Genomic DNA, 128,292 nt, shown 5'->3' with positions numbered 1-128,292 from the left:
TTTTCAGTAGAGATGAGGTTTTGCCATGTTGGCCAGGCTGGTCTCGAACTCCTGACCTCCTGGCCTCCCAAAGTGCTGGGATTACAAGCGTGAGCCACCATGCCTGGCCAGAAAAAATTTTTAATTAAAAAAAAAATGAGCCCGGCCAATATGGTGAAACCCTGTCTCTACTGAAAATACAAACATTAGCCGGGCGTGGTGGCGGGTGCCTGTAGTCCCAGCTACTCGGGAGGCTGAGGCAGGGAGAATCGCTTGAATCCGGGAGGCGGAGATTGCAGTGAGCCGAGATCGCGCCACTGCACTCCAGCCTGGGCGACAGAGCAGGAATCCATCTAAAAAATAAATAAAATAAAAGAGAGAGACTGTGGCCCAATTTTATGCTCTGAGCTAAACTGGGAGTTTGAACACCTGAAGACTGTTGAAAGTTTTACACAAGGTAGCAACACATTCAGATTTGTATACATAGATATATATTTTTTGAGAGAGGATCTCCCTCTGTCACCCAGGCTGGAGTGCAGTGGCGTGATTTCGGCTCACTGCAACCTCCGCCTCCCGGGTTCAAGCGATTCTCCTGCCTCATCCTCCTGAGTAGCTGGGATTACAGGCACCCGCTTAACACACCTGGCTAATTTTTGTATTTTTAGTAGAGACCGGGCTTCACCATATTGGTCAGCCCGGTCTCGAACTTCTGACCTCAGGTGATCTGCCTGCCACAGCCTCCCAAAGTGTTGGGATTACAGGCGTGAGCCACGGCGCCTGGCTGGATCCGTATTTTAGAAAACTCGGTGGAAGCTGTTTGCAGCGCGATTAGGGGCAGCCAGACGAAAGAGCACCAGCGAGCACGACACTCGTAGGAACATAGTCCAGAGGCAATCATGAGGGCAGTGAGAGTAGGAGATGCCCCTGGCTACAATTTAGTGTTTAGAATTATCTGGGCAGGTGACCCCAAAGCCTCAAAAGAGAAGATAACTCTGTACTTCACGTGGCTTGGTACACTCTGCTCCCTTTGCTTTGAATGTCCTTCCCCGCCGAGTGCGGTGGCTCACGCCTGTAATCCCAGCACTTTGGGAGGCCGAGGTGGGCGGATCTCAAGGTCAGGAGATCGAGACCATCCTGGCTAACACGGTGAAACCCCGTCTCTACTAAAAATACAAAAAGTTAGCCGGACGTGGTGGCAGGTGCCTGTAGTCCCAGCTACTCCGGAGGCTGAGGCAGGAGAATGGCGTGAACCCGGGAGGCGGAGCTTGCAGTGAGCCAAGATCACGCCACTGCACTCCAGCCTGGGCGACAGAGCGAGACTCCATCTCAAAAAAAAAAAAAAAAAAAAGAAAGAATGTCCTTCCCCATTTGTCATTCAGCAGTCAACACATGCTGCCTCCTCTGGGAAGCCCTCGTGGATTACTCCACAGACTGGCTGTGGGGGCTCTGCTCTGTGTTCATCTCCGTTTCCCATGATAGCGTTTGTCAGCATTTGTCATCCTTTTGTCATCCAGTTTCCTGGTTCCTCTCACTGGTCTGTGAGTTCGAGGAGTGCAGGGCCCAGCCTTGATAACCTTTGCACCCGCAGTGCAAGTGGAGTGTCAACAACAATGTCCTAGGTGAATCAATGAAAATGAGAACGTCAGCTTGTCTGTGGAGAAGCTAGAGGAACGAGCAGAAACGGACCGACGTGGCCGGGCGCGATGTTTCTCGCCTGTAATCCCAGCACTTTGGGAGGCCGAGGCGGGCGGATCACCTGAGGTCAGGAGTTCGAGACCAGCCTGGCCGACATGGTGAAACCCCCGTCTCTACTAAAAATACAAAAATCAGCCGGGCGCGGTGGCTCACGCCTGTAGTCTCAGCTACTCGGGAGGCTGAGGCAGGAGAATCGCTTGAACCTGGGAGGCAGAGGTTGCAGTGAGCCGAGATCGCGCCATTGCACTCCAGCTTGGGCGACAGAACAAGACTCCGTCTCAAAAAGAAAAAGAAAAAAGAAACAGACTGATATCGCAGGAAGCCTGCCCCAGGGCCACACGCATCTTTTCTCCTCCAATTCTGTCTGGGAGTCGCTGCCTAGAAGTCCCGGGTCGTCCAGGAACCGGGGCCCAGAGGAGAAGCACCGCTCTGTCCGCAGCGCAGGCGCGCGTCTCTGCGAGAGGCTGTGAGGCCCCGCCCCTCGGGCCCTAGACCCCGCCTCCCATCCTCCGCAGCCCGGGGCCGGGCAGGGCGGCACCGCCCAGGAAGCCGCATGCGCAGTGCGCGCGCGAGGGCGCCTTGCCCTTCTCCCAATGGCGGGCTGCAGGCCCCTTCCCGGCAGCCTCCCTCGGGCAGGGAGCGCGTCATTTCCGGAGGGGAAGGCCCGCGGCTGCCGCCGCCATTTCGGGCGCTGCTGTGAAGCTGAAACCGGAGCCGGTCCGCTGGGCGGCGGGCGCCGGGGGCCGGAGGGGCGCGCGCGGCGGCGGCACCCCAGCGTTTAGGCGCGGAGGCAGCCATGGCTGGCAACTTCGACTCGGAGGAGCGGAGTAGCTGGTACTGGGGGCGGTTGAGTCGGCAGGAGGCGGTGGCGCTGCTGCAGGGCCAGCGGCACGGGGTGTTCCTGGTGCGGGACTCGAGCACCAGCCCCGGGGACTATGTGCTCAGCGTCTCAGAGAACTCGCGCGTCTCCCACTACATCATCAACAGCAGCGGCCCGCGCCCGCCGGTGCCACCGTCGCCCGCCCAGCCTCCGCCCGGTGAGGGACTGACGGGACGGCGGGCCCTGGGCGGGGTGAGGGCCGCGGAACTCCCAGCCTGGCTGGCTGGTCCTCGAGAGCGGACCCTCGGGGGTCGTGGGCAGAGGGCTGGGTGACCGTGGCAGGGGCCCGCCGGCTGCTCGGGCTTGCTCCCACGCGGGGAGCAGGAGTGTGGGGGAGGAGGAGCCGCGGACCGAGGCCCCGGGGTGTGCCTGGGGAGGGCAGCCGCGGGGAAGGGGAACTGCTTCGGCCCCAGGGTGGGGCTGGCTCCCGGGCCAGGCGCAAGGGTAGGGCAGGGCAAGGCAACGTGGGGACAAAGAGCTGAGGGAGATGTGGGCACTGCGGGGGCATCACTTGGCAGCGGCGCCCAGAATGAATCCGCTAATCCTACAAGTGGCTTTTAGGCTGGAAACGTTTCCTGCCGTGTTGGAGAGCCGGGTTTGGCCGTGCTCCCCTGGTGGCCTTTGGTAGGAAGTCACCACATACTGGCCGGGAGGGATGGAGACACCCTCAGGAAACCGGTCAATTTTTTCCTTTCTTGGGCATTTTTCCAAAATCATTGTACCGTCCTCTTCCCCCGTGGAGGACGAAGGTGGTGAACTAAGTGCTAGAAGAAATAGTGGTAGAAGAAAGCCTTCAGTGACGAGCCCAACCCAGTTTAAGGCGATGCCTGGCTATGTGCAAGAGATCTAAGCGTCCAGAATACTGTCCGCCGTTAGAGAGTTCTGGCTTTCAAAGTGTTTAGTGGAGGAAAGACATTTTATTCCAGAAAATAAACCAGAAGTGAGGCAATGGAAACAGACCCTTCCCTGTAAGTGACTGGAACTTCATTTTCCTTGGACTTAAACATTGTCGGTGTGTACTTTAGGGCGTGACCTTGCTCAGTAAGATGGGGCTGCGGGCTGAGTCTTCCTGGATATTGGGAACAGACTCTACGCCAAGAACATAAATTACCTGCGCTGGGTTTTCCTTGCCAGGGAGGGATCCCTGAGATTGACTGTCTTACCGATGCCGTTGGAGTTGATTTGGGACTGTTTTAAGGGAATAGATGCCCTTAGTACTGGAGATTTGTGAGGTACAAAGTAATTCTCGGGTTCTCATTGTATGTGTACCTGTGTAACAGCATCAGGAGTCCTCGTGCCTTCACACTGTTGCCAAGTCGAAGCAGTTTCTTCTTGGCCAGCTGAGAATGGGTTCAGACTAGTCTCAAATGAATCAGGAAGCTCTTGAGCCATCCTTTGTAGACGTGCCCTTGTAGGATAGTTCTAATTTAGATTTACTCGCTCCGGCCAGAAATAGAGAATGGATAGGCAGTCTCTTTGTTAACACATACCAATTTTTATGTTACTTTTTTCTAAGACGGAGTCTTGCTCTGTCACCCACGCTGGAGCACAGTGACGCAATCTCGGCTCACGGCGATTCTCCTGTCTCAGCCTCCCAAGTAGCTGGGATTACAGGCACCCGCCACCATAACCAGCTAATGTTGTATTTTTAGTAGAGACGAAGTTTCACCAGGTTGGCCAGGCTGGTCTCGAACTCCTGACCTCAGGTGATCCACCAGCCTCGGCCTCCCAAAGTGCTGGGATTACAGGCAAGAGCCACCGCGCCTGGCCAACACATACCATTTTTAAAAAAATTTTTCTTATTTATTTCTTATTTATTTATTTATTTTGAGACGGAGTCTCTCTGTCTGTCGCCCAGGCTGGAGTGCAGTGGCGCGATCTTGGCTCGCTGCAACCTTAGCCTTTTGGGTTCAAGTGATTCTGCCTCAGCCTCCTGAGTAGCTGGGATTGCTGGTTTGCATCACCACCACGCCCAGCTAATTTTTTGTGTTTTTAGCAGAGACGGGGTTTTACCAGGTTGGCCAGATTGGTCTTGAACTTCTGATCTCAGGTGATCCACTCGCCTTTGCCTCCCAAAGTGCTGGGATTACAGGCGTGGGCCACCGCACCCAGCTTTGTTTGTTTGAGGCGGAGTTTCGCTTTTGTTGCCCAGGCTGGAGTGCGATGGTGCGATCTCAGCTCACTGCAATCTCTACCTCCCCGGGTTCAAAGGATTCTCCTGTCTCAGCCTCCCTAGTAGCTGGGATTACAGGCACACTCCACCACGCCTGGCTAGTTTTTGTATTTTTAGTAGGGTTGGGGTTTCGCCAAGTTGACCAGGCTGGTCTCGAACTCCTGACCTCAGGTGATCTGCCCACCTCAGACTCCCAAAGTGCTGGGATTACAGGCGTGAGCCACCACACCCAGTCTAACACATAACCATTTTTTAAAAATGAGTATGGGGTCTATAAGCTCACATATTATCCTAGATCTTTCTCATTGTGGCCTGTTTAATAGTATTATGAGATGGGAATATTGATGTACCTGGGTTGGCCCTGAACCAGATATATTCTACTTTGATGCCACCTGCATAGTATCTGGGGTTTTGCATTATATGTCGTCACATGATGGCAAACTGTCATTGAAACTCACTTTTCAGCCTTTTGTTTGTGTTTGTTGGTTGCCAAAGTTGAAAATGGCAGCAGGCAGGTTTGTTAGCTTGATATTTTTTCATATCTTAGCATAACGATTTTATGTCTCAACACTTACCTTGATAATCGAGCACCACCTTTTCAAAACAGATAAGAACTCAGTTCCTTGGCTGAGGAAAGAGGGTGAAGATTGCCAAGGTTTATGGATGGGGTGTGGAAAATTCACGAGTATTGTGATAATTCTTTCTGCCATGTTGTACCCCATTTTCTACCATTCAGTTGCTGTCTTTTTCTCTCTTCTGAGACAGAGCCTCTGTCACCCAAGCTGGAGTGCAGTGGCATGAACACAGCTCACTGCAGCCTTGACCTCCTGGGCTCAAGCCATCCTCCCACTTCAGCCTCCTGAGTAGCTGGGACTCCAGGCGTATCCACCATGCCTGGTTAACTGTTGAAAATTTTTTTGTAGAGATGAGGGGTCTCACGGTATTGTCGAGGCTGGTCTCAAATTCCTGATCTCAATAGACCTCATGCTTCAGGCTCCCAAAGTTTTGGAATTGCAGGTGTGAGCCACTGTGCCTGGCCAGTTGCTGTCTTTTTTTTTTTTTTTTTCCTTTTTGAGACCGAGTTTTTACTCTTGTCTCCCACGCTGTAGTGCAATGGCGCGATGTTGGCCCACTGCAACCTCTGCCTTCTAGGTTTAAGCAATTCTCCTGCCTCAGCCTCCTGAGTAGCTGGAATTACAGGCGCCCACCACCATGCTCAGCTAATTTTTGTATTTTTTTAGTAGAGATGGGGTTTCACCATGTTGGCCAGGCTGGTCTCGAACTGCTGAACTCTGATCATCCACGCACCTCGGCCTCCCAAAGTGCTGGGATTACAGACGTGAGCCACCAGCGCCTGGCCTGTCTGTATAACCTCAGAATTACTTTGTACCTCACAAATCTCAAGTACTAAGTACTGAATCTTTGTTCTCCCCCTCACCAAGTCCTTTTGAAGTCACACAGAGAAATTTCTTGAATTTTTTAGAGAGGCGTATACAATATTAATAACTAATGTTTATTGACTGGTTATTCTGTGCCAGGTACTTTGAGTACTTTATGTACCTTATTTCACTTACTGTCTAGGACAATCTAGTGAGATAAGTAATATGATCTCCATTTATTAAAATATTCCCATTTTATACAGGAGGAAACACTCATAGATTCAGTAACTTGCTTAAGGTCACACAACTAATAAATGACTTTCAGAAGTTGAACCTAGGCATTCTGACCTGAGAGCTGACCCTTTTACACTACACTCTGTCAAAGCCAGCGTTCTTTTGGCATCTCAGCAGTGCACATAGAGGTCCGTATCGTCAATATCCTCAATACTTTGCCTCTGCCCTGGAGTCTAAGACTTGGTGTTTTTTGTTTTGTTTTTTTTGGACGGAGTTTCGCTCTTGCCCCCCTGGGCTGCTACAGTGCAGTGGTGCAATCTCGGCTCACTGAAACCTCTGCTTCCCAGGTTCAAGTGATTCTCCTGCCTCAGCCTCCCAAGTAGCTAGGATTACAGGCATGTGCCACCGTGCCCAGCTAATTTTTTTTGTATGTTTTTAGTAGACACGGGGTTTCACCATGTTGGCCAGGCTGGTCTCGAACTCCTGACCTCAGGTGATCCGCCCACCTCAGCCTTGTGTCCCCCCCCCCCCCCCCCACTGTGTTGCCCAAACTGGAGTGCAGTGGCTGTTGACAGGCACAGTCATAGTGCACTACAGCCCTTAACTTTGGGGCAGGCAGCCCTTCTGACTCAGGCTGTGAGTAGCTGGGACTACAGGCACATACAGCCGCATCCAGCCCAGGTTTTTTAAAGACCAGAATTAAAGAATGGCAAGAAGAGGCTGGGCGCAGTGGCTCATGCCTGTAATTCCAGCACTTTGAGAGGCCAAGGAGGGTGGATCACTTGAGGTCAAGGGTTTGAGACCAGCCTGGTCAACATGGTGAAACCTCGTTTCTACTAAAAAATACAAAAATTAGCTGGGCGTGGTGGCGGACGCCTGTAATCCTAGCTGCTGGAGAGGCTAAGGCACGAGAATCGCTTGAACCCCGGAGGCGGAGGTTGCAGTGAGCTGAGATCGTGCCACTGGCTTTATTATTCAGACAATACACATCTGCTATCTAAAGTCAATGATGAAGAAGCTTTTTAAAATTGTTATTACTTTTTTTTTTTTTTTTTGAGACAGTTTCTCGCTCTGTCACCGAGGCTGGAGTACAGTGGCACGACCTCGGCTCACTGCAAGCTCCGCCCCTTGGGGTTCATGCCATTCTCCTACCTCAGCCTCCCAAGTAGCTGGGACTACAGGCGCCCGCCACCACGCCCGGCTGATTTTTTGTATTTTTAGTGGAGATGGGGTTTCACCGTGTTAGCCAGGATGGTCTCGATCTCCTGACCTTGTGATCTGCCTGCCTCGGCCTCCCAAAGTGCTGGGATTACAGGCGTGAGCCACCGCGCCCGGCCTATTTGTTTTGTTTTGTTTTGTTTGAGAGGGAGTTTCGCTCTTGTTGCCCCGTCTGGAGTGCAGTGGCACGATCTCAGCTCACTGTACCCTCCACCTCCTGGGTTCAAGCAATTCTCCTGCCTCAGTCTCCCAAATAGCTGGGATTACAGGCATGCGCCACCATGCCCAGCCAATTTTTTTGTATTTTTAGTACAGACGGGGTTTTGCCACGTTGTCCAGGCTGGTCTTGAACTCCTGGCCTCAAGTGATCCGCTCGCCTCGGCTTCCCAAAGTGCTGGGATTACAGGCGTGAGCCATCGCATCTAGCCTACAGAGTATATTTTGTGTACACAGTACATAGGTGAAAATTATATGGAATGGCTTAGGTGTCGTTTTTATCTTTTTTTTTTTTTTTTTGAGACAGAATCTCGCTCTGTCGCCCACGCCAGGCTGGAGTGCAGTGGCGCGATCTCGGCTCACTGAAAGCTCCGCCTGCCGGGTTCACGTCATTCTCCTCCCTCAGCCTCCCGAGTAGCTGGGACTACAGGCGCCCACCACCACTCCCTGGCTAATTTTTTGTATTTTTAGTAGAGACAAGGTTTCATCGTGTTAGCCAGGATGGTCTCGATCTCCTGACCTCGTGATCCGCCCACCTCGGCCTCCCAAAGTGTTGGGATTACAGGCGTGAGCTACTGCGCCTGGCCTTGTCTTTTTTTTTTTTTTTTGAGACGGAGTCTGGCTGTGTCACCCAGGCTGGAGTGCAGTGGCGTGATCTCGGCTCACTGCAAGCTCCGCCTCCTGGGTTCACACCTTTCTCCTGCCTCAGCCTCCCGAGCAGCTGGGACTACAGGCGCCCACCACTATGCCCGGCTAATTTTTTGTATTTTTAGTAGAGACGGTGTTTCACCGTGTTAGCCAGGATGGTCTTGAGCTCCTGACCTCGTGATCTGCCCACCTCGGCCTCCCAAAGTGCTGGGATTACAGGCCTGAGCCACCGCGCCTTATTTTTTAAACTTTATTTTTTGAGACAGAGTCTTGCTCTGTTGCCCAGGCTGGAGTGCAGTGGGACGATCTCAGCTCACTGCAACCTCCCCGTCCCGGGTCAAGCCATTCTCCTGCCTCAGCCTCTTGAGTAGGTAGCTGAGATTACAGGCATGCGCCACCACTCCCAGCTAATTTTTTTGTATTTTTAGTAGAGATGGGGTTTCACCATGTTGGCCAGGCTGGTCTCGATCTCCTGACCTCAAGTGATCCGCCCGCCTTGACCTCCCAAAGTGTTAGGATTACAGGCGTGAGCCACCGTGCCCAGCTGGGTATTATTTTTAAAGGCATGGGTCCAGAATGGGCCAGTGATCCTCAGCCTTTTCCGTTGAACCTGTTTTTAACTTGTCTTGGGTCCTCAGCTCGCATAGGCTTCCTGTGGTGCCATAGCTTGGGAGTTCCCTGGGTCCATAAGGAAGGGCTTGATCAAGTCTACTGGTCACATTCTGTCAGGTTGGGCTTCAAGATGGACCTCCTTGGAATGCTTGCAAGAAACTAGTTTTTTTGGTCTTGGAACAGCTAAACCTTTCAGGTTGACACAGCTGAAGGAGTGTGAGTTAGGAGAGTCGTTATAAGCTTGAGCTGTGGATCCTGGGTTGGGCCTTATTTACCTACCACTTACTGCTTGTGTAACTTTGGGCAAATTGTTTAACTTTTCCCTGCTTCGGTTTCCTCATCTGTGAAGGAGGGAAGTAGTAATACTGATCTCACCGGGTTGTTGGAATGATACTCCCTATTCAGTACTGGCATATTAGGTACTCCATAAGCATTTCGTGTATATGAATCTTAATAACATAACTGAGGTGTGGGGGCTTTTGAAGCAAAATGGAAAACTTCTTATCTTTGCGAGGCTCTGGAATTCATGCTGTGGATGGTAGGAACTGGTGAAACAGTTTGTCTTGGGGAGTAGGTGCCTGGGTGGAGTGCATCCGTAAGTGTGAAAGGACCTCGGGTCCAGCACATGGAAATAAGATGGTGCCTCCTGTTACCTGCTCATCCCACCTGTTGCGCTAGTGGGTGGAGGGGGGCATGAAACGTGCTTCATTTTGAAGGCGTGGGACAGAAGCTAGGGTGGTAATAGTTTGTGATACTCCCTCGAGGTAGTGAAGAGCTACATGCCAGGCTGGCAGCTGGGCCAAGCCACTTCTGGAGGTAGTGTGAGACTGCTCATGGCCCTGTTGCTCAGGCTGGTGTGCAGTGGCTCCGTCATAGCTCACTACAGCCTCACTGTATGACCCAGGCTGGGCTTGCACTCCTGGCCTCAACACATTTCTCCCTAAAGATTGGTTAATAAATCAGTTTTTAAAAATAGAGAAAAAATAAAGAGATCCTCCTGCCTCAGCCTCCCAAAGTGCTGAGATTACAGGTGTGAGCCACCGCACCTGCCTGACCGCAGAACTTTTGAGAAGCATCTTGAGATCCTGTGGAATTTTCTCTGGGAAATGGTCCAGTGGGCTCTGGATTTGAGGATGAATTGAAAATTGCTGAAGGAATTTGGAGAATTGGTTGCTTTTTATTGAGCACCTATAATGTACGAGCCACTTTTTTTTTTTTTTTTTTGAGATGGAGTCTTGCTCTCGCCTAGGCTGGAGTGCAATGGCATATTCTCGGCTCACTGCAAGCTCTGCCTCCCAGGTTCAAGCAGTTCTCCTGCCTCAGCCTCCCCAGCAGCTGGGACTACAGGCGTGCACCACCATGCCCAGCTAATTTTTGCATTTTTAGTAGAGATGGGTTTCACCATGTTGATCAGGCTGGTCTTGAACTCCTGACCTCAGTGATTTGCCTGGCTCTGCCACCCAAAGTGCTGGGATTACAGGCGTGAACCACCATGCCCAGCCTCTAGCCGCTTTTAGGAACTTTATTAGATAGGTATTTGACCCCATTTTGCAGAGTCGGGGGTGAGGCACACAGAAGTTAGGTAACTCAGACAGCTAGAAAATGAGAGCCACAATGCACCAAACCTGCAAAGGACCATCCTCATACCCACCATCTTTAGAACATTCTGTTTGCTTAGGAGGCCATATATCTTCTCAGATGGAAGCCAGTGGCCTTCTGTCGCCCAGGCTGGAGTGCAGTGGCACGATCTCTGCTCACTGCAAGTTCCGCCTCCTGGGTTCAAGTGATTCTCCTGCCTCAGCCTCCCGAGCCAGTGGCCTTTTTAGCGTTTTGTATTGGTGGGTATTTATCTAAGCAACCCCTGTAAATACCATAGGCAAAGAAGGAAGGGAGGGAGCAAGAATTGAGGAAAAAAAGGGAAAAGAGAGGGCCGGGTGTGTGGTGGCTCGCGCCTGTAATCCCAGCACTTTGGGAGGCTGAGGCTGGCTGATCACTTGAGGTCAGGAGTTCGAGACCAGCCTGGCCAACATGGCAAAACCCTGTCTTTCCTAAAAATACAAAAATTAGCCAGGTGTGGTGGCGGGCGCCTGTAATCCCAGCTACTCGAGAGGCTGAGGAAGGGAGAATTGCTTGAACCCAGGAGGCAGGAGACAGAGGTTGCAGTGAGCTGAGATCGCACCACTGTACTCCAGCCTGGGCAACAGAGGGAGACTCCGTCTCAAAAAAATAAATAAATAAATAAAAAATAAGGGAAAAGAGAAAGTGCTGTGAGATCAAGGAGAGACTGGCCCGCTCTTGCGGTAGACCTGTCAGAAGTGATTGGGCCTATTTTAGCCCACAGAGCCCTCAGGTGTTCTTCATGAAACCTTCAGGGAGGGAGTGGCCTTGTAAAAATGGTCGTAACCTGAGGCTTGAAATGCTTGGAAGGCTTAGAAGTAACGGGCTGAGCAGGTACCGAGAAGCCAAAAGGATATCCTCTCCTTGCATTGATTTTGATTTCCGTTTGTGTGACTTCCTAACTCCACGTTCAGAATCCAGCACAGGGTGATGTAGAACAAGTCATTGAGGTTTTCCAAGTCCCAGATAGCTATGAGAATCCTGTCGTTGCTTCTGTTCTCTAGACTGGCTGACTGTGCCTCCTTCCTTTCCCGCCCTTCTATTTCCTGCCTTTGGCTGTTTGTGGTTGGAAGGAGAGGAAAGAGAGAAAAGGAGCCGGAACACAGCCATGGTGAGGTTTGGGCTTATCTGGGACTTGTGTGTGTTCTGTTCTCCTCCCTTCCTTCTGGAGTTTGGATCAATGAAGCTTGATGGCCCCCAGCAGTTCACAGAAACGGGCATTTCTCTGTGAAATTATTACAGTGTCAGAATAGAAAAATAATTTATAAGTAAAGTGCATCAAAGGTTTTCCGTGGCGTTTTGCTTACGTTTCTGTGTCTATTGGGATTGCCAAACAAAAAGAAAGTCACGGCCGGGCGCGGTGGCTCACGCCTGTAATCCCAGCACTTTGGGAGGCCGAGGCGGGCGGATCACGGGGTCAGGAGATCGAGACCATCCTGGTTGACACTGAAACCCGTCTCTACTAGAAATACAGAAAAAAAAACCCGGGCGTGGTGGCGGGCACCTGTAGTCCCAGCTGCTTGGGAGGCTGAGGCAGGAGAATGGCGTGAACCCAGGAAGTGGAGCTTGCAGTGAGCCGAGATGGCGCCACTGCACTCCAGCCTGGGCGAAAGAGCGAGACTCTGCCTCAAAAAAAAAAAAAAAAAAAAAGAAAAAAAAAAGAAAGTCATCGTGAGCCCAGTTCACGCTATTGTGGCATTTGAACAAGAAGAGAATTAAACCTGCTTCCTACCTTTGCGCCAGATGATCTGCCAAGTTTTCTCTCACTCATCTTTCAGAGGGACTTGGCTTAGTAGCCTTATTTGTTCTTTCCCGCCAAAATGTATTTCACTCGGCCTGCTGTGGTAACAGTGGCTGGCAGGGGGTGGTTACCTTCCTTCTTCCAGTGGAGAGAGTACCTTGGAAGGGTTCACAGATGGTCGTAGTTGCTCGTGGCGATTCTGTTGTATCTCAGGACACAGTGTGTTGTTGCAACTGTCTTTAGCAGGAACATAGATCCAGGTGAAGGTGAAAGCCGGGTGGGAGGTTGTCTTCCTAAGACGTGCCGCTTTCTCCTTGTTCACCAGCCACACTGTGCCTGCTGTGTTTATCTCCAGCAATGCTGTGAACTTCTCTGAGCTTCTCCAGTCTAGGAGGGCATTGTGTTTAGCTTCTTTCCAGCACTTCAGAGTTAGGCTTATTAAGATAATATCTGGCCGGGCGCGGTGGCTCATGCCTGTCATCCCAGTACTTTGGGAGGCCGAGGCGGGCAGATCACAAGGTCAAGAGATCAAGACCATCCTGGCCAACATGGTGAAACCCCATCTCTTCTAAAAATACAAAAAATTAGCAACACTTAACTGAGCACTGACCTGCCAACCACTGTCCCAAAAGGACAACTAATAGAACACCTTGGCATGTAGTTGGGTAAACCTTAGCAAGGGAGCTTTTCTCCACCCAGCTGTGATCAGAACCATTTCTAAGCCATGGGTGCCCAGGTAGCCTCCCTACCACTCTGCCCTAGAGTTTTCTTGACCAGGCAGTGCTAAGTAGGTCCCTGTGCGCTCACACTGACCCTGTCCTTAACAGTTTCTCCATAGGCCTGAAAGATCACCCAGAATTAGCCTAATGGTGATAGGCAAGGTAGCCATGAATCTCCTTGACTACCAGACTTGAATAGGAATTATTCTCCATCAGTGATCCTCCTCAATAAAGAGAATCTCCAGAATATAGCACCTCCGTGCTCTGCTACGGTCATAACCAAAATCCCCTCTCCAGTCCTGCCCTCGGAACTTCTGCGATCATCTTCTGTTGGTGCGTGAGGAGTGTTTGCCATAGAGGACAGTCCTGGCACTCGCACCCCTTTCAGTGTCTTAAATTGGAGAGACAGCCAGTATTCCTGAGGCTGGGCTGTTCACTGTTTTAAGCTGACAGCTGTGAATTCCACAGGTGGACTTTGGGTAATATGAAAAATGTACGGCTCTCCTTCAGATGGTCTCATCATTCATTTGGATGGAAAGAGAAGGCACTCATCAGTACTCTTTCTACCGGAAGGACTTTTCATTGGCTTCCAAAGTTAACATTGTGTCTTTTTACCTCTCTCCAATAGTGGAATGAATTTTTTTTTTTTTTTGACGGTGTCTCGCTCTGTCGCCCAGGCTGGAGTGCAGTGGCGCGATCTCGGCTCACTGCAAGCTCCGCCTCCCAGGTTCATGCCATTCTCCTGCCTCAGCCTCCCGAGTAGCTGGGACTACAGGCGCCCGCCACCAAGCCCGGATAATTTTTTGTATTTTTAGTAGAGACGGGGTTTCACCATGTTAGCCAGGGTGGTCTGGATCTCCTGACCTCGTGATCCGCCCGCCTCAGCCTCCCAGAGTGCTGGGATTACAGGCGTGAGCCGTCGTGCCTGGCCCCTATGCCATTCTTTTTTTTTTTTTTCTTTTGAGATGGAGTTTTGCTCTTGTTGCCCAGGCTGGAGTGCAGTGGTGCGATCTCAGCTCACCGCAACCTCCACTTCCCGGGTTCCAGCGATTCTCCTGCCTCAGTCTCCCAAGTAGCTGGGATTACAGGCATGAGACTCACGCCTGGCTAATTTTGTATTTTTTTTTTTTTAGTAAAGACGGGGTTTCTCCATGTTGGTCAGGCTGGTCTCGAACTCCCGACCTCAGGTGATCCCCCCACTTCGGCTTCCCAAAGTGCTGGGATTACAGGCCTGAGCCACCACGCCCAGCTTTTTTTCTTTTTTTAATTGAGACAAGCTCTCGCTCTGTTACCCAGGCTGGAGGGCAGTGGCACAGTCTTGACTCACTGCAGGCTCCGCCTCCCAGGTTCAAGCAATCCACCTCAGCCTCCGAAGTAGCTGTGACTAAAGGCGCGCACCACCCTGCCTGGCGTTTGTATTTTTTTCAGTAGAGATGGGGTCTTACTGTGTGTTAGCCAGGATGTTTCTAGCATTGAACGAAATAATTAGGTCTCTAGCTGGGCGTGGTGGTGCACACCTATGGTCCCAGCTACCCAGGAGTCTGAGGCAGGAGGATGACTCCAGGCCAGGAGTACAAGGCCACAGTGTGCAGTGATGGTGTCTGTGCATAGCTACTACAGTTTAGCTTGGGCAGCAAAAACCTGCCTCTCAAAATTAACAAGACCAGGCATGGTGGCTCATGCCTATAATCCCAACACTTTGGGAGGCCAAGGGGGAAGAGGATTACTTTGAGCTCAGGCAATCAAGACCTGCCTGGGCGACATGGCAAAACCCCATTATTAAAAAAAAATAGGCCAGGCGGGGTGGCTCACGCCTGTAATCCCAGCACTTTGGGAGGCTGAGGCGGGCGGATCACAAGGTCAGGAGTTCAAGACCAGCCTGGCCAATATGGTGAAACTCCATCTCTACTAAAAATACAAAAAAATTAGCTGGGCGTGGTGGCGGGTGCCTATAATCCCAACTACTTGGGAGGCTGAGGCAGGCAGGAGAATTGCATGAACCCAGGAGGCAGAGGTTGCATTGAGCCGAGATCCCGCCACTGCACTCCAGCCTGGGCAACAGAAAGAGACTCCATCTCAAAAAAAAAAAAAAAAAAAAGTGGGGCTGGGCACGGTGGCTCCCGCCTGTAATTCCAGCACTTTAGGAGGCCGAGGCAGGTGGATCACGAGGTCAGGAGATCGAGACCATCCTGGCTAACATGGTGAAACCCCGTCTCTACTGAAAAATACAAAAAAAAATTAGCCGGGCGTGGTGGTGGGCGCCTGTAGTCCCAGCTACTTGGGAGGCTGAGGCAGGAGAATGGCGTGAACCTGGGAGGCAGAGCTTGCAGTGAGCCAAGATTGCGCCACTGCCCTCCATCCTGGGCAACAGTGAGACTCTGTCTCAAAAAAATGATAATAAAGTAAAAATAAAAAATATAAAAATTAGCTGGGTGTTGGTGGGTGGCTTGTGCCTACAGTCACAGCTATTTGGGAGGCTGAGACTGTAGAATTGCTCAAGCCTAGAAAGTGGAGGCTGCGACCGGGTGCAGTGGCTCACACCTGTAATCCCAACACTTTGAGAGGCTGAAGTCGGTGGGATCACCTGAGGTCAGGAGTTCGAGACCAGCCTTGCCAACGTGGTGAAACGCCCATCTCTACTAAAAATACAAAAAATTACCTTGGTGTTGTGGCAGCCGCCTGTAATCCCAGTTACTTGGGAAGCTGAGGCAAGAGAATCACTTGAACCCAGGAGAGAGAGGTTGCAGTGAGCCAGGATCGCGCCACTGCACTCCAGCCTGGGCAACAGAGCAAGAGTCCGTCTCAAAAAAAAAAAAAAGAAAAAAAAAAGGGAGGTTGCTGTGAGCTGAGTTTGCGCCACTGCACTCCAGCCTGGACAGCAGAGTGAGACCCTGTCACATACCAGGCACAGTGTCTCACGCCTGTCATCCCAGCACTTTTGGAGGCCAAGGCGGTCAGATCACTTGAGGTCAGGAGTTTGAGACCAGCCTGGCCAACATGGTGAAACTGTGTCTCTACTGAAATTACAAAAATTAGCCGGGCATGGTGGCACACACCTGTATCCCAGCTACTTGGGGGGCTGAGGCAGGAGAATTGCTTGAACACAGAGGGTGGAGGTTGCAGCGAGCCGACATCCAGCCACTGCACTCCAGCTTGGGAGACAGAGCAAGACTCTGTCTTCCAAAAAAAAAAAAAAAAGACCCTTTCACACACAAGAAAAATCCCAATAAGCAAATAATTAAAATTAATAATGGGCTGGATGCCGTGGCTCACATCTGCAATCTCAGTACTCTGGGAGGCCAAGGTGGGCCGATCACTTGAGCCCAGGAGTTCGAGACCAGCGTGGGCAACATAGCAAAACCCCATCTCCACAAAAAATACAAAAACTAGCCAGGTGTGGTGTGCGCCTATAGTCCCAGTTGCTCAGGAGGCTGAGGTGGGAGGACTACTAGAGCCTAGGAAGTGGAGGCTGCAGTGAGCTGAGATTATGCCACTGCACCCCTGCCTGGGTGACAGAACAAGACCCTGTCTCAAAAAAAAAAAAAAAAAAAACAGGCCGGGCGCCCTGGCTCACACCTCTAAACCCAGCACTTTCAGAGGCAGAGGCAAGTGGATCTCTGGAGCTCAGGAGTTCAAGACCAGCCTGGGCAACATGGTGAAACCCTGTCTCTACAAAAAATACAAAAATTAACTGGGCATGGTAGTGCATGCCTGTAGTCCCAGCGACTTGGGAGGCTGAGGTGAAAGAATGGCTTGAGCCCAGGAAGTGGAAGTTTCAGTGAGCCAAGATCATGCCACTGCGCTCCAGCCTGGGCCACAGAGCCAGACCCTATCTCAGAAAACAAAAACAAAACCGCAGCCTGGACAGAAAAGCAAGACGCTGTCTCTATAAAAAAAATTTCAAAATCAGCTGGGTGAAGGGCTGGGCACAGTGGCTCACGCCTGTAATCCCAGCACTTTGGGAGGCCGAGGTGGATGGATCACGAGGTCAGGAGTTGGAGACTAGCCTGGCCAAGATGGTGAAACCTTGTGTCTACTAAAAATACAAAAATTAGCCGGTTGTGGCGGCACGGGCCTGTAGTCCCAGCTACTCGGGAGGCTGAGGCAGGAGAGTTGCTTGAACCCGGGAGGTGGAGGTTGCCGTGAGCCAAGATTGCTCCAGTGCACTCCAGCCTGGGTGACAAGAATGTGACTCCGTCTCAAAAAAAAAAAATCAGCTGGGTGCAATGCCACCCGCACCTTTAGTCCCAGCTACTCAGAAGGCTGAGGTGGGAGATTATCTTGAGCCCAGGAGTTTGAGACTGCGGTGAGCTGTGATCACACTACTACATTCCAGCTTGGACAGCAGAGTTAGACCCTGTCTCTGAAAAGAAATAACAAAATCGAGTACTCAGGAGACTAAGGTGAGAGGATCGCTGGACCCAGGAGTTTGAGATGAGCCTGGGCCACATAGGGAGACTCCTGTCTCAAAAAACAAAGCCACGGCCAGGCGTGGTGGCTCATGCCTGTAATACTAGCACTTTGGGAGGCCAAGGCAGATGGATAACTTGAGCTCAGGAATTCGAGACTGGCTTGGGCAACATGGCGAAATCCCGTTACTACAAAAAATTAGTTGGGCATGGTGATGCGTGCCTGTAGGCCCAGCTACTCAGGAGGCTGAGGTAAGAGGATGGCTTCAGCCCGGGAGGTAGAGGTTGCACTCAGCTGAGGTCTGCACTCCCGCCTGGGTGACAGAGCCAGACCACCCTGTCGCAAGACAACAACAAAGCCAAAAACTCACAAAACTCATTTGGATTTTAGGTTTTTTGAGACAAGGTCTCGCTCTGTTGCCCAGGCTGGAATGCAGTGGCATGATCACGACTCACGGTAGCCTTGACTTCCTGGGCTCAGGCGATTCTCCCACCTCAGCTTCTCGAGAAGCTGGGACTAACAGACATGCACCACCTTGCCTGGCTAATGGTTTTTTTTGTTTGTTTGTTTTTGAGACGGAGTCTCGCTCTCCTGACGTCATGATCCACCTGCCTCGGTCTCCCAAAGTGCTGGGATTACAGGTGTAAGCCATGTGCCCGCTGTTTTTTTGTTTTTTTAGGAGATTGGGTCTCACTTTATTGCCCAGGCTGGTCTTGAACTACTGGCCTCAATCAATCCTCCTGCCTTGGCCTCCCGAAGTGCTGGGATTACAGACGTAAACCACTGTGCCCAGTCATTTTTCTTTTCAAACTTATTTATTTTTTCTTTTTTTAAGAGTCAAGGTCTTGCTCGGTCCCCCAGGCTGGAGTGCGTTGACGCGATCATGGCTCACTGTACTCACAAACTCCTGGGCTCAAGAGATCTCTCACCTCAGCCTCCCAAGTAGCTGCAACTGCAGGCGTGCACCACTATGCCTGGCTAATTTTTTTTTTTTTTTTTGAGACAGAGTCCCGCTCTGTCGCCCAGGCTGGAGTGCAGTGGCGCGATCTCGGCTCACCGCAAGCTCTGCCTCCTGGGTTCATGCCATTCTCCTGCCTCAGCCTCCCTAGCAGCTGGGACTACAGGTGCCCACCACCACGCCCAGCTAATTTTTTGTATTTTTAGTAGAGACGGGGTTTCACCGTGTTAGCCAGGATGGTCTCGATCTCCTGACCTTGTGATCCACCTGCCTCAGCCTCCCAAAGTGCTGGGATTACAGGCGTGAGCCACCGCGCCTGTCCAACCTGGCTAATTTTTAAATAATTTTTGTAGTGATGAGGTCTTGGCTGTGTTGCCTACGCTGGTCTCAAAATCCTGCACTTAAGTGATCCTCCCACCTCAGCCTCCTGAAGTTCTAGGATTACAGGCGTGAGGCACCATGCCCAACAAAATTCATTTTCTTTTTTTTTGTTTGTTTGACACAGAGTCTTGCTCTGTTGCCCAGGCTGGAGTGCAGTGGCGTGATCATGGCTCACTGTAGCCTTGACCTTCGAGGCTCAAGCCATCCCCCTACCTGAGTGTCCCGAGTAGCTGGGACTACAGAAGTGTGCCACCATGCCCAGCTAATTTTTTAAGTTTTTTGCAGTGACAGCCATGTTGCCCGGGTTGGTCTTGAACTCCTGAGCTCCAGGGATCCACCTGCCTCAGCTTCCCTAAGTGCTGGGGTTAGAGATGTGAGCCACCGTGCCCAGCTAAAACTCATTCTCTATGGAGAATGTTTACTAGTTATTGTTAGAGAGTTGTTTATTACTTCTTCAGGAAACCATAATGTGAAAAATCCAATGAAAATAGTTTGCTGTTTTGGGTGCTTAGCTGAGTGGGAGTTAAAGGTTTGCATTCCTAATTAGAAGCTTTGTGGCCGGGTGCAGTGGCCCACACCTGTAATCAATCCCAGCACTTTGGGAGGCCGAGGCGGGTGGATCACTAGGTCAGGAGATCGAGACCATCCTGGCTAACACGGTAAAACCCCGTCTCTACTAAAAATACAAAAAAAAATTAGCCAGGCATGGTGGCGGGCGCCTGTAGTCCCAGCTACTTGGGAGGGTGAGGCAGGAGAATGACGTGAACCCGGGAGGTGGAGCTTGTACTGAGTCGAGATTGTGCCACTGCACGCCAGCCTGGGGGACAGAGCGAGACTCCGTCGTGGTGTCCCACACCTATGATCCCAAAACTTGGGGAAGCCGAAATCCTAACAATCGCGGGAGTTCACCAGTCTGGGCAACGTGGTGAAACCCCATCTCTACAAAAAATACAAAAATTAGCCGGGCGTGGTGGCGTGTGCCTGTATTTGAAGCTATTCGGGAGGCTGGGTGGGAGGCTTGCTTGAGGCTGAGGCTGCAGTTAGCTATGATCATGCCACTGCACTCCAGCCTGCGTGACACAGTGAGACTCTGACTCTTTTTTTTTTTTTTAAAGAAACTTTGGCTCTTGTTTGAATTTACTCGTTTTGTTTGACTGTGTTCATTTATTTTCCTTGAGTTTTAGAATCTCAGCATATAATAAATCCATTCTGAACTATGGTATGCAGGGCCACCATACACACTCGTGTCTTAGGAATTTTAAGCGTTTGTAATATGTTCTTTCTCTGGATCCTCAGTGTGTTATCAGATGTTGAGTGTTTTAACCCTTTATTTCCCCAAACATTCTTTTTTTTTTAATGACCTGTTTGCTTCATAGCGAACAGTCTAGTTTCTGTTTTATTTACAATCTTGGGAATTGATTTTTAAGCAGTTAGCCCCTTAGTTTTTCAGTTCAGCTTCTTGGTTCTTTTACCTTTTAGCTGTCAAAGATAAAATTGAGATCACCTATCTTAGATTTAAAAAGATACCAGAGGCCAGGCACTGTGGCTCATCCCTGTAATCCCAACACTTTGGAAGGTTGAGGCTGAAGGATTGCTTGAGCCCAGGTGTTTGAGACTAGCCTGGGCAACATAGTGAAACCCCATCTCTACAAAATATTTAAAAATTACCCAGATATGGTTGAGCGTGCCTGTAGTCCCAGCTACTCAGGAGGCTGAAGTGGGAGGATTACTTGAGCCTGGGAGGTCAAGGCTGCAGTGAGCTGTGATCGTGCCACTGCACTCCAGCTTGAGCGACACAGCGAGACTCTGTCCCAACAACAACGAAAACCACAACAATAAAGAGATAGTTTTTCTTCTTCGGAATTATACATTCTAGATGTGAAGAGAAAAAAATGTGTGAGCTCAGTGCAGACACAAGCTCTCTCCACCCTCTGGAACAGCAGCAGGGACCCATGAAAAACAAGAGCTTGCTACATTTCCTGAGGTTGAAAAGTAGATGCAGGCCAGGCACAGTAGCTCACACCTGTAATCCCAGCCCTTTGGGAGGCTGAGGTGGGTGGATCACCTGAGATCAGGAGTTTGAGACCAGCCTGGCCAACATGGTGAAACCCCGTCTCTACTAAAAATACAAAAAAAAAAAAAAAAATTAGCTGGTCATGGTGGTGGGAGCCTGTAATCCTAGCTACTCAGGAAGCTGAGACAGGAGAATCGCTTGAACCCGGGAGACAGAGGTTGCAGTGAGCAGAGATCACGCCACTACACTCCAGCCTGGGCGACACAGTGAGATTTGGTCTCAAAAAAAAAAAAAAAAACATGCAACAGAACCTTGAGGCTTACACTGCTCTGTAAATGGGGTAGCGACAGAACATATTTGGAGAATGCAGTGAAAGCCCCCCTGTCTTTGATCAAGTATGAGAGCACGTCCTGACGAGCCTAGTCTCCTGGCTTCCTCATCCTTCCCTGGGGCTGTAGTGATGGGCATCTTTCTTCCCAGGGGATGTTTCAGCTTCCAAATGTGATGTTGGTATGCTGTGAAGAGAAGGGGTTATTTTTTCTAGAGTTTTTTTTTTTTGCTGATTAAATCTTGACTAAATGTGTATGAGACATGCATGAAAGCTCCATTTCGGCCAGGCACAGTGGTGGGCTCCTGTAGTCCCAGCTACTCAGGAGTTTGTGATGAGAGGATCACTTGAGCCCCGGAGGTCGAGACCAGCCTGGGTAACATAGTGAGATCCCAACTCTAAAACAAATAAAAATAAAATCTGCATTTCATTTCCAGTGTAGTACATCATTAAATAACAGCCTGCTCTGTTTTTTCCAGGGGTGAGCCCCTCCAGACTCCGAATAGGAGATCAAGAGTTTGATTCATTGCCTGCTTTACTGGAATTCTACAAAATACACTATTTGGACACTACAACGTTGATAGAACCAGTTTCCAGATCCAGGCAGGGTAGTGGAGTGATTCTCAGGCAGGAGGAGGCGGAGTATGTGCGAGCCCTCTTTGACTTTAATGGGAATGATGAGGAAGATCTTCCCTTTAAGAAAGGAGACATCTTGAGAATCCGGGACAAGCCTGAAGAGCAGTGGTGGAATGCGGAGGACAGCGAAGGCAAGAGAGGGATGATTCCAGTCCCTTACGTCGAGAAGTATAGACCTGCCTCCGCCTCAGTATCGGCTCTGATTGGAGGTAACCAGGAGGGTTCCCACCCACAGCCACTGGGTGGGCCGGAGCCTGGGCCCTATGCCCAACCCAGCGTCAACACTCCGCTCCCTAACCTCCAGAATGGGCCCATATATGCCAGGGTTATCCAGAAGCGAGTCCCCAATGCCTACGACAAGACAGCCTTGGCTTTGGAGGTACATAACGTGCACAATGTAGAAAGAAGAGATCTGCTGCAGGGTCTCCTCTCGGTCCTCTTAGAGCTTTGTAGCAATGCTGACTACAGCATTGGGATGTTGTAGATGGCAAGCCGCTAAGCACTGATTTTGGCATTGAATGTTGGGTTTTCTCTTCTTCATAGAAAACCTGTTTGGGAATGAGTAAGCTTAAAACTGTATAACTGAATGTTCTTAATTGATCTACTAAACACACTTGGACTACTTTAATAACACCACCTGAATTGACAGGAATTAACCTCAAATGTTTTTCCTCATCTACATCCTCATCTGTTTCTTGCTTTCTGTTTGTCGTTGTCTAAAAGAAGGTGGGTTCAGATGGATTTGAGTGTAATAAGTGGTCTCTATCAAAGCACTTAAATGGAATTTTCCCGCAAAAACTTGTTTTTGCTTCAGGGGACTTGAAGTTCCTTACCACTAATTATGTTCATTGAGTAGAATCCAGGAGGAAATAGGCCTAGTAGAGGTTTGAAGAGATGCACACCCAGAAGTCCTCATTCTGAGGAGTGGCAGGTGCACGGGTCTTTCTAAATCATTTAAAAAGCCAGTTCTTCCTCAGGAATTAATTTTTGCCTTTACTGATGAAATATCTTTGGTAGCCCTCTTCCTTCTGGCCAGCCATTACATGGTGTTAATTCCTTTATTCTTCTCTTCCGCGCTCACACCTTGGTCTCCTACCTCCTTCCTTTCTTCTTCCTTCCTCCCTCTCTCCCTTCCTTCCTTTTCAGAAGAACTGATGGTTCTTCTAGTACAGACTGGGCACAGTGGCTCACACTTGTAATCCTAGTGCTCTGGGAGGCTAACGCAGGAAGACCACTTGAGACCAGGTGTTCAAGACCAGTCTGGGAAACATAGTGAGACCTCAGCTTTTTTTTAAGAAAAAGTGAAAAAAGAAAAATCACCAGGCGTGGTGGCATTCACCTGCAGTCCTGGCTTGAATGAGAAATGGAATGTATGTTGTCAGAGTTATCACTGCCTCTTGTTCCCATTCCTTGTTTGGAGGAAAATAGATTTCTACCCTCAGGTCTTCCTGTGAGTTCAGATGACGGTAACATCTGGCATGGTGCTGTGTGTATGATGGATCTTACTCTTTTTTATTTTCTTTTTTTTTTTTCCTCTCTGCTTTTTTAAATTTTTATCTGGCCTTACTGAGTCACTAGATGTAACTCTTGACATTTATTACAGACTTTATTAGCACTGGGTTGAAGTAAGTATGAAAACATGGAACAAAGGCTGGGCGTGTGGCTCATACTTGTAATCCCAGCACCTTGGGAGGCCGAGGTGGGCAGATCACTTGAGCTCAGGAGTTGGAGACCCGCCTAGGCAACATGGCAAAACACCATCTCTACAAAAAATTAGCTGGGCATGGTGGCACGTGCCTGTGGTCCCAGCTACTTGGGAGGCTGAGGAGGGAGGATCACCTGAGCCTGAAAGGTCGTGGCTGAAGTGAGCTGAGATCATGACACTGCACTCCAGCCTGGGCGACAGGGTGAGACTCTGTCTCAAAAAAAGAAAAAGAAAAAAAAGCCATGGAACAAGCCAGCTGACCCAGGAGAAACCAGTTATCATGTGAATTTTGCTTCTATTTGCATTTCCTTTCTCAGAGATTTAATCACGCCTGCCTTAATTAGAGGCTTTACTGCTCAAAAAAATGGTTGAGCTTCTCTACCTGCTGTGAAACACAAATCTCATTAAATAAAGATTTGAGTAGAAAACTAGTTTATGATTTTAGTAAGTTTTCCTTTTTGATTTGGGTATTGGGTTTTTTTGGATTTTTTTTTTTTTTTGGTTCTTTTTGAGACGAAATCTCGCTCCATCGCACAGGCTGGGGTGCAATGGCGCGATCTCGGCTCACTGCAACCTCCGCCTCCCAGGTTCAAGTGATTCCCCTGCCTCAGTCTCCTGAGTAGTTGGGATTACAGGCATACACCACTGTGCCTGGCTAATTTTTGTATTTTTAGTAGAGACAGGGTTTCACCATGTTGGCCAGGCTGGTCTCAAACTCCTGACCTCAGGTGATCCACCCGCCTCAGCCTCCCAAAGTGCTGGGATTACAGGTGTGAGCTGTCGTGCCTGGCCAATTTCTAGAAATGTCTTTATGTTGAGCTAAAACATATGTACTATGTGTGGTCACCGCTCATCAAGGGTATGGGGAGCTTAGCTTCAGGCATTATCAGTTGAGCTAGAGATCTTTGTGACTCACACCAGAACCAGGGTAAGGCCTATCTCCCAGGATTCTGTGGGATGTTTTTTCTGTTCATGTGGACAGTTAAATCTCAAACACTGGCAGCTTTCCACCAATACTACCCATGCCAGTTTCAGTCCATCTCTGATGCAGGTGAATTGTTAAGGCTGAATTGTCCTCATTTGTTTCCATCAATTTGAAAGACTGTCGATGGGCCCTAGATACACTACCTGTTACTTAGATCAGGGGTCTGCAAACCTTTTCTGTAAAGGTTTTTGAGGGCCTTAAATTCTGTGTCCCAACTCTGCCATTGTAGCAAGAAAGAAATCATAGATAAAACAACAAATGAGCTTGCTGTGTTCCAATAAAGCTGCAAAAACAACAGGCTGATGTTTGGCCAGGTGCTGTGACTTATGCCTGTAATCCCAGCACTTTCAGAGGCCGAGGTGGGAGGATTGCTTGAGTCCAGGTGTTTGAAACCAGCCTGGGCAACATGGTGAGATCTGGTCTCTACAAAAAATGTTTTTAAAAATTAGCCAGGTGATCTAAAAAAAAAAAAAAAAAAAAAAAAAAACCATATATGCCGGGTGTGGTGGCTCATGCCTGTAATCTCAGCACTTTGGAAGGCTGAGGCGGGCAGATCACCTGAGATCAGGAGTTTGAGACCAGCCTGACCGATATGATGAAACCCTGTCTGTACTAAAAATGCAAAAATTAGCCGGGCGTGGTGGTGGGCGCCTGTAATTCCAGCTACTCGGGAGGCTAAGACAGGAGAATCACTTGAACCCGGGAGGCAGAGATTTCAGTGAGCCGAGATCGTGCCATAGCACTTCAGCCTGGGCAACAAGAGTGAAACTCCATCTCAAAAAAAAAAAAAAAAAAAGCCAGGCGTGGTGGTGTGCACCTGTGGTCTCAGCTGCTTGGGAGGCTGAGGTAGGAAAACTGCTTGAGCCCAGGAGGTTGGAAGAGAAGGCTCCTGTGCTGCCTCTCTGTACTTGCTCTTCCCTGGTTTTATGTGTATGAATTTGTGTGTGCTTCCTGCCCTGAGCTCACTGAAAGCAAGTCTGGATCAAGGCATGTTAGCAGTCACTGATGTGCTGCTAGTTGGTAGTAGGGTCCTAGAAAAGCAGTCACCTGGGTTTGTGCCAGCAAAGAAAACCAGTTCTGTGATGTCCCCTGTGTAGTGAATTCCAAACATTGATACCATTTGGGTTCTGATTTTGTTCTCATTATCTCTGGAACTCATTGATCAGCTGGGTAATCTTTTGTTCTTGGACCAATTCTAGATTTGATTGCACCAGGATCGATTAGCCTTGAAAACAACACAGAGCTAGGGAATACCCAGTGTTTGTTACGTTCCTTGGGAGCAAAGAAACTGTAGTAACCACATTCAGTCTTCTTTACGAATGACTCCATGATACAGCTGGACTTGCTTCCTAAAAAAGTGAAGATGAAAGGATGCTTGTTATATTTTAGTCAACTTTTGTAGGTGTTTTGTGGATTGTGGTTCTTTAGGATATAGTCTTAAGTCCACCATTCTACTTGATAGCAAACTCTGTTTAAATACCTCAATCTTATATTCTCTTTGTTCTTTTTTTTTTTTTTGAGATGGAGTCTCGCTTTGTCGCCCAGGCTGGAGTGCAGTGGTGTGATCTCGGCGCACTACAAGCTCCGCCTCCTGGGCGCACGCCATTCTCCTGCCTCAGCCCCCTGAGTAGCTGGGACTACAGGCGCCTGCCACCACGCCTGGCTAATTTTTTGTATTTTTAGTAGAGATGAGGTTTCACCGTGTTAGCCAGGATGGTCTCGACCTCCTGACCTCGTGATCCACCTGCCTTCGCCTCCCAAAGTGCTGGGATTACAGGCGTGAGCCACTGCGCCTGGCCTTTTTTTTTTTTTTCTTTTTTTTAAGACAAGGTCTCAGTCTGTCACCCAGGCTGGAGTACAGTGGCGTGATCTCACTCTGCCTCCTGGGTTCAAGTGATTCTCGTGCCTCAACCTCCCAGGTAGCTGGGATTACAGGCATCCACCACCAGGCCTGGCTAATTTTTTTATCTTTAGTAGAGATGGGATTTCGCCACATTGGCCAGGCTAGTCTCGAACTCCTGGCCTCAAGCAGTCTGCCTGCCTCAGCCTCCCAAAGTGCTGGGATTATAGGCATGAGCCACCCCGCCTGGCCTATGTTGTCTTTATTCTTAAGCATTCCGAGTGCAGTCCCAAATCCCATCTCACAGAGCTGTAAGAAGCTCCCAAGGATGTGTTACACGATGAGGAGGCTGAGGACCAGCCTGGATAGTAAAACAGTTCCTCTGTGGTGAGACTCATCAGTCTCTTTCCTGTAGTGAGGTCTCCCTCTTCGAAAGAAAGGTTAACTACCTTGTAGTAGTTCAAGTCCTGTATGAAGTCTTTGTTGTTCATTGGTAATTCATATTAGGATTTTTCTTTCCTATTTATAACTTGAATTTTGAAATCAGTAGTGTTAGAACTACTGTTATTACTACATTCACTGATTAGTACATTCCTTTGTATTGTCAGATTGTAACAGTTCCGGGGCAAGCACTCGGTTTCACCTTTGTATTTGAAGTAGTACACCCTAGTCTGGTCAACATGGTGAAACCCATCATTACAAGAATTAGCCGAGTGTGGTGCACATGCCTGTAGTCCCAGATACTCCAGTGACTGAGGTGGGAGGATGGCTTGAGCCTGGGAGGTCAAGGCTGGAGTGAGCTATGATTGCGCCACTGCAGTCCAGCCTAGGCGACAGAGTGAGACTCTGCCTCTAAAAAAACTAGTACACCAAGTTTCTTTTTTTTTTTCTTTTGTATTTTTAGTAGAGACGGGGTTTCACTGTGTTAGCCAGGATGGTCTCGATCTCCTGACCTCGTGACCCACCCCCTCTGCCTCCCAAAGTGCTGGGATTACAGGCGTGAGCCACCGCCCCTGGCCTACACCAAGTTTCAAACCTGTATGATACCCCTCACCTTCCCTGGTCTGATCTTTGGGAATTATGCTTTAGTGAATTAACAGGTGGAAGCACAGTTCTGACGTTGTTTCTGAATTAGAGGAAGAACTGCATTTACTGGAGCAAAATGTTCTTAGAATACCCCACCCCCTCCAGCTTTCTTCCTCTGCCCTCCTCCAGCCAGAGTCAGCAGCCACTCCTTCCTCCAAACCGTTAAAGACCTAAGGCCACATGTGTCACCACAGGAAGACCTGCTCTCTAAATATCATCATAGTGCCTTTGGGACCTCAGGAGAATTTTCATGTGCTCTAAACGTTTCAGGAGAAAGGCCCCAAAAAGCACAAAGGGTTAATTTGTTTGTTTGTTTGTTTGTTTGTTTTGAGACGGAGTCTCGCTCTGTCGCCCAGGCTGGAGTGCAGTGGTGCGATCTCGGCTCACTGCAAGCTCTGCCTCCGGGGTTCACGCCATTCTCCTGCCTCAGCCTCCCTAGCAGCTGGGACTACAGGCGCCTGCTACCACGCCCGGCTAATTTTTTTGTATTTTTAGTAGAGACAGGGTTTCACCATGTTAGCCAGGATGGTCTCGATCTGCTGACCTCGTGATCCGCCCACCTCGGCCTCCCAAAGTGCTGGGATGACAGGCGTGAGCCACCGCGCCTGGCCGTAGGGTTAATTTTAACAAGGTCTTCCTGGAGGTATTTTTACTTCAAGGCCATGTTGGTCAGGTTAATTAGCCCAATTGATTGCTTACAAATTTTCTTTATCCGTTTAAAAATCAGAATCAGGCCGGGCGCGGTGGCTCACGCCTGTCATCCCAGCACTTTGGGAGGCCGAGGCGGGCGGATCACGAGGTCAGGAGATGGAGACCATCCTGGCTAATACTGTGAAATCCCATCTCTACTAAAAAAAAAAATACAAAAAATTAGCCGGATGTGATGGTGGGCGCCTGTAGTCCCAGCTACTCGGGAGGCTGAGGCAGGAGAATGGCATGAACCCGGGAGGCGGAGCTTGCAGTGAGCCGAGATCGCGCCACTGCACTCCAGCCTGGGCGACAGAGCGAGACTCTGTCTCAAAAAAATAATACTAATAATCAGAATCAGCCCAGGTGCAGTGGTTCACACCTGTAATCCCAGCACTTTGGGAGGTCGAGGTGGGTGAACTCTTCACCTGAGGTCAGGAGTTCGAGACCAGCCTGACCAACATTTTGAAACTCCATTTCTATGAAAAATACAAAATTAGCCAGGCGTGGGGGCACACGCCTGTAATCCCAGCTACTTGGGAGGCTGAGGCAGGAGAGTCACTTGAACCCGGGAGGTGGAGGTTGCAGTGAGCTGAGATTGTGCCACTGCACTCCAGCCTGGGCAACAAAAGCGAAACTCTGTCTTTAAAAAAAAAAAAAATCATTTGAGTTATGGCATAGCCATTATCTCATCTCCGTATATTTGAACCTGTCTGCCAAAAACCTCATCATCTGTAAAGAAAAGATTCGTGTTTTTGGTTGTTTTTCTCTTTTTTTTTTTGAGATCAGGCTTTGCTCTGTTCCCCAAGCAAGGGTGCCCAGTTGTAGCTCACTGCAGCCCCAAACTCCTGGGCTTGTGATCCCCCTACCTCAGCCTCCCAAGTAGCTGGGACTACAGGCACATTCCACTGTACCTGGCTAATTTTGTACTTTTAATTTTGTAGAAGTGGAGTCTTGCTTTGTAACCTAGACTGATCTTGAACTCCTGGCTTCAGGCAATCTTCCTCCTGCTTGGGCCTCCCAAAGCACTGGGATTATAGGTGTGAGCCAATGTGTCTGGCCTCTTTTTTTTTTTTAAGAGAGACAGAGTTTCACTGTGCTGCTGAGGAAGGCCTCAAACCCCTGGTCTCAGCTGGGCAAGGTGGCCCATGCCTATAATTCCAGCACTTCGGGAGGCCGAGTTGGGCAAATCAGTTGAAGTCAGGAGTTGCATACCAGCCTGTCCAATGTGGTGAAACCTGGTCTCCACTAAAAATACAAAAATTAACTGAGCATGGTGGCGGGCGCCTATAATCCCAGGTCCTTGGGAGCCTAAGGCACAAGAATCCAGGAGGCGGAGTTTGCAATGAGACAAGATTGTGCCACTGCACTCCAGCCTGGGTGAGAGATCAATACACTGTCTCAAAAAGAAAAAAAAAACCCTGGACTCAAGGGTTCCTCTCCCCTCAGTCTCCCAAGTAGCTGGGACTACAGGTGCAGGCCAGCGCACCTGGTATAAAAAAAAAAGTTGTAGATTTTGGCATGGTTTTCCTCTGCAGGGTAGATCCAAGAGAATCTGGCTGGGCACGGTGGCTCACACTTGTAATCCCAGCACTTTGGGAGGCCAAGGTGGGCAGATCACCTGAGGTCAGGAGTTGGAGACCAGCCTGGCCAACATGGTGAAACCCCATCTCTAGTAAAAATGCGAAAAAATTAGCCGGATGTGGTGGCGTGCGCCAGTAATCCCAGCTACTCAGGAGGCTGAGGCAGGAGAATCGCTTGAACCCAGGAGGTGGAGGTTGCAGTGAGCTGAGATTGCGCCACTGGACTGCAGCCTGGGCGACAAGAGCGAGGCTCCATGTAAAAAAAAAGAGAGAGAATCTGTACATTAAAGATAGTTCTGAGCCGGGCGTGGTGGCTCACGCCTGTAATCCCAGCACTTTGGGAGGCTGAGGTGAGCGGATCATGAGGTCAGGAGTTCAAGACCAGCCTGGCCAATATGGTGAAACCCCATCTCTACTATAAATACAAAAATTAGCAGGGCGTGGTGGCGCATGCCTGTAGTCCCAGCTACTCAGGAGGCTGAGGCAGGAGAATCACTTGAACCCGGGAGGCAGAGGTTGCAGTGAGCTGAGATCACGCCACTGTACTCTAGCCGGGGCAACAGAGTGAGACGCTGTCTCAAAAAAAAAAAAAAAGATCTGATATGGTCCAAAGGTCTAATTTACACATAGTTCCTTTCCCCAATAACATCTTGCCTCATAGAAATCCCTATTCATTTATCCCTTAGAAGTCTGAAAGAAGGCCTGGCACGGTGGCTCACACCTGTAATCCCAGCACATTGGGAGGCCGAGGTAGGCAGATCACGAGATCAGGAGATCGAGACCATCCTGCCCACCATGGTGAAACCCCATCTCTACTAAAAATACAAAAATTAGCTGGGCGTGGTGGCAGGCGCCTGTAGTCCCAGCTACTCGGGAGGCTGAGGCAGGAGAATCATTTGAATCCTGGAGGCGGAGGTTGCAGTGAGCCAACATCATACCACTGCACTCCAGCCTGGGCGACAAGAGCAAAAACTCCATTAAAAAAAAAAAAAAAAAAAGTCTGAAAGGAAAGATCTGGAGGCACATCAGCAGGTTTTGCCCCACATTTTGAGAAATTGGTATGGTTCTGTGTTAACAGCAAGGGGTGGGGCTGGTCCACTTTTCAACCTACCCTTCACCTCTTAGAGCTCCGTGGGATGTGATTTGAGACTGCAGTTTGAATGCTTAAGAATAAAGACAATAGGCCGGGCGCGGTGGCTCACGCCTGTAATCCCAGCACTTTGGGAGGCCGAGGCGGGCGGATCACGAGGTCAGGAGATCGAGACCATCCTGGCTAACACGGTGAAACCCCTTCTCTACTAAAAATACAAAAAAAAATTAGCCGGGCGAGGTGGCGGGCGCCTGTAGTCCCAGCTACTCGGGAGGCTGAGGCAGGAGAATGGCGTGAACCCCGGGGGTCGGAGCCTGCAGTGAGCCGAGATCGCGCCACTGCACCCCAACCTGGGCGACAGCGAGACTCCGTCTCAAAAAAAAAAAAAAAAAAAGAATAAAGACAATATAGGCTGGGCACGGTGGCTGATGCCTGTAATTCCAGCACTTTGGGAAGCCAAGGTGGGCGGATCATGAGGTCAGGAGTTCCAGACAAGCCTGCCCAGCATGGTGAGACCCCGTCTCTACTAAGAATACGAAAAAAGTGCTGGCTGGGCATGGTGGCGTGTGCTTGTCGTCCCAGCTACTTGAGAGCCTGAGGCAGGAGAATTGCTTGAACCCGGCAGGTCGAGGTTGCAGTGAGCCAAGATAGCGTCACTACACTCCAGCCTGGGTGACAGAGTGAGACTGTCTCTCAAAAAAAAAAAAAAAAAAAAAAAAGAATAAAGACAATATAACATTGTGGTATTTATTTATTTATTTATTTATTTGAGACTGAGTCTCGCTCTGTCGCCCAGGCTGGAGTGCAGTGGTGCGATCTTGGCTCACTGCAAGCTCCGCCTCCTGGGTTCACACCATTCTCCTGCCTCAGCCTCCTGAGTAGCTGGGACTACAGGCGCCCGCCACCACGCCTGGGTAATTTTTTGTATTTTTAGTAGAGACGGGGTTTCACCGTGTTAGCCAGGATGGTCTCAATCTCCTGACCTCATGATCCGCCTGCCTCGGCCTCCCAAAGTGCTGGGATTACAGGTGTGAGCCACCACGCCCGGCCAAGATTCTTTTTTTTTTTTTTTGGAGACAGAATCTTGGTCTCTCCACCAGGGTGGGGTGCAGTGGTGCACTTGGCTTGCTACAGCCTCAAACTCCCAGGCTCAAGTGATCCTCCTGCCTCAGTCTACTGAGTAGCTGGAACTACAGGTGCATACCATGATACCTTACTAATTTTTTTTTTTTTTTTTTTTTTTTCTTCAAGAGACACAGTCTTGCTATTGTTGCCTAGCCTGGCTGGGGCATGTCAAAATCCTTTTTTTTTTGGAGACAGTTTTGCTCTGTCGCCCAGGCTGGAGTGCAGTGGTACTATCTTGGCTCACTGCAATCTCTGCCTCCTGGGCTCAAGTGATCCTCCCATGTCAGCCTCTTGAGTAGCTGGGACCACAGGCGCACACTACTATGCCTGGCTAATTTATTTATTTATTTTATTTTTTGAGACAGAGTGTAACTCTGTTGGCCAGGCTGGAGTGCAGTGGCAGTCTCGGCTCACTGCAACCTCCACTTCCCGGGTTCAAGCAGTTCACTGCCTCAGCCTCCCAAGTAGCTGGGATTACAGGCGCCTGCCACCACACCTGGCTAATTTTTGTATTTAGTAGAGACGGGGTTTCACCAGTTTGGCCAGGCTGGTCTTGAATTCCTGACATCGTGATTCACTCACCTCGACCTCCCAAAGTGCTGAGATGATAGGCGTGCGCCACCACGCCCAGCCAATTTTTTTATTTTTTGTAGAAATGAGGTTTCACTATGGTGCCCAGGCTGGTCTTGAACTCCTGAGCTCAAGTGATCCTCCTACCTCGCCTCCCAAAGTGCTGGGATTAAAGACGTGAGCCACAGCACCCTGCCCAGATGTGAGAAACGTTGAATTCTAAAATTGCTGGCAGGCCAGGTGTGGTGAGAGCCCTGGTGATAGCAACCTGTGAGGATTGTTACCTGTGTGTAAGGATAGGCATGCCATCATCCCTTCCTCCACACTTGTGCTCAGCCGGCATCGTCACGACACAGGCTGGGTTAGCTGCTTGGTTTTCTCTTTTTTTGCAGACAGGGTCTTGTTGCCCAGGCTAGGGGGCAGCCTTGACCTCCCAGGAGGCTCAGGTGACCTCCTACCTCAGCCTCCCAAGTAACTGGGACCACAGGCGCACACCAGCACGCTTGGCCACACTTGACTTTTTAAATTTTTTTGTAGAGACAAGGTCTCACTCTTTTGCCAGGGCTGCTCTCAAAATCATGGGCTCAAGCCATCCCCCCACCTCAGTTTCCCAAAGTGCTGGGATTACAGGCATGAGCCACTGCGCCAAGCCTGCTGCTATTTTTTTCTCAACCTCTGTGTCTTATGTGTCTCTCTATCCGCTTCTTTCTGTCCCTCCTTTTCTCAGCATCCTATGACCCATACAGTGACTTCAGGCCTCTGTAATTTTTAGAGAGTTCTTCAGGAAACAACAGAGGGGCCAATAGGCAAGCTGTTCCATCTGTAAGTGAGGTCAGGCTGGGCCTGGAAGAGGCCCTGTGGCTGGACTTACATTGGCTTTGGCCAGTAGATGTGCCTGCGTACATTTTTAGGGAACCCAGTACAACCCCAGATGCATAATGTGAAAGTTCCTGATACTGTATAAAATGCATAAATGGTGTGGAGGCTCATGCCTGTAATTAGCTGGGCATGGTGGCGTGCACCTGTAGTCCCAGCTACTCGGGAGGCTAAGGTTGGAGAATCCCATGAGCCCAAGAGTTACAGGCTGCAGTGAGCGATGATGTTGTCACTGCACTCCAGCCTGAGTGACAGAATGAGACCCTGTCTCAAAAACAAAAGATAAAAAGACGGCCGGGCGCGGTGGCTCACGCCTGCAATCCCAGCACTTTGGGAGGCCGAGGCGGGCAGATCACGAGGTCAGGAGATCGAGACCATCCTGGCTAACACGGTGAAACCCCGTCTCTACTAAACAAAATACAAAAAATTAGCCCGGCTTGGTGGCGGGCGCCTATAGTCCCAGCTACTCGGGAGGCTGAGGCAGGAGAATGGCGTGAACCCGGGAGGCGGAGCTTGTACTGAGCCGAGATTGCGCCACTGCACTGCAGCCTGGGCGACAGAGCGAGACTCCGTCTCCAAGGAAAAAAAAAAAAGATAAAAAGCATAAATGGGCTTTGGAGCCAGGTAGTTATGGGCTCAGATTCCCAGCCCTGTCACTAACTGTACCACCTCATGTGTACCGTGCAATTTCTCTAAACTGCCGTCTTTCCATTTGTAAAATGAAAACAGTTCCTGTATTGCAGGATTATTATGAGGATTGGAAAATACCTTATATTTTAATGTAATATAAAGCATTATAAAGTATAAAATGCCCTCTACTGTGCTATATAATAATGCAGTAAATAGTAGTTGGTTTAATAAAACCAAATGAACAGAGTATGCTGAGCATTCAAATATTGATACTTAAAGGTCATAAAACTCTTTAGTCCAGTGACATCTGAGGCTCTATTTCACCATTCAGCATTTTCCCACAGGGTGAATCCATCAGACTGACCTCTGAAGTTTCATAGCAGGATAGAAATATATCATAGATTGTTAAAACTTTATATTTTGGTCGGGCGCGGTGGCTCTTGTCTGCAATCCCAGCACTTTGGGAGGCCGAGGCGGGCAGATCACGAGGTCAGGAGATCGAGACCATCCTGGCTAACACGGTGAAACCCTGTCTCTACTAAAAATACAAAAAAATTAGCCGGGCGTGGTGTCGGGCACCTGTATTCCCAGCTACTTGGGAGGCTGAGGCAGAACAATGGTGTGAACCCGGGAGGCAGAGCTTGCGGTGAGCTGAGATAGCGCCACTGCACTCCAGCCTGGGCAACAGATCGAGACTCTGTCTTAAAAAAACAAACAAACAAAAAAAAACTTTATATTTCATTTTGCAACAAGAGACATTTTATAAATACCAAAACATAAGGTTTTTTTTGTTTTGTTTTTTGAGGCAGGATCTGGCTCTGTTGCCCAGGCTGGAGTGCAGTGATGTGATCTCGGCTCACTGCAACCTCTGTCTCCTGGGCTCAAGCAGTCCTCCCACCTCAGCCTCCCGAGTAGCTGGTTCTATGAGCAGCCACCACCACACCCAGCTAATTTTTGTATTTTTTGTAGAGACGGTTTCACCATGTTGCTCAGGCTGGTCTCAAATTCCTGAGCTGAAGCAATCCATCCACCTGTGTCAGGCTCACCAAGTGCTGGGATTGCAGGCGTCAGCCACTGTGCCCGGCCATGGTTGGTTTTTTTGACCCCTCATTGGGTAATGATCAGGTAACAAGCGGCTTTGAGGGAGCAGCCAGGTCTGTCCGATGGTGGGATTTGGGGGCTGGGCAGGCAGTGGCTTGTGAAGTAGAGCTTACTGAATGAGGTGGGGGTTTTCTGGGAGCTAATTGGACCTGGAGTTTTGGCCTCTACCTGCCCATATGGGAAAGGGCTTGCCTGGGTCAGGAGGTGATAGGAACACTTGATTCTCTAGGACCAAGTGACCTATGCTTGCCATGATCGTTTTCTGCTGTGCAAGCAGTAACAGGCCAGGACGTGTGCGAGTGGGCTGGGGGATTGTGCTGCTGCCATATGCTAAAGCGGGGAGAAGGCGGCCAGGCACAGTGGCTCACGCCTGTAATCCCAGCACTTTGGGAGGCCAAGGCAGGTGGATCACAAGGTCAGGAGTTCAAGACCAGCCTGGCCAAGATGGTGAAACTCCATCTCTACTAAAAATACAAAAATTAGGCGCCTGTAGTCCCAGCTACTCGTGAGGCTGTGGCAGGAAAATTGCTCGAACCTGGGAGGCAGAGCTTGCAGTGAGCCGAGATCATGCCACTGTCATCCAGCCTGGGTGACAGAGACTCCGTCTCAAAAAAAAAATGAAAAAAGAAAAAAAAAACTGAGAAAGCTGCTTCTCCTCGGACAGGGCCTGCGGAGCAGGCAGAAAGCTGAGGGTAGTGAGTACAAAGAAAGGGAATAGTAGCTAACTCACTGAAGTTGGGATTGCTCATGCAGAGACAGTTGAGATTTCCAATAATTATCAATTTCCTTTTTTAATCAAAAAGTATCATTATCTGGGATCCCTTTTACTTTCTGTATTCTCTGTTTTTCCGCACTGCTAAAAACACTTTTCCTTCTGCCTGCATTAACCACAAGTAATCAGTCTGGTGGCTGGGGCTGGGGAGGCAGCAAATGGCCATTTCTGTAATATCCCTAGAGCAGTCACATGGGCAGGGTGTGCCTAACCAGAGAATGGAGTTGTTCAGCTTGCATTCCTAACTGGAAATAAAGTGCTCTCCTTATTCTCCTCCTGCAGGTCGGTGAGCTGGTAAAGGTTACGAAGATTAATGTGAGTGGTCAGTGGGAAGGGGAGTGTAATGGCAAACGAGGTCACTTCCCATTCACACATGTCCGTCTGCTGGATCAACAGAATCCCGATGAGGACTTCAGCTGAGTATAGTTCAACAGTTTTGCTGACAGATGGGAACAATCTTTTTTTTTTTTTTTCCAACTGCCATCTATACAATTTTCTTACAGATGTCAAAAGCAGTCTAGTTTATATAAGCATTCTGTTACCTGTGATATTTTTTAGACTGAACTGCTCCATTCCTAGTCTTAATTACCATATTCAGGGTACGAACTGGAGGGCTTGTGTGTTAGCTTCTGAATTGGCAATTGGAGGCGGTAGTGGTCGTGCCTGTGTGTATCAGAAGGGATAGGTATCTTGCCTCCTTTCTCTCAGGCAGTGCAAATCACCCTGTGGAAAACCGACGGACAGGAGGGAGTGTTACACACTGCTTACCCTGATTTATTCAGTGGTTTTGTTTTCATTCTGGAACCATACTATCAAATGGCGACAGACTGTTCCCTTCCACCCCCGTGAAGTAATCATGCACCGTGTGAATAGTATCAAGCAGGATTGCTTTCATTGTATGGAGCATGACCAGCGTGTGACTCATTCTGACATTTCAGATCCTAAGAATTCTAAGAACACTACTAGAAGCATTTGTTCCCTCCTAGTCAATGCTTCATACTTTTTCTTGGGATTCTTTTAGCCCTTGACATTCTTGTCCCCCAAACCTGTAAGTAGGTGAATTCCTAAGATAAGTGTGTATTTTCATTCCAGGTGAAAAGCAGGATGTACCGAGCACTTTATTCAGTGCATAGCTTTAAGCCAGTGTTGGATTCACTAAGTGGACAGCCAGTCTCCCAGCTCTCTGCCTTCCCCAAAAGGGTCGTAGTAGGTCACCCTTCTACAGCAGCTAACTAGAGTCCTAACTAATGGGATCCAGCAGGGCCATTTCTCCAGAGGGCCAGTATCCTATTAGGAGACTCTTGGAATTCTTAGGTTCTACTCAAGAGTGGAAGGACCTATCACCTCTAATATTCTGTGGAAGGTTTTGGGGCCAAATTCTGCCCTCTGCATTCTGTGCAACTTGTATAAAAGTCAAGTTAGTATTACATGAGTTTGGGGTAGGGTTAGTGCTTTGAAAAATGTTGAACCGGCTGGGCGCGGTGGCTCACGTCTGTAATCCCAGCACTTTGGGAGGCCGAGGCGGGTGGATCATGAAGTCAGGAGTTCGAGACCAGCCTGGCCAACATAGTGAAACCCCATCTCTGCTAAAGATATAAAAAATTAGCCCGGCGTGGTGGTGCACGCCTGTAATCCCAGCTACTCGGGAGGCTGAGGCAGGAGAATTGCTTCAACCTGGGAGGTGGAGGCTGCAGTGAGCTGAGATCGCACCACTGCGTTCCAGCCTGAGCAACAGGGCAAGACTCAGTCTCAAAAAAAAAAAAAAGGAAAAAAAAAAGAAAAAAAAATGTTGAACCAATCGTGAATTACTTATGTATTATTCATTTCTCATGGGGAGAGTAATGCTGTTGAAGAACATTACATTGTAAACTGCCTTCATTTTTGGCTCTTTTTGTTTATGTTCAGGTTTAGTTTACAAACCCATTTAAGTATGGAATGATTTATACGGGGTCAGGTGCTCCACAAAATAGACCTATGAGACCAAAAATGATCTAGGCTATTTAGACGACAGCATGAAACTTCCACGTTAGTTCTCAGTCTGTAAAGGCACTTACCGGTCTCTGGTGTGGTATGACCAATAGAAACACCTTATAGTTTGCTTTGGACCTCATTTTGGAAAAATAATCTGCCTTTCTAATTGTTCTGCATAGGTTAAAATGATAAATTTACATTCTTTGAACCTATACCAGATTGTGGTATCCAAGTGACCGGCACACTGTCTGACACACAGTCAGTGTGCACGTATTTGTCTGAGTGAATGCGGAGACCTGAGAAACTGGTGACGTGGCACAGGGAAGCCAGCTGGCCCAGGATTCCGTACATGGCCACAAGCAGACTAATGCGTTGACGCTAATTTAATGTATTTTACCTCACACTAAGGTCATGCTTGATAAAGACATTAAACTCAACTTGTAAAATGGTAGCCCAGTGCTATGCACAGAGTGGGTGCTCATTAGTGTTGAATGAACACATTTGTAATACTACATGTAATTCCATCTGACTGCTTTGTTAGATTTTCAGTTAGAACGTAGATACTGTAAAGTCCACACACACATTAAATCTTGTTTTCCTGAAAGTATGGCATCAAAAATACTTGTAGAAAAACCTTGTCACAACTGATTTGAATGTTCCTATTTTCTTTTCCTTTGACTTTGATATTGGCTTGTAATGTCTCTTTTCATCATATGTAATATCAGTGGAACAGGCAGCGCTACTCAAGTCCTAAGGATTCCTCAGTGATCAGTGATCCAGAGCCGTTCATGAACCACTGGGCTGGATTTGACTGTTGAGTGTGGCAGTTAATGCACCTCAAGAAATCAAAGGATGTCTTATAAGTGTCTTCCAAAAAAAAGCAAATGCTGAAATCCTATTGGCAAAGTAAACTGAAATTGGCTGCTATATTTTATATAATCATTTCTGCAAATCCCATTTTTTGAATACTAATATTTGACATGGTTAATTCTTATTAATTTGTTGGAATTGTTTATTGTTAATAATGCAAATAGATAATTTTTAATTATCCACAAGTAACATTTCACTGTTAATGGTTTGAAATAGGTGATAAGCAAACCAATTTGAAATAAAATATAAACATGTGCCATTGTATTATAACACTATACACTTTCTTGACAGTTAAATTTAAAAAAAAATTTTTTTTGGTAGCATGTATTGTATATGTTTATAGTATATGTAGTAAATAAAAATATGGCCAAATGTTTGGCTTGGTGATCTTTTGGAAAAAAGTAATCTTTGAATATTTTTCACAAAAGAACTAAATCTTTTTTTTTTTTTTTGAGACAGAGTTTCGCTCTTGTGACCTAAGCTGGGGTGCAGTGATGCGATCTCGGCTGACTGCAACTTCCGCCTCGCACGTTCAAGCAATTCTCCTACCTCTGCCTCCCGAGTAGCTGGGGTTACAGGCATGCACCACCAGGCCCAGCTAATTTACTGTATTTTTAGTAGAAATGGGGTTTCACCATGTTAGCCAGGCTGGTCTCAAATTCCTGACCTCGGGTGATCTGCCTGCCTCCGCCTCCTAAAATGCTGGGATTACAGGCTTCAGCCACCACCCCGCCCAGCGAGAGGTAAATCTTTATGCTTAGGGGATAGGAGGTATGTGCCTTCAGCAGCCTGCAGTCATATAATTAGATAAACAATTATACAAGCTCAGTGGGTGCTTATTAAAGATGGGATTAGGCCAGGTGTGGTGGCTCATGCCTGTAATCCCAGCACCTTGGGAGGCAGAGGCGAGCGGATCAGAAGGTCAGGAGTTCGAGACCAGCCTGGCCAACATAGTGAAACTCCGTCTCTACTAAAAATACTAAAATCTGGCTGGGCATGATGGCTCACGCCTGTAATCCCAGCACTTTGGGAGGCTGAGGTGGGTGGATCACAAAGTCAGGAGATCGAGACCATCCTGGCTAACATGGTGAAACCCGGTCTCCACTAAAAATACGAAAAATTAGCTGGGTGTGGTGGCACGCACCTGTAGTCCCAGCTGCATGGGAGGCTGAGGCAGGAGAATCGCTTGAACCCGGGAGGCAGAGCTTGCAGTGATCCGAGATGGCACCCCCGTACTCCAGCCTGGGCAACAGAGCGAGACTCCGTCTCAATTAATCAATCAATAAAATACAAAAATTAGCCAGGCGTTGTGGCGTGCACCTATAGTCCCAGCTACTCGGGAGGCGGATGAATTACTTGAACCTGTGAAGCGGAGATTGCAGTGAGCCGAGATCACGCCACTGCACTCCAGCCTGGTGACAGAGCAAGACTCCATCTCAGGGAAAAAAAAAAAAAAAAAAGATGGGATTAATCAATGGTGATATATGTAGACACAGATTTTTTTTAAAATTTTTATTTATTTATTTTTGTTGAAATGGAGTTTCACTCTTGTTGCCCAGGCTGGAGTGCAGTGCTGCGTTCTTGGCTCACTGCAACCTCCACCTCCCGGGTTCAAGCAATTCTCCTGCCTCAGCCTCCCGAGTAGCTGGGATTACAGGCATGCGCCACCACGCCCGGCTAATTTTGAATTTTTAGTAGAAACGGGATTTCTCCATGTTGGTCAGGCTGGTCTGGAACTCCCAACTTCAGGTGATCAGCCTGCCTCAGCCTCCCAAAGTGCTAGGATTACAGGGATGAGCCACCATATCCGGCCTTTTTTTTTTTTTTTGGCGGGGCGCGGGGTTGGGGGGGCGGGGACAGAGTTTCACTCTTGTGCAGGCTGGAGTGCAGTGGCGCTATCTCAGCTCGTTGTAACCTCTGTCTCCTGTGTTCAAGCGATTCTCCTGCCTCACCCTCCTGAGTAGCTGGGATTACAGGCACGTGCCACCATACCTGGCTAATTTTTGTATTTTTAGTAGAGATGGGGTTTCACCATTTTGGCCAGGCTGGTCTCAAACCTCCTGACCGCAGGTGATCCACCCGCCTTGGCCCCCCAAAGTACTGGGATTACAGGCGTGAGCCACCGCGCCCGGCCTCGTGATTTTTTTTTTTTTTTTTTCAAGACAAAATTTCCCTCTTGTTCCCCAGGCTGGAGTGCAGTGGCGCGATCTCAGCTTACTCCAAACTTGCCTCCCGGGTTCAAGCGATTCTCCTGCCTCAGCCTCCCGAATAGCTGGGATTACAGGTGCACGCCACCAGGCCCTGCTAATTTTTGTATTTTTAGTAGAGATGGTGTTTCACCATATTGGCCAGGCTGGTCTTGAACTCTTGACCTCAGGTGATCCACCCGCCTCAGCCTCCCAATGTGCTGGAATTACAGGCGTGAGCCACTGCGCCCGGCCTCTGGCCTGGTGATATTTTTAAAGGTCTCCATGAGTATGAGTCATAAAATACTGATTTGAGCGGACCATAAGAATCATATAAAGGCCTGAAAGCAGGCCAGGTACAGTGGCTTATGCCTGTAATCCTAGCACTTGGGAGGCCTAGGCGGTGGAATCATTTGAGATCAGGAGTTTGAAACCAGCCTGGCCCAGATGGTGAAACACTGTCTCTACTAAAAATACAAAAAAAATTAGCTGGGTGTGGTGGCGTGCGCCTGTAATCCCAGCCACTTAGGCGGCTGAGGCAGAAGAATTGCTTGAACCCAAGAGGCTGACGGTGCAGTGAGATTGTGCCACTTCACTCCAGCCTGAGCGACAGGGTAAGACCCTGTCTGAAACAAAACCCAAAACCAAAAAAAACCCTGTTGAATGGCGTGTTCTTTTATATAGTCTACAGTATTCATACCAGCTGTCGTATTTTATGACCTGGACTTCCAGGTTAAATTCTGTTCCTCTTACAGGTATGAAAAGATGAGAGGGGGCCGGTATAGAAGAAAATGTGAAAATAACCATTAACCCTGCTAAGTTTGACGGAGAGGCGGAGAAAGTGGCGTGCTGTTGCCACCCATGTTTTGAAGACTGTGAAATGGGAGATAAGGTAGAGGCAAAAAAGAAACTTTAGCCATCTAGAAGTGAAGCTCAAAAACAGAGCAGGCCGGGCGCGGTGGCTCACGCCTCATCCCAGAACTGTGGGAGGCCGAGGTGGGTGGATTATGAGGTCAGGAGATCGAGACCATCCTGGCTAACACGGTGAAACCCCATCTCTAGCAAAAAAAAAAAAAAAAACAAAAAATTGGCTGGGCGCGGTGGCTCAACGCCTGTAATCCCAGCACTTTGGGAGGCCAAGGCGGGTGGATCACGAGGTCAGGAGATGGAGACCATCCTGGCTAACACGGTGAAACCCCGTCTCTACTAAAAATACAAAAAACTAGCCGGGCGTAGTGGCGGACGCCTGAGTCCCAGCTACTCCGGAGGCCGAGGCAGAATGGCTTGAACCTGGGAGGCGGAGTTTGCAGTGAGCTGAGACCACGCCACTGCACTCCAGCCTGGACGTCAGAGTGAGACTCCATCTCAAAAAAAAAAAAAAAAAGGCCAGGTGTGGTGGCAGGTGCCTTTAATCCCAGCTACTCGGGAAGCTGAGGCAGGAGAATCACTTCAACCAGGGAGGCAGAGGTTGCAGTAAGCTGAGATCGCACCATTGCACTCCAGCCTGGGCAACAGAGCGATACTGTCTCAAAAATAAATAAATAAAAATACAAAATTAGCCGGGCATGGTGGGGGATGCCTGTAATCTCAGCTACTTAGGAGGCTGAGGTGGGAGACTCTCTTGAACCTGGGAGGCAGAGGTTGCAGTGAACCAAGACCACACCACTACACTCCAGCCTGGGCGACAGAACCAGACTCCGTTTCAAAAAGCAAACAAGCAAAAAATCTATGATACTTAGAAAAAAGGAATGAATGTGATGAGTGTTTTTTTTTTGTTTTTTTTTTTTGAGATGGAGTTTTGCTCTGTTGTCCAGCCTGGAGTGCAATGGTGCCATCTCAGCTCACCACAACCTCCACCTCCCAGGTTAAAGCTATTCTTCTGCCTCAGCGTCCCAAGTAGCTGGGATTCCAGTGTGTGCCACCACGTCTGGCTAATTTTTTGTATTTTTAGTAGAGATGGGGTTTCACCATGTTGGCCAGGCTGGTCTTGAACTCCTGACCTTGTGATCTGCCCGCCTCAGCCTCCCAAAGTGCTGGGTTTACAGGCGTGAGCCACCGTGCCCGGCCCTTTGTTTGTTTCTTTTGGGAGACAAAACTCACTATTGCCTAGGCTGGGATGCGACAGTGCAACCCGGACTCAGTGCAGCCTGGACCTCCGGGACTCAAGCAATCTGCCCACCTATGCCTCCAAAATAGCTGGGACGACAGTTGCGCACCACCACACCTGGCTAGTTTTTTAATTTTTGGTAGAGATGAGGGTTTTGCTATGGCTGGTCTTGAACTCCTAGGCTCAAGTAATCCTCCCGCCTCAACCCCCCAAAATGCTGGGATTATCTGTGTAAGCTGCCATTCCCGGCTGAATGTGATTTTTTTTGTTTTTTGTTTGTTTGAGATGGGGTCTCACTCTGTTGCCCAGGCTGGAGTGCAGTGGCATGATCTCAGCTCACAGAAACCTCTGCCTCCTGGGCTCAAGCGATCCTCCCACCTCTCAGCCTTCCAGGCAGCTGGGACTACAGGCGCACACCACCATCCCCAGCTAATTTTTGAGGTTTTTTTAAATTACTATTTTTTAAGAGATGGGGTCTTGCTATGTAGCCCAGGCTGGTCTCAAACTCCTGAACTCAAAGGCTCCACCTGCCTTGGCCTCCAAACATGCTGGGATTACAGGCCTGAGCCACCGTGCCTGGCCAAAGTGAGGTTCTTGATCGTATTTTCTTTTTTTCTTTTCTTTTTTTTTTTTCCGAGACAGAGTCTTGTTCTGTCACCCAGGCTGGACTACAGTGGTACAATCTTGCCACACTGCAACCTCCACCTCCTGGGTTCAAGAAATTCTCCTGCCTCAGCCTCCCAAGTAGCTGGGATTACAGGCGCCCACCATCACACCCAGCTAATTTTTGTACTTTTAGTAGAGATGGGGTTTTACCGTGTTGGCCAGGCTGGTCTTGAACTCCTGACCTCAGGTGATCCGCCCGCCTCAGCCTTCCAAAGTGCTAGGATTACAGCCGTGAGCCACTGCGCCTGGCTCAAGACCCTGTCTGTTAAAAAAAAACAAAACTATCAGTTCTCGCTGGATGGACGTCTCCATTTGGAAGTGGTGAAGGCACCTCACGCTCAACATATTCCAAGCCAAATTCATGATCCCGGCTGGGCGTGATGGCTCATGCCGGTAATCCTAACACTTTGCAAGCGGAGGCAGGAGAATCACTTGAGTTCAGGAGTTCGAGACCAGCCTGGGCAACACAGTGAGACCCTGTCTCTAAAAAATAAAAATAGGCTGGACACGGTGGCTCACACCTGTAATCCCAGCACTTTGGGAGGCCGATGTGGGCAGATCACTTGAGGTCAGTTCGAGACCAGCCTGGCCAACATGGTGAAACCCTGTCTCTAGTAAAAATATTTAAAAATTAGGCTGAGCAAGGTGGCTCATGCCTGTAATCCCAGCACTTTGGGAGGCCGAGGCGGGCGGCTCACGAGTCCGGAGATCGAGACCATCCTGGCTAATATGGTGAAACCCCATCTCTACTAAAAATACAAAAAATTAGCTGTGCAAGGTGGCGAGTACTTGTAGTCCCAGCTACTGTGGAGGCTGAGGCAGGAGAATGGCATGAACCCAGGAGGTGGAGCTTGCGGTGAGCGAAGATCACGCCACTGCACTCCAGCTGGGACAACAGAGCGAGACTCTGTCTCAAAAAAAAAAAAAAAAAAAAAAAAAAAAGGCCGGGTGCGGTGGCTCACACCTGTAATCCCAGCACTTTGGGAGGCCGAGGCGGGTGGATCAGGTCAGGAGTTCAAAACCAGCCTGGCCAAGATGCTGAAACCCTGTCTCTACTAAAAATACAAAAAAATTAGCTGGGCGTGGTGGCAGGTGCCTATAATCTCAGCCACTCGTGAGGCTGAGGCAGAGAACAGCCTGAATCCGGGAGGCGGAGGTTGCAGTGATCCGAGATTGTGCCACTGCACTCCAGCCTGAGGAACAGAGCAAGACTTGTCTAAATAAAATAAACTAAAATAATTTTAAAAAATTAGCCAGGCATGGTGGCAGGTGCCCGTAGTCCCAGATGCTCGAGAGGCTGAGGCAGGAGAATCGCTGGAACCCGGGAGATGGAGGTTGCAGTGAGCCGCGATCGCACCACTGCACTCCAACCTGGGCAACAGGGTGAGACCCCATCTCAAAAATAAAAACAAATTGATGATCCCGCTCCCCATTTGCTCCTTGTTCAGCTTTCCTATCTCAATGTCTATCACTGTTGGCCAGGCCACAACTCTGGAGGCAATCCTCTCCTCTTTGCTCTCGCTGGCCATTTACCAAGTCCTTAGTCCTGCACAGTTCACTTTCCTCCCTCCCCACTCCTGCCACCGTAGTTCAAACTGCCAGCGCCTCTTGTCTGGATGACCTCAACAGCTGCCTAACTGGGCTCCTTGTCACTAGTTTTGGCCCTTCCAGTCCATCCACATTGCAGCCCCTGTGAGCTTTTATATCATCTCCTATTAGATTATATTCTCCTTCAGCCAGTGTCTAAACTCTCTGCAAAGGGAAACGGAGCTCTTCAGGTTCGAGCTCCTCCTTCCCTTCCCAGCCTCATCTTCCTCACTCTCCCTGCGGTGCTCTGGGCTCCAACCACACTGAATTTCTTGCCCTGTCTTTACCTGACCCACCTGCTCTCTCCTCTGGGTTTTTGGACACTGTAACTATCTCATTTTCAAACATCAGTCTTATCTAATGTCCTAATTTGGGTTAGGTGCCTGTCCTGTGTCCTGTCTTGCTAACATGCACTTACTGCCATGACCTCACACTGAGCTGAGATTGCCCGTGAGTGTGTCCATCACAAGGCCACGGCTACTCATTGTTGTATTCCCAACACCCAGCCCTGCTAGACACAGCAGATACCCAGGGGTTGTATTCTGAACCAAAAAGTGAAAACAGAATAGGTGGGCTAGAGGTCATCAAAAGCCATGTGGGCATGGTGGCTCACCCCTGTAATCCTAGCACTTTGGGAGGCCAACTTGGGCAGATCACCTGAGGTTGGGAGTTCGAGACTAGCCTGGCCAACATGGTGAAACCCCATGTCTAATAAAAATAGAAAAATTAAGGCCGGCCACAGTGGCTCATGCCTGTAATTCCAGCACTTTGGGAGGCCAAGACGGGTGGATCACTTGAGGTCAGGAGTTCCAGACCAGCCTGACCAACATGGCGAAATGCCATCTCTATTAAAAACACAAAATTAGGCCGGGCGCGGTGGCTCAACGCCTGTAATCCCAGCACTTTGTGAGGCCAAGACGGGTGGATCACTTGAGGTCAGGAGTTCCAGACCAGCCTGGCCAACATGGTGAAACCCTGTCTCTACTAAAAATACAAAAACTAGCTGGGCCTAGTGGCAGGCACCTGTAATCCTAGCTACTTGGGAGGCTGAGACAGGAGAATTGCTTGAACCTGGGGGGTGGAGGGTGCAGTGAGCCGAGATCATGCCACTGCTCTCAGCCTGGGAGAAAGAGCAAGCCTCTGTCTCAAAAAAAAAAAAAAAAAAAATTAGCCGGGCGTTGTGGCACGCACCTGTAGTCCCAGCTACTTGAGAGGCTGAGGCAGGAGAATCACTTGAACCCAGGAAGCGGAGGTTGCAGTGAGCTGAGATCACACCATTTCACTCCAGCCTGAGCATCACTGCAAGACTCTGTCTCAAAACAAACAAACAAACAAACAAACAAAGTTACTCTATCAGTTAGCTTTTGCTGCAAAGTAAACCATGCCAATCCTTAGTGGCTTAAAATAACAATCACTTAGCCATCTTATAATTACACAGGTCAGCAGCTGGGGTTGGGCTCAGCTGGGCAGTTCTCCAAGTCTTGGCCAGTTTCACTCGTGGATGAGGTCAGATGCTGATTGGCGGGGGCTGGCTGATCTTGGATGGCCCTCAGCTGACACAGTTTATCTCTACTTCCTGTGGTCTCCCATCCTCCAGCAGGGCAGCCTGGACTGAGTCCGTGGCTATTGGCAGGGTTCCAAGAGACCAAGGTCTCTTAAGGTGTAACCGTGGAATTGACACAATGTCAGTCCCCCTACATTCTTTTTGTTATTTTCCCCAATTTAAATCTTTTAATTTAAAAGTAAACTTTACTGTTGAAAATGCAAACTTGGGGCCGGGCGCAGTGGCTCACGCCTGTAATCCCAGCACTTTGGGAGACCGAGGCAAGTGGATCACAAGGTCAGCAGATTGAGACCATCCTGGCTAACACGGTGAAACCCCGTCTCTACTAAAAATATAAAAAAACTAGCAGCTGGGTGTGGTGGTGGGTGCCTTAATCCCAGCTACTCGGGAGGCTGAGTTCAGAAGAATGGCTTGAACCCGGGAGGCAGAGGTTGCACTGAGCCAAGATTGCGCCACTGCACTCCAGCCTGGGTGAAAGAGCGAGACTCCGTCTCAAAAATAAAAAAAAAAAGAAAATGCAAACTTGGGGAGGGCAGAAAGGTCACACACAAGGCTGCCACGTCACACCTGGAGAGTTGCACAGCTGCCGAGCAGAGGTGCTCCTTGCTTCCCAGAAGGTGCAGCCGCCGAACTCCCCTGCATTCTATTGATCAAAGCAAGGCACAAGGCCAGCCGAAACTCCAGCAGGCTTTGTCTGCTTGCAGGATCATCACTTTTGTTTAGTTTGTTTGAGACAGGGTCTCATTTTGTCACCCAGGCTGCAGTGCAGTGGCACAGTCACAGCTCACTGCAGCCTCGACCACCTGGGCTCAAAGTATCCTCCCAACTTAACCTTGTGATTGGTAGGAACTACAGGTGCGCGCCACCGCGCCCAGCTAAGTTTTGTTATTTTTTTATAGAGATGGGGGTTTCACCATGTTGGCCAGATTGGTCTAGAACTCCTGAGCTCAAGCAGCCCTCCTGCCTCAGCCTCCCTTACTGCTGGGAAGGACCCTCTTTTTTTGTGAGATGGAGTCTCACTCTATCGCCCAGGCTGGAGTGTAGTGGCGCAATCTTGGCTCACTGCATCCTCCGCCTCCTAGGATCAAGCGATTTTCCTGCTTCAGCCTCCTGAGTAGCAGGGATTACAGGTACCTGTCCCCACGCCTGGCTATGTTTTGTATTTTTAGTAGAGACGGGGTTTCGCCATGTTGCTTAGGCTGGTCTTGAACTCCTGAGCTCAGCTGATCTGCCTGCCTCAGCCTCCCAAAGTGCTGGGATTACAGGTGTGAGCCACCGCACCCAGCAGGATCATTTTTTAATTCAAACGAGGGCATTTCTTTAGCAGGGGTACCTTTTTTAATGAGTCCCACAAAAGTTCCTTATGAGCCAACAGGGCCCTGATATTCAAATGAAAGTTAGCACAGAGCTGGTTACTAAAGAATATGCAAGGGCACAGGGTACGCAACGCAGCAAAATGAAGTCAGCACAAAACTAAAGACACAACTCTTATTAATGGATCAGAATAAATCAATGAGGAATTGAGAGAAACGGGAGCAAGGAAAAACAACAAAGACTCAGTGAGGTTAATATGTCTACATTGAATTCAGAAGTCACCAGGAAAACAAAGCACACAAAATATGATTTATTTCTATAAAAGGCAAATCTATAGAGATAGGAAATAGATTAGTGGTTGCCTAGGGCTGGGAGTAGGAATGGAGGTTGATTGTAAATGGGCACAAAGTTTGATTTTAGTATGATGGGAATGCTCCAAAATTAGACTGTGGCGATGGCGGGATAACTCTGCAATAGACTAAAACTCATTGAATTCTTGCTCAAAATATGTGAATTCATGGTGTGGAAATTGTTTCTCAATGAACATATTCTTTTTATTTTGTTTTGCTTTTTGAGACGGAGTCTTGCTCTGTCTAGAGATGGGGTTTTACCATGTTGACCCAGCTGGTCTCCAATTCCTGACTTCAGCTGATCTGCCCACCTCAGCGTCCCAAAGTGCCAGGATTACAGGCATGAGCCCCCGTGCCCGGCCCCAGCAAACATGTTCTTTAAATATTGTCACTTGTCAGTCTTAGCACAATAAGGCCAAGGGAAGCTTGCAGCAAGCACCACCTCTGAGGTATTCTGGCAAAAAACAAACAAAAAAACCAAACCTGAACCTGGCTGTCATCCAACCACCACTTTACAGGAAATTTAAGGAATAGGAAACAATTTAAATAGCATCACAAGGAAGCAAAGAAACAAGTCCAGAGGGCCGGGTGCGGTGGCTCACACCTGTAATCACGAGGTCAGGAGATCGAGACCATCCTGGCTAACATGGTGAAACCGTATCTCTACTAAAAATACAAAAATTACCTGGGCGTGGTGGCAGGCGCCTTAATCCCAGCTACTGAGGAGGCTGAGTTCAGAAGAATGGCTTGAACCCGGGAGGCGGAGGTTGCAGTGAGCGGAAATTGCGCCACTGCACTCCAGCCTAGGTGACAGAGCGAGACCCCCTGTTTCAAAAAAAAAAAAAAAAAGTCCAGAGTGTGAGATACTCTACATGACAAACAGCCCAGAGTTGTCATCTTTTCATACATGATATGAAAAATAAATGGTCGGGCGCGGTGGCTCATGCCTGTAATCCCAGCACTTTGGGAGGCTGAGGCGGGCGGATCACCTCAGGTTGGGAGTTCGAGACCAGCCTGACCAACATGGAGAAACGCCTTCTCTACTAAAAACACAAAATTAGCCAGGCGTGGTGGCACATGCCTGTAATCCCAGCTACTAGGGAGGCTGAGACAGGAGAATTGCTTGAACCCGGGAGGTGGAGGTTGTGGTGAGCCGAGATTGCGCCATTGTACTCCAGCCTGGGCAATAAGAGTGAAACTCCATCTTTAAAAAAAAAAAGAAAAGAAAAGAAAAGAAAGAAAGAAAAAGGCAGGAAGGGGCTGGGCGCGGTGGCTCACGCCTGTAATCCCACCACTCTGAGAGGCTGAGGTGGGCAGATCACCTGAGGTCAGGAGTTCGAGAACATCCTGGCGAACATGGCGAAGCCCTGTCTCTACTAAAAATACAAAAATTAGGGCCGAGTGCAGTGGCTCATGCCTGTAATCCCAACACTTTAGAAGGCTTAGGCAGCCAGATTACCTGAGATTGGGAGTTAGAGACCAGCCTGGCTAACATGGTGAAACCCTGTCTCTACTAAAAATACAAAAAATTAGCCGGGCGTGGTAGTGGACACCTGTAGTCCCAGCTACTCGGGAGGCTGAGGCAGGAGAATGGCGTGAACCTGGGAGGCGGAGGTTGCAGTGAGCCGAGATCGTGCCACTGCACTCCAGCCTGGGCGGCGGAGCGAGACTCCATCTCAAAAAAAGAAAAAAAAATTATTTATCAGAAACCAATAGTAAACCTCAATGGTGAAACACTAGTCATTCCTATTAAAATCAAGTATTCAATAGAATTCAATAATGCCCATTATTATATCTCTTATTTAATACTTCTCTGAAGCTCCAAGTCAATGCAGAAAGAAGTTAGAATTAAATAAGAACTTGGCTGGGCGTGGTGGCTCACGCCTGTCATCCCAGCACTGTGGGAGGCTGAGGCAGGCGGATCACGAGGTCAGGAGATCGAGACCATCCTGGCTAACACGGTGAAACCCCATCTCTACTAAAAATACAACAAATTAGCCGGGCGTGGTGGCAGGTGCCTGTAGTCCCAACTCGGGATGCTGAGGCAGGAGAATGGTGTGAACCCGGGAGGCGGAGCTTACAGTGAGCTGAGATCGCGCCACTGCACTCCAGCCTGGGCGACAGAGCAAGACTCCACCTCAAAAAAAAAAAAAAAATTAGCCGGGCATGGTGGCGGGCGCCTGTAGTCCCAGCTACTAGGGAGGCTGAGGCAGGAGAATGGCGTGAACCTGGGAGGCAGAGGTTGCAGTGAGCCGAGATCGTGCCACTGCACTCCAGCCTGGGCAACACAGTGAGACTCTGTCTCAAAAAAAAAAAAAAAACCTAATAAGACAGAGTTCAGTAAGGCAGTTGGGTACAAGATAACTATCAAAAATCATGGATTTGGGGCTGGGCACAGTGGCTCATGCCTGTAATCTCAGCACTTTGGGAGGCTGAGGCTGGCAGATTGTTGAGCGCAGGCATTTGAGACCAGGCAGAGCAACATGGCGAAACCCCGTCTATACAAAAAAAAAAAAAGTGATTTTTGTATATATCAGTGGAAGTATAGATCAATCAGAAATATAAAATAGGGCCGGACGTGGTGGCTCACGCCTGTAATCCCAGCACTTTGGGAGGCCAAGGTGGGCGGATTGCCTGAGGTCAGGAGTTCAAGTCCAGCCTGGCCAACATGGTGAAACCCTGTCTCTACTAAAAATACAAAAGTTAGCCGGGTGTGGTGGCACATACCTGTAATCCCAGCTACTCGGGAGGCTGAGGCAGGAGAATTGCTTGAACCCGGGAGGCGGAGGTTGCAGTTAGCTGAGATCATGCCACTACACTCCAGCCTGGCCGACAGAGCGAGACTCTGTCTCAAAAAAAAAAAAAAGAAAAAAAGAAATATAAAATGGGGGAGAGCCCATTTATAATATCAATAGCCTCCCAAATACTTGGGAACAAAGTTAATTAGAAACATGTGAGACCTCTATACATCTAACCACACAATTGTGCTTAAGATCATTTCAGGCCGGGCGCAGTGGCTCATGCCTGTAATCCCAGCACTTTGGGAGGTCGAGGCAGGCAGATCACCTGAGGTCAGGAGTTCAAGACTAGCCTGGCCAACATGGTGAAACCCCATCTCTACTAAAAATACAAATTTAGCCAGGCGTGGTGGCGTGCGCCTGTAGTCCCAGCTACTCAGGAGGCTGAAGCAGGAGAATCGTTTGAACCCGGAGCAGAGGTTGCAGTGAGCCGAGATTGTGCCGCTGCACTCCAGCCTAGGCAACAGAGTGAGATTTTGTCTCAAAAAAAAACAAAAAAATCATTTCAGCAAGGAGACTGGAATAAAATTGGAGAATTTTCCTGAGAAAACTCATTTTTGAACATATCTCCAATTCTTGGGCTGGGTGCAGTGGCTCAAGTCTGTCATCCCAGCGCTTTGGGAGGGCGAGGCAGGTGGATCACCTGAGGTCAGGATTTTGAGACTAGCCTGGCCAGCGTGGTGAAATCCCATCTCTACTAAATACAAGAAATTAGCCGGGCGTCATGGCACATGCCTGTAATTCCAGCTACTTGGGAGGCTGGGGCAGGAGAATCACTTGAACCCGGGAGGCAGAAGTTGCAGTGAGCCGAGATTGTGCCACTGCACTCGATCCTGGGCCACAAGAGTGAAACTTTGTCTCAAAAAATAAAAAATAAAAAAGTAAGAAAAGAAAGAAAAGAAAAGAAAAAAAATTTCCAATTGTCTTTTAATTAATCTATAAATTCACAACAGCCCCCAAAAAACCTACATGGGTCTTGAGAGAACTTTTCTTTTTTTTTTTTTGAGACGGAGTCTCGCTCTGTTGCCCAGGCTGGAGTGCAGTGGCGCGATCTCGGCTCACTGCAAGTTGCGCCTCCCGGGTTCATTCCATTCTCCTGCCTCAGTCTCCCAAGTAGCTGGGGCTACAGGCGCCCGCCACCACATCCGGCTAATTTTTTTGTATTTTTAGTAGAGACGGGGTTTCACCGTGTTGGCCAGGATGGTCTCGATCTCCTGACCTCGTGTTCCGCCCACCTCGGCCTCCCAAAATGCTCGGATTACAGGCATGAGCCACCGCGCCCGGCCGTGAGAACTTTTCAAGTTGATTCTGAAGTTCATCTAGCAGAGTAAAAGTACAAAATCAGTGAAATTTTGAAGGAAAAAATGTTCTACCAGATATAAAAACGTACTATAATGGTATTATATTTAACATCTTATCGACATAAGAACAAACAGATCAGAGGAAATGCATAGAAAGATTCTAGAACCAGACATAGGAAAATTTGAAACATAATAAACATGTCATTTCAAATCACTTTAGGTATGGATTTTTTTTTTTTTTTTTTTTTTGAGACGATGTCTTGATCTGTCGCCAGGCTAGAGTGCAGTGGCTCAATCTCGGCTCACTGCCACCTCCGACTCCCTAGTTCAAGCGATTCTCCTGCCTCAGTCTTCCAAGTAGCTGGGATTACAGGTACATGTCACCACACCTGGCTAATTTTTGCATTTTTAGTAGAGAAGAGGTTTCACCATGTTGGTCATGCTGGTCTTGAACTCCTGACATCATGATCTGCCCGCCTCGGCCTCCCAAAGTGCTGGGATTACAGGCGTGAGTCACCGTGCCAGGCCTTGTTTTGTTTTTTTGAGACAAAGTGTCTGTCACCCAGGCTGGAGTAAAGTGGTGTCATCAAGTCTCACTGCAAACTCCAACTCTTGGGTTCAAGCAGTTCTCTCTCCTCAGCCTCTTAAGTAGCTGGGACTACAAGCACACACAACCGTGCCGTTAATTTTTGTATTTTTAGTAAAGAGAAGGTCTCAGTATGTTGCCTACACTGGTCTCAAACTCCTGGGCTTAAGCGATTCCCCCCACCTAAGCCTCCTAAAGTGTTGGCATTACAGGCATGAGCCACCAAGTGTGCATAGATTTTTTTTATTTCTTCTTTGTTCTTTTTCTTTTTTCTTTTTTTGAAGACAGAGTCTGGCCCTGTTGGCCATGCTGGAGTGCAGTGCTGTGATCATGGCTCACTGCAGCCTCCACCTCCTGGGCTCAAGCGATCTTCCCACTATAGCCTCCGGAGTAGCTGGGACTACAGGTGCATGCCACCACATCCAACAATTTTTTGTAGAGATGGGGGTCTCACAGTGTTGCCCAGGCTGGTCTTGAAATCCTGGTCTCAAGCGATCCTCCCACTTTGGCCTCCTAGAGTGCTGGGATTTCAGGCATGAGCCACTGTGCTGAGCCTGGGTTTTTTTTTTTTTTTTTTAAATACCATAAAGTCTATTGATTTTTTTTTTTTTTTTTGAGACAGAGTTTTGCTCTGCCACCCAGGCTGGAGTGCAGTGGCATGATCTTGGCTCACTGCAACCTCCTCCCGCCAGGTTCACGCGATTCTCTGCCTCAGCCTCCCGAGTAGCTGGGATTATAGGTGTGCACCATCATGTCCAGCGAATCTTTGTATTTTTATTTTTATTTTATTTATTTTTTTTGAGATGGAGTCTCGTTCTGTCACCCAGGCTGGAGTGCAGTGGCATGATCTCAGCTCACAGTAACCTCTGGCTCCCGGGTTCAAGTGATTCTCCTGCCTCAGCCTCCTGAGAAGCTGGGATTACATGGGGATTATAACCCCATGCCCGGCTAATTTTTTGTGTATTTTTAGTAGAGATGGGGTTTCACTATGTTGGCCAGACTGGTCACGAACTCCTGACCTCATGATCCGCCCGCCTTGGCCTCCCGAAGTGCTGGGATAAGAGGCGTGAGCCACCGTGCCCGGCCTTTGTATTTTTAGTAGAGAAGGGGTTTCGCCATGTTGGCCAGGCTGGTCTCAAACTCCTGACGTCAGGTGATCCACCCGCCTCAGATTCCCAAAGTGCTGGGACTACAGAAGTGAGCCACCGAGCCTGGTTAATGATATTTTTTAACATCTTATTTCCTTCTGATAGTGCTTAGTACACTGCCACATATCTAGGGGCTCTCCGGACGGACTGAGTGAGTTCTTGTTTCTTATTAAAGCAAATTTTCAATCAGGCAGGGAGACTTACACTTGGGGTTGTGATCTATGACGTGGAGATTGTTTCAAAGGAGTTTCAATAGCAAGTGAAGTATCTATGGCCGCGGCAGCCGTGAAAAGCGCAGGACCGTATCACGACAGCCACCTCTGTGCAGCACCAGGATGTTTTATATCTGTTTATAATCCCGAATGCTACATCAAAAATGTTTCTGTGTCTATTTTTGGTGCCTTATCAACCATGTCTGCCCGTTAGTTCCACGTATTGAGAGAACGGGCAGTGCAGTCACAGCAGCAATCTACGTGTAGGGTTTCTGCCGTCTCAGCAGTTACGTAGGAAGAGGCACTTTTGGAGAGACTTAGGTGGGTCTGGGGAGACACTGTACAGAAGCTTCTTTGTGAAAGAGACGGCCGATAGCTTCTTTCCCCAGCACAGACAGCTGCATAGCCACGGCAGCCCCTGTAATCAACCCGGCAGCAGAGCTGTCTTTGTAGGTAGGTTTGTGAATGTGTGGACCAAATCCTTAATTTGGCCACCCCTATTGGCCACTCATTGCTCTCAAATTACCTGTCTGTCTTCACTGCTCCTCTCAGGAGACCCCTACGCTTACCAGTTCCACTTTCTCGGCTTCCCTGAGCTTCAACCAAATGCAATCTGGCTTCCAACACCATTTCGAAACTCCTCTTGAAGGTCACTAATGACCTAATCGCTATATCCAATGGCTTTCCCTCAGTGCTAATCTGACTTATGTCTCTGCAGAATTTAATACGACTGACATCTCCTTTTATTCTTTTTTTTTTTTTGATATGGAGTCTCACTCTGTCACCCAGGCTGGGGTGCAGTGGCACAATCTCGGCTCACCACAACTTCTGCCTCCCAGGTTCAAGTGATTCTCCGGCCTCAGCCTCCTGAGTAGCTGGGATTACAGCCGCGTGCCACCATGCCCGGCTACTTTTTGTATTTTTAGTAGACACAGGGTTTCACCATTTTGGTCAGGCTGGTCGCGAACTCCTGACCTCATTATCTGCCCGCCTTGGCCTCCCAAAGTGCTGGGATTACAGGCGTGAGCCACTGTGCCCGGCCAACAGCTTCCCTTCTATTTGGAATGCGTGTCCCCTTTTACAACTCCTTCGTGGTCATTTGTACCTGGGTGATCCTTGGGTACCTGCGGATCCCTGATCCTCTGAACCAACATGTGCTAAAAGGAACTTTGTCTTTCTCTGCATTCCATCAGCAAGTGTTCCTAGCATTCCCATTTTTTGTTAATATTCTCAGGGTGGAAAGATGGAAAGTCAATTTTTATTATAAGATCTCCAATCTGGGCCAGGTGCGGTGGCTCACGCTGGTAATCCCAGCACTTTGGGAGGCTGAGGTGGGAGGATCACCTGAGGTCGGAGTTCAAGACCAGCCTGGCTAATACGGTGAAACCCTGTCTCTACTAAAAATACAAAAATTAGCTGGGCGTGGTGGGGCACACCTGTAATCCCAGCTACTTGGGGGGCTGAGACAGGAGAATCACTCGAACCCGGGAGACAGAAGTTGTGGTGAGCTGAGATTGTGACATTGCACTCCAGCCTGGGCGACAGAGTGAGACTGTCTCAAAATAAAAAATAAAAATAAAAAATTAAAGAGCTGCAATCTGATCAGCTGCTTGTGGCTTCCCTCTATAGTGCTATTCCTATTTATCCTTTCCTTTCTATTTTCATTGCTCCCATGTATTACGTTCGGTTATCCTCCTCTTTAATCATTGCTATGGAATATTTGTTAATATTTCTGAAATATAACTATGATGACATCATCCTCCACGCAAAATCATACAGCTCCCTTGGCCACAAAATAGGATGCAAGATTGGGTGCGTTGGTGCAAGCCTGTAGTCTCCCAACTACTTGGGAGGCCAAGGTGGGATTGCTTGAGCTCAGTTTAAGGCCAGTCTGTGCAACGTGGCAAGATCCCTCCCTCTCCCCACTTTATTTTTTGAGACAGGGTCTCGCTCTGTTATCCAGGCTGGAGTCCACTGGTGCAATCACAATTCACTGCAGCCTCAACCTCCTGGACTCAGGAGATCCTCCTGCTTCAGCCTCTGAAACTGCTAAGATATGGTTCACGCCTGTAATCCCAGCACTTTGGGAAGCCGAGGTGGGCAGATCACGAGGTCAGGAGATCGAGGACATCCTGGCTAACACGGTGAAACCCCGTCTCTATTAAAAATACAAAAAATTGGCCGGGTGTGGTGGCACGTGCCCGTAGTCTCAGCTACTTGGGAGGCTGAGGCAGGAGAATTGCTTCAACCTGGGAGGCGGAGGTTGCAGTGAGCCGAGATCACGACACTGCACCCCAGCCTGGGCAACAGAGCGAGATGCTGACTCAAATGAAAAAAAAAAAAAAGGTTTTTATAGACATGGAGTCTCGCTATGTTGCCCAGGCTGGGCTCAAGTTATCCTTCCGCATGGGCCTCCCAAGCGCCAGAAACTGAAGCAATCTTCACTGAGTTATTCCTGCCTCCACAATCTTTATTTGATCTTGGTCCAACTCTTTTGTACCATGTACTCCACACCACCCTCATCTAACAAATTCCCTGCTCCTATTCATAGTGGGCCTAGGGAGGGAAAAAGGTTAAACAGGAGAAGAAAAAGATCAGTGTGAGGGGAAAGTTGAGGCGTGAAAACTGGAGCTCCCCTGTCCCTGACAACTATAACACGGCCCAGTTCATTTTTTTTCTTTTTCTTTCTTCTTTTTTTGAGACAGAGTTGTGCTCTTGTTGCCCAGGCTGGAGTGCAATGGTGTGATCTCGGTTCACTGCACCCTCCCACTCCCGGGTTCAAGCGATTCTCCTGCCTCAGCCTCTGGAGTAGCTGGGATTACAGGCATGCACCACCACGCCCAGCTAATTTTTGTATATATATATAATTTTTCTTTTGAAACACAGTCTCTCACTGCCGCTTGGGCTGGAGTGCAATGGGAGGATCTCGGCTCACTGTAACCTCCGCCTCCCGGGTTCAAGAGATTCTCCTGCCTCAGCCTCCTGAGTAGCTGGGATGACAGTCATGCACCACCATGCCAAGCTAATTTTTTGTATTTTTAGTAGAGACGGGGTTTCACTATATTGGCCAGGCTGGTCTCGAACTCCTGACCTTGTGATCCTCCCGCCTTGGCCTCCCAAAGTGCTGGGATGACAGGCATGAGCCACCGTGCCCGGCCAGGGCCCAGTTCGTTACCCTGAGTCTAAAAGTGTCTGAAAAAGGCCCATGAAAGGCTTGGCCGAGAAAACTAGGACGCGGGCTGGGCGCGGTGGCTCACCCCTGTAATCCCAGCGCTTTGGGAGGCCGAGGCGGGCGGATCATCTGAGGTCGGGAGTTCGAGACCAGCCTGGCCAACATGGTGAAACCCCATCTCTATTAAAAATACAAAAGCTGGGGGTGGTGGCGGGGGCCTGAAATCCCAGCTACTCGAGAGGCTGAGGCAGCAGAATCACTTGAACCCGGGAAGGCGGACGTTGTGGTAACCAGAGATCGCACCACTGCACTCCAGCCTGGGGAACAAGAGGGAAACTCCGTCTCAAAAAAAAAAAAAAAAAGAAAAGAAAAAAGAAAAGAAAACCAGGGCGCGGTAGTGACAGCCGCAGATTTCGGGAAAGAAGACCTGCCATGACAGAAACCGTTACAGCCTCCGTCGTTCTTTTCCGCAGGTCGGGCCTCGGGCCCCGGTCTGACCCAGGTCTCTCGCTGGCTTTTTTCAGGAGCAGTCCCGGCCGGCCCCGCCTCAGCCCTTCTCGTTCCCCGGGGGCCGCTCCCTTTCGGCAGTCGCAGTTCCCGCCTCTGGGCTCCGGCGCCCGCTGAGCCGACAGAGAGGCGTCTCGTGCGCTCGTTCCAGCCTCTTCGGGCGCCGAGTTCCAGGACCCGCCCCCCGCGCCAGTTGCCAGGGAGCGGTTGCCATAGAGCTGAGCAGTTGTCCGCGTGCGCAGGCGGAAGTCCCGGATTGAGGCGCCGCCATTTTTGCTGCCCGGACGCGGAGCGAGAGGCTGAGAGCGTTGGAGACAGTATCCGCTTCCATCCGTCGCGCAGACCCTGCCGGAGCCGCTGCCGCTATGGATGATCGAGAGGATCTGGTGTACCAGGCGAAGCTGGCCGAGCAGGCTGAGCGATACGACGGTGAGTTGGGGGGGCAACGGGGGGCTGGAATTCTCGGACCCTCTGCCGCCGCCCACAGAGGCCGGGAACAGGAGACAAAATGGCGGCATCGTCTGCGAGCCTGGCCCGGGGGCTTGGGTTCGGGAAGCAGGGAATGGCCTGGGAGCTCGCGGGGCTATGGGAGGCTCTATGCCCTGGAATGTGACCCTTTCGCCGTCCTTAGCTGCTAATAACTCGCGGGCCGGGAGGCCGGGGCGACAGGGTGGAGGAGTTGGTTGTAAAATGGCGGCTGGGGGGAGGGCGAGTCCCGGGGCGGGGGAGGGGGAGGAGATGGCGGGTGCTGTCTCCGAACGAGCCACCCTCATGGGAGCTTCTGGGACGGCCTTGGGATGTGGAGAACAATTGGGTGGGGTGACGGGGGAAGCAGCACCTGCTACACGGGAGAGAGCGAAGACCGGGAGCTGTAGCGCGGGCGCCTTTCAGGGAAATATGGCGGGTGGGGGCGGTGGCTTTTCCCCGGAGGCCCCGTGTGGGGCGGCGGCCGTGGAGTCTCACAAAGGAGAACCTTTGAGAGCGATGGGCTTCCTCAGGCCTGAGGTGGGGGACAGTCGTGGATGATGGTGGGGGGAGAGGGGTGAGTGGGAATCACTGCAGTTCGTCTTCGGGCGGTGGCAGGCTCCCATGCTGCGATCGGGTTTCTTTCCCGTAGGCCGGCACCTCGTAGTGAGGGGTTTTGGGGCTTTTCCTCCTCGTCGTCTTCTGGGGAGGCCCAGAAAATCCTCACTCCCTCCCTTTCCTCAGACTTAAAACAGGAGACCTCGAAGTTCCTGTAACCTTTCTCCGGCTCCATCACCCGTGGGTTCTGATGGATAGAACCAGGAGACCAGGAGGCCACGACTCTGAGAGTTCGAGCCTTTGTAGAGCCCGAGCCTCCGTCCACCCGTTTGTGAAAACGATGACTTTACAGTGTGTGCGCACCATCATGACAAATGGAAAGACCTGTTGAAATAAAGTTATTTCCAATAGTGTTCAGTAACCGTATTTTGGTTGACTGCAGGCTCGGAATGCTGGTCTGTACTTCGTGGGGGATCTTAACCTATTCCAGGCGCTCGGCTGAGGTTGGGGTTTTTGAGTTATGAAGGTTGAAGATCCTGTTGCTTTCTTTTTTTCCGTTTTAAATAAATGGGTTTATGTAGAAATTTTAGTAGGTCCTCTTTGTTCGTTGTTCTTTTGCCCCTAATGGGTTCTCCAGTCCTTTTTCAGAACTTTATCGAATATCCATTGTGTCTGTCCAGTCATTGTCAGGAAGTTTATTCTTAATCCTCTCTCCCAATCCACCCTTTGAAATACCCTCACATTTATAATTGTGCGATACTGTAGTATTAAACGAAAAGTCATGTCTGTGGGTCCTGTGGTTTTAATGCTTTTGCGTGGTAGGGTGGGGTGAGACATGGTTGGAATCAGGTATCTTTGATCCTTAGATTTTTTTCCTAATTAAACTACCTATATTTCAAAATGTTAAGTAGGGCCCTTGCTTTCCTCGAAATGCAGATTTAGTCATGTGAATAACTTCAGGGCTAGTCCCCCTTATCATCAGAAATAAGGATTCAGGGATTTGAAAATAAGACAAGGCCTCTAGAACTCATATTTAGGAAATACAGTGAACTAAATTTCGTCTTGTAAATTCTTAAATTGCTAGTTGTATTGAACAAGGTTCTTGTTGGGAGAGGGAGGGGGATAAGATGGGGAAGTACAGCTCAAGGTCTGCTTTGTCTTTATTTCAGTGTTTAAAAATCAAACAGATATGAATGTGCTTGTATTGGAAGTCTCCTCCTCCGCCCCCTCATCTCCAGATGTTCCCCTCTTAATCTATTAGTGTTCTTGGGAGGAAACAAATTGTACTTGAATGCTTTCTATTTTGTGGGTATTGGGGCTTTTTAAGTAAACTTGCTGTGATAACTAGAAAGGATGTGAGGAAAGGTCTTTTTCTTTTTGAAAGCTCCTTTAAAAAACTGATTTGAAAGCTTGTGATTGTAGTTTCCAAATAAAGTACAGGTTAGTGATAATTATATTTTTGATGTGAGTGGTGAGGATTTCTGACCAGAGCCCTTAACTGGTTATTGAACATAGGGCTCTGATACAGCCACATCATTACAGTTGTTAATGTTAGGTGTCCCCTTCAGGATCTAAAGGGGTAAGGAAATAGGATCTACAAGGTGAGGAGCTATTGCTGTGACTTGGGGCATAAGGTAGGACTCAGTGGATAGGAGAGGAGGAGGAGGAGACAGAAACCAGGAATTTCTACCTGTGTCCTCTACCTGTGTCCATTCCTTTATTGAGTGCGGTATTTTTTTGTTTCTGGTGGCAAAGTTTTCCCGGAGTTCTGGTCACCAAACAGAACTTAGCAGGTGTCGGGGTGGAAGAAGGTAAGACAGTGTATTGGCAGGATTTCTTTATTGGGTACTTGTACCCAAATGCTGGGTTTCCAGCTGCCCTTTTATCTCTCTGTTACTGCAGCAGGCTTATTTTATTTTGCTTGCTGTGTTGAATTAGTGCCTAAACTTCTTTGTATCCTCATTTAATTCTATCCTGGGGCGTTGGAATCAATTTATATGGATTATTTAACAGTACTGGAGGAAGAGCTAAGCTGTGCTCAGGAAAACGACAATTTTGGGTCACAGGAAATATTTAAGTTTGGGGCTGGGAGTTGAAGATTAAATCTAGCATCTCATCACTTTAACAAGCCAGTAGTCTATTCGAATCGTTTTTACCTCCTTTGAAACCGTATTAAGCAAGTCCATTATTTCTTAGCATTTCTCAAACAGCTCTTACTGTCCCGTATATGAAATAGTACAAGAAATTGGGGAAGAAAGGCCGGGTGGGGTGGCTCACGCCTGTAATCCCAGCACCTTGGGAGGTCGAGGCGGGTGGATCACCTGAGGTCGGGAGTTCAAGACCAGCCTGGCCAACATGGTGAAACCCTGTCTCTACAAAAATAAAAAAATTATCCGGGCATAGCTACTGAGGAGGTTGAGGTGGAAGAATCACTTGAACCCGGGAGGTGAAGGTTGTAGTGAACCAGGATTGTGGCATTACACTACAGCCTGGGCAACAGAGCGAGACTCTTGTCTCCAAAAAAAAAAAAAAAAAAAGCCGGGTTCGGTGGCTCATGCCTGTAATCCCAGTACTTTGGGAGGCTGAGGCAGGTGGATCACCTGAGGTCAGAAGTTCGAGACCAGCCTGACCAACATGGAGAAACCCCGTCTGTAGTAAAAATACAAAATTAGCCGGGGGTGGTGGGTGCCTGTAATCCCAGCTACTTGGGAGGCAGAGGCAGGAGAATCACTTGAACCCCGGAGGCCGAGGTTGCGGTGAGCCGAGATCGCGCCATTGCACTCCATCCTGGGCAACAACAACAACAACAATAAAAAACGGGGAATATAGAGGGGAAGAGTTTACCCGTTTTTGGGGAGCAGAGGGATAACAATAAACTACATTTGGGCTTGTGGGGCTGTTGTTGGTTTTGTCTTTTCCTAGTCTCTTCCCTATCAAGATTGGCTTCATGGAAGGTAGGATGAAGTTTTGATGGTCATGTTGGATTCACTAGGAATGCATCTGTTGAGTCATTTACTTGAGAGCTGTCTTTTTTTTCTTTTGAGACGGAGTCTCGCTCTGTCTCCCAGGCTGGAGTGAAGTGGCACAATCTCGGCCCACTGCAACCTCCACCTCCAGGGTTCAAGCGATTCTCCTGCCTCACCCTCCCGAGTAGCTGGGACTACAGGCATGTGACACCATGCCATGCTAATTTTGTATTTCTTTTTTAGTAGAGACACGGTTTCTCCATGTTGGTCAGGCTGGTCTCGAACTCCCGACCTCAGGTGATCCGCCCACCCCAGTCTCCCAAAGTGCTGACATTACAGACCTGAGCCACCGCGCCTGGTCGAGAGCTGTCTTTTTTTTGAGACGGAGTCTTGCTCTTGTGGCCCAGGCTGTAGTGCAATAGCACGATCTTGGCTCACTGCAACCTCCACCTCCTGGGTTCAAGCGATTCTCCTGCCTCAGCCTCCAAGAGTAGCTGGGATTACAGGCATCCGCCACTATGCCAGGCTAATTTTGTATTTTTAGTAGAGATGGGGTTTCGCCATGTTGGCCAGGCTGATCTCGAACTCCTGACCTCAGGTGATCCGCCCGCCTCGGCCTCCCAGAGTGCTGGGGTTACAGGCATGAGCCACTGAGCCCGCTGAGAGCTGTCCTTTTAAAACACCAGATCCTCATCTCTAGCTAGCTTCTTCTGCTAGTTAGTGAAGAACAGGGAAGGGACCATGTGTGGAATGAACTTTTTACTACGGTCTTGTTAGGAAAAAAATAGGTAGTAGTAAATTAACGTTGTTAATAAGTTTAGAAGTATTTAGATTAACTACCAGTTCTTTGACTGTAGGCCAGTAATTTTCCATTGCTGTTTCAGTTAATGGACTAACTTTCTGGAGTAAAGTTTGTTTTTCTCCTTCTTAAATGCATAGACAGAACTGAGTAACGTAGTGTTAAAAATCCCTTCTACCACTGGGCTCTGTCACCCAGGCTGGAGTGCAATGGCGTGGTCTCGGCTTACTGCAACCTCCGCCTCCCGGGTTCAAGCGATTCTCCTGGCTCAGCCTCCCAAGTAGCTGGGACTACAGGCGCGTGCCACCACACTCGGCTAATTTTTTGTATTTTTAGTAGAGACGGGGTTTTGCCATGTTGGCCAGGATGGTCTTTATCTCCTGATCTCAGGTGATCTGCCCACCTCAGCCTCCCAAACTGCTGGGATTACAGGTGTGAGCCACCGCGCCCAGCCAATTTTTGTGTTTTTGGTAGAGACAGGGTTTTACCATGTTTGCCAGGCTGGTCTTGAACTCCTGACCTCAGGTGATCTGCCTGCCTCGGCCTCCCAAAGTGTTGGAATTACAGGCGTGAGCCACCACACCCGGCCTGATTTTTTTTTTTTTTTCATGGATGACTGTAAGGTTGACTGATACTGCAGGCATATTTTTTCTTTATATTTCAAGAACACTGTGTACACAAACAGTAATGACAAGCATGGAGTAAAGGCTACATTTTTATTTTTATTTAGTTTTTTGAGACAGAGTCTTGCTCTCTCACCTAGGGTGGAGTGTAGTGGTAGGATCTCGGCTCACTGTAGCCTCTGCCCCCTGGGTTCAAGCGATTCTCCTGCCTCTGCTTCCCGAGTAGCTGGGACTACAGGCGCCCGCCATCGCACCTGGCTAATTTTTGTATTTTTAGTAGAGATGGGGTTTCACAATGTTTGTCAGGCTGATCTCTGACTCCTGACCTCAGGTGATCCTCCCGCCTCAGCCTCCCAAAGGGCTAGCATTACAGGTATGAGCCACTGTACCTGGCCTAAATTTTTAATTTTTTAATGGGCACGTATTAGGTGTATGTATTTATGGGAAGGCTAAATTAAAAAAAAATTTTTTTTTGAGACAGGGTCTTGCTTTGTGACCCAGGCTGAAGTGCAGTGTCACTATTATAGCTTACTGCAGGCTCGACCTCCAGAGTTCGAGTGACCCTCCTGCCTCAGCTTCCCGAGTAGCTGGGACTGTTGCACCGGCCTAATTTTTGTGTATTTTTTTTTTTTTTTTTTTTTGTAGATTTGAGGTCTCTATGTTGCCCAGGCTGGTCTTGAATTCCTGGACTCCCACCTTGGCCTCCCAAAGTGCTGGGATTACAGGTGTGAGTCACTGCCTCTGGCCTAAACTTTACATATGTGTATATGACATTATGCAGTACCTCAGTTCACAGACCACGTTGACAAAAGTTTTTAATTTATATAACAAGATTGAAGCAGGTAGAGCGTTACTCCTATTTTCTGGTTCCAGAAAGTGAGTTTGAGAGAGAGATTTTTCTGTGATCATATGGCTAATCAGTTATTAAATGGTAAAGCCAGAACTTAGTGTCTGCTGACCTTTAGATCAGATCGGTACACTTACTCTCAGCCACTCAGAAGACCTCTGTGAAGTAAGGTGGTGCCTTTCAGGGGAGTAGGGGCTGAGTAGGGTATGCTTGATGCTTGTTCTTTAACAATTCTAATAGCATCTACTTCACATCTTGATGTTTGTGATGACTAATATCCATGGTGAATTGTAGACAAAATCTTTTCACTTTCCTAAAGAAACCTGATGGTTTTTTTCAGAGATAAAATCCCATCTCAAGGCACAGCGAAATTAAAATGAGGTGAAGTTTAGGTACTGTCAGAATGTTTATTCGCATACAGATTCTTAAAAAACATGATTTATTGTAGACAGATGTCACCTCTTTAAGCAAAAGAAAAAAACAACCAAAAAAAGAAAAGCCCCAGCCGGGTTCCGCAGCTCAAACACCTGCAATCCCAGCACTGTGGGAGGCCGAGGTGGGCGGATCCCCTGAGGTCAGGAGTTTGAGACCATCCTGACCAATATGGTGAAAACCAGTCTCTACTAAAAATACAAAAATTAGCCGGCCTGTGATGGCTCGTGCCTTTAGTCCCAGCTACTGAGGAGGGAAATCGCTTGACCCTGGGAGGTGGAGGTTGCAGTGAGCCCACATTGCACCATCGCACTCCAGTCTGGGCCACAGAGGGAGATCCTGTCTCAAGAAAAGAAAAGCCCCGTAGTTTATCATAATGTCTGTACTGGGATATGGCTGATGCTATGCATTTCTGTAAAGTAGCTTTAAAATATTTTCTCCTCAATTTTATCTTTTTCCTTTTTTTTTTTTTGAGACAGGGTCTCACTCAGTCCCCCAGGCTGTAGTGCAGTGGTGCGATCTTGGCTCACTGCAGCCTCTACCTTCCAGTCTCAGGTGATTCCCCCACCTCAGCCTCTCAAGTAGCTGTTTTTTTGGTTTGTTTGTATGTTTTTAAATTTTATTTATTTATTTATTTATTTATTTATTTATTTATTTGGAGAGATGGAGTCTTGCTCTGTCACCCAGGCTGGAGTGCTGGAGTACAGTGGCGCGATCCACCACGCCCAGCTAATTTCTTTTGTATTTTAGTAGAGATGGGGTTTCACCATGTTGCCCAGGCTGGTCTCGGAATTCCTGGACTCAAGCAATCTGTCAGACTTGGCCTCCCAAAGTGCTGGGATTATAGGCGTGAGCCACCACCCCCGGCCACCTTTGTCTTAGTGAATGCTATTAAGTTGTTAGGTTAGTGATGTAGTCATACAACTTTTTTTTGTTTTGAGATGGATTTTCGCTCTTGTCATCCAGGCTGGAGTGCAGTGGCGCGATCTTGGCTCACTGCAGCCTCCGCTTCCTGGGCTCAAGTGATTGTCCTGCCTCAGCCTCCCGAGTAGCTGAGACTACAGACTTGGGCCATCATGCTTGGCTAATTTTTGTATTTTTAGTAGAGACAGAGTTTCACCATATTAGCCAGGCTGGTCTTCAACTCCTGACCTCAGGTAGTCCGCCTGCCTCAGCCTCCCAAAATGCTGGGATTACAGGCGTGAGCCACCGCACCCGGCCAGATATAGACATACAACTTCTAGGAGGGACTAAGGTTGGCATATGATTCACCAGTGTTGTTCTGGGTGGTTGGCTAGATAGCTGTCTAATGGAATCCATTAAGGAGTAGGAAAGAGCAGCAAGAAAAATGGCTATTTTCACTATTTTTGAAATGGTCAGTTAACAGTTCAAGATAGATACATATACTTTTTTGAGACAAGGTCTTGCTTTGTTGGCCAGGCTTGGATTGCATTGGTGCAGTAACGATTCACTGCAGCCTCAACCTCCCAGGCCCAAATGATCATCCCATCTCAGCCTCCCACTTAGCTGGGCCCACAGCTGTGCACCACAATACCTGGGTAATTTAAAAGAACTTTTTTTTCTTTTTCTTTTTCTTTTTTCCCGAGACAAGATCTCACTATATTACTCAGGCTGGGATGCATTGTCACATTTATGGCTCACTGCAGCTTTGACCCCCTGGGCACCTCAGCATGCCAAGTAGCTGGGGCTACAGAAGTATACCACCACTTCTGGCTAATTTTTGTAGAGACAGGATTTTACCACGTTGCCCAGGTCTTGAACTCGAGCTCAAGATTCACCTGCCTCGGCCTCCCAAAGTTTTGCGATTACAGGCGTGAGCCACCATGGCTGGCAAAAAAATATTTTTGGTAGAGGCCTGGTCCCAGCGGATTGCCCAGGCTGATCTTGAACTCCTGAGCTGATGTGATCTTCCCACCAGGTAGCTGGTACCGCCATGACCAGCTAATTAAAACAATTTTTTTTTGTGGAGACGGGATCCCACTGTGTTGTCCAGGTAACTCCTGGGTTCAAGCGATCCTCCCACTGGGCCTCCCCAAAGTGCAGGGATTATAGGCATGAACCACTGCACCCGGCCAGCTTGATATATTTAGGTATTGATATATCCAAATTGACGAATTGGTTGCCAACAGAACCTCATGGTTCTCTGACTAAATGTTAATGCTAGTGATGGCCCTAAGAACAATTTCAGATGTTCATTTAAATTTATTAAATTGTAGCAAATAATAATGAAAGTCACCATAATTTAACATCCACATGAGTATATCTTGAAAAGACAGACTTAATTCATCAGCTACAACAGCAGGCATAAACTGGGATTGTCCTGGGCAACAAACTTGCCTTGTGGTCACCTTACTTAATGGCCATTTATTACTAGATTTTGTCATTTAGACTCATACAACAGTTTCCTAAACTTTTTCCAGCTTTTTAATCACAGAGATAGCTTAGATCTACGTCTCTAGGAGGTTGAATTTTTTTTTTCAAATGAAGTTAGCCTTTGGCAGAATATAAGTCAAAGGAAAAGTGAAAATTTCCTCCTCCTAGCTCCGTCCCCCACAAATGGGAACGTGCTAGTTAAGGATGTGGTAGTTGCTGAAAATAGAGCTTGCTGGCATTCCAAATCCTCTGATGGTGTCAACACCTAGTGTGTTGGTTTTCTTATGGCTACCTTGAGCCAGTTCTGTGTTTAAAAATATAATAGACCTAGGTGTTGGTAGCAGTGTCCTAATAAGCTCAGAGCTTTCCCCACATGCATTTTATTTTTTTATTTTTACAAGTCTCTTTCATACCAAATACCCACATAAAAATTTAAAGGCTCACCCATATCTTGTTACAACTGTTCTGTTTAGAATGCCAAACTGTGTAGTTCAGACCATATGACCATGATCCTGGCTTATCTCTTCTGAAATTTTAATCTTGAATTTATTGCCCTTCCAACAATCTACCATAGTAGCTGGACGGATCTATTGTTGATGGGCTTGATTTGTGATCAGATCAGGATTTTATCGAGCTGAAGCAATATGAAATGTGTTTAACTCTTCATTCATATCTAAAGTTTGAAGGAGATGCATTACTGTAAGTTATGACAGTGTTTCATCATTTGGCAGATGTGGTAAATCTGTCATCACAGAATGCACAGGAATCACTGGGTTCCTTATCTTTCGAATGGGGATGAGTGATGTCTCTCTTGCCTACTAATTTGCAGGGTGGTTATGAAATTTGGGGCTTTTGTGAACTGTAAAGTGTAATACTTGTCGGTACTATTTATTGTGAAACATTCTTTTCTAATGTGAAAGGTCAGATAATTGTTTTTGTTACTGCTGTGCTAGGATCATATTAGATGATAACCTGCCTTTTTGAGTTGTTCTTAGCAAGTGTACTCTTCTGGGCTTAGTCCTTACGTAAGATCTGCACAAAGAAATATTCTCAAAATCCTTAATCTTACATCTGTAAATTTGCATATCCAAAGTAAAGGTCGTCCAGATTATTCCCAGATAATAATTTTGTCATGTTGAGCTGGTATATAGTTGTTTTGATATTAATTTTAGATTAATAAGAGACTTTCTCCTTAGCAAACGTAACACCTTTTGTCTGAATTTGGGGTGAAAGCTGCTGTAATATGAAAATGTAGGCTGGGTGCAGTGGCTCACGCCTGTAATCCCAGGACTTTGGGAGGCCAAGTTGGGCGGATCGCCTGAGGTTGGGAGTTCAAGACCAGCCTGACCAACATGGAGAAATCCCATCTATACTAAACATACAAAATTAGCCTGAAATGGTGGCAGGCGCTTGTAATCCCAGCTACTCGTGAGGCTGAGGCAGGAGGTTTGCTTGAACCTGGGAGGCGGAGGTTGCAGTGAGCCGAGATTGTACCATTGCACTCCAGCCTGGGCGACAAGAGCAAAACTCTGTCTCAAAAAAAGAAAGAAAGAAAGAAAATGTAAATAATTGGCCAGGTACGGTGGCTCACAGCTGTAATCCCAGGACTTTGGGAGGCCGAGGCGGGCGGACTACGAGTTCAGCAGATCGAGACCATCCTGGCTAACACAGTGAAACCCTGTCTCTACTAAAAATACAAAATATTAGCTGGGCGTGGTAGCGGGCGCCTGTAGTCCCAGCTGCTCGGGAGGCTGAGGCAGGAGAATGGCATGAACCCGGGAGGCGGAGCTTGCAGTGAGCCAGGATCGCGCCACTGCACTCCAGCCTGGGCAACAGAGCGAAACTCCATCTCAAAAAAAAAAAAAAAGAAAACGTAAATCATTGTTAAATGTTTGCATTTTAGCCATCTCAGATTACTTAAGAAAAATGGTGTTAGCTATGACCAATTTTGTGAAATGTGATTCTAAAGGCATAATATAAGCCTTGGACAGTGAATGGGTTTTGATTAATAAAAAGCTACTAAATACTACTTAATCCCTGGGTTAGTCAGCTGAGAACTTTGTAGGACCTTGGAGTGGTTGTTGTGAACACCTTTATGTTGAAATTTAAGTGTTTAAATGCTAGTAGGGGCCACGTGCAGTGGCTAATAATCCCTGTAATTCCAATACTTTGGAAGGCAGAGGCGGGAAGATCCCTTAAGCCCAAAAGTTTGAGACCAGCCTGGGCAACATAGTGAGATCCCGTTTCTACAAAAAGAAACAGAATTAGCTTGACCTAGTGGCATGTGTCTGTAGTCTCAGCTACTTGGGAGGCCAAGGTGGTAAGATTGCTTGAGCCCGGGAGGTCGAGGCTGCAGTGAGCCATGTTAAGACCACTGCACTCCTACCCGGGTGACATAGTGAGACCCTGTCTCAAAAAGGAAAGAAGAAAGATTTAGTGGGATTCATGACTTGTATTTGATTGTAATAGGTTTACTTGTAAAATAGTTAAGATTTATGATAGGATTACCGTGAAATTTTCAAGAACGTTATTTGACCAGAAAATATTGTCATTGTTGTATGACAGTTATGACAGTTTTTGTAGATTTTTAGAAACACATTCATGAGTATGAAATACTTAATGCAGAATATACTACTTAAGAAACATTAAAATATTAAAGTGTTGAAATTTTGATGGGGGTTTCTTAGCTCATCAAATAATTGACATACCTGTAATCTCATTGCTTTTGGAGGCCAAGGTGGGAAGTCATTTGAGGCCAGGAGTTTGAGACCAGCCTGGGCAACATTGCAAGACTCCGTTTCTATTTAAAAAAAAAAAAAAAAGGCTGGGCGTGGTTTGCTCACACCTGTAATCGTAGCACTTTTTTTTTTTTTTTTTTGAGACGGAGTCTTGCTCTATTGCCCAGGCTGGAGTGCAGTGGCGCTCCACTTGCATCTTGGCTCACTGCAAGCTCCGCCTCCCGGGTTCACGCCATTCTCCTGCCTCAGCCTCCGGAGTAGCTGGTACTACAGGCACCTGCCACCACGCCCGGCTAATTTTTTGTATTTTTAGTAGAGATGGGGTTTCACCGTGTTAACCAGGATGGTCTTGATCTCCTGACCTCACGATCCGCCCAACTCAGCCTCCCAAAGTGCTGGGATTACAGGCGTGAGCCACCGTGCCCGGCCAATCCTAGCACTTTGGGAGGCTGAGGAGGGCAGATCACGAGGTCAGGAGTTCGAGACAAGCCTGACCAACAGGGTGAAACCTCGTCTCTACTAAAAAAAAAAAACAAAAAAACAAAAAAACAAAAAAACAAAAATTAGCCAGGCGTGGTGGTGGCACGTGCCTGTAATCCCAGCTACTCAGGAGGTTAAGGCAGGAGAATCACTTGAACCCGGGAGGCAAAGGTTGTAGTGAGCTGAGATAGTGCCCCTGCGCTCCAGCCTGAGCGACAGAGTGAGACTCTGTCAAAAAAAAAAAAAAAAAAAAAAAAAAAAAGCCAGGTGCAGTGGCTCACTCCTGTAATCCCAGCACTTTGGGAGGCCAAGACAGGTGGATCACCTGAGGTCAGGAGTTCAAGATCAGGCTGGTGAACATGGTGAGACCCCCGTCTCTACTAAAAATACAAAAAATTAGACGGGCGTGGTGGCGTGCGCTTGTAATCTCAGCTATTCGGGAGGCTGAGGCAGCAGAATCGCTTGAACTGGGGAGGTAGAAAGCTGCAGAATGCCGAGATTGTGGCACTGCACTCCAGCCTGGGAAACAGTAAGACTCCATCCCTGCCTACTGCCCCCCCCGCCCCCCCCAAAAAATGCTTAACACTCTCAACCACTTGAGAAAACATGTCAAACTTCTTAAAAATCTGAATGTAAAGTTAATCCTTCTGCTAAACCGAATTGGACCCAAGGGTTATTTGTGGTCATTTTCTTCCTGAGTATTCCAAAACAGGATTTTAAAGTATTTTTTGTTTCAGTGTCTTTTCTAATTCCATAAAAATTGTAAAAAGATTCAGACTTTGATCTACCTGTTTTTCCTGTACTTAGTGTTTTAGGTCATTGATCTCTCCAGCCTCTTATTTTCCACCTCAGGTTTCACTGGAGCTTCACCTGTTTGGTTCTACTGCAGCCAAACGTGTTTATGAGGGAGTATCCTCGTAAATCGAAAGGAGAAATCTCCCATTCTGATGGAGTAGGGGACTACTCCCCCACCCCCAATATTTTTATTTTTGTTTTTTAATCTTTGTGTCATTCCAACTTTAGTACATGTGCTGCCAAAGTGAGCACAACCCTGCCCTAAATATTGAGACCGAAAGGAAAAGTACCTTTTGCAGTCAAAATTGTAGAATCTTGGTAAAAGATTGTCTTGTTTTTGTTTCTTTTTAACCTAGCAAAAGCTGATTTGGAAAGAAGTCTTAAAGTTTCATAGAAGGTTACACAATTCATGTTTTCCTCTTTTTTTTTTTTTTTCCCTTTTGAGACGGAGTCTCACTCTGTTGCCCAGACTGGAGTGTAATGGTGCAATCTTGGCTCACTGCAGCCTCCACCTCCTTGGTTCAAGCGTTTCTCCTGCCTCAGCCTCCTGAGTAGCTGGGATTACAGGCACCTGCCACCATGCCTGGCTGATTTTTGTTTTTTCTTCAGTAGAGACGGGTGTTTCACCGTGTTGGCCAGGCTGCTCTCAAACTTCTGGCCTCAGGTGATCCGCCCGCCTTGGCCTCCCAAAGAGCTGGGATTACAGGCGTGAGCCACCGTGCCTGGCTCATGTAGTTACTTTTAGAGTGAGGAGAGGTACCTCTGTTTAGGCTAGTATATGAAGAGTAAAAGTTGTCCTTGAGTGTCAAGATTATTGTCTTTTGAAAAGCCTTAATCAAAGTATTAAAGTACTCAAAAACAAGTTCCCAAACTCATTTGACAAATACTGAATGCCGACTGTGCACCAGGCACTGTTCTAGACATTTTAGACACTTGGGATTCATCAGTGAACAAAATAGACGAAAGATCTTTTCAAGGACTTTGTGTTCTAGTGAATGTATAATTGCTTTCGGAGTCATTCTGTTCCTATGTGTAATTAAGAGTTAGTTTAAATTAGTTAGCACCAATGGCGTCTGGTGTATGCAGGGTACTGTATCAGGTGCTGGGTGTCCCATGTTAAAGACTGTAGAAAGCTCAGTGTTTCTTCACTGACTACTGGTGTAAAATGGTACTAACAAATTGAAAAACCTCTTTAAAGTGTTTCATTGTGATAATAAAACCCTGTAATAATAATATCATCTACTGTTGATTGGCTGTTTCTCTCACTTGTCATCCAAACAGCCATGCAAAGTACTACCCATTTTACAGATAAGGATCAAGTACTTGAGGAAAAGTGACAACACATTTGAAATGTCACTGGTATTCTGCCAAGGCTGGTGCCCTGCAAAGCTGGTACTCCTTCCACTTTGGTATTTCTTGTAGGCTGGTGCCCTGCAAAGCTGGTACTCCTTCCACTTCGGTATTTCTTGTAGGCTGGTGCCCTCCCAAGCTGGTACTCCTTCCACTTCGGTATTTCTTGTGTGTAAACGTCAGTCCAAACTGCTTGAGGCTTTCTTTTCTTTTTTTCCCCCTTTTTTGTGGAGACTGGGGGTCTCTGTGTTGCCCAGGCTGGTCTTTCAACTGGGCTCAAGAAGTCCTCCTGCCTTGGCCTCCTGAAGTGCTGGGATTATAGCAGTCTTTTGGCTCAGCTTCTCTCTGAATAATGTTATCTTTAATATATGAAGAAGACCGAATGGAATATAGGTTGAGTATATTTTCCAGGTAACAGATAATGGAACTAGCATTGGAATAGGAGTCATTAAATTTAGGAGCAGGCCATCTGCATCCTCCCTCTTCCTTTCTTCCCTCCTTCCCCCACCCTCTGAAGAATCTACTTTGTTTTTAACTCTTTGATACATGCAGGGGTCCCCAGTGCCCAGGCCATGCACCCATACTGGTCTGTGGAAAAATTGTCTTCCACGAAACTGGTCCCTGGTGCCACAAAGGTTGGGGACCAGTGATATTTGGGACTAGAGCTTTATAAATGGCTGGATAAGAAGCTCTGGGAACTTAGTAAATTGCGGTATGGTGTACTTTTTCTTTGTGTACCTTTTCAGTAGATGACTTTTGAGGCATGTAGTTGGGAGGCCTGGGGGACTGATCACAGGGGACCTTGGTGTTTTCCTCTAGACCAGTTGCTGGTAGATTTTCATCTTCTCAACAGTGAATAACTGTACATCATTAACATGGTCTTAATGGCTTTATCTTATTGCTGCAGATTTTTTCTTAACCTTTAACTTTTCTGGTTTCAGAATGCTGCCAACATTTCTGTATTGATTTTATCTTTACTTTTTTTTTTTTTTTTTTGAGACAGAGTCTTGCCCTGTCACCCAGGGTGGAGTGCAATAGAGGGTGAGCTTCAGCCAAGGAGTTCCAGGCTGTAGTGTGTTATGGTCATGCCTGTGAATAGCCACTGCAAGGCAGCCAGGGCAACATAGGGAGACTCCTCTAAAAAGAAAAAACAAACCTGAAACTGATTTTTAAAAAAATTTCTTTGGGAGGCCAAGGCAGGCAGATCATCTGTGGTTGGGAGTTCAGGACCAGCCTGACCAACATGGAGAAACCCGTCTCTACTAAAAATACAAAAAAAAATTAGCCAGGCTTCGTGGCGCATGCCTCTAATCCCAGCTACTCCCAGGAGGCGGAGGCAGGAGAATCTCTTGAACCCGGGAGGCGGAGGTTGCAGTGAGCCGAGATAGCGCCATTGCACTCCAGCCTGAGCAACAAGAGAGAAACTCTGGGCTGGGCGCAGTGGCTCACTCCTTTAATCCCAGCACTTTGGGAGGCTGAAGCGGGTGGGTCATAATGTCAGGAGTTCAAGACCAGCCTGGTGAAACCCTCAAAATACAAAATACACGCCATTATCCTGCCTCAGCCTCCTGAGTAGCTGGGAGTACAGGTGCCCGCCACCATGCCCGGCTAATTTTTTTGTATTTTTAGTAGAGACAGGGCTTCACCGTGTTAGCCAGGATGGTCTCGATCTCCTGACATTGTGATCCGCCCGCCTCAGCCTCCCAAAGTGCTGGGATTACAGGCGTGAGCCACCGCGCCCTGTCGAGCATAAATCTTTTTACATGTGTACTCTTAATGTTTTGAGATGTGGTCTCACTCTTGCCCAAGCTGGTGTGCAGTAGCAAACACACCTCACTGCAGCCCTCACCTCCTGGGCTCAAGCAGTCCTCCCACCTCTGCGTCCTGGGTAGCTGGGACTACAGGTGTGCCCACCATGCCTGGCTAATTTATTTTTTATTTTTATTTTTTTGAGACAGGGTCTTGCTCTTTCTCCCATGCTGGAGAGCAGTGGCTGGATCTTGGCTCACTGCAGCCTTCGCCTCCTGGGTTCAAGCAGTTCTCTGCCTCATCTTCCCGAGTGGCTGGGATTACAGGCACCTGCTTAACGTGCGGCTAATTGTTTTGTATTTTTAGTAGAAATGGGGTTTCACCATGTTGGCCAGGTTGGTCTTGAACTCTTGACCTCGTGATCCATGTGCCTCGGCCTCCCAAAGTGCTTGGATTACAGGCGTGAGCCACTGTGCCCAGCCCTCTTCAGCTAATTTTTTAAATGTATGAAGAGATGGGGTCTTGCCGTATTGCCCAGGCCGGTCTTGAACTCTTGGGCTCAGGAAATCTTCCCACCTCAGCCTCCCAAAGTGCGGAGATTGCGGGAATACTCTTATTTTCTGAAAAGGTTTATTAACTGTTTATAATACTAGCAACTTACGAATGTGCAGCACAAAATTTAACTAAAAACTTGTGTTTTAAAAAATTTAAACAAGGGCCGGGTGCAGTGGCTCACACCTGTAATCCTAGTACTTTGGGAGGCCGAGGCGGGTGGATCACCTGAGGTCAGGAGTTCAAGACCAACCTGGCCAACATGGCGAAACCACATCTCTACTAAAAATACAAAAATTAGCCGGGCGTGGTGGCACGTGCCTGTAATCCCATCTTCTGGTAGGGGCTGAGGCAGGAGAATAGCTTGAACCCGGGAGGTAGAGGTTGCCAGGAGCTGAAATCGCACCACTGCACTCCAGCCTGGGCAACAGACCAAGACTCCGTCTCAAAAAAAAAAAAAAAAAAAAAAAAAATTAAACAGTATGTGAAATAGTTTTTTCATTTCTTTTTTTAAACGGAGTTTCGCTCTTGTTGCCCAGGCTGGAGTGCAGTCGCGCGATCTCAGCTCGCGGAAACCTCGTCCTCCCAGGATCAAGCAATTCTGCCTCAGCCCCCAGAGTAGCTGGGATTACAGGCATGCGCCACCATGCCTGTCTAATTTTGTATTTTTAGTAGAGATGGGGTTTCTCTATGTTGGTCAGGCTGGTCTCGAACTCCCGACCTCAGGTGATCCATCTGCCTCGGCCTCCCAAAGTGCTGGGATTACAGGTGTGGGCCACCACGACCAGCCAGTTTTTCCACTTTTGTTTTGCCTTTTTTTTTTTTTCTTGAGACGGAATCTTGCTTTGTCACCTGGGCTGGAGTGCAGTGGCATGAGGTCAGTTTACTGCAACCTCAGCCTCCCAGGTTCAAGCAATTCTCCTTCCCCAGCCTCCCAAGTAGCTGGAATTATAGTCATATGCCAGCACACCTGGATAATTTTTGTATTATTAGTAGAGATGGGGTTTCGCCATGTTGGCCAGGCTGGTCTCGAACTCCTGACCTCAAGTGATCCGCTGGCCTCGGCCTCCCAAATTGCTGGGAATACAGACATGAGCCACCGCACCTGGCCTGTTTTTCATTTCTTACTGCAAAAGATGAATTTAAATGTAAAGTCAGCAGTACAACCATATCAAGTAAATAATGAAAACTACTGGCCAGGCGTGGTGGCTCACGCCTGTAATCCTAGCACTTTGGGAGGCTGAGGCGGGCGGATCACAGGGTCAGGAGATTGAGATCATCCTGGCTAACATAGTGAAACCCCGTCTCTACTAAAGATACAAAAAAAAAATTAGCCTGGCGTGGTGGCGGGCGCCTGTAGTCCCAGCTACTTGGGAGGCTGAGGCAGGAGAATGGCCAGAACCCGGAGGCGGAGCTTGCCGATAGAGCTTGCAGTGAGCGGAGATTGCGCTGCTGCACTGTAGCCTGGGCAACAGAGTGAGACTCCATCTCAAAAAAAAAAAAAAAAAAAAGGCCGGGCGCGGTGGCTCACGCCTGTAATCCCAGCACTTTGGGAGGTCGAGGCGGGCGGATCATGATGTCAGGAGATCGAGCCCATCCTGGCTAACACGGTGAAACCCCATCTCTACTAAAAATAGAAAAAATTTGCCGGGCGTGGTGGCGGGTGCCTGAAGTCCCAGCTACATGGGAGGCTGAGGCAGGAGAATGGCGTAAACCCGGGAGGCGGAGGTTGCGGTGAGCCGAGATTGCGCCACTGCACTCCAGCCTGGGTGACAGAGCAAGACACCATCTCAAAACAAACAAACAAAAAAACTACTACTTACTGCCGCAAGTAACTTGTCAGTGGTTTGAGTCTCCTTTAATAACTTTTTCTTTGCTCCAGTGCCTATATATGTGTGTTTTTTTTCCTTTTCTTTTCTGTCTGCCTTTTTTTTTTTTTTTTTTTTTTTGACATAGTCTCGCTCTCTCTCGCAGGCTGGAGTACAGTGGGCCAGTCTGGGCTCACTGTAGCCTTGACCTCTCATGTTCCAGTGATGCTCCCATCTCAGTCCTGGGACTGCAGGCATGCACCACCAGGCCTGGCCAATTTTTGTATTTTTTTGTAGAGATAGGGTTTCGCCATGTCTCCTAGGCTGGTCTCGAACTCCTGAGTTGAAGTGATCCACCCGCGTTGGCCTCCCAAAGTGCTGGGATTACAGGCCTGAGCCTTTGCGCTTGGCCTTCCTCAGTGCATTTATGTTACGTTTTGATTAGTTGATAGTTTGAAATTCTCCTCCCCCCTTTACATGCATTCTTGAGCCTTTTGTGTTTTATTTACTTATTTTTTTGAGTTTATTGATTTATTTGGAGATGAGTCTTGTCCTGTTGCCCATGCTGGAGTGCAGTGACACAATCTCAGCTCACTGCATCCTCCACCTCCTGGGTTCAAGGGATGCTTGTGCCTCAGCCTCCCGAGTAGCTGAGATTACAGCCACCACGCCTGGCTAATTTTTTGTGTTATTAGTAGAGTCGGGGTTTCTCCATGTTGGTCAGGCTGATCTCGAACTCCTGACTTCAGGTGAGTCACCTGCCTCAGCCTCCAAAAGTGCTGGGATTACAGGCGTGTGCCACCACACCTGGACTAATTTTTGTATTTTTAGTAGAGGTGGGGTTTCACCATGTTGGCCAGGCCAGTCTGTAACTACTGACCTCAAGTGATTGTTAGCCTCCCAAAGTGCTGGGATTACAGGCGTGAGCCACTGCGCCCAGCCTCTTGGACCATTTAATCAATATGTATTTCTTTAGCATGTATGGGGAACAACTTTCCCCTTGTGAGTAATAAAATGGTTACTTATAATACCTACTATGGAAGAGTTACAGTCTAATCAGGCAAGCTGTGGCTAGAAACCAGAATGATGATTTCTAGCTTGTATAATACAGGAATTGTAGAGAAGGGGAACAAGGGATTGTGTGCTGCAGTTGTCGGGGAAAACTTGAATAGTAGGTGAGACATTAATTGGGGGTTAAGATTTGGATGTTGGGAGAGTGAGGTTCTTTGGATATGTTACCAAAAGCACAGATATGGGATTAAATATATGAGATGTAAGAGTGGAAAGTCTGGGTTAGAAAAAATGGAGCTGTGTTCTACAAAAGGCTTTATTAGACTTAGATTCTAAACTCTGTGTTCTTTATTTAGCTCTTTCCTACATCAGGCACATTAACACCCCCACCCGTCTGGATTCCGGTTTTGTTTTTTTGTTATTTAATCTTGGAAGTGAGGCGAAGAAAAATTAAACATTTAATTGAATTCATATTATATGCCAGACAATTTACTCTACAATCTCATTTTAAACTCTCATAACTCAGGGCTGGATATCCTCCATGTTATGGATGAGGAACAAGCTCCTAGAGATTATGTGGCATACTTGAGGTCAAATAGCATATGAATAAGCAGGAATGAAAATCTAGTCTGGGCTGGGCGCGGTGGCTCACGCACTTTGGAAGGCCGAGGCAGGCAGATCACCTGAGGTCACGAGTTTGAGACCAGCCTGGTCAACATCGTGAAACCTCGCCTTTACTAAAAATACAAAATTTAGCTGGGCATGGTAGTGTGCGCCTATAATCCCAGCTACTTCGGAGGCTGAGGCAGGAGACTCTTGAACCCAGGAGGCGGAGGTTGCAGTGAGCCGAGATCGTGCCAGTGTACTCCAGCCTGGGCGACAGAGTGAGGCTCTGTCTCAGAAAAAAAAAAAAAAGTCTAGTCTTCTAGTCTGAAACTCTTTTTGCTGTAACTGTGGTGTTTGCTGTGCTGTGCTGGTACTTTCCTGTGCTGTTTCCCAAAGTGTGTGTCATTTTTGTCTAATAAAAGTGCACGTGGTATGTGGGTACTACAATAATAGTCAAAGTTAGTAGACTAGAATAGGGCCTCTTCAGAAAAGCTTCTTAGTACTTCCATTATTTTCTGTTTACAGCATTCTGGTTCTTTCACCGTACTGAATACAAAGTATAATCTACATGTCAACCAACTAATCCTGTTCATTTTACACAATTTTAAATCTTTGCTTAAATTAAAACAAGCTCCAGGAGTGTTTCCTAAATCTTGTCCAACTGTTTACCTCAAGTACTCCTTCCTTCATAACTCATCGTAACACGCTCCAGGGTACATCCCAGCCTTTTGCTCATCTTAATTGAGTAGAACTAGTGATCACTATTCTTGCATTTTGTTTTTCTAAGAAAGTATGATTTAAGACTCCTCAAGCTACAGATTTGACATTTTGTTACATTCTTAGATTCTTTCCATGTTATTTACTATTAGAATTAGTGTAGTTGATAGTTTTTTTTGTCATTCGAATTAGAAGTTTTGCATATATGAAATCTTCTTTTGAGGCAGAGTCTTGCTTTCTTTGCCCAGGCTGGAGTGCAGTGGCGTGATCACAGCTCATTGCAGCCTTGACTTCCTGGGCTCAGTTGATCCACCCACCTCAGCCTCCAGAGTAGCTGGGACTATAGGTGTGTGCCACCACACCCAGCTAATTTTTTATATTTTAGTAGAGACGGAGTTTTGCCGTGTTCCCCAGACTGGGCTTAGACTCCTCAGCTCAAGCAGTCTGCCCACTTCAGCCTCCCAAAGTGTTGGGATTACAGGCGTGAGGCCATGTAAAATCTGAAGTGTGTCTTAACATCCCATAGGGCTCTTAGGTGATTTGGAAGTACACTGACATGAGTATAGTCAACCTTAAAGTAATGACATCGCAAACTTTGAGCAGGCTTCAAGCAGCTGAATTAATTATGATAAAATTAAAATTGCCAAATTTGGGCAGAGATTTAATGTTTAAAAACCAGTATAATTCAGGTTAGCCATCTGAGAATGTTTCTTAACTTTCTTGGGGATCATACTGAATTTCTTTTCTTTTCTTTTCTTTTTTTTTTTTTTTTGAGACAGAGTTTTGCTCTTGTCGCCAGGCTGGAATGCAATGGCACGACCTTCGCTCATTGCAACTTCCTCCGCCTCCCAGGTTCAAGCGATTCTCCTGCCTCAGCCTCCCGAGTAGCTGGGATCACAGGTGTGATCCATGCCCGACTAATTTTTGGTATTTTTAGTAGAGACGGGGTTTCACCATGTTGGCCAGGCCGGTCCTGAACTCCTAACCTCAGGTGATCCACCTGCCTTGGCCTCTCAAAGTGCTGGGATTACAGGCGTGAGCTGCCGTGCCTGGCCTGTACTGAATTTCTTTTATAGTAAACGAGTAGTATTGCTCCTGAAATTGTCTGAGTCAGGCTTTTTAGCCATGCTTTTTAGTACAGAACTGATGCTTCCCAGATTATTTGTCAGTGTGATAGAGAAGGTGCGTGATAATCGTTTTAGAAAAAGTTTTGCTCCATCTTTATATTTCTGAATAGTAACAAGAGAGTTGTCATGTGACTAGCAAGATATTGGGACCTTTTAGAAATCAGAAGGCAGAATGTTGATTGTCATGAACTATCTGTGAATTGACTATGTTTAGTGATTGTCAAGCTTTTGCCTAATTTTATTCATTCCTTGGAGGTTGTCCAAGCTGAATCAGATTATTTGAAAGCCACACAATTCCTGAGCATTCTCATATGTCAGCCTTCTGCAGAAATGTCCTCAGTTATTTCATGGGGTCAGAAGTATCCAATCGAAGACTGCTTCTCACATGTAAATCTAGTCATACATTTTCTGTGATGACTCCTTTTTAAGAAAATATCCACAAGGTAAATTTCTTAGTAAGTAGCACCTTGTAAGTTTCTCTTCAACAAACTTGCATACTATCCCCGCCAAACCATAAAAACAATTTGAGACTTTTATTTTGAGACAGAGTCTCACCTCTGTTGCCCAGGCTGGAGTGCAGTGACGCGATCTTGGCTCACTGCAACTTCCGCCTCTCGGGTTCAAGCAATTCTCCTGCCTCAGTCTCCCGAGTAGCTGGGATTACAGGCACCTGCCACCATGCCCAGCTAATTTTTGTATTTTTAGTAGAGACGGGGTTTCACCATGTTGGCCAGGCTGGTCTCAAACTCCTGACCTCAGGTGATCCACCTGCCTCGGCCTCCCAAAGTGCTGGGATTACAGGCATGAGCCACTGCTTCCAGCCAGGAAGTCTTTACATAGTAAGACATTTGAGTTTGATCCGGAGGGATGATGTTTCCTAGGAAAAAGGAAAGGTCATTGGCTAATTGATTAGCCTTTATATAAAGCAAGCTCAGGACCTTTCCAGAACCTAAGTGACCGAACTCTTTCTTTTTGAGAGACAGAGTCTTGCTCTGTTGCCCAGGGTGGAGTGCAGTGGCACGATCATAGCTCACTGTGGCCTCAGACTCCTGGGCTCAAGCGATCTTCCTGTCTCAGCTTCTGGAGTAGCTGGGACTGACTGCAGGTGTGAGCCACATTTCTGGTTCTGACAGAACCTTTTTATGTCAATGCCTGATGCTGTGCCCTTTTCTTCCCTTGGTGTGATTGCTTTTACTGTTCTTGGGCTGAGGAATTTGTTTCTATGAGCACTCTGGTTGCAAAGTCATTGAAGTGTGATGGCTAAAAGCTCAGACTCTTAAGTTAGATTGTCTGGGTTTGAGTTTGGGTTTTACCATTGTGTGACTTTAGGAACATTACTCTTAGCTTCATTTTTCTGCCTTTAAAATCAGGATTAGGGCCGGGTGTGGTAACCCACGCCTGTAATCCCACCACCTAGGGAGGCCGAGACAGGTGGATCACCTGAGGTCAGGAGTTCGAAACCAGTCTGGCCAACATGGTGAAACCCTATCTTTACTAAAAATATAAAAATTAGCCGGGCACGTTGGCGGGCACCTGTAGTCCCAACTACCAGGGAGGCTGGGGCAAGAGCATCACTTGAACATGGGAGTTGGAGGTTGCAGTGAGATTGCACTTCAGCCTGGGCGACAGAGCTAGACTCTGTCTCAAAAAAAAAAAAAAAAAAAAAAGTTAGGGTTATGACCCTGTGTGCTTTGGTAAGAGGAACATTAATCCTGTCAGCCAGTACAGAACCTGCTCGTTTTTCCCATGACAGATTCTGAACAGTTTGCTTTTTTCCTGACCCTGAATTTCATTAGGAGCTGTAAATTGTGCCTTGTGACTTGTCAGCCTGATAGTTGGAGAGACCTGCTCCTTTTATGATTTTGTACTTTGTGTTTATCAGAAACTGTTGAAGCTCAGCAGAGACTTGTTTTACTACCTGGCAAGGACAGTCTTGGGAAAATCAGGTTTACTGGGATGTTAATGTGAAGATATTAGAGATATGAAACTAAGCTTTTTGTATTCAGGAGGCTGAGGTGGGAGGATTGCTTGAGCCCAGGAGTTGGAGACCAGCCTGGGCAACATACAAAGACTCCCGTCTCTTTAAGAGAAAAGAATAAAGTAAGCTTTTTTGGGAGAGGGGTGAACCTCTAGGTGGAAAAAGAAATGCGTTTTAAGCAGGAGTGAACTTCTTTCCTTCCTTCCTTCCTTCCTTCCTTCCTTCCTTCCTTCCTTCCTTCCTTCCTTTCTTTCTTGTCTTTCTAGTCTTTCTGTCTGTCTTTCCGTCTTCATTCTTTCTCTCATGGTGGCAGACGCCACCATGCCTGGGTCTCAACCACATTTTAATATGTGAAACTTGTTTCTCTGGTAGAGTCACTGAAACCAGTTATTTCCCCTCTATTGTCACAGAAGCAAACAAGGATCCTCGTACAGATGCATTCAAATAAATATTCAAATCTGAGGCAATATGATTAAATCAAAGCACAACTCAAGTCAGATTCCCTGAGTTGTAGTCCACTGGCTTTGTGATCTGGAGCAAGTTTAACCTTCGTGTTCTTCAGTATATGGAGATACTCTAAAATGGGATAGTACTGGTACCCAGTTCAGAGGTCTGTTGAGAAGATTAAGTGCATCAATACAGCGAAGCATTTGGAACAGTGCCTCTTTTAGCACGGGGGGTTTTATTTGTGAATAAGTCTGTTGAATGAACAGCATAGTTGAAATGGGGTGTTTTATTTATGAATAAGTCTGTTGAATGAACAGCATAGTTGAAAGAACACAACCACAAACCAAACCTCAGTTAACAAGTCAAGGGGAAAAACTTGTGACTCTACTGGCAGCAGCAGATGATGGGTGTCCCAGACACAAGCTGGTTCCATGTGGTGGATCTGTGTCTAGGCTATTACCATACAATGAAGGGAAACTTACTTGGAACTAAAGAGACTTAACTATGTTTAATTAACTTGTGAGGAGTATGTTTTTCAGAGTGGTGATTTTAATCACCCACCCTTGTCCCCAAACCATGAAAAGTCCCAGAAATTCGATTTTGTTACTCAAAATTACTGTAGCAAAACTGCCCGTGGATCCAAAAGAAGTGATTTCAACCATTTCAGTTTTTTGGTTCTTAAATTGCGATCCCACCTGCTGCAAACACATGACAGCCTTCCCCCACCCGTGAAATGCCCACATCCCACTGATAAAATACTTGCTGTAAAGGTGATTTCAGGAAATGCTAATCGTGTTGAGGGCCTTTATGTGAATATAATGGTTGGAGTTCATCCTCTACTGAGGGAGGGCTGAAGGGTGTAGTCAGTCTAGAGTTTTGGATAAATCAGCTTTTCCTATATAGTTTTGGGGTACATTATCATTAGTATTATGTTTCTGTTGCTGGTGTTAAAAGGTTAAAGATGACAGTGATATTAGAAGAGAGTGTCACTGTAGTCGTTATTTGTGCAAACTGGTACAAAGCACTGGTCGTAGAATGTTTGGAGAGATTGAGAAGTTAACTTTCCATACTCTTGAAGGAGTAATGTGCTTGGTAGTGTGCACCTGTAGTCCCAGTTACTTGGGAGGCTGAGGTGGGAGGATCACCCGAGGCCAGGAGTTTAAGGCTACATAGTGCGCTGTGATCATGGGCCTGTGAATAGCCACTGCACGACATACAGTCAGGGCAACGTAGTGAGACCCTGTCTCTTGAAGCAATAAAAGTGTCTCCTGACTCAATGCTACTTCTGTTCCTTAATCTGCTACCTTAAGGGATGCAGAGGGGGTTGGGGCAGTTAAGAGGAGTCAGTGGGGTTTTAAAAATGAACAACTCCTACATACCAATAATGAAAAGACAAATAATTAAATATTTGGCAAAGTGTTTGAATAGGTATTTCTCCAGAGAACATACGCAAAAGGCTCATAAGCACATGAAAAGATGTTCAACACTATTAGTTATCAAGGAAGTGCAAATCAAAACCACAAAGAGATACAGCTTCACACCCACTAGGCTGGAGTGCAGTGCCAAGATCTCTACTCACTACAAGCTCCGCCTCCTGGGTTCACGCAATTCTCCTGCCTCAGCCTCCTGAGTAGCTGGGACTACAGGCGCCCGCCACCATGCCTGGCTAATTTTTTATTGTATATTTAGTAGAGACGGGATTTCACTGTGTTAGCCAGGATGGTCTCCATCTCCTGACCTTGTGATCTACCCTTCTTGGCCTCCCAAAGCGCTGGGATTACAGGTGTGAGTCCACCGCGCCGGCCCCAAACTTTTCATTATATGTTAATGGTGGTTATCTGTGATCAGTAATCTTTGACTGTTAATATTGTAATTGTTTTGGGGATCCGTGAACTGAGGGAAATTAATTGATAGATGTGTGTATTCCTTTTTTTGCTTGTTTTTTGAGACTGAGTTTTGCTCTTGTTGCTCAGGTTGGAGTGTGAGGGCGCCATCTTGGCTCACCGCAAGTTCCGCCTCTTGAGTTCAAGCGATTCTCCTGCCTCAGCGTCCCGAGTAGCTGGGATTACAGGCACGTGACCCCATGCCTGGCTAATTTTTTTGTATTTTTAGTAGAGACGGGGTTTCTCCATGTTGGTCAGGTGGTCTCGAACTCCCGACCTCATGTGATCTGCCCGTCTTGGCCTCCCAAAGTGCTGGGATTACCGCGTGAGCCACTATGCCTGGCCTGTGTTCTTTTACTATTAATTTTTGGGGACAGGGTCTCACTCTGTCACCCAGGCTGGAATGCTCACTGCAGCCTTGACCTCCCAGGCTCAAGCAGTCCTCCTGCCTCAGCCTCCTGAGAAGCTGGGACGACAGGCACACATCACCATGCCTGGCTAGTTTTTGTATTTTTTGTAGAGGTAGGGTCTCACCTGTTGCCCAGGCTGGTCTTGAACTCCTAGGCTCACATGATCCTCCTGCCTTCGGCCTCCCAAAGTATTGGGATTACAGGCGTGAGCTCTTGTTAGTGTTCTGACTCCCTGTCTGTCTCCCTCCCGTTAGGCTTACCTATTACCTGAAACATAACAATATTTAAATTAGGCCGATTAACAACCCTGCAGTTGCTTCTAAGTGTTTAAGAGAAAGGAAAAGTCCCAGTCTCTCACTTTAAATAAAAAGGTAGAAATGTTGAAGCTGAGTCAGGAAGGCTACCTAAAAAGCCAAGACATGGTCTGAAAGCTGGGCCTCTTGCACCACAGTTGTGAATGCAAGGGAAAAGTTCTTCAAGGAAATTAAAAAGTGCTACTCCAGTGAACACAGCAATGATGAGAAAGCAAAACAGCCTTCTTGCTGACAGAAAGTTTTAGTGGTCTGAATAGAAGATCAAACCTGCCATACTATTCCCTTAAGCCAAAGCCTAATTCAGACCAACCCTCTAACTCCCTTCAAGTTTAAGAAAGCTGAGAGAGGTGAGAAAGCTACAGATAGAAAGCTGGAAGCTAGCAGAGGGTTGGTTAATAAGGTTTAAGGAAAGATGCCATCTCCATTACTTAAAAAGTATAAGGTCGGCTGAGCACGGTGGCTCACGCCTGTAATCCCAGCGCTTTGGGGGGCCGAGGCAGACAGATCACGAGGTTAGGAGTTTGAGACCAGCCTGGCCAACATGGTGAAACCCTGCCTGTACTAAAAATACAAGAAATTAGCTGGGCGTGGTGGCAGACGCCTGTAATCCCAGCTACTCGGGAAGTTGAGGCAGGAGAATCGCCTCAACCCAGGAGACGGAGGTTGCGGTGAGCTGAGACGTTGTGACAGCATTCCAGCCTGAGCGACAAAGTGAAATTCTGTCTCAAAAAAAAAAAAAAAAAAGTACAGGGTCAAGTAGCATGTGCTGATGTAGATGCTGCAGCAAATTATCCAGATTTAGCTAACATTATTGATGGGGACCACAGCACATAGATTTTCAGCGTAGACAAAACAGCCTTGTATGAGAAGAAAAGGCTGTCTAGGACTTGACTTAACTGCAGAGAAGTCAGTGTGCCTAGCTCCATAGGGCAGGCGGATGCAGCTTCTTAGGCACTAATGCAGCTGGTGAATTTAAATTGAAACCAGTGCTCATTGACTGTTTGAAAAATTTGAGGCCTCTTTAAGAATCATGCTAAATTTACTCTGCCTCATTTATAAATGGAACAGCAAAGCCTGTAAGACAGCACTTCTGTTTACAGCATGGTTTTCTGAATATCTTAAGCCCACTGTTGAAGCTTGGTACTCAGAAAAAAAAAAATTCCCTTCAATGTATTACTGCACATTGAAAATGCACCGAGGTTGGGTGCAGTGGTGCACATTTGTAATTTCAGCACTTTGGGAGGCCGAGATGGGTGGGTCACATGAGCACAAGAGTTCAAGACCAGCCTGAGGAACATGGCAAAACCCTGTCTTTACAAAAAAATAATAAAAATTAGCTGGGCGTAATGGCGTACACCTGTAGTCCCAGCTACTCAGGAGGCTGAGGTTGGAGGATCGCTTGAGCTGGGGAGGTTGAGGCTGTAGTGAACTGAGATGGTGCCACTGTATCATCTTGGGTGACAGAGTGTGACTCTGTTTCAAAACACACACACACCACCACACACTTACACACGGTACTTGATCACCCCGGAGCTCTGATGGAGTTGTGTAAGGAGAGCAATGTTTTTTGATTTTTTATTTTTTGAGAAGGAGTCTCACTGTGTCGCCCAGGCTGGAGTGCAGTGACACTATCTCAGCTCACTGCAAGCTCTGCCTCCCGGGTTCACACCATTCTCCTGCCTCAGCCTCCTGAGTAGCTGGGACTAGCAGGCGCCCGCCACCATGCCCGGCTGATTTTTTTTGCATTTTTAGTAGAGACGGGGTTTTCACCTTGTTAGCCAGGATGGTCTCCATCTCCTGACCTCGTGATCTGCCCACCTCGGCCTCCCAAAGTGCTGGGATTACTAGGCGTGAGCCACCGCTCCCAGCCTGCAATATTGTTTTTATGCCTGTTAGCAGGCGGGCAGATCACCTGAGGTCAGGAGTTTAAGACCAGCCTCACCAACATGCTGAAACCCCGTCTCTACTAAAAATAGAAAAGTTAGCCGGGCATGGTGGCGCCCACTTGTAGTCTCAGCTACTTGGGAGGCCGAGGCAGGAGAATTGCTTGAACCCTGGAGGCAGAGGCTGCAGTGAGCCGAGATTGTGCCACTGCCTGGGCTACAGAGCAAGACTGTGTCTCAAAAACAAAAAAACAAAAAGTTGTTCTGGCCGGGCGCGGTGGCTAACGCCTGTAATCCCAGCACTTTGGGAGGCCAAGGCGGGCGGATCACAAGGTCAGGAGATCAAGACCGTCCTGGCTAACATGGTGAAACCCCGTCTTTACTAAAAATATACACAAAAAAATTCACTGGGCATGGTGACGGGCGCCTGTAGTCCCAGCTACTCGGGAGGCTGAGGCAGGAGAAGGGCGTGAACCCGGGAGGCGGAGCTTGCAGTGAGCCGAGGTCACGCCACTGCACTCCAGCCTGGTGACAGAGCGAGACTCCGTCTCAAAAAAAAAAAAAAAAAGTTTTTCTGTGGGTAAATGCTGTCCAACAGCGTCAGATGCTACAGAGAAATCATGCAGGAAAGGAAAAGTCCATCAACATGGCCGACTTCATTGTCTTGCCACGGCCACTCCAGCCTTCAGCAGCCATCACCTTAATCAGTCAGTAGCCATCAACATCAAGGCAAAACCTTCCAACAGCAAAATATTATCACTTGCTGAAGGCTCAGATGAGCATTAGCATTTATTAGCAATAAGGTGTTTTTAAATTAAGATATGTACAGTTTAGACATAATGCTGTTGTACACTTAATAGATTACAGTGTAGTTTAAACATAACTTTTCTATGCACTGGGAAACACAAAAATTCATGTGACTTGCTTTATTGCAATATTTTTTTTTGCAGTGCTCTGGAACTGAACCCGCAGTATCTTCCAAGGTATGCCCGCACCTGAAATGTGCATAAGAGACAAGTGTGTGGAGGCGGAAAATAGATTGGTGGTTGACCTGGCTGGGGTTCGGGTACATGGGAAGTGATGGTTAATGGGTTTGGGGCTTTTCTTTTTGAAGTGATGAAAATCTAAAATTATGATGATTGCAAAATTCTGTGAATATACTAAAAACCATTGAATGGTACAGTTTATTTATTTTTTGGAGACGGAATCTCTCTCTGTTACCCAGGCTGTAGTGCAGTGGAGCCATCTCGGGTCACTGCAGCCTCCGCCTCCCGGGTTCAAGCAAATCTCTTGCCTCAGCCTCCTGGTTAGCTGGGACTACAGGCGCCTGCCACCATGCCCAGCTAATTTTTGTATTTTTAGTAGAGACGGGGTTTTATTTACCATGTTGGCCAGGCTGTTCTTGATCTCCTGACCTCATGATCCACCCACCTCGGCCTCCCAAGGTTTACAGGGGTGAGCCCCTGCTCCTGGCCGAATAGTACACTTTAAATGGGTGAATTGTTTGGTAGGGGAATTATATATAAATAAAGGTATTATTAAAGGGATAATTGTTGCTTCTATAATTTTACCACACAGTCTGTGCATTGTTTTGTGTATATGTAAAAATGAAGGCATTTGTGCTTGAATCTGGAACAGTATAGTATCACTGAGTGTTACAAATATATTTCTCTTTGCATTATAAAAATACTAAGTCTTCGTTGTTGAAAATTTGTAAAGCACAGAAATTTGAACAAAATTAAATCATAAGGAATAATATTCGAGATATGTAACTTAAATTTTTGGTAGTATTTGATGTCTGCATAGTTTTTCTGTATGTAATATTGTAAAGCCTTAAAAGAACTAATGGCACTGTTTTTGTGTAGCTGGATTACTTAAGATTTACTTTGCGATCAGTTTAGAAAGTTTAATTACAGGCTTACCTCTGAGTTATGTTTGACTTGCTGATTTTTGAGAATTAAACTAGTATGGAGGTGCGATTACCTATTCCACTGCTTCTAAATTTAGACTGTTTCGTGACTGTGGTTTAGAAAACAAAATTGGGCATGTTTCAGATGAATGCTTTCAGACTCCTACAAATGAATTAATGAGTGGTCTTATTACCATATTGTAATCCTTTTTTTTTTTTTTTTTTTTTTGAGACAGAGTCTCACTCTGTTGCCTAGGCTGGAGTGCAATGGCGCGATCTCAGCTCAGTGCAACCCCTGTCTCCGGGGTTCAAGCGATTCCCCTGCCTCAGCCTCCCGAGTAGCTGGCACTACAGACGCCTGCCACCACGCCTGGCTAATTTTTGTATTTTTCTTTTTCTTTTTTTGAGATGGAGGTTCGCTCTTGTTGCCCAGACTGGAGTACAGTGGCGCAATCTCCACTCACTGCAACCTCCGCCTTCCGAGTTCAAGCGATTGATTCTCTCGCCTCAGCCTGGAGTAGCTGGGATTACAGGCATGTGCCACCACGTCCGGCGAATTTTTTTGTATTTTTAGTTTCTCCATGCTGGTCAGGCTGGTCTTGGTCTCCCGACCTCAGGTGATCTGCCTGCCTCGGCCTCCCAAAGTGCTGGGATTACAGGCGTGAGTCACCGTGCCTGGCCTAATTTTTGTATTTTTAGTAGAGACGGGGTGTCACCATGTTGGCCAGGCTGGTCTTGAACTCCTGACCTCAGGTGATCCACCTGCCTCAGCCTCCCAAAGTGCTAAGATGACAGGTGTGAGCCACAGCACCTGACATGTCATCCTTCTTTAATGGTTCAGAATTGCATTTAAAAAATCAGCTTGAGGTGTACAGTTAAACGTGCCACTTTTACATGTACAATTCTGTGAGCTGTCCTTTGCACAAAAGCCCCTCAGTTCACCTCTGTACCTTGATAACCATTTGCTTTCTTTTTAGTTTGTGTTTTTTGCAATTTGATATAAATGGAATGATAAAATCCTTTTAATCTGACTCTTTTCACTTAGTATGTTTTTTCAGATTCTTCCATGTTGTTGCTTGTATCAGTTAATTATTTTTCTCCCCTCCCCTCTCTTCTCTTTCTGGACACAGAGTCTCTCGCTTTGTCGTCCAAGCTGGAGTACAGCGTTAGGATTATACAAAGTAATTGTGGTTTTTGCTGGCAAAATGCGCAATTACTTTTGTACCAACCTAATAGCTCACTGCAGGCCTGAATTCCTGGGCTCAAGCGGTTCTCTTGCCTTAGCCTCCTGAGTAGTTGAGACCGCAGGCACACACCACCACACCCAGCTGATTTTTGTAGAGGCAGAGTCTCACCATGTTGCCCAGGTTGGTCTCAAACTACTGGGCTCAAGTAATCCTCCTGTCTTGGCCTCCCCAAATGCTGGGATTACAGATGTGAGCCACTGTGCATGGACAGTTAATTCTTTATTTTTGAGTGGTATCCCATCTTACATATGTGAACATCAGTGTGCTTATACATTTCCCCTCTGGATGCACATTTGAGTGATTTCCACTTTTTGGCTATTATGAATAGAGTTGCTGTGAGTGAGTGTGTAAAAGTCTTTGTAAAGATTATTTTTCTTCTGGATGATACATAGAATTAGGATTGCTGAGTCATATGGTACATGTTTATTAAAACATTGCCGAATTTTTTTCAAAGAGACTTTACAAAATATTGCTTAATTTTTTTTTATATTCCTGAAAGGATTAATTTTTGAAACATATTTTCCTGGATACATTAGGCACACTTCCCTTAATTTAGTAGTGTTTTGGTTTTTGTTTTGTGTTTTTTTTTTGAAACGGAGTCTCACTCTGTCACCCAGGCTGGAATGCAGTGGTGCAATCTCAGCTCACTGCAACCTCTGCCTCCCAGGTTCAAGCAGTTCTCCTGCCTCAGCCTTCCTGGTAGCTGGGATTACAAGCGTGCACCACCATGCCCAGCTAATTTTTGTATTTTTAGTAGAGACGGGCTTCACCATGTTGGCCAGGCTGGTCTCGAACTCCTGACCTCAGGCGATCCACCCACCTTGGCCTCCCAAAGTGCTGAGATTACAGGTGTGAGCCACCGTGCCCATCCAATTTAGTAGTGTTTTATGAAGTCACCATCTCTTTCATACCTGTTAGTTAAGGTATGCTTATGCTTAGGGTGTTAATGAAAGCTAAGGATGCTTATTTAAATGCAGATTCTTTTTTTCTTTTTGTTTTTTTTTGAGATGGAGTCTGCTCTGTCGCCCCAGGTGGCATACAGTGGGGCGATCTCAGCTGCAATCTCTGCCTCCTGGGTTCAAGCAATTCTGCTGCCTCAGCTTCCCAAGTAGCTGTGACTACAGGCGCGCACCACCAAACGCAGCTAATTTTTGTATTTTCAGTAGAGACCGTTTCACCATGTTGGCCAGGCTGGCCTTGAATTCGTGACCTCAAATGATCTGCCCACCTTGGCCTCCCACAGTTCTGGGATTATATGCATGAGCCACTGCATCCAGCCTATTTTTATTTTTATTTTTATTTTATTTATTCTTTTTTTTTTTTTTTTTTTTTTTTGAGGTGGAGTCTGTTGCTGGGCTGGAGTGCAGCGGCATGATATTGGCTCACTGCGATCTCCACCTCCTGGGTTCAAGCGATTCTCCTGTCTCAGTCTCCAGAGTACCTGGGACTACAGCCGTGCATCACCACGCCCAGCTAATTTTTGTATTTTTAGTAGAGACAGTGTTTCACCATGTTGGCCAGGATAGTCTTTATCTCTTGACCTCGTGATGCGCCCACCTCGGCCTGCCAAAGTGCTGGGATTTACAGGCATGAGCCACTGTGCCCAGCCTCTATTTTTATTTTTTAGAGACAGGGTCTTGAACTCCTGAGCTCAAGTGATTCTCCTGCCTCAGTTCTCAAAGTGCTAGGGGTATGAGCCACTTACTCCTGGCCCTAAAATGCAGATTCTTGAGTCTCATCACCAAAGATTGAAACGTGGGTAATGTTGGAGAGCCACATGGTAATATGGCATCAAAAATAAGTTTTTATTAATGTATTTATTCAGTTACTATTTCTTGTGCTGTTGTGGCGCTTTGCATTCACACGCCGTTGTGTTTCCCTATGCTTGCGGTAGATGCCAAGGCTTTTCTGGGCCCCTTTCTTTGCTCGCCACCTAGTGGTATAACAAGTAGGAATCGTCAGAAGTTTTACCCATGAAGGAGCTTCATACCAGGAAGGATAGAAAACATCCAAAGTCTGTTGGTGGCCAACCATATACTCTGTATATTTTTGCTGTATGAACAAATTCCCCTTCCTTTTGTATTTTTGGAAATACTATTTATTTGTAAGACAATACATTTTAGAACCTGTAAATTCTTAATCTTTCTCTTAAACTGGCAGCTCATTTTTTTTTTGCTGGAAAATAGTTAGGTGTGCCTAATTACCTTATTTAATGAGAGGTGCTTTCAGACCACACTAAATTATATTAGATAGTAAATGAAGTCTTTCTCATTCCATCGAACTGACCTTCTGGAGTCTTTGTATTGGCTCTTAGTTTGGTTTCCTTACATGTTTTTGGCTTTTTACTCATATTAGTTTTGATGATTATGAAATTATTTTTGTTAAAATTTTCTTTCGCAGTAGCTTGACAGAAAAAAATCTACTTTGAAAGGAATATGTTAAGAAAACTTCAAATTTGTAAGGTCTGACTTTTCCTTTTCCCATACAGAAATGGTGGAGTCAATGAAGAAAGTAGCAGGGATGGATGTGGAGCTGACAGTTGAAGAAAGAAACCTCCTATCTGTTGCATATAAGAATGTGATTGGAGCTAGAAGAGCCTCCTGGAGAATAATCAGCAGCATTGAACAGAAAGAAGAAAACAAGGGAGGAGAAGACAAGCTAAAAATGATTCGGGAATATCGGCAAATGGTGAGATTGTTGTGCCATCATCCCCCCTTATCCACAGTTTGAGTTACCTGTAGGACGGTACACTTAAGATTTTGAGAGAAAAGGAGACTACATTCATATAACTTGTATTACAGTATGTTATAATGTTTCTGATATTGATCTTTGTGCCTAGTTTATAAGTTAAACTTTCCCGTGGCTATGCATGAGGACAAAACATAGTCTGTATCAGGTTTGGTATTATCCATGGTTTCATCACATCCACTGGCGGGTCTCAATGGATCCCTCTTGGATAAGGGGGAACTATTGTATTTTCAAGCAAAATGATGATTGTTTTTTAAAAAAATATGGTGGATTGGCCAGGCGCAGTGGCTCAGGCCTGTAATCCCAGCACTTTGGGAGGCTGAGGCGGGCGGATCACGAGGTCAGGAGATCGAGACCATCCTGGCTAACATGGTGAAACGCCGTCTCTACTAAAAATACAAAAAATTAGCTGGGCGTGGTGGCGGGAGCCTGTGGTCCCAGCTACTCGGGAGGCTGAGGCAGGAGAATGGTGTGAACCCGGGAGGCGGAGCTTGCAGTGAGCCGAGATCGCACTGCTGCACTCCAGCCTGGGTGACAGAGTGAGACTCCATCTAAAAAAAAAAAAGCACCCAAAAAACCAATATATTGGGTTAATTTGTCTGATTCCTCTTTTTTTTTTTCCCTGAGGATTATTTAATGAAGTTATTTTACATACTGTGGGTGTATATACATATATAAAATGTTTCTCATTGTAGGTCTTGTTAAAAAAAGTTGGACAGCCATCACTGTAATGCAGCAGTTTTCAATTAGAGGTGCTTTTGTCCTTCAGAGGACGTTTGACAATGTCTAGAAATATTTTTGATTGTCACAACTTTTGGAGGGTGTTCCTAGCATCTGGTAGGGTGGGGACTGGGGTGCAGCTAACCATTCTACTGTGCACAGCACAGGCCCCACAACAAACTGTCAGGAGTGCTGCTGTTGAGTAACTGATTCTAGTAGAAGAGACAGGCACGTAAACACATGAAAGAACAGGGAAGAGAATTACAGGGCAGGTGGAAAGTGAGGTTGGTTGGGGGAGGGAAGGGTGGGGGAACCACAGTTACTGACTCGCCAGCTGTACTGGGCACTGTCCTGAGTAGAGAAATGTTTTTGTTATATGTATTTGTGCAAGGTAGTACATGAAATCTTTAAAATGGCACTGGAAGGGGGAGGTATTATCCCAACCTATGAATGCACAAACCAGGGTTTTGAGTGTTTGACATACCTGAGGTCACATAGAAAGTTGTGAGCTGGGGCCGTGCGTGGTGGCTCATGCCTGTAATCCCAGCAGTTTGGGAGGCCAAGGCGGGCAGGTACCTGAGGTCAGGAGTTCGAGAGCAGCCTGACCAACATGGTGAAACCCCGTCTCTACTAAAAATACAAAAATTAGCCAGGCATGGTGGCGGGCACCTGTAATCCCAGCTACTCGGGATGCTGAGACAGGAGAATCGCTTGAACCCAGGAGGCGGAGGTTGCAATGAGCCAGCGTCGAGCCACTGCACTCCATCCAGCCTTGGCAACAAGAGGGAAACTCTGAATCAAAGAAAGAAAAAGTAAAAAATAAAGAGTCCAGATGTCCTGATGAGTCCCTAAATAGAAATAATAAGAGAAGAGGAACTGAAAAAGGAAGCCATGGGCCAAGAGTGGAGTGTTGCAATTCACACTTCTAGTATGGAGCAGCACGGTCATGGGTGTGGACAAGTGAAAGTCTTGGAGTAGAGAGCAAAGAACTCTGTTGAATGGAACGTGGCTGCACCATACCTTGCTGTGATCTCAGGTATTGGATGGGTTTGCTGTAGATACTCAGTGAATCTGGGAGAAGGGTGTAGAGATCTATTGATGACAAAAACTGAGAAATAGAACGTAGATCATCAGCTTGTGAGGAGGAGGGGTTTGGAGTAATAGGAGAGCAGTCATTGAGTATGCAAGGAGCTAGGAGAACTTAGAAGTCTTCCTTCTCCTAGACCAGTCTCTATTGGAAAAGCTGTCAGGGATGTGGTTTATTCAGAAAGTAGTTTTGCTTGGGTTAAGGATGTGAGTATAGAAGAAAAAGTGAGAATTTTCTGCAGTGAAACGGAGGTTCCAGGGGCATGGAGAGGACCCTCATGAAAAGTTCAGCAGTAGTGCTGCATGAGTTAATAGCAAACAGGAAGCAAGCTGAGGATGTGCATTGAGAGGTGGTGTGCGCGTTCAGCATGATCAGTGGATAGAGATGGGTGGCAGTAGCTACTTTGGTAGATAGGTTTTCGGTGTTTTAATAGTTACGGATCTCTGCCCCTAAAGGAATTGTCTGGTGAATGTTGTTAAGGATGTGAGTGCTGAAGGCAAACTGCCTGGGTTTAAATTTTGATTCTGTCCCTTGCAGCCTGCCTGGGTTCAAATCCTAGCTCTGCTTATTAAATTCTTATTTAATTGTTGATCTTAGAGCAATGTCTTTACGTGGCTACCTTGTGAAAGAAGGTAATTCATGTAATTGACCAGCATTTACCAAGAAGCATCAGTGTTCAGTTTTAGTCATTGGTAATTCTGTAGCTGTACTGTGAAGGGGGTGTGGGGGCTGGCGTGTGTGCGTGCCTGCATGTGTGTGTGTAACAATAGGCAGCATGCAGAAGGGAAAAGATACTTTTTATAACCTAGAGGCAGCTTTTCTCTGCTTTTGTGTCAAGAAGGAAGAAGGGAGTTTGGAGAGGGATACAAATTCTTTTTAATACTAAGCTCTCTACCTCAAAACCAGAGATAGAATATGTAATAATTTGTAGAATTTCTAGACTTAATCTGATTTTTAAAAAAATTTATTTTTTGTTTTAGGTTGAGACTGAGCTAAAGTTAATCTGTTGTGACATTCTGGATGTACTGGACAAACACCTCATTCCAGCAGCTAACACTGGCGAGTCCAAGGTTTTCTATTATAAAATGTAGGTTCTATACTAGAAGGGAAAATGTAAGATTGAAAGTTGGTCCTTTTAGAACCATAACTTTTTTCTATGTAGGTTTTCAACTTTTATTTAAGAATAATTGTTCAATGTTAGAAGGATAGTTAATATTGGAATGAAAAGATGGTCGGGCTATTATGAAAATGTATTAGCTTTTGCTTATTTATATTCTTTTGTTTTTGTGAGACCTATCCCATTCCCCTCCCCCAAACAGCATACATTTCACAGTGCTTAGTGTTATATATAGACATTTTATTTTGTGATTAATAAACTGTCATGCCATTCCTTGGAACCACTTGCTTGTTTAATTCTGGTCTATCAGGTGATAATTTTATTAATTTTTAGAGGTTCCTCAGTTAATTTCTTTGGGATTTTTGCTTATATTTAGTAATATGAAATGTCTAAGGAAAAAAACGAAACGAAGCCAGTTATTCCTGAGAGTGTTTAAAATTATTGAAGTACACCTAATTGTTACATATATTTTTGTCACATTTTATATAATATAGAACAATTTTAGCTTATTTTCCTTTAAAAATCGTTCCTAGTTTAAATTCTTTTTTTTTTTTAATTTTGGTTTTGTTTTAGGAAAGGGGACTACCACAGGTATCTGGCAGAATTTGCCACAGGAAACGACAGGAAGGAGGCTGCGGAGAACAGCCTAGTGGCTTATAAAGCTGCTAGTGATATTGCAATGACAGAACTTCCACCAACGCATCCTATTCGCTTAGGTCTTGCTCTCAATTTTTCCGTATTCTACTACGAAATTCTTAATTCCCCTGACCGTGCCTGCAGGTAAGTTGTGGGGAAGAACAGCAGCGCTCAGCGTGAAAGTTAAGGGGGGGAGCTGTTTGGGTTTTCCGTGTTGTTTCTTGGGCCTGCCTTTGTAGACTTGGCTGCATAGTAATTCTTTTGGCTCTTACTGAAACTACTTTGGATAGTATTAAAACAGACCTGTCTCAACCCACTAGCATAGCAATCAGGATAATTATTTTGATGTGGGATATTTTTGTTGCTGGTAGATTGAAATCTAACATGTTAAAATGAGTAGAGGAAGGAAATGAGAGGAATTAGAATTATTTTAATTTTTGTATATTAGTTTTCAGTCTTTTTTTAGATTTGAGACCACTCCCATGCTGGAGTGCACTGGCGCCATCTCAGATCACTGCAGCCTTCACCTCCTGGGTTCAAGTGATTCTCCTGTCTCAGCCTGCTGAGTAACTGGAGTTACAGGGGCCTGCCACCATGCCCAACTAATTTTTTTTGTATTTTTAGTAGAGACGGTGTTTCACCATTTTGGCTAGGCTGGTCTGGAACTCCTGACCTCAAGTGATCCGCCCCTTCGCCTCCCAAAGTGCTGAGATTACGAGCATGAGCCACCACACCCAGCCAGTGTTCTGTTTCTATGGGCATGTTTTTAATAGTTACTCTCGTAGCAAACATAATTTTATATTTTCTGTTTTAGCATAAACAAGTTTCAGTCTTACTAATGTGTGTTAAACTGTTCCCGCATTTATACTTCAGCTTGTTCCCAGTTTTTGATAATGTAGATAAATATGTAAGGAATATTTATACATACATAACTTTTTACTTTTAAAAAGTTGTGATAGCCTGGGTGCAGTGGCTCACGCCTGTAATCCCAGCACTTTGGGAGGCCGAGGCGGGCAGATCACGAGGTCAGGAGATCGAGACCATCGTGGCTAACACGGTGAAACCCCGTCTCTACTAAAAATACAAAAAATTAGCTGGGCGTGGTGGTGGGCACCTGTAGTCCCAGCTACTCGGGAGGCTGAGGCAGGAGAATGGCGTGAACCCGGGAGACGGAGCTTGCAGTGAGCCAAGATCGCGCCACTGCACTCCAGCCTGGGCGACAGAGTGAGACTCCGTCTCAAAAAAAAATTTTTTTTGTTGTTTTGTTTTGTAGAGGCAGTGTCTCGCTGTGTTGCCGAAGCTGGTCTTGAAATCCTGGCCTCAAGTAATCCTCTTGCCTTAGCCTCCCAAAATGCTGAGAATATAGGCCTGAGCCACTGCACCAGGCCCTTTTGCCCATTTTTGAATTCGTGTTTTTTTCGTTTGTTAAGTGTTGAGAGTTCATTATTCCAGATAGTAACCCTCTTAGCAAGTAAATGGTTTGTGAGTATTTTCTCCTCTTCTGTAGGTTGGCATTTTTTTTTTGTTGTTGTTTTTTGCTATTGTCTTTTTCTTTTTTTTTTTCCCGAGAGGAGAGTCTCGCTGTGTTTCCCAGGCTGGAGTGCAGTGGTGCAATCTCAGCTCACTGCAACCTCTGCCTCCCGGTTTCAAGCGATTCTCGTGCTTCGGCCTCCCGAGTAGCTGGGATTACAGATGCCCGCCACCGTACCCCGCTAATTTTTGTATTTTTATGTAGAGATGGGTTTTCACATTGTTGGCCAGGCTGGTCTTGGACACCTCACCTTAAGTTGATCCGGCCACCTCGGCCTCCCAAAGTGCCGAGATTACAGGCGTGAGCCACTGCACCCAGCCTATTTTAAATTTTTACAGTAAATATTGCAGTAGCAAAATGGTTTTTTTTGCTTTTTTTTTTATTTTGACGGAGTCTCACTCTGCTGCTGTGGCTGGAGTGCAGTGGCGTGATCTCGGCTCACTGAAAGCTCAGCCTCCTGGATTCAGGCCATTCTCTCGCCTCAGCCTCCCAAGTAGCTGGTACTGCAGGCACCTGCCACCACGCCCGGCTAATTTTTTGTATTTTTAATAGAGACGGGGTTTCCCCGTGTTAGCCAGGATGGTCTCGATCTCCTGACCTCATGATCTGCCCTCCTCGGCCTCCCAAAGTGCTGGGATTACAGGCGTGAGCCACCGCGCCCGGCCCCTTTTGATTTTTGTATGTGTTTTTTTTTTTGGTGTGTTTGAGGACCACTGCTTAAGCAAAGTAGGGTTTTTAAGTGAAAGCCTTTCAAAGTTTGAGGAAAGGGGATTAACTGATACATTGGAACTTTAATGTTGACTATTATAGGCATGCTTCACTGCGCTTGACTGAATTTTTTTTTTTTTTTTTTTTTTTTTTTTTTGCATTTTTAGTAGAGACAGGTTTTCACCATCTTGGTCAGGCTGGTCTCGAACTGCTGGCCTCAGGTGATCCACCCGCCTCAGCCTCCCAGAGTGCTGGGATTACAGGCGTGAGTCACTGCGCCCGGCCAATCTAAAAACATTCTAAATGACTAGTTGAGTTTGTCCAGATAGGGATCGTAACTGGAGAAGCTGTGGCTACTTAGCTAATACTGGTGGTTGCACCTTTCCTTGTCAGACTCCAGTCTAGCTGTCCCACATGTAGCTCCAGTTTAAAGTCACTCCCATGCCTTTGCTCATGCTTTTGCTTAAACCTGAAGTGTGTTTTGTTTTCTCCTTATCCATTAAGATTAGTTCAAATTTGACTTTCCCATTAATTGCTCCTCCTTCTGGGTCCCTGAAATACTTTATTTGGAATAGCATTTCATTCTTCTTCTTCTTTTGTTTTTGTGCTCTCTTGCCCAGGCTGGAGTGCATTGGCACAGTTTCACCTCACTGCAACCTCCGCCTCCCAGGTTTAAGGGATTCTTCTGCCTCAGCCTCCTGAGTAGCTGGGATTACAGGCATATGCCACCATGCCCGGCTAATTGTGTGTGTGTGTGTGTGTGTGTTTGTGTGTGCGTGTGTGTGTGTTTAGACGGAGTCTCGCTCTGTCGCCCAGGCTGGAGTGCAGTGGTGCGATCTCGGCTCACGGCAGGCTCCGCCTCCTGGGTTCACGCCATCCTCCTGCCTCATCCTCCCAAGTAGCTGGGACTACAGGCACCTGCCACCGCTCCCAGCTAATTTTTTTGTATTTTTAGTAGAGACGGGGTTTCACTGTGTTAGCCAGGATGGTCTCGATCTCCTAACCACGTGATCCGCCCGTTTCTGCCTCCCAAAGTGCTGGGATTACAGGCTTGAGCCACCGCACCCGGCCTAATTTTTTGTGTTTTTAATAGGTTTTGCCGTGGTGGCCCGGCTGGTCTTGAACTCCTGGCCTCAAGTGATCTGCCCGCACGCATCAGCCACCCAAAGTGTGCTGATTACAGGCATGAGCCACCACAGCCAGCCTCCTCCTTGTAAAATAGTTGTGTATTTGTCTACCCTCCATTTCTAAATTTTTAAGTTGACGTGGACTTAGATTATGTCTCTTTTTTTTATTGGTATATCGTATCGTTTGTTGGACATAGTACACAGTACTCAGTAAGTGTGGATTTTCTTTTAAAATTGTAAATGGCTTACATAATCACATTTCCATGGCGTCTGTGTTGCCTTTTATTTTCTTTGCTTCCCTGCCTCCATTAATGTGAAATTAAATTTTGTTAAACTTTGAGGTATTGTCCAAGATTTTCTTTTTGCATTAATACTTTGTTAAATATCTCACGCTTGTAATCCCAGCACTTTGGGAGGCTGAGGTGGGCACATCACGAGGTCAGGAGATCGAGACCATCCTGGCTAACATGGTGAAACCCCATCTCTACTAAAAATACAAAAAATTAGCCGGGTGTGGTGGCGGGTGCCTGTAGTCCCAGCCATTCGGGAGGCTGAGGCAGGATAATGGTGTGAACCCAGGAGGCAGAGCTTGCAGTGAGCCTACATCCCACCACTGCACTCCAGCCTGGGTGATAGAGTGAGACCCCGTCTTAAAAAAAAAAAAAAAACTTTTTGAAATAAGTGAACTACTGACTAGAACTTGGAGGTATATTTTTTGGTGATGGTTTAGGATGGAATTTGTTCTGTGTATCTTATTAGTCGATATGTATATTGTAGCATATCAGTAGCAGGCTTAAAGCATAGTAAGAAGTAGTGCTCCACATACCTTTAAGTTAATTTTTATTGTATTTGCTTTTTCTTTGTATTATCATTGTCACTATTACAAACTGGAATAACTGAAGGAAAGATTGCTGTCTAACATGTCATTTCTGATTCTGCTTTTGGACTTAATTTTTGTCTAACACTTCTATTGAAATGCCTTTAGGTTGGCAAAAGCAGCTTTCGATGATGCCATTGCAGAACTGGATACGCTGAGTGAAGAAAGCTATAAGGACTCCACACTTATCATGCAGTTGTTACGTGATAATCTGACACTATGGACTTCAGACATGCAGGGTGACGGTAAGCAAACACGGAGTGAAACACTCCCTCTCTTTCAGTTGCAGGATTTGTTTTTACTCTCTTTAGACATTCCTTGGCTTGTCGTTACATCAAGCTAGAATTTAGACTCACCGCCTGCCCTCTATGAAATTGTAATTGCTGCCTTTATAGGAAATGGTGCTACAGTATGGAGTTCCATTTTGGGAACTTAGTTTAGCTCTTCCTTTACACTGTTTCAAAGGTTGAGGACAGGAGGAGTGGAGAGCAAGCAGTTTATTTTATCTTCATTCGATTCGATTTTAGGGGCTGAAGTTAAGTGTATCTAAATCCAGATGGTATCAGTAGGTATTTATGAAGTTTTTGTCTTTGTTGAAATATTTTATCTAAAAGGGAACTGGTTTCCCATTTCCCTCTGGGATTCTGTAGAGAAATTGAATGTTGGCCCTTGGGTCCCTTTTTTTTTTTGAGATGGAGTCTTGCTGCGACACCCAGGCTGGAGTGCGGTGGCTCGATCTTGGCTTACTGCAAACTCTGCCTCCCGGGTTCAAGCGATTCTCCTGCCTCAGCTTCCCAGGGTAGCTGGGGTTACAGGCACCCGCTATCACGACTACCTAGTTTTTGTATTTTTAGTAGAGACGGGATTTCTCCATGTTGGTCAGGCTGGTCTTGAACTCCTGACCTCAGGTGTTCTGCCCGCCTCAGCCTCCCAAAGTGCAGGGATTACAGGCGTTAGCCACTGCGCCCTGCTATTTTTATTCTTTTCTTTTCTTCTTCTTTTTTTTTTTTTTTTTTTGAGACGGAGTCTTGCTCTGTTGACCAGGCTGGAGTGCAGTGGCGCGATCTTGGCTCACTGCAAGCTCCATCTCCCGGGTTCACACCATTCTCCCGCCTCAGTCTCCCAAGTAGCTGGGACTACGGGTGCCTGCCACCACGCCTGGCTAGTTTTTTGTATTTTTTAGTAAAGATGGAGTTTCACTGTGTTAGCCAGGTTGGCCTCGATCTCCTAACCTCGTGATCCACCTGCCTCGGCCTCCCAAAGTGCTGGGATTACAGGCGCAAGCCCCCGTGCCCGGCCTGTTTTTATTCTTAAGAGGTTTTCATTGCAAACACTTCAGAGTATTTTACTAAACTTAATTGTGATGTTGAGTGTGTGTTAATGTTTACTTTAAATACAGAAGCCCAAGTTTGTTATGTTTGTTGATTTTAAAGGAAATTTTATTCTCTCTCTAGAAAATCATTTTGATCCATGGTAGATTGTTGAACAGGGATGGAGAAGAGGACAAATTAGTGTGATATGAGTATTACAGGATAGTTTTACATTTGGTGGTGGTGGTGCTGGTAGGAGGTTGTAAACAAAGTCTGATGTCAGTTTTAGCTGCGGTTCCTTTAAGAATGTTTCTTAGGCTGTGCCGGGCGCGGTGGCTCACGCCTATAATCCCAGCACTTTGGGACGCCATGGCAGGTGGATCACGCGGTCAGGAGATCGAGACCATCCTGGCTAACACGGGGAAACCCCGTCCCTACTAAATATACAAAAAATTAGCTGGGCGTGATGGCGGGCTCTTGTAGTCCCAGCTACTCAGGAGGCTGAGGCCGGAGAATTGCTTAAACCCAGGAGGCGGAGGTTGCAGTGAGCTGAGATACGCCGTTGCACTCCAACCTGGGCTACAGAGGAAGACTCCATCTAAAAAAAAAAAAGAATGTTTCTTAGGCTGAAACATAGAACATATGTAGCGTTGCTTGAGGCTATCTGTAGTTTCTTTTGGGGAAACGGACCTGCTGTATTGTCTTTGGAAGTGTTACACTTTTTGAAAATGCTTCTGAAAGTGGGCACGTATGTGTCTTTTCTCTGGAAGGATCAAATCAGATTTGTGACTTTTGGGTTATGGTACTAAAGTGAGAATTAGGTGACTCAGCTTTTAACATTTACTAGCTTTATGATATGTTTAGGATTTGACTAGATCAGGATTGGCATGAGATATTCACATACGTAGGACTTACTTACACACTTGCAACAGTGCCAGATGGAGCCACAGAACACTTCCCAGCGCAGCATTTCAGGCAGCTACTCCCAGCCCTTGGGACTCAGAAATAATTTACCAACTCTGAACAAGTGGCTTCCAGCTTGAAAATCTATCCTATGCCGGTTGCAGTGGCTTGTGCCTGTAATCCCAGCACTTTGGGAGGCCAAGGTGGGAAGATGCTTGAGCCTAGGAGTTCAAGACCAGCCTGGGCAACATAGTAAGACCCCGTCTTTTTTAAAAAAAAAAAAAAAAAAAAGAAAAAAAGCTGGGTGCAGTGGTATGTGCCTGTAATCCCAGCTACTTGCAAGGCTGAGGCAGGAGAATTGCTTGAACCCAGGAGGTGGAGGTTGCAGTGAGCTGAGATCACGCCCCACTGCACTCTAGCCTGGGTGACAGAGCGAGGCTTCATAGAGCAAGACTTTGTCTCAAAACAAAAAAACAAAAACAACAGCCAGGTGTGACAACGCATGCTTCTCAAGACGGCTGAGGTTGGGAGGTCTTGAGGCTGCAGTGAGCTTCGATTGCGCCACTGTATCTAACCTGGATGACTGAACGAGATGCCATCTCTTCAGGGAAGAAAAAAAGTTGTAACGACTACTATGAAGAAGAATGGCCAAACAGCTGTGGACTCGTAACAGTCATCCCCAGCTCAGATACTAGTATCTCTCTGCCTGTTGATGGAGGGAAAGCATGCAGAGAGTTTGGGGAGCAGGATTGACTTCAGGAAATGATATACCTCTCACCTCTGGGGACATGTTTTTGAGAGTAAAAGTAATAAGTAATGAAAGTGACCTGACTTGAAAGTTTTTTCTGTGTGTGTGTTTTATTTTTTATTTTCATTTTTTGAGATGGAGTTTTGCTCTTGTTACCCAGGCTGAAGTGCAATGGCGCTATCTCAGCTCACTGCAACCTACACCTCCTGGGTTCAAGTGATTCTCCTGCCTCTGATTCTCCTGCCTTATCCTCCCTAGTAGCTGGGACTACAGGTGTCTGCCACCACCACTCCTAGCTAATTTTTTGTATTTTTAATAGAGACGGGGTTCCACTATGTTGGCCAGGCTGGTCTTGAACTCCTGACCTCGTGATCTGCCCATCTCGGCCTCCCAAAGCACTGGGATTACAGGTGTGAGCCACCGCGCCTGGCTGATTTTTTGTTTTGTTTCATGAGACGGAGTCTCTCCCTGTCGCCCAGGTTGGAATGCAATGGTGCGATCTTGGCTCACTGCAACCTCCGCCTCCTGGGTTCAAAGGATTCTCCTGCCTCAGCCTCCTGAGTAGCTGGGATTACAGGCGTGCGCCACCATACCCAGCTAGTTTTTTGTTTGTTTAGTAGAGGCAGGGTTTCACCATATTGGCCAGGCTGGTCTCGAACTCCTGACCTCGTGGTCCACCTGCCTCGGCCTCCCAAAGTGCATGGATTACAGGCGTGAGCCACTGCGCCTGGCCATTTTTTATTATTATTATTATTATTTTAATAAAAACATATGCTGGGCATAGTGGCTCATGCCTGTAATCCCAGCAGTTTGGGAGGCCGAAGTGGACGGATCACCTGAGGTCGGGAGTTTGAGACCAGCCTGACCAACATGGAGAAACCCCGTCTCTACTAAAAATACAAAAATTAGCCAGGTGTGGTGGCGGGCACCTGTAATATCCCGGCTACTCAGGGGGTTGAGACAGGAGAATCACTTGAACCCGGGAGGCAGAGGTTGCAGTGAGCCAAGATCACTCCGTTGCACTCCAGCCTGGGCAACAAGAGCAAAACTCTGTCTCAAATAAACGAAACAAAACAAGAAAACACATTTGATGCCAACTCATAACCAAGTCTGGATTACTTCTGTAGCTCATTATCACTGATAACCAAGAGTTGATTAATCAAAGTAGACTACCTGTCAGTCTCTGTACAGAACTAAAGATAATCCTTATTCTTGGTTGTCGAGTACAGTTTTAGGAAATGGATCATCTTAAAATAGGGTAATACGGCCTTGCGCAGTGGCTCACGCCTATAATCCCAGCACTTTGGGAGGCCGAAGCGGGCGGATCACCTGAGGTCAGGAGTTTGAGACCAGGCTGACCAACATGGAGAAACCCCATCTCTACTAAAAATACAAAGTTAGCCAGGCGTCGTGTCACATGTCTGTAATCCTAGCTACTGGGGAGGCTGAGGCAGGAGAATCGCTTGAACCTGGGAGTTGGAGGTTGCGATCAACTGAGATCACGCCGTTGCACTCCAGCCTGGGCAACAAGAGAGAAACTTCGTCCAAAAAAAAAAAAAAAAATACAGGGTAGTACCTTCGCAGTTTTTAAAAATCTAGTGAAATTCGGCTGGGCGCAGTGGCTCACGCCGGTTAATCCCAGCACTTTGGGAGGCTGAGGCGGGCGGATCATGAGGTCAGAAGATCGAGACCATCCTGGCTAACACAGTGAAACCCCGTCTCTACTAAAAATACAAAAAAAATTAGCCGGGCGTGGTGGTGGGCGCCTGTAGTCCCATTTACTTGGGAGGCTGAGGCAGGAGAATGGGGTGAACCCAGGAGGCGGAGCTTGCAGTGAGCCGAGATAGCACCACTGCACTCCAGCCTGGGCGACAGAGCAAGACTCCGTCTCAAAAAAAAAAAAAACTAGTGAAATTCATTTGTGTTCAATTCCTTATTGAGTCTGTAAATCAGTTGATTAAATTTGGTTAAGCAGAGTAATTTTCACTTAATTTTTATTAGGTGAAATGCTTTTATTTATATAATGTTTCCAGTCATGAAATAGTTCAACAGTGAAAAAATCAGGTGGTCTGTTTACATTCCAGTACAACTAACAAACTCTGAATACACAAATAGTTGTGGGTACAAAGAAATTGTTCATCAGTTTGAGAAGTTGAATTTGTCAAAAAATAGAGTTTTTGAGATGGAGTATCACTCTTGCCCAGGGTGGAGTATAGTGGCGCAATCTCTGCTCACTGCAACCTCCACCTCCTGGGTTCAAGCGATTCTTCTGCCTCCTCCTCTCTGAGTTGCTGGGACTACAGGTGCCCACCACCACGCCTGGCAATAATTCGTATTTTCAGTAGAGGCAGGGTTTCCCCGTGTTAGCCTGGATGGTCTCAATCTCCTAACCTCGTGATCCACCTGCCTCGGCCTCCCAAAGTGCTGGGATTACAGGCCTGAGTCACCGCACCTGGCCTATTATTACATCTTTTTTTTTTTTTTTTCTTTTTTCCTGAGACAGAGTCTTGCTTTGTCACCCAGGCTGGAGTGCAGTGGTGCTATCTCGGCTCACTGCAAGCTCCGCCTCCCCGGTTCACGCCATTCTCCTGTCTCAGCCTCCCTGGTAGCTGAGACTACAGGCGCCCGCCACCACGCCCGGCTAGTTTTTTTTGTGTTTTTAGTAGAGGCGGGGTTTCACTGTGTTAGCCAGGATGGTCTCGATCTCCTGAACTCGTGATCCGCCCGCCTCGGCCTCCCAAAATGCTGGGATTACAGGCGTGAGCCACTGTTGCTGGCCTACATTTTTTAATAAATTGGTTTTGAAACTGCAGTGGTGCCTCCCTGTAATCTCAGCTGTTCAGCAAGGTGAGGCAGAAGGATCACTTGAGCCCAGGAGTTTGACACCAGCTTGGGCAAGATAAAACTTCATCTCACAGAATAAAATACTACTTGTGTGACTTGGGTTCCGTGGTGAATATAGGAGAATCGTCATGAAAGTGGCAGTTTACTAGGATGTGACTTTGCATTTAGTTTAAGGATTATTTAGATTTTTTTGTTTTTTAAAGAGACAGGGTATTTATGTCTTTTAATTTTAGAATATGTTGATGTCTGTCCCAGCATGTTGGAACATAATTTCTTTAAAGGGAGGGATCATTGCTTTTTCTCAAGTGATTTTAGTCCCTTTACCCTGTGGTAAGAGGGTTGTTTCATATACGAATCCATAGGTAGGAAATACATGTTCTCCCTGCCTGTTCCCCTCTCTCCAAAATGTAGATACACTGGGCAAAGAAACATAGCCAAGGAATCCTTTTTCCCCTAATATCTATATGTCTTTCAAGAGGATATTACTTCCTTCTCAGAGTAGAAGGGAGGAGAGGTAGGCAGATTGTTTCTTAGAGTGAAGTTTACACGAAGTAAGACCAAAGTCTGGCTCCTGTATCATTGTTTTCCTTTGTCCTGCTCTGTTGGTTTATTTTTCTTGTAATGTTGCTTTCATATGATTGTTCTCCCTCCCTTTTTCCTTGCAATATAGATTCCTAAAGGAAAACCCAACTCTTCCTTTCCTAAAAACTCTACTTTGTAAGTCATGTTCATGGCACAGTGAATTCCGCTTTCAGTTTTGGTTCTTCACTAATCATGCCTGCGTATGATCGTCCTGTTGCTTACAGACTGCCTGTTCCACCTTCCAGGGCGCTGACCTAAGCCTTTTCCGGCCTGCTCCTCCTGCCTACTGTGGTTGGATGTGATGTATATGACAGTGACATTTTTATGCCAAAGTTACTTGGAACTTCTGGCACATCTCATGGTTGCTTACAAGCGAGTTGTGATCTAGTGTTGTGTGTTAATGATATTTTGGCAGTGATTTGCTGTTAAGAGTGAATGTTCCTATCATGTTTCCTACGTTTGAATACGTTATTGTCTTTTGGAGAACAGTTGGGTGCCCATCGGTTCTTTCATCCCTAAGCAATTTTTTATTGCCTTTGCATGTTTTTTTTTTCTGTATTATGAATTAAAGATCTTCATGTATTTTAAGTAGTTTTTAAATTTTATACATTTTTTTGAGACGGAGTTTTGCTCTTGTTGCCCAGCCTGCAGTGCAGTGGCATTCAAAGCTCACTGCAGAAATAGAACTCCCCCACCTCAGCCCCCCAAGTAGCTGGGACTATAGACATGTGGCCCTATGCCCAGCGTATGTAGTTTTTTTTTTTTTTTTTTTTTTTTTGAGACGGAGTCTCGATTGTCGCCCAGGCTGGAGTGCAGCAGCACAATCTTGGCTCACTGAAAGCTCCGCCTCCTGGGTTCACGCCATTCTCCTGCCTCCCAAGTAGCTGGGACCACAGGCACCTGCCACCATGCCTGGCTAATTTTTTTTTTTTTTTTTTTTTTTTTTTTTTTGTATTTTTAGTAGAGACAGGGTTTCACCGTGTTAGCCAGGATGGTCTCGATCTCCTGACCTCATGAGCCACCTGTCTTGGCCTCCCAGAGTGCTGGTATTACAGGCGTGAGCCACCATGCCTGGCTCCAGCATACATAGTTTTTTACTTTTAGTTTTATTGATTCTTTTTTTTTTTTGAGACGGAGTCTCACTCTGTCACCCAGACTGGAGTGTAGTGGCATGTTCTTGGCTCGCTGCAACCTCCGTCTCCTGGGTTCAAGCAATTCTCATGCCTCAGCTTCCCAGGTAGCTGGGATTACAGGCATGTGCCACCACGCCAGGCTAATTTTTTGTATTATTTTTTCAGTAGAGATGGGGATTTACTGTGTTAGCCAGGATGGTCTTGATCTTCTGACCTCGTGATCCACCCGCCTTTGCCTCCCAAAGTGCTGGGATTACAGGCGTGAGCCACCGTGCCCGGCCTTATGTTTATTTTTTGTAGAGACAGGGCTTCACTGTGTTGCTGAGGCTGTAAGTGGGTTTTGAAGTCACACAGCAATGTCAAGCGTTTCCGCCACAGAAGAGATTTGAAAACTACTGAAACCTTGATGCTGTGACATTTATCATTTTGAGATCTTTTAGGCTGTTTCAAAGCTGTACTCAGTGTAAATGCTTCATGTTTGTAGGCAGCTAGTTTGGTGTTATTTGTCCATCCTAATTAAATAATTTAACAAGCATTATGAATGGATAGTCATTTGAACATTTATGATTCTTGGGTTGATTTTTCATTTATTTTGATTCAAACTAGTTAACTGTGTAGTAATTGTAAGTGGTTTTTTTTAAAGTACAAGTGAATGTAATTTTTACCTGTTACATCATTGTTAAGGGAAAAGCCTGCATGCTTCTTTATTTTGGCTGACTTGTTTAATGCATACTAATAGGTAGATGACCCTCCAACCAATAGGTGGCTTTCTGTTGCATGTCATAGTGCAGTTGAAACTCCTTAGGGTAATCACCCTCTTTAAAGGCGAAAGACAAATAGCATGAGTGAAGTGGTCCAAATGCCATTCTTTAATAACCTCAGTGGTCTGATTTACTTTGAGCATGCTGTGTTTCACTCTGAAGTAAAATCTGATTATAGTTTGGTGTATCTGGCCAAGATACAAAAGCTGAAATATTTATAACAGCAGAACCCCACAATAAAATACGATAGAACTTCTTGGGAACAGTTTATTGCTCAGTTAACTATTTTGAAGCATTTCTGGTAATTAGCTTGTGGGTAAATTAGATTTTGCAAAAAGTTTGCAAAATACTCTTGATTCTTGAAGAGGTGAGGTTATTGAGAAAGTATTTTGACCCAAGATTTATGTGAAAGCTTGAACGTCATTTTAGTAAGATGGTTTCCTTGGCTGTCTACTTCAAGAGCTTATTTAGCGTAAAAACATTGAGTTGTACTGCGCATCAGTTTTTTTCATTCTGTTGACCAATAAATACTTTCAGGACCATAATCCCTTCTTGGCTTAGGCATCTCAGGTGTCAAGGATGATAGAAGTCCTTTGCCTGCGTTTAATACCAATTGTAGCAAATAGAAGAGTCTTTATGCTTGGAATGACACCTTTGTGGCTGCCATAGCCTAATGTAGTCAATACGAAATAATTGACTTTTTTTCTTTTTTAACAGGTGAAGAGCAGAATAAAGAAGCGCTGCAGGACGTGGAAGACGAAAATCAGTGAGACATAAGCCAACAAGAGAAACCATCTCTGACCACCCCCTCCTCCCCATCCCACCCTTTGGAAACTCCCCATTGTCACTGAGAACCACCAAATCTGACTTTTACATTTGGTCTCAGAATTTAGGTTCCTGCCCTGTTGGTTTTTTTTTTTTTTTTAAACAGTTTTCAAAAGTTCTTAAAGGCAAGAGTGAATTTCTGTGGATTTTACTGGTCCCAGCTTTTAGGTTCTTTAAGACACTAACAGGACTGCATAGAGGCTTTTTCAGCATTACTGTGTCGTCTCCGTGCCAGATGTGGCAAGATCACCATTAGCAAATGGAAATTACATTTGAAAGCCATTAGACTTATAGGTGATGCAAGCATCTAAGAGAGAGGTTAATCACACTATAGAGGCATAAGTGGTATCAGTTGTCATTTTTCTAATTGTTTAAACTGTGTTTTATACCAGTGTTTGAAAGTAATTGGGTGTTAGCTTGAGATGGTTAAAGGTTGTTTGGGGAGGGACTTCGTTGTGATGGTTTTGCTGTAAAAAATGTTTCCAACTCGGCTGAAATGTTGCTGAAGAGCATGGTGCTGGTAACAGTTCAACAATCCGTGGCTGCTCGTTCTTGCCTACTTTCCTCTCCCACTGAAGCAGGTTAGCATTGAAGGTGGTATGGAAAAGCCTGCATGCCTGTCCAATTCTTTGTTTCTTCTCCTTCCCCTCCCCTACCTCCTTCCCTCACTCCTCCCCTCCTTCGCTCGCTCAACCTCTTTTGTTCAGTATGTGTAACTTGAAGCTAATTTGTACTACTGGATATCTGACTGGAGCCACAGATACAGAATCTGTATTGTTCTTACTGAAACACAGCATGGAATTAACATTAAACTTAAATAAAACAAACCTAAATTAAAAATGCCAAATATCGCGCCTCCATCCTTTATACTTCTAAAATAAAATCTCTAGTCCAGACACACTGACAGTATTATGTTTGCCTGAATGTGAAACATTCCTCCTTTTTTCTTCCATAAATAATTTGTTTGCTTCCCAAAGATGTATGTTTTGGAAAAAAATTGCCTTTTCTGGTTGTGAAGAACACTGAGTCAGTTGATGGCGTGTCTTGTCCTCCAGACCAGGCAGCAACATGGTATTTATTTTAATCATTAAAGTACAACATGAGTAGTACAAGGTGTAATTATGGATCATTTTCTAGCATAGTGTTTCATACAACCAAATAAGGCTGAATGTCTTATAATAATTCTTAGAGGTAAAAACTGTGTGCCCTCTTCCTCCAGAGGCTAGTGGCAGTAGTGGAGAATTACTCAATCCTTTCTTAGTAATCCATACACACATTATAGACAGCAGTATAGCAGTCTCCCTTTCCAGAAACACTATAAGAAGCTTCTTTCCATAAACAGTTTATACATCAATGTGTATAGATACATAGTTACTGTAGATCTTTTTATGTTAGGCATTCAGATGTGTCTCATTCTGACTGTGTAACATTGATGTACACCTGAGTTTGTTAAGACCAGTTTGCTCCTTTTGGGCAGGTGCTGCAGGAAATACCCTTGCAACAGTTTTTGCTTAAATATTTGTATGTATCTGGAAGGTACATTTCTAGATTCCCTGTGTCAGTAAACATTTTTCAGTTGATAAATGCTTCCTCGTCACACTTTGTCTTCTAAAATTGGATGTTGAGACTGCAAGTTTACTCGGTTTAAAGTGTTAGTAGCAGAGATTTAGGAAATGAACAGATTAGCGATATCCTAGTAGCGTTTAGTGAGTGCTGGCAATGAGAATAAACATGTTTCTGTGAGTTGCTTTTCCAAGAGATAGGGAGACCATTGAATATAATCATATGCTGCTGTTTGGAGCAACCTCCAAGAAGCTTTCAAGTTGATTTGCTCTGTTTCCAGCACACCTGCTACACTTAAAGGTCAAAATCCAAGGAATTCGTCAAGTCTGTTGCAGAGTTTAAAGAAACCACTCGGCTGGGCGTGGTGGCTCACACCTGTAATCCCTGCAATTTGAGAGGCCGAGGCAGGTGGATCACGAGGTCAGGAGATCGAGACCATCCTGGCTAACACGGTGAAACCCCGTCTCTATTAAAAGTACAAAAAATTAGCCGGGCATGGTGGCGCACCCCTGTACTCCCAGCTACTCGGGAGGCTGAGGCTGGAGAATCGCTTGAACCCGGGAGGCAGAGGTTGCAGTGAGCCGAGATCGCGCCACTGCACTCCAGCCTGGGCGACAGAGTGAGACTCCGTCTCAAAAAAAAAAAAGGAAAGATCCTTATCAAAAATCAAAAGGCCGGGCGCGGCGGCTCACGCCTGTAATCCCAGCACTTTCGGAGGCCGTGGTGGGTGGATCACGAGGTCAGCAGTTAGAGACCAGCCTGGACAACATGGGGAAACCCTGTCTCTACTAAAAATACAAAAAAATTAGCCAGGCGTGGTGGCGGGCGACCACGCTGGGTGTAATTAACACCCAGCGACTTGGGAGGCCTGAGGCAGGAGAATCGCTGGAAACTGGAAGGCGGAGCTTGCAGTGAGCCAAGATCGCGCCACTGCACTCAAGCCTGGGCAATAAGAGCAGAACTCCGTCTCAAAAAAAAAAAAAAAAAAATTGAAAGGCAGCCAGGGAAGCTGCAGAAAGGTGCCGTAGCCCTGTGAGGATGGTGTCACTCCCAGTTCCTGTATTTGTGGGCTGGAAAGGGAATTACCCCCAAACTTTTCTGGTTTTGATTTGAGTCTTCCTTTGAGGATGAGTTGACTTAAATAGAAGTTTTTAGTTAGTTACAACTTGAATGTAGCTAATATGTGTTTTTAATTACAAATCTCAGTACTTTGCTGCCTTGGAAAAGGAAAACCCAAAGGTTTCCTACAATGTTAGAAGCGACAGTAAGTGGGTTTGTGTACATGCTCTGTTCCGGGTGGGTGCTCAGAACAGCACGTCTGCAAAGTTAAATTTCGGTCCTATAGGAAGATGGGGATGAACTTCCATCACTGAAAGGGGAAACTGGTGGGATAAATGGAGACATTAATTGGCTTCTGTCCCAGACAAATGCCTTGAGCCTTATAAGTGAGACCCCAAAATAGCTGCTTCCTGATCCTAGGACAATAGAGGAGAGTGGGGCTTGCTGAAAAATCGGGATAGAGGTGTGAACCCTGTGTTCTTCTGAAAATTGTAACAAGTAATAGTTCATGGAAAACTGGTGAAATCCTAGAATGGGTCATTAAAGGAAGCCTTTGTGAGCACCGTGAGAGGAAATGGGAATGCTCAGATCCAACCTGGATCAGGAAAACCAAGCCCTGTGTTGTTTTACCCTGTTTCTTTGAGTTCGTAGGATTGTAATAGATACTGTTAATATTTAGCTAACATTGGCTGGGCGCGGTGGCTCACGCCTGTAATCCCAGCACTTTGGGAGGCCAAGGCGGGCGGATCACGAGGTCAGGAGATCGAGACCATCCTGGCTAACACGGTGAAACCCCGTCTCTACTAAAAATACAAAAAACTAGCCGGGCGTGGTGGCGGGCGCCTGTAGTCCCAGCTACTCCGGAGGCTGAGGCCGGAGAATGGCGTGAACTCAGGAGGCGGAGCTTGCAGTGAGCCGAGATCGCAGCACTGCACTCCAGCCTGAGCGACAGAGCGAGACTCTGTCTCAAAAAAATAATAATAATAGTTTTGCTAACATTGAGTATCAGCTTTGCACCAGGCACTGTGCTCGTTACTAAGCAATGTCTGGAATCTAGCACGTAAGCGCTCAATAACAATCAGGTGAGCCTGCATTGTGCCGATGGGAAAGCTGAATGGGAAGTAGTTAAGGAACTTGCTGAAAGCTGCATGGCTAATGATTCAAATACAGAATTCAGTTCATCTGTATCACTGAAGAGTCTCATTAGGCCATACTACCTTTTGCTCTTCATTAAAACTATTTTCTTGAAATACTATATTCCCCCTTATTAATATATTCTAAAGTGATCATTTAAAGTATTTAAACTTTTTTTTTTTTTTTTTGAGACAGAGTCTCACTCTGTCACCCAGGCTGGAGTGCAGTGGTGCAATCTTGGCTGACTGCAAGCTCCGCCTCCCGGGTTCACACCATTGTCCTGCCTCAGCCTCCAGAGTAGCTGAGACTACAGGCGCCCGCCACCAGGCCCGGCTAATTTTTTGTATTTTTAGTAAAGACCGGGTTTCACCGTGTTAGCCGGGATGGTCTCGATCTCCTGATCTCGTGATCCGCCTGCCTTGGCCTCCCAAAGTGCTGGGATTACAGGGGTGAGCCACCGCGCGCGGCCACATTTTCGAGGTCAGTATATGCTTCATAATTAATACGTGTCTTGGAAAAGCTGCAATATGCATATACCAGTGTATTAGATTTGAAATATAAATGATACAATTATTTAGAGCTCAGGTGGCTACTGTCCAAAAAGTTTATTTTGTAGGTTAAGGTTTTGGCAATTTTTGTTTTTTTAATTTAGCTTAATTTGGAAATTTAAAAAAAAATTACAATTGGATCAATACTTCATTTCAATTTACGATACTTCACCTTGGACAAGCAGAGCCACAGTCTACATGGAGAACAGCGATTATGGGTTGTCAAGTTGCCTCAGTGCCCTGACAGTTTTCTAGAGAACCAAAGCCTTAATACCTGAAGGTCACATTCGTTTGTAGCTGCTTTTGGTGGAGACATTTCCAGTGGGCCTGCCTTCTAGGAAACGGTCTCAGCTCCTGCTTTGGGGCAGAGCCTGGGTCGGCCCTTGTAGCACCAGTTCACTGTGCTGGACTGGAGGTAACCGGCCTGCTGTGTATAAGGGGAGACAGAAAGTTATTTTTTTATTTTTATGTGAGACAGGGTCTTGCTCTATCGCCCAGGCTGCAATGCAGCGGCACGATCATGGCTCACTGACCTCAGCATCCTGGGATCCAGGGATCCTCCTGCTTCAGCCTCCCGAGTCGCTAGCACCACAGGCGTGCACCACTGCGTTTGGCTAATTTTTGTATTTTTTGTGGAGATGGAGTTTCACCATGTTTCCCAGGCTGGTCTCGAACTCCTGGGTTTAAGCAATCCGTCCACCTCAGCCTCCCAACGTGCTGGGATTACAGGCGTGAGCCGCCGCGCCCGGCCTGGAAGTGTTCTTGTATGCAGTTCCTGTATTTTTAAACTAAACTTTTTCTCAAGTGTGACGTAAACACATAAACCAAAGGTGTATAGCTTCATGCATTTTCACAAAGGGAATGCACCATTTAACCACCGCCCACATCAGGAAGTAGAACAGGACCAGCATCCTATAAGACCCCGTTATGACCCCCTCTCAGTGTTTACTCTCTCACCCCCAAAATGGAAACTAGTATTTTATCAACTTCAGTTAGTCTTGGTAGTTTCTGAATTTGATAGAAATGGAATCATACAGTATTTTCTGGAGTTTTATCTCTCAGCGTGTTTGTGGTATGAATCCATGTCATTGTGATAATAGCGCGTTTTCATAGCTATGTAGTATTCTGTGGCAATTGTATACCACTGTTCTGTGGATGGACATTGGAGTATTGTCATGTTTTGGATGTTACAAATAATGTTACGAATATTCTTGGACATGTATTTTGGTATATACATGTGTGCATTTATAAGTAATTAACTGGTCATTAGAGATGAACAGTAGATAAACTATAAAAGTTTTTTAAATGAGTTGTACTGTTTTACAGTCCTATCAGCTGGGTATGAGAGTTCCAGCTACTCCACATCCTCACTGACGTTGGATATGACCACTTTTTTTTTTTTTCCCTAGAGAGACAGGGTCTCACTCTATCACTCTGGTGAGCATGCAGTAGCATGGTAATAGTTCATTGCATTCTTAAACTCCTGGGCTCAAATGATCCTCCCATCTCAGCCTTTTTTTTTTTTTTTTTTTCGAGATGGAGTTTCACTCTTGTTGCCCAGGCTGGAGTGTAGTGGCGCGATCTCGGCTCACTGCAACCTCTGCCTCCCGGGTTGAAGTGATTCTCCTGCCTCAGCCTCCCGAGTAGCTGGGATTACAGGCGCCCACCACCACACCCGGCTAATTTTGTGTTTTTAGGAGAGACGGGGTTGGCCATGATGGCCAGGCTGGTCTCGAACTCCTGACCTCAGTTGATCTTGCCTCCCAACTTTGCCTTGGCCTCCCAAAGTGCTGGGATTACAGGCGTGAGCCACCAGCCCCACCTCAGCCTCTCGAGTAGCTAGGACTGTAAGTGTGTGTCACCATGCCTGGGTAATTTATTTATTTATTATTTTTTGGTAGAGATGGAGTCTCACTACGTGGCCCAGGCTGGTCTGGAACTCCTGGTCTCAGGCGATCCTCCAGCCTCAGCCTCTCTGAGCACTGGGATTACAGGCATGAGCCACTATATCAGCCTGGTCATTGTTTAGTTACAGTGATGCTAGTGGGTATGTAGGTGGGTATGTAGGAGGGTTAATTCTGGATTGAGTTTGCATTTCTCTGATTACTAATGAGGTTGAGCACTTTGTAATATATTGAACATTTGGATATCTCTGTTGTTACATGCACACTTTTTGCCCGGTTTTCTGTTGGGATGTCATTTTGATACTGATTTCTAAGCGTCTTTATTTAGTATGTTTTTGGAGTTGTTTTTGTTACTGTCTTCTTCCACGCCATGCCTTGCTTTTTCATTCTCTTAATGATGTCTTTTGAGGAACAGAAGCCCTTAATTTTAATACAGTCCAGTTTATCCATCTTTTCCTTTAAGGTAAGCACTTTCTATGTCCTATTTAAAAAATACTTGTCTATTCTAAGATCATAAATCTTTTTTTTTTTGAGACGGAGTCTCACTCTTATGCCCAGGCTGGAGGGAAGTGGCGCCATCTTGACTCACTGTAACCTCCACCTCTCAGGTTCAAGCAATTCTCCTGCCTCAGCCTCCCAAGTAGCTGGGATTACAGGTGCGCTCCACCACGCCAGGCTAATTTTTTTTTTTTTTTTTTGAGACGGAGTTTTGCTCTTGTTGCCTAGGCTGGAGTGCAATGGCAAGATCTCGGCTCACTGCAACCTCTACCTCCCAGGTTCAAGCGATTCTCCTGTCTCAGCCTCGTGAGTAGCTGGGATTACAGGCATGCACCACCACGCCTGGCTAATTTTGTATTTTTAGTAGAGACGGTTTCATCATGTTGGCCAGGCTGGTCTCGAACTCCTGACCTTAGGTGATCTGCCTGCCTTGGCCTCCCAAAGTGCTGGGATTACAGGCATGAGCCACCACGCCCGGCCAGGTCATGAATCTTTTATGTTATTTTCTAGGAATGGTTTGCCTGTCATGGCTAGATGCAGAATCATCTAGAATCTATTTCGTGCATGGTATGAGGGAGATGTTAAAATTTTTTCCATATAGAGATCCGATGGACCTAGCACAATGTATTTTCTCATGGGTCTATTTGTCCTAATGCCAGTGCCACACTAGATTTAAAATAATTCAATATTCGGTAATGTGAGGCCTCCAGGTTTGCTGTTCAAGATTTTATTGGTTTTTGCATTTCCATGTACATTTAAGAATCAGTTTGTCGATTTCAGTAACAGACCAGCAACAACAGAAACCTGCTGGGATTTTGCTTATGATTTTATTAAATCTATAAATCGATTTGGGGAGCAATTAACATTTTTTTTTTTTGAGATGGAGTCTCACCCTGTCTCCCAGGCTGGAGTGCAGTGGCGTGATCTCGGCTCACTGCAAGCTGTGCGTATCAGTCGTTTATTCCTTTTATTCCTTTCATTCCTTTTATTGCTGAGACGTATTCCATTGTTTGATATACCTCAATTTGTTTATTCACCTATTTGATGGACATTTGGGTGTTTCCAGTTTTTGTCCATGACAAATAAAGCACCTGTAAGTATTTGTGTATGTCTTTATACGGGCATGTCGTCCCTTTCTTGTGGATAAATGGCGGAATGGTTGGATGGCATGGCAGGAGTATATTTAACTTTTTTGGAAACTATCCAGTAGTTTTACAAGGTGGTACCATTTGACATTTTCACCAGCAGCATATGAACGCTCCCATTCCTCCACATCATCTCCAGCACTCAGCATAGTCCGGCATTGAGATCTTGCCTCTCCGATAGGTTTATGGTGGTATCTTGCACTTTTAATGCCTATTTTCTAGTGACTAGGAATTGATATTGACCATCTTGTTATGTGCCATTTGCCATCTCTATATTTTCTTTTTTTTTTTTTTTTTTTTTTGAGACGGAATCTCGCTCTGTTGCCCAGCCTGGAGTGCAGTGGCGCGATCTCGGCTCACTGCAACCTCCGCCTCCTGGGTTCAAGCGATTTTCCTGCCTCAGCCTCCCAAGTAGCTGGGACTACAGGCACGCACCACCACGCCCGGCTAATTTTTTCTATTTTTAGTAGAGATGGGGTTTCACCGTGTTAGCCAGGATGGTCTCGATCTCCTCACCTCATGATCCGCCCGCCTCGGACTCCAAAAGTGCTGGGATTACAGGCGTGAGCCACCGCGCCCGGCCTGTTTGGGCCGCCTTTAACTTAAGTAATGTTTTGTGCTGTTCGGTGTATACAGGTCTGTCAACGATTGTCTCACATCTTCCCGTGAGCATTTAATAATGTTTGATGGGACTGCAAATGCTTGCTTTTTACATTTCAAAGCTTTCTTTTGATTGCTCGTTGCTACTTTAAAGAAATATAATGTATTTTTGTTTATTAATATTTTATTCTGCAACCCTACTAAACAGACGTATTAGTTCTAGTGGGCTGCTTTCTTTTGCTTGTAGATTACTTCAGGTTTTCTACATAATCATGTCTATGAATCTATACAGTATTAATTCTTTTATGCGTTTATCTTGCCCACTTGCACTGGCTGGAACCACTAGTACAACTTGTGTGTGTGTGTGTGTGTGTGTGTGTGGTTTTTGTTTCTTTGTTTTGAGGCAGATTCTCACGCTGTTATTCAGGCTGGAGTGCAGTGGCACAATCTCTGCTCCTGCAACCTCTGCCTCCCCGGTTAAAGTGATCCTCCCACCTCAGCCTCTCGAGTAGCCGGGACTACATGCGCGCCACCTGGCCCAGCTAATTTTTGTGTTTTTTGTAGAGACGGGGTTTCTCCATGTTGAGATGGAGTTTCTCCCAGGCTAGTCTCGAACTCCTGGGCTGAAACGAGCCTCCCGCCTCAGTCTCCCAAAGTGTTGAGATTACAGGCACAAGCCATTGTGCCTGGCCCTGATTCTTTTTAAAATTTGTTTTTCTGGGCTGGACATGGGTGCTCGAGGTGGGTGGATCACCTGCCTCAGCCTCCTGAGTAGCTGAGACTACAGGTGCACACCACCATGCCCAGCTAATTTTTGTATTTTATTAGAGACGGGGTTTCACCATATTGGCCAGACTGGTCTTGAACTCCTGACCTCGTGACCCCGGGCCAACGCGCCCGGCCTCTTTTGTCTTACTGTAGTATTTGCGCAGCTAACTTGAATTTTAAGTATTTTGGGCCAGGTACGGTGGCTCATGCCTGTAATCCCAGCACTTTGGGAAGCCGAGGCAGGTGGACTGCTTGAGCTCAGGAGGTCCAGTCCAACTTGGGCAACATGGAGAAACACTGTCTCTATAAAAAATACCAAAAATTAGTCAGGCGTGGTGGCGGGCGCCTGTAGTCCCAGCTACTTGTGGGGCTGAGGCAGGAGGATCACTTGAACCTGGGAGGTTGAGGAGGCTGCTGTGAGCCGAGACTGTGCCACTGCGCTCCAGCCCGGGTGACAAAGTGAGACCCTGTCTCAAAAAAAGAAAAAAAAAAAGAAAGAAACTTGTTGGCTCGATTTCAGTGTTCTTCAGACTTTGGTTGGTGGACTGCATGTACTATTGTGAGGGAAAAACATTCCATTTCAACAGCTTTCCCACCCCATGTGCCAGATGCTAAATTGCTTCCACTTGGAGAAAATACTTCTACTTGGAGAAAATGAAGATATCAGGGATAATAGACAAAGGAAAAGTAAGATCCTTTGTTTGTTTCAGAATGTTGAGTTATTTTGGTAAAAAATAGTAAATAGTTAGGCCCCAAATAGAGAGGCATTAATATTTATCTATTTTAAATAGATATCATTTTTAGGGGGAAATGAAAAGGGTTACACACTCTGTTCATTCAAAACGGTGAAGTGGCTCAATTTATGTATTTTCAGTATCACTATGGTCTGTCACTTAATCTGATTTTGTATTCTCTGCCAAAAATGTTTTTAAATTTTCTCTTTTGTCCTGGGTCATATAAAAGTGGATCTGGAGCAAACAACGGAAGGACTGAACTATTTTTGAAAGAACGTGGCCACCTTTGAAAGCAGGTGTTATTGAATGTATGTGTGTTATGTGGTTTTCCATGTTTATTAATTCATTGACTTGTGTAGCAAATGTTTTATGATGTTTTCATAGAAAGTGCTTTATCCATGCAAATTCATTTTATTCTCCTAATGACTTTTTTCATTAGAAAAGGAATTGCAGGGCCGGGCACGGTGGCTCATGCCTGTAATCCCAGCACTTCGGGAGGCCGAGGTGGGCGGATCACGAGGTCAGGAGTTCGAGACCAGCCTGGCTAACACGGTGAAACCCCGTCTCTACTAAAAATTCAAAAAATGAGCCAGGCTTGGTGGGGGGCGCCTGTAGTCCCAGCTACTCAGGAGGCTGAGGCAGGAGAATCACTTGAACCCGGGAAGCGGACGTTGCCATGAACCGATATCGCACCACAGCACTCCAGCCTGAGGGACAGAGTGAGACTCCGTCTCAATCAATCAATCAATCAATCAATCAATCAATCAAAGCTGTTGAAATCAGAACACAGAAGGGTCAAGACTTGTTGAGTGCTCCCCGCGTTGGAACCAGCTGTTGGTGTGTCTGAATCTGTTGATGTTACTGATTCCCACAAGGGGGCGCTCTCTCCTAGGGTGTGTGTAGCTTGCGGCATTCACAGCTTCGGTACTGCTTTTTGTGTTTGGTAAAGACCACCATAAAAAGTATTTTGCATTGCATTCAAAATTATATGAACACATTCTTGGGGAACACAGTCATTTTTAAGGGATAGCATCTTCTAGTAGCACAAAATAAAGATGAGATGGCACTGTGTTTTTATATTTATCGCCTCAAGAAGAAGCGGTTAGAAATGCAGCAGTTTACTTTGAAAAGATGATTTGATGCTGAAACGAGTGAACCATTTCATTACTCCATAACACGTGTATTAAAACTCTTCTAGTGGCCGGGCGCGGTGGCTCACGCCCGTAATCCCAGCACTTTGGGAGGCCGAGGTGGGCGGATCACCTGAGGTCAGGAGATCGAGACCAGCCTGGCCAACATGGCAAAACCCTGTCTCTACTAAAAATACAAAAATTAGCCGGGCGTGGTGGCGGGCACCTGTAATCCCAGCTACTCAGGAGGATGAGGCAGGAGAATCGCTTGAACCCGGGAGGCGGAGGTTGCAGTGAGCTGAGATCAGGCTACTGCATTCCACCCTGAGCAATAGAGCGAGACTCCATCTCAAAAAACAAAAACAAAAAAAACAATCGTTTCCCCAAAAGTGGCAAGTTTTTACTAAATGAATATGGCAGTTTGTGTTTTTCACCCTGAAACACGCCCTTGCGTCCTCTCCGTTTCCTGTTCTATCCTCTGTTGCGTGCTCTACTGGCTGGGGCCCCGTTGTTTTCGACCTGACTCCGTGGCAGCCACCTCTGAGCCAGTGCCCTGCCTCTCATGTAACCCCTCTCAACCTACCCTGCACAGAGCTGCCTCCTTATCTTCCTCAGCAGCTTACAACTTGTCATCACTCTCTTGAAGGACACGGTGCAGCTCCCTGTTGTTTGTGACCATGTGTGGTGGTACCCATGAGATGTCTGGCCAGCACTTTGCTTCATACGTTAGACCTAAAACAGACAACAGCATGGTGGCTCACACCTGTTTTTGTTTGTTTGTTTGTTTGTTTGTTTTTATTTATTTTTTTATTGATCATTCTTGGGTGTTTCTCACAGAGGGGGATTTGGCAGGGTTACAGGACAATAGTGGAGGGAAGGTCAGCAGATAAACAAGTGAACAAAGTTCTCTGGTTTTCCTAGGCAGAGGACCCTGCGGCCTTCCGCAGTGTTTGTGTCCCTGGGTACTTGAGATTAGGGAGTGGTGATGGCTCTTAACGAGCATGCTGCCTTCAAGCATCTGTTTAACAAAGCACATCTTGCACCGCCCTTAATCCATTCAACCCTGAGTGGATACAGCACATGTTTCAGAGAGCACAGGGTTGGGGGTAGGGTCACAGATCAACAGGATCCCAAGGCAGAAACAGAACAAAATGAAAAGTCTCCCATGTCTACCTGTTTCTACATAGACACGGCAACCATCCGATTTCTCAATCTTTTCCCCACCTTTCCCCCCTTTCCATTCCACAAAACCGCCATTGTCATCATGGCCCGTTCTCAATGAGCTGTTGGGTACACCTCCCAGACGGGGTGGTGGCCGGGCAGAGGGGCTCCTCACTTCCCAGTAGGGGCGGCCGGGCAGAGGCGCTGCAGCTGGCCAGGTGGGGGGCTGAACCCCCACCTCCCTCCCGGATGGGGCGGCTGGCCAGGCGGGGGGCTAACCCCCCCACCTCCCTTCCGGACGGGGCGGCTGGCCGGGCGGGGGGCTTACCCCCCCACCTCCCTCCCGGACGGAGCGGCTGGCCGGGCAGAGGGGCTCCTCACTTCCCAGTAGGGGCGGCCGGGCAGAGGCGCCCCTCACCTCTCGGACCGGGTGGCCGGCCAGGCGGGGGGCTAACCCCCCCACCTCCCTCCCGGACGGAGCGGCTGGCCGGGCGGGGGGCTGGCCCCCCCACCTCCCGGACGGGGCGGCTGGCCAGGCGGGGGGCTGACCCCCCCACCTCCCTCCCGGACGAGGTGGCTGCCGGTTGGAGACGCTCATCACTTCCCAGACGGGGTGGCTGCTGGGCGGAGGGGCTCCTCACTTCTCGGGCGGGGCGGCTGCCGGGCGGAGGGGCTCCTCACTTCTCAGACAGGGCGGTTGCCAGGCAGAGGGTCTCCTTACTTCTCAGACGGGGCGGCCGGGCAGAGACGCTCCTCACATCCCAGACGGGGCGGCAGGGCAGAGGTGCTCCCCACATCTCAGACGATGGGCGGCCAGGCAGAGAGGCTCCTCACTTCCCAGATGTGATGGCGGCTGGGAAGAGGCGCTCCTTGTTTCCTAGATGGGATGGCGGCCGGGCAGAGACGCTCCTCACTTTCCAGACTGGGCAGCCAGGCAGAGGGGCTCCTCACATCCCGGACGATGGGCGGCCAGGCGGAGACGCTCCACACTTCCCAGACGGGGCGGCAGCCGGGCAGAGGCTGCAATCTCGGCACTTTGGGAGGCCAAGGCAGGCGGCTGGGAGGTGGTTGTAGCGGGCCAAGATCACGCCACTGCACTCCAGCCTGGGCACCATTGAGCACCGAGTGAACGAGACTCCGTCTGCAATCCCGGCACCTCGGGAGGCCGAGGCTGGCCGATCACTCGCGGTTAGGAGCTGGAGACCAGCCCGGCCAACACAGCGAAACCCCGTCTCCACCAGAAAAATACGAAAACCAGTCAGGCGTGGCGGCGCGCGCCTGCAATCGCAGGCACTCGGCAGGCTGAGGCAGGAGAATCAGGCAGGGAGGTTGCAGTGAGCTGAGACGGCAGCAGTACCGTCCAGCTTCGGCTCGGCATCAGAGGGAGACCGTGGAAAGAGCGGGAGAGGGAGACCGTGGGGAGAGGGAGAGGGAGAGGGAGGGGGAGGGGGAGGGGGAGGGGGAGTGTTTGTTTGTTTTTGAGACAGAGTCTTGCTCTGTCGCCCAGGCTGGAATGCAGTGGCGCGATCTCAGCTCACTGCAAGCTCTGCCTCCCGGGTTCACGCGATTTTCCTGCCTCAGCCTCCTGAATAGTTGGGACTACAGGCGCCCACCACCACGCCCGGCTTATTTTTGTATTTTTAGTGGAGACGGGGTTTCACCGTGTCAGCCAGGATGGTCTCGATCTCCTGACCTTGTGATCTGCCCGCTTCAGCCTCCCAAAGTGCTGGGATTACAGGCGTGAGCCACCGCACCCGGCCTGGAGTTTTGCTCTTGTTGCCCAGGCTGGAGTTCAATGGCACGATCTCGGCTCACTGCAACCTTCACCTCCCGGGTTCAAGCGATTCTCCTGCCTCAGCCTCCCGAGTAGCTGGGATTACAGGCATGCACCACCACGCCCAGCTAATTTTGTATTTTTAGTAGAGACAGGGTTTCACCATGTTGGCTAGGCTGGTCTTGAACTCCTGACTTCAGATGATCCTCCTGCCTTGGCCTCCCAAAATGCTGGGATTACAGGCATGAGCCACTGCACCCGGCCGGCTCATATCTGTTATTCCAGCACTTTGGGAGGCCAAGGCAGAGTGGTTACTTGAGCCCAGGAGTTCAAGACCATCCTGGACAACATAGCAAGACCCTGTCTCTTAAAACACACACCCTCACCAAATACTTGGAGACATGGCAGGGAACAGCATACACTGGGGCCCGTCGGGGAGAGGGGCAGGGGAGGGAGAGCATCCGGAAGAATAACTAATAGATCCTGGGCTTAATACCCAGGGGATGGATTGATCTGTGCAGCAAACCACCATGGCACATGTTTACCCATGTAACAAACCTGCACCTCCTGCACAGGTACCCCAGAACTTACACACACACACAAACACACACACACACACACCCCCCAATACAATTCTGTTCACTTACTGAGGTAGTGGTACTTGCTTTTTTTTTGGTTTGAGACAGAGTCTCACTCTGTCGTCCAGGCTGGAGTGCAGTGGTGCAATCTCGGCTCACTGCATGCAACCTCCGCCTCCCGGGTTTAAGTGATTCCCCCTGCCTCAGCCTCCCGAGTAGCTGGGATTACAGGTGCCTGCCACCACACCAGGCTCATTTTTGTATTTTTAGTAGAGATGGGGTTTCGCCATGTTGGCCAGGCTGGTCTCGAACTCCTGACCTCAGGTGATGTGTCTGCCTTGGCCTCCCAAAGTGCCGGGATTACAGGTGTGAGCCACTTTGCCCAGCTGAATCGGATACTATTAGGCTATAAGAAAGTCACTAAATTATTCAAGTTTTGTTTTTTTATCTGCACAATGGGCTGTAGCAACTTTGCGAACTTGTAGAGATAACATCAAATAAAGGATCACCATGGTACAAAATTCCTCAGAATGTTCTCGAGAAATAATGTGGGGGCCCGGGCAGTTTTCCACTAGACTGCCAGTCCCCAGAGAGCTGGGGGGCGTGTGCTGTTCATCTCTGTATCATGTGTATGAACTTTATGCAGAAACTGTCATGTCACTCCTGAATTAAGCTCAACCCATCGCGGAGCCCCTATCCTACTGGGCTACCAAAAATGAAATCAATCTTAGTCATACTGAGTCTCCTTCCCTTTGCCTCTTGCGTTATGCAGAGTTCCCAAGAGTCTTTCACCGTCCAGGCATTTGAGGAAAACACTCAAATCCACACTGGACCCCCCTGAGATGCTGCCGACTGAGCCACGTAGTCCCTTGAAGCTGCCAGTGTGTCTGAGAGAGGTCTCTGCTAAGGATGCCCTGGGCCTGGGGTTTTTTGGTGGGCCGCATCCCACCAGTCAAGGGGCTGGCACTCCCAGGGGAACTGAGGGAGGGGACATAGGCGGGAGCAGTCACAGGCTGGCACCAGTGGCCCGTCCTCCCCACCACTCCCTAGTCTCTGGGGAAGCTCTATGGAGTTCCCTCTGCCTCCCAACGTCCTGCCCTCCCACCCCATGCCGGAGTTGCTTCTCCTCTCTCGGTGGGGATGGGAAGGCAAAGGAAGGAGAGGCTGACCCCCTCATAACTCACCCCAGGGGCAGTGGCCTCAGCATCTGGCGCACTGTCTGCATTAAGTGGTTGTTGAGTGACTGGGGAAAGGAATACAAGCAAACGCCATCAGGTTTTAACACCAATTTGCTTGTGTGCATGAGCTCAGGACCCAAAGCCCATCTTCAGAGGTGGTCCTGAGTCACGTCCTGCTGACCCCATAGAGCCGGAGCGGGCACCTCTGCAGCTCCGTGGACTAACCCTCTTCCTTAGAACTGTGGGGTACTGGGTCAGAGTCCTTCCAGCAGTCTCTGTGGTGTACTGGGTCAGAGTCCTTCCAGCAGTCTCTGTGGTGTACTGGGTCAGGGTCCTTCCAGTGGTCTCTGTGGGGTACTGGGTCAGAGTCCTTCCAGTGGGCCCTCTGGAGTACTGGGTCAGAGTCCTTCCCATGGTCTCTGTGGGGTACTGGGTCAGAGTCCTTCCAGCGGTCTCTGTGGGGTACCAGGCCAGAGTCCTTCCAGTGGTCTCTGTGGGGTACTGGGTCAGAGTCCTTCCAGTGGTCTCTGTGGGGCACTGGGTCAGAGTCCTTCCAGTGTTTCTCTGTGGGGTACTGGGTCAGAGTCCTTCCAGTGTTTCTCTGTGGGGTACTGGGTCAGAGTCCTTCCAGTGTTTCTCTGTGGGGTACTGGGTCAGAGTCCTTCCAGTGTTTCTCTGTGGGGTACTGGGTCAGAGTCCTTCCAGTGTTTCTCTGTGGGGTACCGGGTCAGAGTCCTTCCAGTGTTTCTCTGTGGGGTACCGGGTCAGAGTCCTTCCAGCGGTCTCTGTGGGGTACTGGATCAGAGTCCTTCCAGCGGTCTCTGTGGGGTACCGGGCCAGAGTCCTTCCAGCGGTCTCTGTGGGGTACAGGGTCAGAGTCCTTCCGGCTGTCTCTGTGGGGTACAGGGTCAGAATCCTTCCAGCGGTCTCTGTGGGGTACTGGCTCAGAGTCCTTCTGGCTGTCTCTGTGGGGTACTGGCTCAGAGTCCTTCCGGCTATCTCTGTGGGGTACAGGGTCAGAGTCCTTCCAGCGGTGTCTGTGGGGTACTGGGTCAGAGACCCGCGCCAGGCCACTTCCTCCTTGTTTTAAAACCTATGGGAGGGACTGCATAACGGGTATGGTGATTTCTTTTGGAATCATGAGGTGTTTTCAAACCACGTAGAAGTGGTAGTTACACAAATGGGAATGTACTCAATGCCACTGAATTGTGCCATTTATTTATTTATTTTTTGAGACGGATTCTTACTCTGTCGTCCAGGCTGGAGGGCAATGGTGTGATCTCGGCTCACTGCAACATCCGCCTCCCAGGTTCAAGGGATTCTCCTGCCTCAGCCTCCCTAGTAGCTGGGATTACAGGCACCCACCACCATGCCCGGCCAATTTTTGTATTTTTAGTAGAGACGGGGTTTCACCACGTTGGCCAGGCTGGTCTCGAACTCCTGACCTCAGGTGATCCACCCTCCTCGGCCTCTTGGCCTCCCAAAGTGCTGGGATTACAGGCGTGAGCCACCGCACCCAGCCAGAATTGTACACTTTAAAAAGAAAACAAAGACAAAAACTACCTTTCTTAGTTCAAGCTACTATAACAAATTACCATAGACTGGGTAGTTTGAACAACAACCTATATTTCCTACCGTTCTGGAGGCTGGGAAGTCTGAGGTGAAGGTGCGGGCAGACCCAGCGTCGGCCGAGGGTCCTGGTTTGCAGATGGACACTCCGTCCCCACCTGGCAGACAGCAGAGACAGAGAGACAGAGCAAGCCTCGTGTCTCTGTTTTTTGAGATGGAGTCTTGCTCTATCCCCCAGGCTGGAGTGCAGTGGCGCGATCTCGGCTCACTGCAAGCTCCGTCTCCCGGGTTCACGCCATTCTCCTGTCTCAGCCTCCCAAGTAGCTGGGACTACAGGCTCCCACCCCACACCCGGCTAATTTTTTGGTATTTTTACTAGAGACGGGGTTTCACCGTGTTAGCCAGGATGGTCTCGATCTCCTGACCTCATGATCTGCCCGCCTTGGCCTCCCAAAGTGCTGGAATTACAGGCGTGAGCCACCGCGCCCGGCCCCCTATATCTCTTCTTAAAAGGTCACTAAGCTTGGCCAGGTGCGGTGGCTCACGCCTATAATCCCAGCACTTTGGGAGCCCGAGGTGGGTGGATCACCTGAGTTTGGGAGTTTGAGACCAACCTGACCAACATGGAGAAACCCCATCTCTACTAAAAATAGAAAATTAGCCGGGTGTGGTGGCGGGCGCCTGTAATCCCAGCTACTCGGGAGGCTGAGGCAGGAGAATCGCTTGAACCCGGGAGGCAGAAGTTGTGGTGAGCCGAGATCACACCACTGCATTCCAGCCTGGGCAACAAGAGCAAAACTCCATCTCCAGAAAAAAAAAACAAAAACAGCCACTAATGTCATTCATGAAGGCTCTGCCTGCCTGACCTAATCATCTCTCAAAGCCCCGCATCCTAATACCATCACATTGGAGGTTCAGATGTCCACATATGAATTTTATTTTTTTTTTGAGACGGAGTCTTGCTCTTTTGCCCAGGC

General features: G+C 47.3%; 2 protein-coding genes across 5 annotated transcripts; both read left to right on the top strand.

The window, feature by feature from the left end:
- Nucleotides 1-2,270: 2,270 nt before the first annotated feature.
- On the top strand, nucleotides 2,271-39,101 carry CRK (CRK proto-oncogene, adaptor protein). 2 transcript variants are annotated; one of them, XM_055367096.2, is made up of 3 exons: nucleotides 2,271-2,711; nucleotides 21,682-22,047; nucleotides 36,171-39,101. In XM_055367096.2, the coding sequence occupies exons 1-3, from the start codon at nucleotides 2,471-2,473 to the stop codon at nucleotides 36,176-36,178; spliced, it is 615 nt and encodes a 204-aa protein (XP_055223071.1). In that variant the 5' UTR covers nucleotides 2,271-2,470; the 3' UTR covers nucleotides 36,179-39,101. The 2 variants fall into 2 exon arrangements, with proteins under 2 accessions (XP_055223071.1, XP_055223070.1); XM_055367095.2 differs by having other exon boundaries at nucleotides 2,319-2,711; nucleotides 21,682-22,217.
- A 2,572-nt stretch (nucleotides 39,102-41,673) lies between these two features.
- On the top strand, nucleotides 41,674-110,819 carry YWHAE (tyrosine 3-monooxygenase/tryptophan 5-monooxygenase activation protein epsilon). Of its 3 annotated transcripts, none has more exons than XM_063700898.1 (7): nucleotides 41,674-41,807; nucleotides 58,245-58,656; nucleotides 92,804-93,003; nucleotides 95,851-95,957; nucleotides 96,561-96,767; nucleotides 100,975-101,111; nucleotides 109,865-110,819. In XM_063700898.1, exons 2-7 carry the CDS (start codon nucleotides 58,593-58,595, stop codon nucleotides 109,915-109,917), a joined length of 768 nt encoding a protein of 255 aa, XP_063556968.1. In that variant the 5' UTR covers nucleotides 41,674-41,807; nucleotides 58,245-58,592; the 3' UTR covers nucleotides 109,918-110,819. The 3 variants fall into 3 exon arrangements, with proteins under 3 accessions (XP_063556968.1, XP_030859141.1, XP_030859142.1); XM_031003282.3 differs by lacking the exon at nucleotides 41,674-41,807 and adding an exon at nucleotides 88,110-88,142 and having other exon boundaries at nucleotides 58,488-58,656; XM_031003281.3 differs by lacking the exon at nucleotides 41,674-41,807 and having other exon boundaries at nucleotides 58,199-58,656.
- Nucleotides 110,820-128,292: the final 17,473 nt, after the last annotated feature.

This window comes from Gorilla gorilla, chromosome 19 (assembly GCF_029281585.2).
Source record: "Gorilla gorilla gorilla isolate KB3781 chromosome 19, NHGRI_mGorGor1-v2.1_pri, whole genome shotgun sequence".
Classification (NCBI taxonomy): Eukaryota; Metazoa; Chordata; class Mammalia; order Primates; family Hominidae; genus Gorilla; species Gorilla gorilla.
Note: the sequence above shows the minus strand (reverse complement) of the source record. Positions and strands in the feature narration are given on the sequence as shown.

Coding starts and splice junctions, on each gene's coding strand:
- YWHAE (XM_063700898.1), top strand. CDS start 58,593: ATGGATGATCGAGAGGATCTGGTGTACCAGGCGAAGCTGGCCGAGCAG. Junction 93,004..95,850: donor TTCGGGAATATCGGCAAATG/GTGAGATTGTTG, acceptor TTTTTGTTTTAG/GTTGAGACTGAGCTAAAGTT. Junction 95,958..96,560: donor AAGGTTTTCTATTATAAAAT/GTAGGTTCTATA, acceptor GTTTTGTTTTAG/GAAAGGGGACTACCACAGGT.
- CRK (XM_055367095.2), top strand. CDS start 2,471: ATGGCTGGCAACTTCGACTCGGAGGAGCGGAGTAGCTGGTACTGGGGG. Junction 2,712..21,681: donor GCCCGCCCAGCCTCCGCCCG/GTGAGGGACTGA, acceptor TGTTTTTTCCAG/GGGTGAGCCCCTCCAGACTC. Junction 22,218..36,170: donor AGACAGCCTTGGCTTTGGAG/GTACATAACGTG, acceptor CTCCTCCTGCAG/GTCGGTGAGCTGGTAAAGGT.